At 41.0% G+C, this 114,097-nt stretch overlaps 2 pseudogenes; both read right to left on the bottom strand.

Moving 5' to 3' along the window:
• Positions 1–23,317: 23,317 nt before the first annotated feature.
• On the bottom strand, positions 23,318–25,777 carry LOC100769584 (annotated as a pseudogene).
• Positions 25,778–28,125: 2,348 nt separating this feature from the next.
• LOC100769873 lies at positions 28,126–102,261 on the bottom strand (annotated as a pseudogene).
• Positions 102,262–114,097: the final 11,836 nt, after the last annotated feature.

The raw sequence follows: 114,097 nt of genomic DNA, 5'->3' as shown, positions 1-114,097 counted from the left end.
CATTAAAGAAAATAATAAAGATATGCTAGAAATCTTTACAATGACATAGTGTATACTTTTGTGATCCTACTCCTCCACATTCATAAAGGGTTGATTTTTCTTTCTCAGAATAGAGGCCCTGAAACCTCCTGCCTCACTGCAGCTCTACCTGGTAAAGGCACTAATGGCTAACGCTGCAAACCTCATGGAGTGCAAGACCAGCAAATGGTTTGCTCTCTTCTGTTACTTTAGTAAACTCCTATGAATATGTTTTTCTCCTTGACCTTATGTTCAAAGAATTTCACTTGAGTGACATTTCCTGTTATCATAGCCATTTTAAGGATTGTTTTAGTTATAAGTAACTGTTTTAGACTGGCTGGTAGCTCGGAATATCAATACTAACCTTTTCTCTGTGAAAATATGAGAGAGAAATCAGGAAAAGCAGCTTTTGTGACACTTGGAACCCTATCTTTGTCTCTTCAATTATGGAACCATAAGACCTGACATTGTTGAAAATTTCCTTTGTGTGCATATGAATAATAATGTCTCAGACTGATTGTCACATGAGAGAACATAATATTAATAATTTTTGTAGGAGAATAAATAAACTTCTGCTGGCAACAAAGAAAGGCTTAATCCAATCATTCTAAAGAAACATCTCTATAAATACATCAGGATGTCTGGCTTGATGAACAATAAATTTTATGCAGCTCCTGACAAGCATTGTACAGTGTTTGTGAGACAGCTTAGAGTTGCACCAAGCCAGAAGATAATGGAATTTTATAATCAGAATTTTATGACAGGAAGAGCCCTGAAAGATCAATTAGCCTAACCATCACACACTATGAAAAATGAGAGTCAGAAAGATTATCCTTTTAAAGATCATATTACCTTGAGTCACAGTTGTTAAAGACAAAGAAAACAATGTTATTTGTTAAAGGGAGATGTTATTTAGGATTGCAGTGGTAAACATAGGGATTGTTGCAGTGGGTCCCTGCTGTGGGGGAGAGTGACTTAACTCTGAATACAGTATAAATAAGTGGGCATTTATAGTAAGGGTAGGGTGGAGTAGGGTATGGAAACTTAAGGGGTATGGGAGATTCCAAGTAAGTAGAATCTCACCAAACAGTCCAAGGTGATCAGATAATACCCTACAGGCTGGTGAAGGATGGAAATCTAATCAGATTTCAAAGATGGGATTTCTGGCTAATATGACTCAACAGGGTTATTCTGCTAAAAATAGACTTTACAGAGAAGTGCATGGATAAGCCTAGTGGAAGACTAAAGTTTGCCCACACACAGACTCTTTGACCTTGTCAAAACTGCAGTTGAGTTCAGAGAAACAGAGATGTTTTAAGTACATGCTTATTAAGGACACTGGACCTTGGGAGCAAGGGTAGTGTGAGGCAAATCCTACATTTGATTTTACCACCTAATCAGAGAACTTTACATTCCAATTATTCCATAGTATTAAATTTTTATAAGACTAAGTGAAAAAATAAGTTGAATAAAATATGAGTGCATTTTTCAAGTACTGAGATATATAAATTCCCCTACTTAGAGACTTTAAAAAGCTCGTATGGGGGAAGATACTACAAGAACTGACCACACTAAGAGATGTACAATGAACATTCTAAAGAAAGTATCTGATGGGACAAAGCACAGGGTATTATGTGTGTGGGAGACAGCTAGCAAAAGAATGTGGAGGCAGGGAGTGGCAAAGATCTCGCTAGATAGGGGCAAGGCCTTATGGGCACCATTAGCAGGCACTTGCACTTTATCCTATAGAAACAGTAAAGTAGAGCACACAGAGGGTTTTTAACTCTAAAATTATTGTGTGAATTTATTTGATATTATGTTTCCATGTACAAGAAAAGTGAACAAAGCAAGCCAGGTAGGTGGCACTTAAGCCTCTTGAGCATAAGTCACAAAGGAAGATATAAACACCTGAGTGCCAGTGAACATCAGGTTTCAAAGTACATACAACTGTCGGGGATGGGGGGAGCAGGGCTCACTTTTCTCATTTTGATAACTGAATACCTGAAAAAAAAGTAATTTAAGGAGATAGAATAAATTTTTGGCTTATGGTCTGAAGGGACACAGCTTATTTTGAAGGGGAAGACATGGTGACATGCAGCTCCATGGTGGCAGGATTTTGGCAGCTGAAGAAGGCATGGTGACAGGTGGCCTCATAGTAGCAGGAGTCTTCAGCAAGGTCTACCTGCCTTAGCACATCCTGGAACAACAGGCATCAGAGAGCAGACAGGAAGTAGAAGCAGACAGTGAGCCTAAAGGTGCATATCCAATGCCCCACTTCCTCCCACAAGGTTCTACTCTCTTAATGCTCCACAGCCTTCCAAGACAGCACTAGCAACTGGGAACCTGACAGGGCCCATAAAGAGGGGTCCATTTCATCTTGCCTCAAGATTCAGAGAGTTCAAAACTATCCTCAGACCTATAAGACAAAGCTTGGCTGCTGCAGGATGTTTCGACCTTGGTCGCAGATGTCTTTATCTAAATAACAACAGACTTGGGCTCAGGTTGTTTACTCTTGACCCTGAAGGCCAGATAGCAGGTGTGGCTACCAAATACCTTCAGGATTAAGGGAAGTCTATTTGCCCCTTATACATAATAATCAAAGTCTTCTGCCATTGCCCCCACTTTTGGTTGGGTACTTAAGAATGTTTTAGAATAAACTTAGGGCATTCAGTATGGACTGGATTTAGCCCTTCCATCTCTATTCTATGTCTCTGTCTTTCTCTTAATGTGTTTAGCTAGCCTTTCTCAATCCACACTCCCCCTCTCAGGTACAAACCATGGGCTAGTTGGCTGACTTCAACTCTAGTCCCCCAAAGACAGCTTCCCACAGGAACCAAATATTCAGATGGTCTGTTTAAAAATTATATGTGAGCATAAATTTATGACAGAGTCAAACAAGGGTAGTATATCTGGGAATCACCAAGTTTGTTCATTTTTTTCTTTCTTAAAGAGATAAAGAAAATAAGAATACTGTATAACAAAAAGTATTGACCCTTCTAAAAAGTCTACGCAAACATACTTAGCAAGAAATTATCAGAGGGGAATAAGCAATAATCTTCCTAGATACGCTGACTCAGAGTTGAATTCAGTAAGCCAGTGACCAGCAATGCTAAATGCCGTGGAGAGAACTAGCTGGTAGATATGAAAAGCATCCTTGGGATTGGTGACAGAGTCATGTTGTCATCTTTCCCAGAACCAGAGCCTTGATGTTGCATTTAGCTTGTGCAAGGGAGCAACGGATAAGTGACACCGGGCTCTTTCTACCTATTGTCAAAATGTGAGCTACTGTATCTCTACTCTCCCCCAGTACTAAAACTGTGTTTGCAAGCTTGCTCGATACACTACTGTTTGTTTAAAAACAGGAGAAACTGTTGACCACAGTCTCTGAGCACATGGCCAGTCCTCTCTAGTATCTAAATTTGTGGGTTCTATGGTATCTGTTACTAGTATAAGGCTCCCCAAAAGGGAAGATCCTCACTCAAGTCTCGGGATGACGCAACCCCCCAAGAACTCACGAGAGACTGTCCTTGCTGCAATCGCATGAGGTTTATTGACAGGAACCAGCACACTGGGGCCGAGACTCATAACCCACGCAGGGGTAGAGGAGTTTCGACCCGGAATGGCTGGGAATAGGGGTTTTTAAAGGAAGAAACCACAACCCAAAATACCAAGAATACCAGTGAGGGAAGAAACCCCAACCCAAAATACCAAGAATACCAGTGAAAGGTCCCGAGGGAAATCACAAGGGGAAACTCCCTATTCCTTAAGATTGTTTGTAAGATTTGAATCTAACTTTTTATGACTAGCCTTTTCCTGGAACAGAGTTGCTGAACCAGCTAGCCACCTTATATCCTAGGCCTTATTTTGTCGCTGGAGGGGGTCTTCTTTATCCTGGCCTTTCACTGAGAAGGAAAATGAGGTGAAGGAAGGCCTTAGAGACATCATATCTTTATAATGGATCTAATTTCTAGAGAAATCTTTAATGCATGTTCTAGATTTACACTGAATAAATGGTATTCACTTATGCGAGTAATCAGAAAAGACCAGAGTTTGGTTTGAGGAATTCAAGTAACAATGAGAAACTCAAGTCTCCCCTTCAGGGAATACATTGACAATAATAACCAAAGAATTTAGAAGAAAACCCTACTTTTAATGAACTGAAATCCAAGGAAGTCATGCAAAAGTAATCCACTCAATTCTCTAATATTTGGAGAAGTTAATGTCAAAGCACTGTGCAGTGTCAAACGGTGCATGCAGTTGTTGTCCTCAGAGCAGGCACCACCAAGACAGTTGCCCAGAGATGCAAATAAAGAGAATGAATATTCTGGTAATTAGAATAATATTAGAGAAGTATGTGGGACAGAGTACACAATGTCTCTCCATCCAAAAAGCATAGGATTGTGGATCTTTGCCCCAAAGGACTTAGGGGCTTCTCAGAAACCTCATGTCTGTAGCTCCCAGCTGTAACAAGTAATCCAGGGACCTGAACCAAACAAGTCATTCCAAAAGCCAGAATGGATTTTATTTGACACTTCCTGCTGTATAAAGTTACTTACAAAGTAGAAATCACGATCCTGTGTTTTCTGAATTCCGTAACCCAAGAGAACTGACAACATGACAGAAAGCATAAAGGAGATGGGAGAGGAGCATCTGGGGGCTGGGGAATGTTTCTACCCAGACCAAATCCCAAATAAGGAATAGGCCGAGAATAAGGCTGAGAACAGAGACTGTTCTTAGACTTTCTTTGACCCAGCCCTCTTCATAGAGGAAATGCCTGGAGCAAGGTGGAGGCTGAGCCTGCCGCAGTTCGGTTGCAGTGTGAAACATATTGATTTTTTCACTTATCCAGAGAAAAGAAGCAAAAATGATAATGTTAGAAGAACGGGGAAAATGAAGATTTTGTGTAAAAGAACTGTAGAGCAATAGCTCCATTTACCTGAGATAATGCCTCTCCATTCAGGTTTTCTTCTTCCTCATGGGGATCTTATCCCCAACACTTTACTTTTACAAATAATAGATTTCCTCCTCAAAAAAAATGGTTAGAAATAGCACAGAGAATATGATAATTACTATAGAAGTAAAAATAAAAGAGACACTGGGTACTCTCAAGAAAGCAGAATCTGTAAAAATTCAATTTGCATGTGGTACTGCAGATGTGAGCTAAAAATAAAAAGACACTAAAGACAATGAAAACTTGGCTTGCAGAGATTCAAGGACAGAAGAAGAAAGGTGAAAGTAAAACCTCATTCCTCAAAAAGTTAAAAAAATTATCTCTACAATGTATCTGAGTCATTTTTTTTAAAAAAAAATATGATTACTGTTACAAAGAGCATGCTTGGTGCAGCACTATCTCCCCAAACAAGAAAGAATAAAAGGGAAGTGTGGGGGACTGAATATCTCTGTTATGGAATATTTTGGGTCCCAGGCTCTGGCTGCCATAAACAGCAGTGGTGCCAGGAAGCTCCAGGTCACCATTGTATTGTTAATTAACACTAGGCTGTTACTGTTTACCATGGCCTAAGGTGATACACCTCCTAATTTGCATCTCTGTAGCTTAAACCTCACCTGGGCAGAGGAGCTAGAGGTGTGAGTAACTTGGGAGCACAGAAAGTTAGGAGTTAAGGGGATCACTGCCAGAGCAGGGAGGAAAAAAAGAGAGAAATGGTTGCCTCCTGGTGTTGGCAGGGTGGTTAAGAAACACCAGAAAAGATGGCTAATAAAGAAATGACTCTAGTTCCACAACATGGAACTGAGAGCTCTCTAAAGTTGACAAGATGCCTGTGTTTGATCTTTATCGCCATTGGGTCGCTGGGAGCTTCCAGGTCCACACACCCCCTCTCAGGTAGAACCTCATGGCAGTCGTGGGTTAAAGCTGAGACACGCTGAGCCATGACAGGGAAGGTAATTAGATTATTTTGAAGATTACATTAATGACATCAATATGAGTAATAACTAAGAAGAAAAGAAAGTAGGATAGAGTGGGTGAGCTAACTGACATAAACAATTTAACACAAATGTATGCATTTGTGTAAATACACTTGTATATGTGTGCAAATACCTTAATAACAATTGTCCTTGGATCTTTTTCAAAGGAAACAAAATAACAATGGTGAAGAGGGAAAGAAGGAAAGACAAAGTGGGAGACAGACTTGACAATAAAATCTGGAACACGAGCTGTATGTGGGGCTATTGATATCATTACCCATATCCTGGACTGACAGGAGAAATCCATGAGTAGCAAAGAGTGGGAGTGGCCCAACCCAGTCACACACACTACTGATTGACAGGACTAGCACAGATACACAGGAAGATATGAGAAGATGTGACAGTCAGTCAAATTGAGGCAAGACATGCAAACACCCTGCACATGGAGTGTGTTCCTAGCTGAGGTATGATTTCTGACACGAATCAGTTCTCTGATAAAGCAGAAGTGCAACAGTTCAACTCACTTCTGACTCTATCTAGAAAACTCCAGTATCAACCCTTACAAATTAAAAGGCCCAGACATTCAAGACTATCCCCACTTTAGATTCCAGTTGTGAGTTCCAGGCCACCAGTGCTTCTGATCAACCAGCTATAAATGAAGAGTTCCCATGACTCTCTTTTCTTGATTAATATTCTGTTAGGAGGGTCTACAGAACTATATTTACCTTACCAGTTTCTTACAAAGGGATCTGAGCACAAAAACTTCTCTACCCAGGGAATTGATATGTGGGAGCATTCACCAAGCTAGATCTCTGAACTACATTATCCAACAAGTTTTCTAGAACTAAGCTCAGGCCTCCTGACCCCCTTACTTCCCAGGAATGGATGAATGAGGCTGAAAGTTACAGTTTTCGAATTTCTTGTCCTTTTGGGTAACCAACCCTGCCTTAAGGTTGTCTAGGAGTCCACTATGACCTCATAAGTGTAAGTTCAGCTGTGATCCCCAAGATGGCTTCATTATGGACAGCAAAGGCATATTCTATCCTGAATAAATCCAAGTGTGGGAACTCTGCCAGGAGTTATGGAAAACCCATATTTTTATTATTAGCCCTATCAGCACACAAAAATGTCCATCACCAAAATTTTGGAAATTTTATTGGCTTTGGGTATTTAAGTTAGTCTTTGGCTCAACACTAAGCTGTATAGACACAACAAGTACTAAAAAAGATGGGGTTATATATAAAAGCAAGGAAAATAGTAGCACTACTTCTATGGGGTAACCAACTGCTTTCTGATTGTATTAGAAGCCTTCTCCACAGGAGGGAACTCATGACTGGTATTTTATAATCCTTATCAAAATCCCATGGCTAGGAGGCAGGTCCTAGGTCCTAGGATAGTGTGGGTTATTGCCTATTTGCTCAATGGTCATTTATGTTTATAGCTGCAGACTTGGCCTGCTCTTGACACACTGATCTGGGGAGCTTCTTTTTTGCAGTGGGCAGCAGTTGGTACAAAGATGTGTAATTACACAAAGTGTTGAGAACAAATGGCTAAATGCTCAGCCCTAAATGGGATATTTTCATCAGCCTATATCACTTACCCCACCAAGGATCAAAGGGCATCATAGAGGAGGAGGTGGACTGAACACAAGAGCCAGAAGATGTGGAGGAGTGCTGTGAAATGTTGTTGTCTAGATGTGAGATGACTGTTGGACCCAAGAACTCAGAGATGCTCTGGCTACTTGCACTAGAGCAACCCAGCCCAAATTGCCAAATAGATGTGGTAGGTGATCTCCAAACACCACCTTATTCTGAGGAGCTATTGGCAGATAGTTTCCAGAGAAGGGATGATCATCTTTAACAAGGATGTGGCCCCTGGTAGGATTCCCATGCTCCAGTGGCTGGGCCTACACCTATGAGCAAAAAGAGGAAGACTTGAAGTTGGGAGCCGTAAGTGCTAGAGGGATACAGAGAGAAGCTGTGAGGAGGATGTGATCACATTGCACTGTGTACACCTGTGAAATTCTCTAGAACGTGGGGCATTAGCAATAAATAAGAAGTGTGCTCCAAATGGCAATGTAAAGCTCAGCATGCAACAATAACAAAAGCACTGAAGAAAATGAAAAACAAAACCCCCATTTAAGAAACATTTTCCAGTTATGTTTTAAAATGAGCCATAGTCAGGACACATAGTCTTGTAACTCATACCAAGAAGGCAAGCAGTTAAAAATCTCAAATTCACAAGACATCAGGAACACATCTCCCTGAAGATGATATTAGATAATGTCTTCACATTATTAGTCACTGGGGAAATGTAATAGAATGTGGCTACACAGATGGTTGTAATCAAAAAAGCAAGATGAAGCATTAGTGAGGTGCACAAGGAACCCACTGGGAGAAATGTAAAATGCTGGGACCACTTTGGAAAACAAGAAGCTTCTTAAAATAATTTAATTCCCCTTATGACCTAGCAGCAATACCCTTAGCAATTTAATTTTTTTAAAAAAAGAAAGGATAGACCAGCATAGAACTGTGTGCAAATGTGCATAGCATTATGGTTCATAGCAGCCTTGAAGTAGAAGCAGTCTAATTGTGTATCAGCTGATATTAAGGAGTGGTATAGCTGGACAGTTGTGGCACACGCTGTTAATCCCAGTCTTTAGGAGCAAGAGCTAGACAGATCTATGTGAGTTTGAGGCCAGCCTGGTCTACATAGAGAGTTCCAGGACAGCTAGGGCTGTTACACAGAGAAACTCTGTCTTGAAAGAAAATTAAGAGTGGTACATACATACAAAGGAATAGCATTCAGTACGTAGAAAGAAATAATGTGATAGTTATTACAATTTGGCTATCTGTCAATTTGAGCTCTTATAATAAGATATCATACACTGGGTGGTTCAAACCACAGACATTTCTTTCCCATAGTCCTGGAGGCTACACAGTCCAAGAAGAGGACACAGTAGAATCTGTGTCTGATGAAGACTTTTTTCTTAGTTTGTATGTCCCGCGCAATCGCCTCGCCAGCAAGAACGACACAGGACATTCGGATCCTTCTGCAGTAAAGCTTTAATGCGTCTTGAGAGGAGAGCATAAGCTTACCAGAGTGGAGACCCCGAGCCAAGAATCCCGTCCCCTAATAAAGGCTGGCAACCGCCGCCTGGGACGTGTCACCCCATGATTGGCTGTAGCTCATCGGACCATATGACACCACGGAATAGGCAGAGATCAAGGAATGGAAAGTTACCCAGCGCCTGTGCAATAACTTGTTTACATTCGGTGCCTGCCGGATGCAGGCGCCATCTTGTAATGGAGAATGCAGGGACGGCTCCCTACATTTGTAGAGAACCATTTTCTCAAATCCTAGTATAGCATGAAGAACATATTTTAGTCTTTCTCTTATAAAAATACTATTGCTACAAAGGAGACTTTGTCCTCTGGTATCACCCAAAGATAATTACTTTCCCAAAGTTCTGTCTCCCAATGTCATTCTAGTTAGATTAGGGTGCCAGCATTATGAGTTTACAAGAGAGAATGTTCAGTCCACAACAATGGATTAACCTTAGAAGACTAGACTGTGGCAGGTGTAAAAGGCTGCATATTTCATGGTCCCACTTCCAGGAACTGCCTAGAGAAAGCCACCTCACAGAGGAACAAGGCAATGTTTGGCTGGAGCCTGTGGGAATGGGTGTTGATTACAGATGGAATTGAGAGAAAATTCTGAGCACTTTCTAAAATTGTTAATAATCACAAAACTATAAATCACTGACTTACACCATTTCAGTGGATAAAATGTACATACTGTTAAGATTAAATCTTGAACTATGTGTTTTGTTTTGTTTTGTTTTAAATCTTTAGCAATCCATGAGGCCTGGGAGAGACCAAAGTCTCCAGAGAAGTCCAGCTTTGTATATTTGGATAAAGGCAATGCCTTTCCTTTCTCATCGTCTGACTTGATTAACTCTGCTTGCAAAGAAACAAGTTTATGGGAAATTTAAATGCTTAAGTCCCTAGGGGACTTTTGAATTTTCTGCTGTCCCTGGAGGATATGTCTAAATAGCATGTGTGAATTTCATTAACAAATGAAAACTGAAAAAAATAAATGTTCTTCAGGGATAATTTAGCAGCAGTTCTCTTTAGTTTCCCCAACAGTCTCTCTTCTTAACAGGTATTTACTTTTTGAAACTTCCACTGAGTGACTATGGGGCCACAAGATCCTTGTGAATTCTTTCAGCTAAGAACTATGCTGAGGGTGTCAATGATGGGGCTGGAGATGTGATTTGGTGCTGCCAGGCTTGTTTAATGCCCGAGACCCAGCATTTGCTTTTCCCAACACAGACAGCAGATAGCAAATATGCCTGGGAGAGTAGGCAGCAGTAACTCCAAATACATCCACTAAGTCCTAAGTTATATAGTAATAGAGTAACTCTTTAGAGATTAATTGATTAGCTTGAGTATAGGTCCCCATTTTGGTTCAATTTCTCAGAGTTCTCTTTGTCAGACAAAGTCTCACTATTTAGCCCCTGACCAACCTGGAGCATGCTATGTAGAGCAGGCTGGTCTGTACTCAACAGAGATTTGCCTGTCTCTGCCTCCAGAGTGTTGAGATCAAAGATGTATACAATCATGCCCAGCCAATATGAGAGATTTCATGTAATTTTTATTAGTTGAATTCATTAAGGGACCAAAATGATTGCTCCAGAAAAATAGAGTGTCAAGTCAATTTCATGCACATGTAAAAAAGTGATTAATTTATCCTAAAATTGTACTCCCAACAAAAATGAAGCAGAGATTAGTGGTCAGTCAGAAAATTGTAGGTCTTCTGTTTTATTAGTGATGACGGGAGTTCCAGGAATTTGAAATCTTCAGTTTTCTCTTCTCCATACATTGGGTGAAGTTAGTAATAACAGATACATGGTGCTGTAAAATAAGAAAATTAACACATCGTCATCTTAGCATCTCAGGTCCTGCAGCAAGTGACATGCATCCAAATGACATGATCTTCTCACAAATAATCCACATTTCCCTGCCTGAAAGTCCCAAACTGACTCAGGACCACAAGCCTCCAAAGAGAGCTGAGGAATCCTGATCTCAGAAGAGCTCAGGGATGAATCACTGCCCTCTTCTGCCTCATCTCATGCTAGTCAGGGAACTCCTCTTCACTGTCTTAACTGTTTTCCTCTATGTGTAAAATCTTCAACTTTTATGAGCTTTCTCTAACTTCTTTAGAGTAATGAGAGAGGTGGGTATTCTTTTTGCCATTTCTGCATCACTTTGTCAGCTACTCCCTATAGCAAGGAGTATAAAAGGCTTCATCGAGGTTGCTTCACTCCAGGCACACTGACATGTGCAGATGGATCCTTGGCTCTCCTTATCCCCGAGTGCAAGCAGACAAGCAGAGTGACTTCTCATATCCACTCAGACCCAGGCTGGCTTCTCACTCATGTTCTTCTTGCCTCAATACCCTCAATACCACCTTCCTACTGCAACACCAGTGCTGGGATTATAATCTTTGACCAACAGGATAAGCATTTCCATAGGCTTCCTAATAAGTTACTCTGCTTAGACCAAGCTTCTACAGTGGCCCATCAGTCAAGCACAAAACCCAAGTGAGCAAACCCTGACTCCTTTCTCTAGGTTCAGTTCAATTTCCTATTTACCTCCTTCCACATGTGAGTAAGCACAACACCCACAAATACTATGACTATTCCTTTAGGTATTTCTAGGAATAGAAATAATACCACATGTCACTATATATTTGTGTTGTGTTTAATTTTTTTCCCCAGCAGCTGTTTATCTTTATGATCTCACTTGATCCTCTTCAGGGACACAGCCCTCTCTCTCTCTCTCTCTCTCTCTCTCTCTCTCTCTCTCTCTCCTGCAGGAAGTGTTTGGTGCTGCATGAGTACAATAAAAGAATAAAGAGTTCCCTATCTGAATGTCAGGTTCCAGTCACACTAACAACTATGGTATTGTTGGAAATGAACCTGATCAAGCATAGTCAGAACAGACATGAAACTGTCTGTCAATGAAGGAAGTTTTTCTTCACAGATTCCTAGGAATTTATGCCACGGCCTGGAGGATCCAAGTAGGGGAGGGACATCCTAACTTGTCAGGAAGTGGAAGGAAGAAAGTGGAACACCCTCTGGATCCTGAGTTGAGGTTATTTCAGGATGGAAAGGGGCAATTAGCTTAGCTATGCTACCAACGTTTAAGATGTATCCACTGAATCCATTTTTAAGACTATGAGCTGGAACCGTGTCCTTAGAAATGACAGCCTGGTGCAGAGTATTGGTGTGGTGTGTGAGGGTGTTATAAAACTCATAGTTGAACGTGGTGTGATGACACACACTTGTAAACCCAACATTTGAGAAGAGGAATGATAGAACATCGAATTCCAGACTAATCCAGTTCTCTTGGAGACTAATCTGGGCCCAAACAAGCAGATAGTGGTTTGGACTTTATAATCCAAAATCTGCATGTGGGTGGTTTGCCTTCTCTGGGACTTAACTAGTACTATATTCGGCAGTCTTTCCAGTTCAAAGCCTCAAATGACAGATCATCAAAGACATAGAGAATAAGACACAGACATAATCAATACCAGCCTTAATCAAGTCACTGGAACTATTGAGACCTCTGTTTCCTTATCTACACAATGAAGGTACTGTATGAAGTAACCTTCAATGTTTCTCAACACACTCTGGTTATAAAGAAAACATTTCTTGGCTCCAGTGTTAACATGCTTTCATATATTTTTTATGATGATGAAAAATAACCATAGTTAAATAAGATTCCCAATTGGAGGGTATTGTTTATGTCTGGGATAACCGTTGTTTTCCTAAACAGAGATAAGCCTGACGGTTTTACAACCAAAGCACTTAGTGTCACTTACACATTTTTTCCTTAATGGGATTTTACCAGATAAGATAATCGAGTTATCTAGAAAACCATAGAAAGTTTAGATGAGGAAAATGTCTGATGAATGTCACTCATAGCCATGAGAATGTGAACCAGCTTGCTTTGAGTCCAGTCTAGCCCAACCCAGGCTCAGAGAGAGAGAGAGACAGAGACAGAGAGAAAGGAAGAAAGGAAAGAAAAAAGGAATGGACAAGGAAAATAAATAGACCTTAGAAGATGACAATGAAGGTACAAATTGCTTTATGGGAATAAATTATCAGATGTAAAAGGAATTAACACGAATCTGGAAAAGGAAAGTCTTCCTTCTCCCTCTGTAAGTGGGAACAGTAGGAACAGTAAGCGGTACATGGTATTGCCTATAATTCCAGCACTCAGGAGGGTGAGATAGACAGATCCTGAGTTGGAGGCCAGCATGGTTACATAGTGAAGCCCTGTCTCAAAAACACACAACACACACACACACACACACACACACACAAATGCTAGCAAAAGCAAAATGAAAAGGGATGTGGAAATAGTGGGGACAAATGTGTATCTGAATAAATTGTAAGTCTGTGGGCTCACAGGTAGATGGTAAGGTCCCCATAAACCCAAGGTGTGAGTGCTCATCAGTGCTCATGAGTTAATTCGTTTCAGAGTGGGTAGAGTAAGAATTTGTCTTTATACTTTGCATTGTGAGGTATTAAGAAATACAGCCTGGCTCCATTTGAGAGACACAGAAATCTGAGCAGGGATAATAACAGTTAATCGCACCACAAGGGCACACCACTGGTTTTGGGGCCAGATTTCTAACACCTTGTGGCAATGTACAGCAATCCAAACACGTGGGTGAGAAGACAGGAGCAGATGGAGTTGTGAGTAGCCATGAAGAGATGGGGGAATCCCAGAGGGGTGAAGTCTAATCTTCAAAGTGCTGCTGAGGGATTTACCATGGATCCCTGGTGGGTAGGAAAAACAGAGAAGCTATGAAACTGTTGAAAGTGTGAGAGGAAAAGAAAAAAAACAACTGAAGAATGAAGATTCCCTTTCTGAACACTCAGTAGTTCTTTAATTTGCTTAGCTGTTCATTCACTCTGTTGTGTTTTTTCAATTCTTATTTGTTATTATTTTTATTTTTTCTTTACTTTGGAGAATTTCGTGTATACAATGAAATATGATCATATAGTCTCCATCCCTGCTCAGACTTCCCTCAACTTGTACCTCTCCAAACTCATCCATAGCTATAGGGACGAAGGGCCATCCATCCATCAGAGCATGAGAATCCTACGACTGGTCACATCATCTTATAACCCAAGATGGCTTGCAAATGACTACCTAACCAGCCTGGCCTCATAGTTATATCACTGCTTCTGCCTCAGCCTTCTGACTACTGGGACCATGCACATGAGCCACCATGCTTGGCTTAAGAACAAAGTTTTATTAAAGTTAAAGAGCCTGACTGCATTGGAAGAATATAACCACTTTAATTTGGGGTAGGGAAGATGGTGATCAGATTGTAGAATATTGAAATTTACTATCACAGAACTCAGGCTACTCCAAGGCCCTGATTTGGCAATGTAGTTTGGATTGCTGATGGGGAAGGACTTCGGGTCAGAGATGAAGATTGGGTTGTTGGATAGGTGTCTGCATTATGCAACCACAGGTGACCTTGGCAAGGTCTAGGGAAAACTGAAGATTGTGAGTCACACAGAAAGCCTAGAAATGACAGCTGGACAGTGTAAATAGCAAACCCAAGAGCTTTTGTTCAACTCAGATATCACAGTGTTATTCATAGATGGGATTTCACTTAATCTTTATAGCCCATAAGGTAGACATGACTGGTCATGTAATTTTATAGCCAAATAACGTGAGATTTAAATCAGGATTTGTCACACCAAATCACTGGGCCAAAAAGTGGTGGAGCTGGAACTCCAGCCCTCACTTCCTGACAATTGATCTCAAGTTCTTGCCAGGATAACACACCTCATTGCTGAGATAAAATTTTACCCCTCGGAAGCATACATGTATTTGACACCAAGTCTTAACAAAAATGCTTAATAAAAATATTATAATGTAAAGCATGAGATTAGATAAGATTTTGTTCCCCTGGAGCCACTGACTGAAATGAAGAATGTATTTCCCTCAGCTTGTGCTAAAAACAACAAAAGGCCTATGCATACACATCAGGCAACACTCTCCTTAGCTGCTCAATGGTAAATGTAGGAGCTTCTTGACATACTATCTATTCTTATTCCTGTTTTGTTTTGTAAGCAGGGCCTCCTGTAGCCCAGACTGTCCTCAAACTCACTATGTAGCTGAGGCTTGCCTTGAACTCCTGAGTCTCATGCCTGTGCCTCCTGAGCACTGGGGTTATAAGCATCCATCATCACCTGTCTCTTTCAATTCAGTTATATCTGGACAAGAATATTACATAGCAGAAACTGAAGGTGTTGATGGCCCTCTGAGTGCCATGCCTTCCCACCCAGCCTAGTGGTGTTTAAAACAGAGACAAGTACTTGATACCAAAGGTAGAATCCTAGAAAAGTCAAATAAATAGATACCAATCTAGGCCCTCCAGTGGCAATCTAGGAACCAGAAAGAATACTGACAGGCATGCTGATGCTCAAGGATTCATGTTCTGTTACCCAGATAACTATTACAACATTAGCATTATGTACATGTGTTGAGAAAACACCTCAGGAAGATGTCATGGACTAAAGAATTAGTTACGATTATCACCATCCTACCCACATAAACCAGTTTCCAGCACTAACCTTGTCAACTTGATTGACTACTGATGAGGGACTTCAAAATGACTAGCTCTACTGTGTGAGTAATCTGTTTTCAGATGAACTGCTTTGCTTAAGGAGCTTATCTTCCCTGGAGACCCTAATTTGAGACAGATCCAGGTTCTAATCTCTTGAGGAAAGACATCAAACAATTGGATAAGAAATATCTTCTTATATGATTCCAATGACATTAATTTTGCCAACTTGATTACACTATGGAATATCTATTTATGAGGTACATCTTTGGGTCTACCAGTGAGGATTTTTCTGAAGGTGATTAACTAGGGAGTGAAAATCAATCCTGAATATGGATGGCACAAATCCCAGTCTGGATTTGCAAGTTGAATGAGAAGAGAAAAAGGAGAGACACAGCTGGGTATCTGTTTTCCATTTTCTCTGATTCCTCATCTGCCCAGATGTGATCAAGGATCCTGGATTTCTGCCACCACAACCACAAGTCACTCCTGCCAACTTACTTTCCCCACTGTTAACAGATTATACCTTCAAACTGGGAGCCCAAATCAGTCCTTCCTCCTTTATGTCATTTATTATCAGTTATTTGGTCATGGTATAAGAAAAGTAACTAACAAACCCAGGAAGGTGGGTCCAGGTCTATTGGGGCCTGCAGAGTTGAGGATGAACCAGACTTAAAATAGAGCCTAGGTCCTAATACGGAAATGGTTGCCTTAGGGTATCCAGGCAGAGAGGTCCACAGGCAGACTTCAAGACGTAGCTGAAAAACTACACTCAAATTCCTGGGCCTGTGAGTATATGAAAGATGGGTTGACAGAACTCTAAGATCTAGGGAGAATCCACTATGGAGAGAACCAAAGGACACCACAGTAACAACCAGTATGGATAGACAAATGAAGTCCAATCATCACCCTCAAATTGCAGGTTGAGGCTTTGGAAACTCATCATCAAATCCCAGATTCCAGCTTAGAGGGGGAGAGCACACATAATGCTACACTCTGGCAAAATACGTGTTTGAAGTCCAATATGAGTAATAAAAATTAAATTGCAGCTGGGCCAGGCAATGGTGGTGCACGCCCTTGATCCCAGCACTCAGGAAGCAGAGGCAGGTGGATCTCTGTGAGTTCAAGGCCAGCCTGTTCTACAAGAGCTAGTTCCAGGTCAGTTAGGGCTACACAGAGAAACCCTGTCTCAAAAAACTAAAATAAATAAATAAATGTTGGATTGCTTCTGAATTGGAAAATTTAGATTCATATCAATTAAATTGCTGTCCATGCCATTTGCCTCCTTCATAATTCATGTTTAGATACACATACTGAGACCCATACAGTCTACACATCATTCTGGCTTCAGTGGTCACTCAGTCAAGTAAATAGATACAGCAGGAAACATCTGAGTTTCTAGGCTGCATCTCTGAACAAAATGTTCATGATCTTATGGGTCTTATGGTTTAGTCCATGGAATGAATGGACAATGTTTAAACCTCATGCTGTAGTCAATCAGGACAATGAAAGAATCACATCAAAGTCAAGGAAATAGTTGGGGCTTTTGGTAGTTTCAAATGTGGTGCTTTCTTAGGGACAATATTGAAGCAAATTAACTGGAATTCATGTTCTTTGAAGTACCAGCTATAGTTTTAGTATAGTAAGTCCATTTTTCTTTTTTCCATGACAGGATTTCTCTGTGTAGTCCTTATCCTAGAACTTTCTCTGTCAACCAGACTGATCTGGAATTCAGAGAGATCCACCTGCCTCTGCCTTCTGAGTGCTAGGATTAAAGGTGTGCACCTCCACTACCTGGATAGGCCTTTTATCTCAAGAAAGCAAGTGAGGAAAGAGAACGCTTATATGGGACTTACAACTAAAGCAAACTAACCAAGGATCCTATTAGTCTACTAATAGAAAGAGGACATCACAAAAATAAGCACAGAATTTACTTATATTAATTCAAATCCAAATAGGCCTATTTCTGAATTTGTGAAGTGTCAGGACACTAAGAAAACACAATCCTAGCCTCCAGATCTGCATGAGTGTCTCAGACCTTTCTAGCTGTGTAATCTTGGCGCTCTCTCTCTCGATTTTCTTTTCTTTATTAAGAAGCGTAAGAATTGGGTACAAAACTAATTTCTGGATTTTTTTTAATGGAGAAAAGAATCAAAACCCACAATAGAAACAACAAACCCAAAAGCATCATCGAGCCATAGCAGAACCCAGAAAATATATTCTCATACCTGGAACATTTTAGGTGCTTCATAACTGACCTTTTGGTTGAAAACGGCCTTTGTACCTTGTGGTTCTTGGTGCTGAGGTGCACAGACTCATTAGGAAGTCTTCGGACCTTAGCTGAATTCCATGAGGGGTTATTTGGCCTTTGACTCTTCTTCCTTGTCTAAGAGACAGCAGCAGCAGCTGTGCCCACCTTCTGGATGGCTTCTCTTTTGGCATATGACCCTTCGTGATTGCCACAGCTTCAGCCCCTTGGAACAGAGAGACTCAGCATGTGGAGTAGCTCAGACCTGTCGGTTTCCAGCAGCATTCCTGTAATCTTTCCATTGTTTAGGTAAGTGGGAACAAACACTCCCCCAGCATCTGCTTCTGTCCCTGGGCAGGTGCTATAGCTGGCATGGAGGCAATTAGGGACACTTTTTAGCCTTACCTTCCTATATATAAAAGGAAGTTAGATGATACAGTGAATTTTTATCACTTAAATGCTGTGATAATAAATGAAAATCATTCAAAACTCCGTCAGTGTATCACTAGCAGGTGTGCCTAAATTGCATATTGAAATAGGAACTGTGGGTGGGAGAGATGGCTCAGTGGGTAAAGGTGCTGGCTAAGCTGTAGTTCAATGGCCTGAGTTCAGTCACCAGAACTCATGCCAAATGTCAGATGCAGTGGCACATACTCCCAGAGCTCCAACAGCAAAATAGGAGGCAGAGATGGCAGGGTGTCTTGAAGCTTATTGGCCTGTTATCCTGAAATCCACCTCAGTGGCAGAAACAAGACAAACACACTCTGACTTTGTATGCATGCTGTGGTACATGTGTGCCTACACTTACATGCAGACATACAATCACACACTACAACATAAAGAATAAGTGGTTATGAACATGCTATGCATTGACGGGATTTCCCTTCCTTGTGAGCACAGTGAACATGGGGATGGTGACTTCAGGGACCCTCGGTGTCCCTTCAGACTTTACAGTGGTTTCCCTTTCTTTTACTGCACTTGTTTGTCTTCTCTCCCTAACGAACTTGGTACACAGGGCACTTGTCTTCTATGCAATCCTTTCAAATAAGCCTCTGCATCCACTGTCTTTTGATCTCTCTCTCTCTCTCTCTCTCTCTCTCTCTCTTCTCTCTCTCTCTCTCTCCCCTCTCCCTCTCCCTCTCCCTCTCCCTCTCTCTCTCTCTCTTTCTCTCTTTCTCTCTCTCCCTCTCTCTCTCTCTCCAGGCTTTGTAACTTGCTTTGCCTATAGGCCCTTCCTTCTTATCAGGCTCTCTGGAGCTTCCCAGGAGATTCTTAGCAAATTGCATGGTACTAATGGGTGTTGAAGAACTGCTGAGTTTTCTAGGAATTACACAACATCTCCTGGCATTTGAGAGTCAGCTATCATATACTGCCCTGTCTCTGAGAGCACTTGATATTCCCTTCTCCTAGCCAGAGTTCAGCTGTGGGAATCACCTTTTGCATTCCATTCACGAGTGTTCCCAGGTGCACCTCTCCTCAGTGACTGTGAGCACATGGAAGGCTGATCGTGGTTTCACAGGGAGCGCTTCTTAACCACAGGGCTTGATACAAACCAAGTTTGGGGATTCTGATTAGCAAGCCAAGAGATAAATCACTACCAGATTAGTCAGCTCACATGTAACACCTTGGCTCTTTGCCAAGCATTATGCTAGTGATTCCCCAGGTATCGAGATATGTATTTTGTTTGCATTCTCCTTCTGTAGGTAAGCTTTGGTTAGAGGCTGTGGTGTCTAAGTCATGGAGAAGCACAAGAAGGCAGGTCAGGAGTGTCAGTGGAGAGAAACATTCTACAGCTAGGAACCTTTAGCTTTTCTAAAACACATACATGAAAACACATTTTTCCTCTGCCTCTGTATAATGCCCACATTGTCTTGGGGACACAGGAGAAAGAGCTTTGCCAGCGTTAAACCACTCCTGGAAAGGGCATGCTTTTAATAAGCGGTTTCCTGGAGACCATCTGAAATAGAATCTTCCGGATGCTGAGATTTTCCCAGAATGGCACACTGAGAAACTGATTGGGCTTCTTCTGCAATAACATTCAAAACCAACAATTAATTTTTCTGTGAACAGACTCAAACCACAATGTTTGTAAATGGCATCAGAAGAAGCCATGCTGGCTACAGGCGTGAATATTTTCCTCCACAAGGAATGAAACTTGCCTGTATCCTAGCTCCACTGAGATAGCCCAGGACCGATGGGAATGCCGCCACAAAGACCACTCATCTCCAACATTGCCTCTCCCTGGGGAACACTGTCTTTTAAGGTGCCATGGGGATCAGTGGATGAGGCCAGCCTGAGGTCCTCGTGTCATGTCTGAAATAGGAAACAACAAAATCTTCATGGGAAAATGATGTAAAAATGAAAATAGCCTAAATATACAAGTATTATCTAGCACCCTGGGGAGAGTGTAAGTATAGCCTGAAAAGAGTGGGGTGTGTGTGTGAAGCAAGATAATGGAAAAAGGCAATAAAAACAGGATTATAAGCTTAGTCTCAGCTGTGTAAAGGATATGTCTGCTCTTGCTCCTTTCTCCCCTAGATAGTTCTCCAAGGTACTTCCCAATGCTCAGATGCTGTGGTTCTGTTTTCAAATAAATCATTTTGTTGAAAATAAAATGGATTTTTGATATACAAAGCAAAAATTTGACTATTTAATAACATTGTATAGGGGACATTTTTACCATTTGGTTGCAGATCAGAAGCCTGGAGATGTCTACTTAGGTCTTCCCTATTTACCTCCTAGTCCATCCATACCTCCAAAAGAATGATCTAATGTTGCTAGAGCCTCAGAAGGGTTTCCTCTTTGACTCTGAAACCGTCTCTGACTTCATCTCCCCCAACTACGAATCTCTCTCATGTGGTTTTCTCACTGGTCCAGGAGAAATTAGCATTCCTCCTTCCTGTTTTCAGTAGTTCCTGCACATGCATCAGAAACACATCTTATTGTCTTGTCACCACTGTGTGTGTGTGTGTGTACAAGGCCATCTTCTCTCGTTCTCTGCCTTACCTCCTTGAGACAGGATCTCTAGATGAGCCCAGAGCTTGTTCCTTTTTGGCTAGTCTAGTTGCCCAGCAAGCTCCTGAAATCCTCAGTGATCTTCCTGTCACTGGGATTACAGATGTGGAAGGCCATGTCTGGCTGTGACAGGGAGGACAGGGATCCAAACTCAAGTCCTTGCACTTGGGCAGCAAGAATTCTTGCCGACTAAATTATCTCCCCTCTCCTTGCCACTGTTTTCTTTTATTGTACTGACTAAACTTGTTGGTTGTAGATGCCAGCTCCTTTAAGAAAGGGTTGTGTCTTAATTGTTTTGGGATGCTCAAGATTTGTGGCAAGTCATGGCCCAGTGAATGTGTCAAAAAGTGCTCGGGGCTGAGAATGGGAAATGAACACAAAGTCCCAACCCTAACCAAGAAACTATTTGCAACTGATACCTGCTGGGAAAGGGAAATCAGTTTTCTCAGAGTGTCACTGGGTCTATTAACCACACTCCCAGGGCAGGCGCTATGCCAACACCAAACAGACACCATGTTTTTGTGACCATTTTGTTTTGGTAATTTTTGTCTTATTGCTTGTTTGTTGCTTATTTTTTTTGTCTTAGAGAAAGAAAGAGAACATGAAGTTCGGTGAGGTAGGAAGGTTAGAAGGATATGAATAAATGATTATAATGTATACAAAAACGGAAAAGAAAAAGTGGTTGACCAGATACTTTCTACATCTGAGATGGTTAAATGGTTTTAATATATATGATGTTACCTATTCAATTTATTAAAATATAACAATAAATTAATGCTCCAAATGGGCTGTACATGGGAAAGATATTACCAGAAGACAAAAGAGACTACCTTGCCCTACAACAGATTCCTTCTACAGATATGGAGAAATAGGATAAATCTTGTTTTATTAAAGACAGTTCACTGTACACACTTATTTAGCTTTGTATGCTGTCGTCATATGAAAGGGACGTCATTTTTCTACTTGAGCCATTACTAACCAAGTTAAAAGAACCAAGTAACACAACATGCTAAAATGCCAGCATAAAGATGCAAAAACAACTGCACCAATTATAGTTAGGAATGTAATTATGGTGTTACATTTTTCATACTCTACAATTATGTTTAGGAAATCACACAAATAGATCACTGACTTGAATGAAATGCATAAATTTGTAGCAAAGCTTTGTTGTCACAAAAAATTGTCAACCAACGCTCAAAGTTAATGATTATTGCACCCTTCTGTCATATTCCTGGATCCTCCACTAGGGTTATGTGAGGAAAAAAGAAAAGAAAAACCAATAAAAACTGGAATCGGAATCACCAATGTTATCAAGGAGGGAACAAATTATAATTTAGCAGCCAAGACTACAGCCAGGAAAATGCTGTGAAAGGTGTTGTGAGGGATTCACCAAAGAAGACCACTCAGACGCAGGATCAAGCCAATAGAGAGTCCTTAATTAGCTGGGCAGAAACTACACTAGATGTTCAGGACCTGAGTCCAGTCTTGAGCTTTTCTCAGGGTGAACTTTTAAGCATAAACCCGCAGCATCCTGGGTTGTCTGTCATTCCTCAGTTGGTAAGTAAGGACAGTTAGCCAGAAGTGAAACTCTAAAAGCTAAAAAGCAAGGTTGGTTCCATTAGGGATTTTCCCAGATCTATGGACTTTCCTGGATTAGGTCTTTGTTTCTACTGCCTATGTGCTGGGTTCCAAGGCCTTAAATGGTATGGCCATCATGGTGTCAGTTGTGCTAAGGTCTGGGGCCTTTGACAAAGGAAGAAAATTGCTAGAAAACTGTCCTTAAAAGAAGTTCTTAATTGGTCTAATTAATAAAAAAAAAACCCTGTAAGATCAGAGAGAAGAAGGAACAAGCCACAACCACACCTTACCTCCTTAGCATCTCACCAGGCAAGAGAGCAAGTTCCTCTTTCTCCCTGCTTTATATCCTGTTTCCACTCCACCATCTCACTTCCTGTCTATCTGTACAGACTTCCAGAACCTCTATGGTTAGATAGTAGCAAGCTCCATTCTCTGACCCTCAGATAGGCTTTATTTATACAAGCAAGATATCACCACACTAATATTTTCACACGAACAAAATTTAAGAACAGAAACGGATCTTTTTCTGCTATGGCAATAGAAATGCAAGTGCTTTTTCCAGTATTATAGAAAGGCAAATGTGTGTGCAATGGTAATTCTACTCAGATGTTGCAGAGTGGACCAGGAACACGCTTGTGGATTGTGAGGATGACATATGCTGTAATTCTTTCATTGGAATAATGGACATTCTAGGAGAAAAAAAGAGAATGAACACAGACATATAAGACAAAGGTGAATGAGACGTCTCATGTCTTAGCCACATTTGGATGCAATCACACTTCAATGCAGTCCATTCTGCTTTGATGAGACTTTGGTCTGGTTCCAAAATTCGATCACTTAACTAGTCTCCTGTGAGAATACTCAGAAGGTGTTGTCTTAAACAACAAACCTACTTATAATGATGGGGCCGCTCTGTGTAGCTGAGTGTGCATGAAACTGACAACTAACATCTATGTTTGGAGCAAATCCTAACCTTTCTTTCTATACCCTCCCTATGTGTGTGACTGCTTCTCTGTTTTCACAGTCAGTGGTCCTTATCACTGTCTCATCACCTCTAGCCGTAACACTAACAACAACTCCACATACATCATCACTGTAGTCATTAAAAGATTTTCCAGTTAGGAACTGCAGGGTCTCCAGCCAAAGTGACTGAGGTTACTTTGTCTCTGCCATTTGCTCAATGTAATTAGCCATCATCTCCAAGTTTGTTTTTTCATCTTCCCATTAACACTCAATACCATCCTTAAGAAGTGAGTAGTCACAGTCAGACATTAAATTATGAAACAAACTAGATACAGTTGCACAGAGCCCACAAGTCTCCAACAGTCTCAAACTTAGAGATCAACTAAAGGTATTTTTTGGCCAAGGTTTGCTTTTGTTCTCCTTAAAACAAAACAAAAATTAAAAAAAAAAAACAGAGCCTCCAACTGTTCTGTAGAGAATGTTTGACACAGTGTTCTGGGTTAGCAACCTCCTGATTAAAATATATTTTTTATCCTTTCCTGTAGGGGTGATTTCCACTTCAACAATCACCCTCTTGGATCATTCTGCTCCCACTAATGGTTAAGGATTTGGATACAATTAACCAAATAGTTTTCTCAGTATCGGTTTGATTATGTATGCCAGTGTGTCTGAACATGTGTGTGTGTGTGTGTGTGTGTGTGTGTGTGTGTGTGTTGGGTGGTAAGGATTCATACGTGAAAGCTAAAGAAGTTATTCTTTAGCAATAGGGTCTCTCCCTGAACCAGAAATTCATAATTTCAGGTATGCTGGCTGAGCAGGGAGCTTCCAGGCTCCCCTTGTCTCGTCTGCACAATTACAGGTTCATGTAGCCATGTCCTCCATTTCTATGTGGGGCATGGGAGATCTAAACTCAAAGCACACAACACAACAAACACTCTTAGTCACGGGGCTATCTCCCCAACTGCTCAACGTGACACTCTGAACACGTTTTTCTATACTCCCGCTCCTGATCTGGAGAGAGGCTCTGTCTCTGTCCCATCTCCTCCTGCAGCAGCTGTCAGTGTTCTTACACTTCTGTTCCCTCCATACATGCACAGAAATTGTTTCCCAATCTTAAGGTGACAGGTTGGAAGAAAAACACTTTTAAAAGTGATTACCAAATTGCCTAGGAGATGTACTTTTCTTTGTGAAGTTCCCTTTGAGCAAAGCTGTGCTATTACAATTCATTAGAAGCCTGGCGTGGTGATATTTTTCTTACTGCATGGCTGTGCATCAGTTTATTCTTCCCTTTTCACTCATGCCTCTCCTGTCCCCTAATGCAGACTTACATTAGAAAATAAATGATACTATTCTGTCTAATTTATTGATGATCGCTAATTTTCAGTATGGGTTGTGATTAGAATTAAAAAGTCAGAGAGATCAGGGAACAAATTTCGGAGTAATCCAATACAGAAAACCCAAAGACATAGAGGATTGCTTAAACCCTAAATTCTAGAAAGAACAGAAAGTATCTGGTGTCTTCATTACGAGTGCACTACCAAAACACAAACAAACAAAAAAGCTTTCTCTAGAGGGTCCCAATCCCTGTCTGAATGTTCCCAGTCAGGATCATGCAACACTTTTCTCACAGGTAAGACCCCTGTCTGCAACTGGGTGAAATGTCACTATGACTTAGAATTGTAGAATATTAAATTTACTGCAGCCCCTACAGACAAGGAAGATAATCTGGAGTCACAGAAAATGTATTGGGATTGGGATTCAAATTTGGTGTTTCTCAGTTACAGCCAAAATAACTTCTCTAGATAGTTTCCATATAGACTAAAACTGACACCTTCATGTCACTTTGGGAGTATGGGTGTATTCTTATGGCATCCAGTTTGCTATAAATTGCCTGAAGTGTGATTTTCAGTTTGGTTCCTTGTGTCTGGAAGAAAGAACCAAAAGAAAATGAGGTTCATTAGACAAAAACAGGAATGTATGGATGGTGTGAAAAGAAGTCAGGAAGTGGCTGGAACAACATTCTAAGTGCCTTTTGTAGAATATTCATGATCTACAATGATAATTATGGGGCAAAAAGAAAGATAGTTCTAATTAAATCAACTGAGAAACTAGAATAATCACAGTTAAATGGATTTTTAATTTTCTCTGCAGAGCACTCTATAAAAATCATGACAAGACAGCTGGGTATGATGGTGTCTATAGTCTCGGGCTAACAGGCACAAAGCCAACTTAGATGACCTAGAAAGACCCCATCTCAACAAAGAAGAAAGACAAACTTCAGAAGGAGTAGATAGAGACATGGAAAGATGCTTGCCATCATCCATCATTAAGGAAGTGATGAAATTTCATCACACACACGCTGAGAAGGGCCATCTTTGTAGACTCCTGAGAGCGACTGCTGGCAGGGAAGAGCACAAACAAGTTTCTCACACATAGCTGATGGGAAAGTAAAGTGGTGAAGCTACTCTAGAAAATGATTCAACAGTTCCTCAGAAAACTATATATAAACTTAAAAACGTCTGACTCAGCAATCACACTCCTGAATGTCTATTCTAGAAAAATGAAAGCACATATGCGCCAAAAATATGTTTATTAATTTCCTTTGAAGGTTTATTTCTAATAGCCAAAAGTTGAAAATTATTCCAGTATCGCTCAGGGGATGAACATTTAAATAAAGAGTGGTGGAAACATAACCTGGAAATGGATGGCCCTGGCATGTGTAATATCTAAGCTCTCAGCAAAAGTATGCTGAGTGAAAGCAAGTCTGCATTCTCTATGGAACTATTTTACACCGCTCTGAAAGAGACACATTTACACAGTGGTTGCTGAGGGATGAGGCGAGTGCCACTCAAAAGATACAGCAGGTTATCTAGACTGGAGCTATAATGTGAGAAGCCATCAACAAACAGATGACACAGATAGACATGAGATTGTTTGAAAACCCTTTAGAACAAATGAATACAGAAACAAGCACAGGGGCTGAGCCTTACATCCTGAAACATACATTTAAAAATATTTAAGAAAAGTACAAGGTGATGAGAAAGGTTGGAGTACAGGCAAAGAGAGAGCACTGTTGAGTCTTGAAAGAGATAAAGCTAAGTCTGTTCTTGTTCTGGCTCCATCATTTTGTTTTCATGGTGGATATATGTGAACACAACTTTCTGTGCATTGAAACAGTAAGGACCAGTCTTGCATCCCAAAAGAAACCAGTATGTGTTGTTCCTTTAAGTCAGTGGATGTGAAAATTGGGATCTCTCTTCAGTTCTGTTGACCATCAGTACAATAGAAATGAGACATAACTAGTCACTGAACACATTATCACAATAGCCCAGTTAGGAAAAGTGATTTAAAAGAAATTGTCCTACATGAGGAAATCTGAAAATTTCCCCCTTTTATTCTGTTTAAAGCCACATCAAATCATTCTGCTATAGTGTTATTCAATATGTAAATTGTGTTGCTATATATAAACTCATTTTTTAAAAAAATAAGAAAAGGACAAATCAGTGAAAAAGAAAAAGATAAGACCATATTGTACTAGGGTGGTAGAGCAATGGATAATTTCTCTCTGTGTTTAATATTTTCTACATTGTGGTTTTTGGAACTTTAAATAAATGAACATAAAAATAAAATATTTTTACATGTTTATAAAATGTCTCGAGACAGTAAATAGATGGCATGCCCATGCTTTGTAATCCTGCTTGTACACCAGCTCCATTATGAAGCCATCACCCTTCACAAAGAAAAAACTATTCATTCAAACAAGAATGCAAAATCATTTCAGGCATGACAGAGGACTGCGTTGGTCCCTGTATGCTGCCCCCGCTTTGGTTTTTAGTATTTATGCTTTATTTTATACTTTCTTAAGGTGTTAACATTAAAAGCTTAGGATTTCCACTCAAAATTATCAATGTGAAAAACCTCTGCCATAAATATCAACAGGTGGCTCTTAAGAAATCACAGTATAAAAATTACTTATAAATAATAAGCTGCAAATGTTTGCAAATATATAATATTAAATTCTTACATGTATAGATAAAGTATGTCAATAGCCAAGTTTACATATATCTTCTTTCCTTTTTTTTCAGTTTCTTAATTCTTATGGTATCATTAGTCAAGACTGGCCTTGAACTCCTGATTTTTTTCACCCTTACCTCTCAAGAACTTGAATTTCAGGCACACACCACTAGGTTCAGCTAAGTATGCATTTTAAACACAAAGTCTGTTGTAGCATCATGTACTTTAATTCCGTTAAAATGGATCTTGCTGACTCCAAATTTTTCCTTTCCTCCTCTCACATAAGACTATTTACACTCTCTTGTCAGAGACTAGAATATGAACATTGAAGTTGATTTCAGATTTCCTTCAGTGATCATGTTTGATTTCCTTCTCCATCTATTTACATAGAACAGAAATGGTTATCTTGCCTAACCATGATGATAGTCATGAACATATAGTGTTATATACAGATTTACCAATGGGCACACAGAGCTCACCCACCACATACTCAATCTGTGTCTCTTCCAGATGTCAATGGCTGGTGGAGACTATTGTTTATGGTTATATGTCTAAGAATCTCAAGAGTTTAAAAGCAGATCTAAACCATCAGAGTGAAAGCAGTTCTTGAATGCAGCATAACAAAGACAAATGTATAAGACTGTATTATGTTTTTCTCCATCAAACATTGCCAATTTCCCTCCAGTACTTCAAGCATCATCTTAAAATTATGTGGTGTTTGAGTGATTCACATATTTAATAAGTGACCCATCTAGCACTTTATATAACAATTCCTTGATATAATCAAAATTATAAGATCAAAAAACAAAGTGTAGCTGACTTGTAGCTGAAGGTACTTAAACTCTCATTGGGTAGTAAATAGAAAAGCAAACAGAGCACGGGTCTCCTTTCTGAGCTGTGGTGGGTAATACAATGATCCAGCAAGCTGTCTTCATCTAGTTCCCTCTGACAAAATGGCTAGACACAACTTGTCTCACAAAGTTCTTTCAGTGGTCCACACTTATCCATGTACTTTTTATAAGTCCCTATGAGCACCTTGTGTCTCTGAAGCAAAATCAGAGCCTGCATGTAAACAGTTGTGTTAATCAGATTCTATTATTTTGGCTATGTCAGTTGCTGGAACTCCCTCTGAAGGAAGGTATGACTGGCAAAATGGAAGTGTTCATTTTTTTGTTATTTACACTGGTCTCAATACAGGGCTGGCAGAACATGTGACCACAGCATATCTGGACCAGCTGGTGTAGCACCTCCAGGCACTCAGAGGATTGAAGGAGGTGATGGATAGCTCCAGGTCCTCGCTTCACTCCAGAGTCTGCAGGGTGGCAGAGGCAGAGTGGACTTGTCCTTGTCACTGCTCAGAAGGGTGTGCCTCTTGTTTCCTTGCCTCCTACATAAGAGTAACTGAGAAAAGTCAATCCAAAGCATATCACTGACAACTTCCAGTGCTGAACACCCCCTCCCCCCACCGCCCTATGAAACCTAAGCTTCATAAATCAGGACTGTATCTATCCAGTCCTCTGAGAACTACCTCTTATGTAGTGAGGGTCTGTAATGTTTGAAATATTTAAGTCTGCTAAAAACATCTAAACCATGTATTTGTGGAACATTCCCTTGTTAATGACTAAGTCCTGGGCAGAACTTGTCTGTCATTTTTACATATCCAGAGTTTTCCCCTCTATGGGTAAAATTTTATAGATCATAAATTCAAATGTTCTGAGACGTTTAAAAGTTATTTATTCTCGCTGTCTCAACCAGCCCTCTGGCGCTGAACTATTGACTCAACAGAGTTTAGTTGAAACTGGCACTAATCTCACTAATAATATTTTCTATTTTGTTCCAGCACCTATCTGCCAAGAGCTTTAAACAGTGATGAGGTAAGCAGGAAAAGGCCAAATCCTGAACTTTGCCCTTGGATCTGGCTTCTATCACATTTTCTCCATTCCAGAATAAACCTCAGTTCTGTTGAACCTTGGGTCTACAATGACTCAATTATAATGGTCTATCATTACAGAACCCTTGTGGTCTCAAGCATGTACGGTGTGAATACTTCAGACAAAGCATCTACAAAGATGGTCAAATCATACTGAAGGTCTAGTCACATAGACATTCTTTTTGTGTTTCATTTTGTCTTTTTTTTTAGCTTAAAAAGATCTATATATTGTTTGTAATTTCTTTTTTAATTCTTTAATTACTACTCATATTTACATATCCATCCCCTCATTCCCTCGCCTTCCCATCCTCCCATGTTCCTCCCAACCTCCCCAACTCCTCCCCAAGGATAGTGAAGCCTCCCACCAGGGACCTTCAAAGTCTGTGAAATCGTTTTGGGGAGGGCCTAGGCCCTCCTTGCTGTATCTGGACTACAATAGTATCCCTCCATAGGGAATGGGCTCCCAAAGTCCATTGTACTCTAGGGATAAAGACTGGCTCCACCGTTAGAGGTCCCATAGACTGTCTTGGACTCCTAGCTGGCACCCACATTCAGAGGGCTTGGTTTGGTCAAATGCTGTTTCCCCAGCTTTATGACAAGGGTCTCCATGCTATGAGATGGTCCACTGTTTCTGCAGGTCTCTCCAACCCTGTCTTGGCTCATTTGTTCATCCCTCCTCCCTCTCCACAACTGAATTCCAGTAGTGTGGTTGAATGCTTACCTGTGGGTGTCTGTTTCTGCTTCGAACAGCAACAGGATGAAGTCTCTCCTTCCTCTCCCTGCTCCTGGGCTCCCACTTTGGTCAGGGGTTCTTGTCCCCATCGCCTTCATCGAGGGGCTATGCAATATTCTCTTGGGATCCTCCTTGTTTCCTAGCTCCTCTGGTAGTGTGGATTGTAGACTAGTGATCCTTTGCTCTATATCTAAAAATCAAAAATGAGTGAGTACATATCATGTTTATCTTTTTGTGATTGGGTTACCTCACTCAGGATGGTTTCTTCTAGTTCCATCCATTTGCCTGCGAATTTCAAGATTCCATTGTTTTTGTTTTTTGTTTTGTTTAGTTTTGTTTTTTTCCACTGAGTAGTATTCCATTGTGTAAATGTACCACATTTTCTCTATCCATTCTTCAGTTGAGGGGCATCTAGGTTGCTTCCAGGTTCTGGCTATTACAAATAATGCTGCTATGAACATAGTTGAACATATGTCCTTATTGTATGAGTGCGCATACTTTGGGTATATACTCAAGAGAGGAATTGCTGGATCTTGAGGTAGACTGATTCCCATTTTCCTGAGAAATCGCCATACTGATTTCCAGTGTGGTTGTACAAGTTTGCACCCCCACCAGCAATGGAAGAGAGTTCCCCTTTCTCCACATCCCCTCCAGCATAGATTGTCATTGGTGTTACTAATTTTAGCCATTCTGACAGGAGTAAGATGGTATTCAGAGTTGTTTTGATTTGCATTTCCCTGATGGCTAAGGATGTTGAGCACTTTCTCAAGTGTCTTTCAGCCATTTTGGATTCCTCTATTGAGAATTCTCTATTTAGTTCTGCACTCCAACTTTTAATTGCATTGTTTGGTGTTTTAGTGGCTAGCTTCTTGAGTTCATTGTATATTTTGGAGATCAGCCCTCTGTCAGATGTGGGGTTGGTGAAGATCTTTTCCCATTCTATGAGCTGCCGTTTTGTCTTGCTGACTGTGTCCTTTGCTTTACAGAAGCTTCTCAGTTTCAGGAGGTCTCATTTATTAATTGTTGATCTCAATGTTTGTGCTACTGGTGTTAGGTTCAGAAAACTATCTCCTGTACCAATTTGTTCCATGGTACCACTAACCTTCTCTTCTATGAGGTTCCTTTGTTTTCCTTGTTTCACTTGCAGTAAGTGCAGTGACAAGGGCTTCCCGAAGGTAGAAATTGCATCTTGAGTCTCAAGTGATTCTCTCTCACTGGGATGTCATCAGGCAATCAAAGTGGCCCAAGATTCATTTGCAGCCAACCATAAGACTCAACTGGGGAGGCAAATGGTCTTTTTAAGGGGTTTCTTGTCCTAGATCATCCAAGATTCATTAGGTGGCAGAGATTAAAGACTTCTGGAGGGAGTCCTGCCTCAAGCCCAATACAATCCTAGAATCTGTTGCAGCATGGTGCCTAATAAGAGGAATTCCATAGGCTAACCAGGAATAACCGGGATAAAGGAGAAAATAAAGACATAAAGAAGTGAAAAATAGTACTTGTTGGTGATTTATGGAATTAATACATCTGGGTGTTTCAATCCCATACATGCCAGCATGCATCTTCCTTGTTTTATAGAAGAGGAAACTGCGACATGAACTGTAACCCTTTTCCAGGAAATACTACAAGTTTGGAATAAAGAGTCATGTTTTAACCATCTAAGAGGAGGAACTGCCATGCTGTGAAAAACAAATGAACCTGGAAACATGCCATGCATATTAGTTAGAGGCTGTTGCTATGGTACATGGGGGTAGGGATGCACACTAAACTAAAAGCTTCTAGAATTTGCTCTTTATTGAATAGAAGAGATATTTTACATTACTCCCTGTGTGGACCCTTCCTGTCTCTCCCTCCTCCCGTATTTGTTCTCAATCAAGGATCTGAAATTTGAGTTTCCTGCTCACTTGGAGAGTAACCCCACTTAATTTTTGTCTATTAATTTGAATGAAAATGTGAGGAAATTTCTCTGCTCAGAGTCTATGCCCCATGCTTTATAAGACAGGAAGGGTATTCTCTGCACACACACACCCATTATGAAACACACTGAAGGGAGCATCTGTCTCTCCCACTGGTGAAGTTACCTTAGCTTTGGACCCACCTCTTTCTATTTACGGTGCCTAAGTTCACACTTGCGGAAAATGTTAAAATGGTCATAAGCTGGTCCTACCCATTTTCCCAAAGCCAGTTTTACTGAGAAACTTTGTATGCTGTGTTTTACCAAACAGCTATTAATATAATGATTGAGTTCTCCACCCACCCCCTGCTCTCTCCGTGTGTGTGTGTGTGTGTGTGTGTGTGTGTGTGTGTGTGTGTGTGTGTGCACGTGTGCGCACGCGTGCATGTGTTTCCCTGTCTATCTGTGTCTTTGTCTCTCTCTCTCTCTTGCTGGTTCTCTCTCTCTCTCTCTCTCTCTCTCTCTCTCTCTCTCTCTCTCTCTCTCTCTCTCCCCTCATTTTCTAGCTCTCTTGCTCCTCTCTCTTCCTCACTCCATCTCTATCTATCCCAAAGATAAGAAGAGTTATTAATGCCCAAGATTCCAAAAGAAATACCAGTAATGATGGAAATAAATAATAGGTTTCATGCACCAGGCTGTGTCTTCCAGGGCAATATTATCCCTGATTTGTTGCCTGGCTAGTGGTCAGCCCAGGGAATGAATTAGTATCTCTGATCCTCTGGTTCCTTGTCTACAAAATGAAGACTAGGGATAGTTGATTTTTAACCAGGATAATTCTATTCCCACTCTCGCTTTTTAGGATCATTATAGGATATATAAATAGAACATGGTGAGATTTCTATCATCTCATTTTGAATAAAATCAAAGCTCCTCTAGGAAACCCTGATGGCATGTCAACCTTCATTAAAGTGAAAGAACAAAGATAAATGGCAGGAGTCTTTGATCCTGGGGCTTGTTAATCATTGTTTGTAACCATATTAACCCCGGACAGAGCTGACTCTCTGCATGTTTCAGAGGCCTGTTGGCCTCACTCAAATGTAATAAACAAAATGCTTTTATCTCTGCTCTTCCAACTCAGTCAACTCTGTACTGAGGAAGGTAGCACAGGCTAGAATAAAGTGAGGTCTGGAAAGTTGATCACCCAGGATGACCCACTCACATCAGTGAGTGACTCAAGGGACAGCTTCTTTGTAGCTAATATCTTGTTTTTTCTAAATAGGAGTATTTCAAAGTCAGAGAGCAAGTTAGTGTTAGAGTATGAACATGATAAAATGTGCTTATCACATTTGTTGATCATGTACCATAGCTAACTCAGTAGAATATAAAGAATATAAAGAATATGAATACATGTTAGTTCCTGCCTACCTACCTACCAAGAGCAATAAAACATTGGCAGTTCTGTGTAGGAACACTGTAAAATAGACCATGGAATTACATCAAGAGGGTCATCACTTTATTAGGAAAGAAAAGTCAGGAAAAAGACTTAGTTGAAAAGTTACATAAAGTTCAGCCTAGGAGTACAGATTGGAGGAAGTGAAAGGAAGTTGTAGAGTTCAAACCAACCTAGTGAGACCCTCATCTCAAAAAACAAAACAGGTCCTATGTGATGGCTCAGTGGGTAAAAGTACTGGCTGCCAAGCCTAGCTACCTGAGTTCAATCCCCAGAACCCACATCGTGGAAGGAGACAAGCAATTTCCACATGTTATCTTATGACCTCCACACATATGCACATGGGCACCCCACAACACACTAAATAAATAAATCATGTAAATATATAATGTATAAAGTGATATATATATATATATATATATATACATATATATACATATATATATGTTTCTATCTAATCATACTATCCATAACTAGAGTCATGTTTGGGTGATTTCAAAATGTTTTGGGAAAGTTATATGTAATTTGCTTGAATCTATTTGCCTGATATTAAATTCTAGTAGTTATTTATTACATATTAAACTATTCAAAATTAGCATCGGTAACTAGTTAGAAATAAGAATAGTATCCATGGTGGTTAATCCTCATTGTCAACCTGCCTGGCCTTGAAATCACTTAGGAGACACACCTTGGGTGTGCCTATAAGGATATTTCCAGAGTAGTGTAACTGAGAAGAGAAGACCCACCCTGAATGTGACCAACACTATCCCAACACACTGGAGGCCTAGACTAGAGGAGAAAAAAAAAGAAAAAAAGAAAGAAATCTGAGTACCAGCATTCATCTCTTTGTTCTGACTGCAGAAGCAGTGTGAGCAGCTGACTCAAGTTCCTGCTACCAAACCTTCCTGCCACCATGGAATACATCCCTTCTTAACCTTAAGCTGTGAGCTCAAGTCAGACATTCTTCCTGTAGCTTCCTTCTTATTAGGTGTCTTGTCTCAGCAAATGAGAAAAGTAATGAGTAGAACACCCTAGCACATGCCGGATATAATAGTTCCCCTAGCAAACACCTATGTAAAATCATCCAGATGGCTACCTAGAAACATCTCTTGGGAGGTCTTTCCAATTTTTGGAAAGTTTATCCTAGCGTTGAATCTCAGAGAAGTCTACAGAAAACGCAAAGCTCACGGTAAACTTGTCACAGATGAGTAGGGCAGTTAATAGCCTCCTAGAAGGAGGGGCTGCACTTCCTGCAGAAGAGAACCGTCAGGAAGTGCTTTGCTACTCAGCTTCACAAATGGCTCTTGTTTTCAACTGAAGATCATCAACTTGAAAGCATAACATGAGTGGTTTATCTGAAGAAGCTAATGATTATAACTCACTGCTACAGAACACAGCATTTGTTTTAAGCTACCATTTAGCAAGCACAAACAAAGGATCAGATGGCATTTGAAGTGCTGTGCATATGTTGTCATAGTTAATCCCCACTGCAAGCCATTGAACTTGGTATTAGTAAAAACCATTTTTTATATATATAACCAGGCAAACTCCAACAGAAAAAATGCTATAGCTAACTTTGCATGGGTTGTAAGTAATAAAGCAAGGATTAATTTTGCATCCTCAAGAAATGGTCCAGTAAACATCACCAGGCAAGTCTGATGCAATGATGCTTTGGTTTCTGACTTCAGGTAGTATACAATCTGCTTGGGGAAATTGGATGCTAATGAAAGCAAAGTAATGCCAAGGCTGGGGTGTTAAAAGCAATGTCATAGCACTAATTAAGAATAGGGGGTATCCGGTAGCCCTCATCCAGAAGCTGGTGGAAGCAGAAGCAGACACCCACAACTAATCACTGAACTGAACTGGAATCCAGTTGCACAGCATGCTTGCACAGTTGTGTGCAACTGTGTGCAAGTTGTGTGCAAGGACGAGTGAAGAGCAAAGGGGTCCAGACCAGGCTAATGAAACCCACAGAAACAGCTGACCTGAACATGGGGAACTCTTGCTCCCCAGACTGATAGCTGGGATACCAGCATGGGACTGATCCAGCCCCCAGGAACATGGGTTTCAGTGAGAATACCTCGGAAATCTACGGGACCTCCTGTAGTAGTTCAGTCCTTATCCCTAGCATAGGTGTGGACTTTGGAAGCCCATTCCACATAGAGGAATACTCCCTGATCCAAGACACACGGGGGAGGGTCTAGGCCCTATCCCAAAAGACACGATAGACTGATGACACCCTATGAAAGGCCTCACCATCCAGGGGGAGCAGAAGGGATATGTGATAGGTAGGGTTTTAGCTAGGGGGTGGTGGTAGGGGAGGATAGGAGGGAGAGGGAACTGGGAATGTCATGTAAAACAATCTTGTTTCTAATCCAAATAAAAAAATCTGCAAAAAAGAATATGCCTATTATATCTACAATTTATGGGGAAAAAACAAAGAAATCTGTGCAAATGCTTTTTAATAGTGTGTGTTGTGTGTGTGTGTGTGTGTGTGTGTGTGTGTGTGTGTGTGTGTGTGTGTGTGTGTGCCGCATTTGTAAGGGATACTTGAGGTCCTCTGAAATTGGAGCTACAGGTAGTTGCAGATGTGGCCCAATTTGGGTGCTAAGAACCAAACTCAGGCCCTCTAGAACATCAGCTGTGCTTTACCACTGAGCAATCTCTACAGTCCCATGCAAAGCTTCTTGTAGATGTATATATCATGATTTCAATTCAGTGAGTTGATGGGCAAATAGAGTTAGTGGTGTGTGAGGGGCTACAGGAGAGGATAAAGCTTGGAAAGTAGACTTGAATGAGACAGCAAGCTACACCCTTCTTCCCTCAAAACTGAAGCCTTGTAAAGCTTCAGAAATTCTGGTCTTAGGGCTCGGGAGACAGCACAACTGTGCAAGCATGCTGTGCAATCATGAAGACCCAGTCTTGAATCTCCACATCCCTGCAAAGAGCCAAGCAGTGTGGCTTATCTGTATTCCAAAGCTGAGGAAGCAAGAGAGGGAACTTGCTGGCCAGCCCATCCAGTCAAAGCAGTGAGCTCCGGGTTCAACAAGACTCCCTGTCTCAAAAAGTAAGTTGGAGATCAATTGAGAAAGACATCCAGTGTTCAGCTTCTGGCCTCCTCATGTACATGTATACATGTGACCACGCATCCAGAGCTGCACATACACATACATTCTGGTTATATTTCGGAAATGTTTCTAAGAGTAATTCTTTTCCATGGCTTGTGTTGTAGAAAAATATGTTCAGCAGAGTGTACTCAACAGTGTAATTCAAAACTTTATTTCTATGCTCTCCTCCCAAAACACAACCCCCATGCCCAAGCTCCATTTACCTAGATAATAAGGGAAGGAAAGGAAAAGGAAGTGAACCCAAGATTGATGGCCCTTCTGGAAGGAGGGAGTTGTTGGAGGCAGAGCTTGAGATGTTTGTCATGGAATCATCTTTTCCAACAAAGGAGCTGTCTTCATGAGGTACCACTGCCCTCGTTATAAATGAGCTGTTACAAGGGAGGCTTTTCAGTTAATTAAGTTCTCTGAATGATTCTGTAGAGTGCTGAGTCCTGTGATTCATTTTGAAACGAATCTCCAGTCTTTGTCTCACGGAGGATGGCTGTCAATGAGTACGTTCAGCTGTGTTCTCCAGCACCTCGCCCCCAGTGAGTCAACAGCTAGAGGTGAGGACCAATTACCATCATCTTGTTTTTCCTCCAAGAACGTTGTTCATTGCTTTATTTTCCCTTTGTTGCTAATGTCATTTTCCCCTGCTAATATTGTTTCAAAACATCTTCCACAAAAATGGGAAATCACTTGTAATCCTTGTAGCTCTCCAGGTCACAGTGGCTGTTGTAAGATAAACCTCAGGTGGCTGTGAACAAAGCACTTGATAAACTCTGTATGTTAAGTGCCCCAGGGAGAACATTCCTGAGTGGTATTGTGGGGGAAGGGGGGCATGATGAGTTAGGAAGTCTTGGTGGAGCTGCTGTAGAGATGGGAACTGTTTACTCACTCAAGTAATTTCTGATAAAGAAACTTGATACAGGCTTTGGAGGACTCTGCATTCTATGTCCAGACCGTCTTTTGTTAAAACGGCAAACCCGTGACCAGGGAGAGCTTCTTCCTGCCTTAGTAGGCCTCAAACTGTCTGTGGTGCTAAAGTTTCTGAAGTCATCAGTGACTGGGGCTCACACCCACAAAAGTGAGGAATAAGCATAGTGACATCAGCTCCCAGGATGTCTTCACTCAATGGTCCAGAGTTGTACAGTGTGGTGTCATCACATTTCATGCCCAACAAAAGCATGATGTATGTTCTACTCCATGTTATTCTGTAAAGCAAAGCATCACTAGCAAAGTTATATACAGCTAGTGTAGAAAGGAGACTTTCCGGTTGTTTGAGAGGCCATGTCCTCAGTGATACAGTATTTCATCTCGCAGATTCACTATTAGCCAAACATCGTCATCGTGTGTGTGTGTGTGTGTGTGTGTGTGTGTGTGTGTGTGTGTGTGTGTGTGTGTGTGTGTTGAATTGTTTTCCTAGTGAGCTGCAGTGAACTATAGAAATGGCTTTTTCTCACTCCCATCCTAGCCCCATCTGTCCATCCAGCACCCCTCTGGAGAAGCAGCTTTTTTGAAACACAGATCCAACAATTTCTTTTCAGCCCTCTGAAAACATGAGTGGTTCCCTGTGGAAAATGTAATAACGTCAGCTCTCTGTCAGTTCTACCTGATGAACTTCCCGACCTTATATCTCATTATATCTTTCTTCCAATTCTAACTTTTGTACAGGTCTTACCAGTACACATGAGATTTCCCACCTATCCACATGTTTACTTGTTACTGCTTTTTCCTGGAATTCCTTACCTGTCTCAAGTCATAGGCATTGTAAGACTCAGATGAAAACAATTAAGACAGAGTCTGCCTTCTCATCTTCTCTCGGTCTGCCATATGTGACTCTGCTAGTTAAGGATGTGCCAGGGTGAAATGCTCCTTGTCCATACTCCTATCTTATCATTGTTCACTTTTACATGCACTCTTTCTGGGATATCTGGTTGATTTCGTTTTCTCATCATGGCATCATGTTTTCAACACATGCTCAGGAGAACTTGGCTCAACTGAATCACATAGTCACTGTACATTTTCCTTTCTATAACAGATTCATTCCAGTAGTTTCATGAGATGTTGTATGCCACGAAGTTACTAAATTATATGTATATGTATATGTATATGTATATGTATATGTATATGTATATGTATATGTGTGTGTGTGTGTGTGTGTGTGTGTGTGTGTGTGTGTGTGTTTGGCATATGTAAACAATATTCTGTGTCAATCCTTTATATGTCTAGTTTTCTGGAGCCCACTCACATATTTAAGTTAAAACTTGAAGACTCATACTTCCATTTTCTCCTGGACAAATGGCTCCGAGTTTAAGAGTGTAGATGGAAGTTTCTGTCCCACCTGCAACTCCCAAATAAATACACTGGGGCCAATAGCTCAGGCTTATTACTAACTAGCTCATACATTTTAAGTTAACCCATATTTCTTATTTATGTTCTGCCACATGGCAGTACCTTTATTAACATGGGATGCTCATCTCCTGCTTCCTCTGCGTCTGGCTGGCAACTCCAGTCTCTGCCCTCCTTCCTCTCAGCATTTTCCTGTCTGGCTTTCCTGCCAAACCTTATTCTGTTCAGCTATTGGCCAGTCAGCTTCTTAATTAAACCAATCACAATGACAAATCTTCATTGTGTACAAAAGAATTATTCCACAGCAGAAGAGAGCCTGCCACTCCTCCAGAGGACCAGGGTCAGGTTCCCCTTTTCACCCATGAATTGAATGGAAGCTGCACAAGTCCTTACCAGAGGTCAAGCAGATGTTAGCACTATTATACCTCCAACTAAAGCCATAGAAACACTCATTTCTTCATTCATCAGGTATTAACTGAAGAGTGAATATGTGTCAATGCTTTTTTAAGTACTGGGGATACATAGTGATAAACAACAAAAGGCCTGCTATTATGAGACTGATGGTTACCTACTTTGCTAATGAGGCACCTAAGGCCTGCTATTATTAAATTTACAGCCTAATCAGGTTAACACATTAAGTCATATCAAACCATCTCATCTCCTCATATGTCAACCCAGTCTCTGTCATAAGCCCTATAAGAAGCCATTGGATTCACAACTGTATATCACCCCATTTCCTGGGATCCAATTCTACTATACAGGCGTTCTGGTTTCTCTCTCTCTCTCTCTCTCTCTCCCTCTCTCTCTCTCTCTCTCTCTCTCTCACACACACACACACACACACACACACACACCACATATAATCCTATATACTTTGATATGAGAGCTGTGTTTCTTGCATTAGCATTAATGAATGATACAGCATCTGGGGGGGGGGTGTGCTGGTTAGCATTAATTGGCAACCTGATCCCTCCTAGACTCACCTGGGAAGAGTTATAATGAAGAATTTTCAAGAACATATTGATCTGTGGGCATGATGTTAGGGTATTGTCTTGATTGTTAATTGAAGTAGGACCAAGATACAACACATTGTGAGGGCCAACATTCCTGAACGTGTGTACTGAACCACGTAAGAGTGAAAAACGGTGGCAAGCAACCAAACAGAAGGCATAGGTGCATTTGTTTCTCTTTTGTCTTGGCTTTGGGTGTGATTCCTTGAGTTCCTGCCTTGGCTTCCCCCAAATCATGGTCTAAAATCCAGAATTGTAAGCCAAACAAACCCACCCTCCTCTAAATCTTATCACAGCAGCAGAGATGAACCACATTGGTAGTAAGTCAGGGAACAGAGTTCAAGGAAATTGACCAAAGTTTCTTACCCAGTGACAAATGAATAGAACCTTGAAAGTGGCGAAGAGGCAACCCACAAAGAAACCTTTGAAAGAGGGTTTCAAGCAAAGGGAACAGTAGGTGCTGTGTTTGCTGATTTCCAGGACAAAAGGCCATGGTAGTAACAGCCCAACTTTTTAAAACTAATATAAAATTTAGATATAGTAAAATATACAGATCTTAAGTGGAAAATTGCTAGTCTATTCTTTTTCTTCACTGATGATTAATTGGTATTCTAATGTATGAACATAGCACAATTATCAATTTTCTCTTAGTATTCATTTTAATTGTATCCAGTTACTGACTATGATGAATAAAGCTTTTATTATTATTATTATTATTATTAATAAATTCATTGTGTTTATACATCTTAATTTCTCTTGGATACATATTTAAAGAAGATTTTCTGGGCCATAGGACAAATGTACTTTTGATTTTAAGTGCAAAATGGAACTGGATGGTTTTCAAAAGTAGTTGTCCAATTTTTTCATTGCCCTTGGCAATGCAGAATTCTGTCTATTCTACATTCTTTTTTGATATTGACAGTGTTGGTCTTTTAAAAATATATTATTGTAGAATGCACATCTCCTTGTAGCTTCAACATGTGTTACCCTTTAGCAGAAATTTAAAGACAGCAAAGAAGAAAACTGTGGGAAAGTCATGGGGAAAGTGACTCACACAAAGAAAACAGCAAAGGCTGTGAGAATTGGCTGGGAATAAAAAACAAGGCTATATTGACTGGGATATAGTGAGTTAATGGGAGTGAACATGTTTTCATTTGATTATTAGCCATTTTTTTTGGTATCATTCTTTATAGAGATCTAATCCAAGGGATTTCTTCATCACATTACTAGTTTTAAAGTTTATTTCTATATTCTGCATTAAGAAGAGCTTTTAATTTCATTATTTTCTAAACATGGGCCCTATCATAGCCCTCCTATGCACAAATGACAAACGGAATGAGAAAGTAATCAGGGGAGATAACATCTTTCACAATAGCCTCAAATAATGTAAAATATCTTGGGGTAATGCTAGTCAAGCAAGTGGAAAACTTGTATGAGTTTAAAAAAAACAAAACACTACAGCACTGAAAAAGATATCGGGTCCAGGAAGGCCAGGTTACAAAGAGAAACCCTGTCTCAAAAAACCACGAGAGAGAGAGAGAGAGAGAGAGAGAGAGAGAGAGAGAGAGAGAGAGAGAGAGAGAGAGAGAAGAAGAAGAAGAAGAAGAAGAAGAAGAAGAAGAAGAAGAAGAAGAAGAAGAAGAAGAAGAAGAAGAAGAAAAATGAAAAGAAAAAGATAGCAGAAGATAGATCTCCCATGCTCATAAATTGGTAGGATTATATGAGAAAAAAAATCTGCTTTCTTTTTTTTATTTTATTTGAATTAGAAACAAGATTGTCTTACATGACAATCCCAGTTCCCTCTCCCTCCTGTCCTCTCCTACCACTCCCCCCCAACTAAAATCCTACCTATCACATATCCCTTCTGCTCCCCCTGGATGGTGAGGCCTTCCATAGGGTGTCATCAGAGTCTATTGTATCCTTTGGGATAGGGCCTAGGCCCACCCCCTTGTCTTGACTCAGGGAGTATCCCTGTATGTGGAATGGGCTCCCAACGTCCACACCTATGCTAGGGATAAGGACTGAACAGGAGGTCTGGTAGATTTCCGAGGTTTTCTCACTGAAACCATGTTCCTAGGGTCTGGATCAGTCCCACCTATCAGTCTGGGAAGCAAGAGTTCCCCGATGTTCAGGTCACCTGTTTCTGTGGGTTTCACCAGCCTGGTCTGGACCCCTTTGCTCTTCACTCATCCTTCTCTACATCTGGATTCCATTTCAGTTCAGTGATTAGTTGTGGGTGTCTGCTTCTGCTTCCACCAGCTGCTGGATGAGGGCTATCTCGTGGCATATAAATCAGTCATCAATCTCATTATCAGGAGAGGACATTTAAGGTGGTCTCTCCTCAGTTGCTTACATTGTTAGCTGGTGTCATCTTTGTAGGTCTCCAGACATTTCCCTCCAGCCTGATTTCTCTGTAACCGTAAAATATTTCCCTCTATTATGGTATCTCCATTCTTGTTATTTTCTATTCTTCCCTTCACTCACCCTTTCTGCTCCCTCATGTCCTTTGCATCCCTCCTCTTCTCCCCTTCTCATTCTCCTAACTCCCTCCCCCCTCTTCCCGTGTTCCCAATTTGCTAAGGAGAATTCTCAACTTTATATGGAGAAACAAAAGACCCAGGATAGCCAAAACAACCCTGTACAATAAAGGAATTTCTGGAGGCATCACCATCCCTGACTTCAAGCTCTATCACAGAGCTATAGTCCTGAAAACATCTTGGTATTGGCACAAAAATAGACAGGTAGACCAATGGAATAGAGTTGAAAACCCTGATATTAACCTACACACCTACAAACACCTGATTTTTGACAAACAATCCAAATTTATACGATGGAACAAAGAGAACATCTTTAACAAATGGTGCTGGCACAACTGGATACAGGCATGTAGAAGACTGCAGATAGATCCAAGTCTATCGACATGCACAAAACTTAGGTCAAAATGGATCAAAGACCTCAACATAAATCCAGCCACAGTGAATCTATTAGAAGACAAAGTGAGAAATATCCTTGAATTAATTGGTACAGGAGACCACTTCCTAAACATTACACCAGTAGCACAGACACTGAGATCAACAATTGATAAATGGGACCTCCTGAAACTGAAAAATCTATTTTCAATAAAAGGTAAAAAATAAAATCTTTTAGGATTCCTTTTAAAAAGGAAAGAATTTTTTCATTTTATCCTGATTACATTGCTTGTTTGAAACATGTTTGAAAGAGGCCTCTGCTAGTAATATCTACAAAGCTCACATCATGCTGCATGAACACAAAGCCTATCTGAAAAGGATGTTATCAAGTTGACTTTTAAAAACAAGCATCTGTTTTCTTCTTCTGTTTTATTTCATGAGCTGAGTGATATCTCATGATACATAGGAGAAAGACTTTCATCGAGATGTATTTTAAAACAACAAATCAAATGATAAATGACAAAACTAAAAAATAATAAAACAATGCCAGCTTATAATTAAGAAATAACTAGAGGCCCAGGAATAGCTCACAGTGGTGAAACACAAGGCTCTTGGACCCATCCTAGTACTCTAAAAGAAGAAGGAGAAGCAATTAAGAAATACTTGAGAAAACAGAAATGGAAAGAAATTAGCACTAATAAAGAATATTTATGGAAATCCTACAGCTACCAGAGAGTACCCTGTCTCTGTATGATCCAAAACAAGGCAAGAATGTTTGTTATTATGATTTTTTTCTCAACATTGTACTTAAGGTACTAGCTAGCAATACATCATGAGACAGAAAAAAATGTGGAACTAGAAATGAATAAATATTTCTTGCTTGATTGATTTAAGCATTCATTTTAAAATACCATCATTATTTACATAGAAAATTCCAAAGAATTCTACTCCCACTGGGAATTTTTCTAGCAAAGAAATAGCTTTCCTATGAATTTTTAATGGCTGACAAAGCAATTTGATGAAGATGCAATGAGGACATTATTGAAAAACACCTAACCACAGATCGGTTATTTTTCAATTATTTACATTTTAAATCATCAATTAATTAGCATATATTAATCATACATAATGGGCTTCATTATAACATTTTCCTACATACACATAATGTATTTTAATCATATTCATTCCCATTTCCCTCTCTTGTCACATTGCCTTTCTCTTCCAAATCAGCCCCCTTCTACCTTCATGGGTGTGTGTGTGTGTGTGTGTGTGTGTGTGTGTGTGTGTGTGTGTAAGACGGGGGAGAGAGACCAAATGAGTTTCTTTATGTTGTTTCCATGAACATAAGCATCTTACCAGTCTCTTCCTCTTCAGACATTAACTGCCACATGAGTGCTCAGAGAGAGCTGTAGTCACATGAATCCCTCCTCCTTTCGTGATGATCCCTGGACAGGCACAATGACAGCTACTACTCTTGAGAGACTAACAGCCATATCATGCCTGGAAGTCAGTGTTCAACACTGTGGGCTCACCCCACTTTCCTCTGGTTCTTCTCTTCTTTCCATGATGTTTCCTGTGCTTTTGAGGAGGTGAAGTAGATGTCCCGCTTGTAACCGGGCACCCACAAGTCACTTATCCTCAGTATTTTGCATAGTTGAGAATCAACTATGTCATTAATGGCCACTTGAGGAAAAAAAAAAAAAAACTTCTCTGTTCTAAGCTAACATAAGTATTAATGTGGTCACTGGCTTTTGTTTGGATTCCTTTGTGCTCCTTTCTGGACTTTGGAATGCTCTCTTGCTGCTGAGAGTTCCTCCATAGACCACTTATCAATGATATTGAAAATGGTTAACATCACCAGAGAAGCTTCCTTCTGCAACAGATGGGAACAAATACAGAGACCCACAGCCAGATAATATGTAGAGAATGAGAGACCTTGGAACACTCAGTCGTCCATTAAATCCACCCTGAGAGTTCAGGAAAGCTCATGGAAGGAAGCTGAGGCAAAAAAACAAAAAAACAAAAAAAAAAACAAAAAAAACGTAAGAACAAGAGGAGGTGCAGGACACCAAGAATACAAGACTCTCTAAATCAACATGATCAAAGCTCTTGTGAACTCACAGAGACTGAAACTGTATGCACATGGCCACCATGGCCTGTACAAGGTCCTCTTCATTTATATTATGACTTTGAGTTTTACTCTTGGACTCTTTTCCTTCTGTTGGTTTGTCTTGTCCAACTTTGACATTTATCTTATTATATCTTATCTAGTTTTATTTTTAGAAAATGAACAAATGAACGAATGAATGAATTAACGAATGAATGAATGAATAAAAAACCTAGCCACTAGGGTTATACATGCTGGGAGACAGAAGATCAGTTTTCTTCAGTTAAATGACACTGGATATATCAACCACTCAAGGGCAGGTCTCATATTCAGGAGTAGCCAACCAACAAATTATGTACTCCTCAGTTTTGCTTTGTTTTTTGTTCGTTTGTTTGTTTTTTTTTTGTGTGTGTGCTTATATTTGGTAACAGTTTTTTTTCTTTTTAAGCTATTGATGTATTTTGTTTTCTAGGTTTGTGGGACTTTGTTATTGTTTTGGGTTTTTGTGTTGTTTTTTGAGAAGGAACTCAAAGTTTGGTGGGTAGGGTGGAGAAAAGGATCTAGGAGGACTAGGAGGAGAAGAATATGATCAAAATATATTTAAGTTTAAAATTGTCTTAAATAATAACAAAAATAAATTATAAAAAGAAGATAGCTAAATTTACTATGGAGAAATCTTACAGTCATAATTTTAATTGAGTCAAAAATAATAGTATCAATGGTAAGTCATTAATGAGACAAAGTGAATGTCACAAATCATTTATTTCCTAAATGATACATCAAGAAAGAAAAAACCACTGATAACACAGAGAAAGAAAAAATATCACTGAATTGGCATTCTTGTGCAAGAGTCATAAGTTTAATCTCGTCATACAAAAAAGTTAAACTAACAAAAACCCTAAGTCACCATCTGGTAGTTACAGTTGGAGCGGTGATATTTGAGAATATGTGATTTGCTTTCTCCCCTCAGAGGATCTGAGAATTGAGCCTTCAAGGGAAATCTGTTCACTAATAGGACCACCCCAGGAAAAATGAGTTATATACCCTACCATTTTACAAGTGACAACAGAAGAAGGAAAAAGCCAAGGCAAGATGACTCCTATACAAGATTGTAATTATCTCAATTCTGGAAGCAAAAGATACTGAAATGGTTGGAACACCAGGCAATTAAATATTCTAGTTTTTTTTTTTGAATGATTGATGACCTCAGGAAAGAAGCATTCGAATGAAAAAGAATGCCAATTGAAAATGTGGATATGAAAGTCAACACCATTCAGCAAAAAATTGAGATATTTAAGAAAAAAAGAGGTGTGAATAAGAAATAAGTAAATCAAAATAAAGCACAGTGGAAAGCATCACAATGGACCAGATCAAGCAGAAGAAATAATACCAAGGATTAAATATGAGGCTGAAAAACGACTACATTCAGACACCATTAAGAACATAAAAATTAGGAAAGCATGATCACAAATTTGAAAAACTCTGAAACATCAAGAGAGAAATTTTAATAATCTTTAGAGTATAGTAAAAGGCTGAGATACAACTAAAACTATAGAAAATCTTTCAAATAAAATGTAGCAGAAAATTCCAAAGTTAGTGGAAGATATCTAAGGACAAGGTGTATTTAGCATCTCAAATACATGTGAACAGAAAATAATTTCTGCATGATACATTATAACTAAAATGTTAAGACCACAGAGTGAAGACACTATATTTAAAGAGTCTGGAGAAAAATTCCAACTGACTTTCAGAGGAAACCTCATCAGAATAACATGAAACCTCTCAGCAAAACCAGGAAAGCATAGAATGATATATTCTCTGCTAAGAGTAAGGTACTGTCAATTAAAATTAGTAGGTATACAAAAGTGATCTTTAAAAATTAATGGGTACAGGCTAGGCGGTGGTGGCGCACATCTTTAATCCCAGCACTTGGGAGGCAGATCTCTGTGAGTTCCAGGCCAGCAGGGTCTACAAAGCTACACAGAGAAACCCTGTCTCGAAAAGCAAACAAACAAAAATTAATGGGTAAATAAAGTATCCCAAGATAAGTATAAACTAAATGCATCACCATTAATAAAGTATTGCAAAAGATACTTTAAATAGCCCTATAGACAAAGGAAGATGGACAGTCTCAATCACAAAGCCCAGAGTAAAATTTCTTAAGGGGAATAGATGAGAACTAATAGCCAGTTAAACAAATCTAACTCTAGAAACCTAATATAAACATAAGAGGAAAAAAATAATAATTATTCAAATCAACCAGATAAACAAACAACAAATAACATGAATCAAGAAATACTTTTCAATAATACCCCTAATTATAAATTGGCTAACCTATAATTAATGGTGCAGAATAATTGATATAAATTGGATTAAAACAAGAGCCCATTATTTTCAGTATACAAGAAGCATATTTCACTAGCAAAGACACACATACTTCCACACAGACCGAAAGTGAAAGTGCAAAATGGCTTATGAAGCAAGTGGAAGCTTGAAATAAGTAGGAGTAGGTAGGTAGGAGTAAATATACCAAAACAGACTTTGAACCAACATCAGAATAGGTAAAGAAAGCTAGTGAATAGTAATAAACATAAAGCCCCATTATGAAAATATGATTGCATATATATCCAATATGTGTATAAGCACTGAATATTGGTGTCCCCAATTACATAAAATAAAATATTACTGCACATAAAGGGATAGATATGTCCATATATTGTAACAGTGGGTGACTTTCCACACACTCATACATTGACTCCAACTAAACATCCAAAAAAGAAACTCTATAGTGAAATCATACCATGGACTTAACAGACTTCTACAGACAATCCCACCAAATAGCTTGTAAATAGACACTGTTTGCAATAGCCTATGGAGTTTTCTCTAAAATAGATCATATTGGGAGCCATAAATTAAGTCTTAATATATAAAAAGAATTGAAATACTTTCTTGTATTTTATCAGGTCATAATAAAATCAGACTAAAAAAGGAATAGCAAAGAAAAACAACACAAATATGGAGATTGAAATGCGCACTATTGAATGATCACTATGTCAGTGAATAAATCAAATGGAAATTTTAATACTTAGAATTAAATGAAAATAAAAAACAAATTGCAAGAATTTCTGGGACACAGTTTAAGCAGCTTTAAGATAAGGTTTACATCCATGAGTTCTAGTATTTAAAAAAAATCAGATATCATAATTAAATAGCGTAATGATAAACCCTACAAAGTTAATTTTTTATTAGTTCAAATTAGGAACAAGCTTGCTTCACATGTCAATCCCTGCTCCTTCTCCCTCCCCTCTCCCCAAGCCCCACCCCCCCACCTCATCCCCTCTCCACTCCCCAGGGAGGGTAGAGCCCTCCACGGGTACTTTCTGAAGTCCACCACATCATCCTGGACTGGGCCTGGGCCCTCCCCCGTGTGTCCAGGCTGAGAGAGCATCCCTTCATGTGGGATGGACTCTCAAAATCCCTTCTTATACCAGGGAAAAATACTGATCCACTACCAGTGGCCCGATAGAGTGCCGAGGCCTCCTCATTGACATCCACATTCAGGGGTGTCCCGACCTGCAGAACGTCAACCTGGGGCAAGAGAGTCAGGGATAGGGAATAGTGACAAGAGATGCAGAAAGAATGACCACAAGATAGGATTCTGATCAAGTGGCAAACTTTACTTTTCTCGGGCTAGCTTATATAGTCAGCAGAGCAGGATACGGGGAGGAATAGAATAGGTTGTTTGTGCACCAGGTATTAGTGTAGGCAGGATATTAGGAAGCCACAAAGAGGATGTTTGGCAGGGTAAAGAGTTCATGAGTAAGAGGTCCAGGAAGGGTTGCCTAGGTGAGCCTGTGAGTGGAGGACTGGGTCAAGTTGTTTCTTTTCTTGAGCTGAGGTTCTAAGGAGCTGCTATGTAAAGGTTAATATACAACTATGTGCCAGCCAAGAATGGCCTAGGATCTCATGCCCAGCCCTGAGATTTGGCTCCCAACACAGGGGTCTGGATCAGTCCTGTGCTGGCCTCCCAGACAGCAGTCTGGTGTCCATGTGCTCCCCTTGTTCAGCCCAGCTGTTTCTGTGGATTTCACCAGCCTGGTTCTGACCCCTTTGATCTTCATTCCTCTCTCTGCAACTGGGTTCCAGAGTTCAGTTCAGTGTATAGCTGTGGGTATCTGCCTCTGCTTCCATCAGCCACAGGATGAAGGCTCTCAGGAGAGGTCAGCAGGCAGAGGGGGAAGGAAGAGTGAGGTATTTCCAGACTCAGGGAGGTCCTCCCTTAGGAGAGCCAAAATTCAAATTTTTAAGAGAAAACAAACTGAAAATTAGTAAGTAGAAAGAAATAATAAAAAATTAGTGTGGTAACTAATTAAATGGCAACTGACAGAAAAATGCAAAGAATAAATAAAACAAAGAGTTGATTCTTTGAAAAGGTAAACACATTGAAAACACCCTGTATTAGCCAGTGTTTCTGTGATAAAACATCATGACCAAAAACAATTTGGAGAGGAAAGATTTATTTCTGCTTCCAACTTTCAGGTCATTCTCCATCATGGAGGGAAGCCATGGAGGGAACTTGAAGACAGGAGAGGATGCAGAGACAATGGAGGAGTGTTGCTTACTGGTTTGTTTCACATGGCTTACTCAGACTGACTTCTTATAGTAGCCAGGACAAGCCGTCATAGGTGGCTCTTCCTGTGTGGAATATGCCCCCACACACCAATAATCAGTGAGGAAATGGCCCACAGACTTGCTCACAGGCCAATCTGATAGGAGCATTTTCTGAGTTGAAGTTCCCTCCCAAATGACTAGCCTGTGTTAAGTTGACATAAAAACTAGCTAGCACAAATCTTTAGCCAAAGTAACTGATAGAAAGACATGGAAGACCCAAATTAATAAAACTAAATAAAAGGGTTCTATAACAGATAATAATAAAACCCAGAATATTGATAAGAAATGCCTTCAAAATTTATATTCAAAATAGGTGGAAAACTCCCAAAAAATGGACACATTCCTAGATACTTCTGACCTACCCCAGTTAAATGAAGAGGATATAAATACACACATACACAATTTAAAAAAGTAAAATTTTATTTTAAAAACCTGGAGTATGTCTTTGCAACTGTGTTTATGACATGAAGAATACTTAGAATCTATAGGGGTCTCAAAATGAAACTCCAAAAGGCAACAATAGCAAAAAGCAAAACAAAAACCAAATTGATATATCATTAAGAACACATTCACCTCTTAAAAGATGATGTTGATGGTCAATATATACATGGAAACATGTTAATCACCCTTAGTCAACAGGGACATACATGTAAACCAGCAAGACTTTGAAATTATCATTCAATCCAGTCATGATGGCTATCAAGAAAACAAAAGTGTGTTAGCCAGGATGTAAGGACAAAAGAACTCTTACAGACTGATGATTAGATTATAAATTCATGAAATCACTATGGAGATGCATATAGAACCTCCTCAGAAACTAACAAATTGAACTAACACATGATCCAACCATACTACTCCTGGGTTCATACCTTGAAGAATCCAAATCTGCTAAGTAGCCTGAACTGGCTATCTCCTCTGACCGGATTGGTGCCTGGCCCAATTGTCATCAGAGACACCTCCAGCAACTGATGGAGGTAGATGCAGAGACCCACAGCCAAACATTAAGCAGAGATCAGGAATCCTGTGGAGGAGGAGAAAGGAGAATAGTAGCTGGAGGGGTCACGGCACCACAGGAAGGCTCACACAGTCATCTAAGTTGGGCTCACAGGGCCTCTCGGAGAGTGAATTGACAACACAGGGAGACTGAACTAGGCATTCTGCATATATGTTACAGCTGTGTAGCCTGGTTGTCTTATGAGACTCCTAACAGTGGGAACAAAGGCTGTCTCTGACTATTTGCTGGCTTTTGGGACCTTATTTCTCATACTGGGTCACCTTGCCCAGTCTTAATACATGGGAAGGACTTAGTCTTACTGCAATGTGATATGTCTTGTTTTATTGATACTCATAGGAGACCTGCCCTTTCCTGAATAGAAACACAAGAGGAGGGAATTGGGAAGTGAGAAGGGAGAGTCGGGAATAGAGACTGGGAGGAGAGGATGGGGGACAGGCTAAAGCCAGGATGTAAAATAAGTAGATGAATAAAAATATCTAAATCTGAATGGAAGAGAGATATGTCAATGTTTATTATGACATCATTCCTAATAGCCAGGTAATGGAATTAGCTTACACATTTATCATGAATGAATGGATAATATAGAAAATGTGTTAGGTATATACAATGAATTTTACTTATTTACCTACTTATTTAGTGTGTGTGTATGTGTGTGTGTGTGTGTGTGTGTGTGTGTGTGTGTGTGTGTTCTTACTATGTAGCCCTGGCTGGCCTGGAATTCTTTGTAGATCCAGTCTGGCCTGAAATTCAAGAGATCCACCTATCTGAGAGCTAGAATTAAAAGTGTGTACCAACATGCCCAGACTCACAATGGACTTTTCTCCAGCCTGCAGGAAAATGGACAGATCAAGAGATCATCATCTTAGTGATACAAGCCAGACTTATAGGGAGAAAGAAAAACAGCAAAAGGCTAGAAGGGAAGCAAAAGATGGAGAGGGAGTAATTGGAGCTAAATATGAACAAAGCCTATTCTGTATATTTATGAAAAGATCACAAACGAAAACCATCAGTTTATACAACAAACATGTTAATTCTAATTTGATGAAAATACAAATGAAAAAAAACAGCCTAAAACCATTTTAAGGTTATAAAAGTCAGAAAGTTGTAGGGGAAGCTGTAGCCACGCCTACTTAGGGGCTGGCTACAGGTGTGCCTGACCACGCTTGCATGGTCAGCGTGATGGAGAGTGAGACTTTCAGGGGACTGCCTTTTCTCTTTCGGTTTCACTTTTGTACAGACTGCTGCCATGCCGGCTGGCTAGGTTGCTCTGTAAGTAAGGCTTTTCCCTATTAAATACACTTATATTTCTACCTGACTCCGTATTGGTAATTTCCCACTATATCTGGTGTCAGAAGTGGGATACGAACCCACGCCTCCCCTACAGAAAATCAAAATCATGATAACTAAAACAGATGAGAAATTGCAAGAATGATCAGGTTATAAGTTTCCATCAAGGTAGCAAGGCAAATCCAGGGTGAAGAAGTATAGCATGGTTGGTGTCCCTGCAAGCAGCCCCTGAACACAAGGCTTAAGAACAGGGTTGAGAAGCCCTTTTATGCCAACATCTCTCCACAGCATTCTGTAAAGGTCAGGCACAGATCTCTAGAACTGAACATTCCCACTGCTGGCTTTCAGTCTTCTTTGGTCCAATTCCTCCCTTTTCCATAGGAAATGTTTTCCCCATCCCACTGTAATTCAGATGACTTGTGCTCTTGATTTCTTACCTGGTCTTACAGCTCAAGTTTTCACTCTACCTATGGTGTATTCAGAGACTTTAGAATTGACAAAAGGACCCAGTGGGTGGAGAAAAACCTCTCCAGTAGGACACACACTAGACGGAGAAGTCTTCCATTTACACTTAGGAGCAGAGATTCAGCACCTGGACAAGTTTTAATGTTTGTGATATCCATTTCTATCTTTTGTTTTACTTCCATTCCCTGGGCTAACCTCTTACACTTTCAGAACTAACTTGGGCTAACATGTAAACTTCAAAACAGAATCAATACTTATTGATAAACTTACTGATAAATCGTTTGGCTTCTTACGTATAGTTTATACTTGACTTTAAAAGTTTGCTGTACACAATACTAAGAGCCTATCAGGCAGCACCATTTTCCTTAGAAGATGCAGGGAGCTTTCCCTGAATGTGAACAATGAATAGACACCAAGACTGGGTGTCTATGATCACAACAAACAAATCAGAAACTTGTTCCTACCTTAAATTTTATACAAATGGATAATTCAATACTCAATAGTAGTTGTTATTAGGACACAAAATGTCCCTCACAGGCCCTGTGATTAAACACTTTGTTACTAGATGGTGCTGCTATTGGAGAGGTTATGGAACTGTTGGGAGGTGGGCTGGACTGGAGGGAGTGTGTCACTGTGGGAGAGAGACTTGAACTGTATAGCCAAGCCCTTCTTTGGGTTTTTCTCTTTCCTGACCCACCAAGACTTGAAGAGTTCTGACAATATGCTCCATCATGCTTTCCCTGTCATAATTGACCCCATCACCTTCAACTGTGAATCAATCCTTCCCCTAAATTGCTTCTGCCATTCACTTTGTCATAGAAACAAGAAAAATAATACAATAATTTCCCAGAAAAAAAGATTTTAAAATAATTATAGTATTACTTTGATATCAAACTAAGCAACACTTGGTCCATTCCCTCTGCTTTTTAGAGTAAAATAGAAGAAGTTAAGAAATCTAGTAAGTGCAAATTAATCATCAAAGGGTAGACAAATGGAAAACAGCCCTCACCTCAGGTCTCATTGGCTCCTACTTATTTTTTTAATGTATGCACCAGCCTGATTCCAACCTAAATTATGGAAATGGCATCTGTTAGGTCACAGAAGCCATTGCAGCTGGGAAAGCCCTCTACTTCTGCACATGCTGCTCATTATTAGATAAGGGCAGGTAGAAGTACTGGAATTCCTCAACTACATTGAATAAGACACCAATTTTAAGGCCAACAAGGAAAAGTTTCCCAGACAGTCTTTGACTTCACCATTCATCTCTTCCCAATGCTCCAACTAATGGAACCACAGAGCCAAAAATGATTCTGAAGGCCCAGGTCTAGCATGTGGACAAAGAGAAATAGCACCAAATAAGTTCAGTTTATTCCTCACCACACAAAGCACATTCCTTCTGGCTTAGTCTAACCTTTTGCATGCCATTGTACTAAAGATAGATCTAACATTTATTCCTAGAACATTGTTTGGCTTACTATTGTTAACTTCTTCAAGCAGAGTGGTTTTCCCAAGAGGTTATATTTGGAGATCACAAAAACAACATTCTTGGTCTTCCTAGAGCCAGAACTACAGAACATGCTCCTTTGCTAGTCTTCTTAATATGAATGCAAGTGCAGTCTTGTACAGTCCATTAACTCCAGCAAGCCAACAGTCAGCCCAATGCCATTGTTTACACAAACACAGGCAAAGACATTATATGAGTTTTAAAACAGTGGACAAATGCACATGATGACTATGGCTGTCTGAACTATCTAAGAGGTCATTTTTTTTAACAATCCTTGATAGGTTTTGATAGTGAAAAGACAGAAAATCAGGAAAATTGTATAAATAATACCATTGCTTAGTTGCCCTGCACGTTTGTCAGCCTCATTATTTGGCATGCATGTGGATTCTTTTGAATCACCTTGATTCTGATGTGATATTGACAAAAAAAAATGGTTCCTCACTTGATGTTACTGGTAAAACAAATCCTGGTCACTTTTAGAATGTCCATTTGGAGCAGTGCTTCTCAACCTTCCTAATGCTGCATCCCTTTAATACAGCTCCTCATGTTGTGGAGACTCCCAACCATGGAACCATTTTTGTTGCTACTTCACAACTAATTGCATTATTGTTGTGAATCATAATATAAATAGTTTTGGAGATAGAAGTTCACCGAAAGGGTCATGACCCACAGATTAGGACCACTGATTTAGAGTATGGAATTGCCATATTATAAGCAATCAAAAAAAAAGTGATTGTAAATGGGGCTGCAGCTCCTATGAGTCTCTCTCTCTATTTTTTTACAATACCCTAAGGACTGTCAGACTCTTAGGAATGTTGTATGATATACAGAAGCCTGTCAGTTCTAAATACATTCTTCTTCTGTAACAAAGGTAATGACCAAAAATAACAGAGGGAGGAAAGGGTTTATTTCAGACTTACGGTCCATCATCAGGCAAGTCATGGTAGGAAGTCAAGAACTTGAAGCAGAAACCATGAAGAAACACTGCTTGCTGCCTTGATGGCAAACACATGCTTAGACAGATTTCTTTTTTGTTAAGTATTTTATTTAGTTTTATCTCGTGTGCATGAATGTTTCACCTGAATGAGTATAAGCGCACCACATGCTTGTGGTGTCCTTGGAGACCAGAAGAGGGCATCAGATCCCTGGAATTACAGAGAGTTGTGCCTTGCCATGTGGATGTTGGCAACTGAACCTGGGTCCTTTGCAAGAACAGTAAGCACTCTTAATTGCCGAACAGCCTTTCTATCCTCCTTAAGTAGCTTTCTTATAAGACCCAGGACTTTCTGCCCAGGGATTATTATTGCTGCCCACAATGGAGTGGGGCCTCATATCATTTAACAATCAAGATGGTCTCCAACAGACATGCACACAGGCCAATCTGATCTAGCCAGTACCTTTTTGAGGTGACTGTAGGCTGTGCCAAGTTGAGAATCAGAGCTAATTAGGACATTGCCTCTATGTAATCCAATGGACATACAACTATTCTAAAAGAGTACACTTTAACTAATCAACATATTAGGCAGCTTTTTAAACATAAATCCAAGATATTGTGAGTTCCTGAATCATGTGCTAGAAATATTTTGACCTTGCAGAGAAAACTAATAGCAAAAGAAAAAAAAAAAATCCAACCTATGGCAATGGTAGCATCAATTGTCAGAGCCTTTACTTCAGAATGCATTTTAAAGTAAAAATAAGAAAACTACACACAACCTTCACTGTTGGTCACATATAGCTAGAGCGGTGGGTAGAGTTAACATCAACAAATCTAAGTTTAACATTATCCCATGGAGTCTAAATTCACCCACACTGTGGGTAGCAATTTCCTCTGACTTGGACCATCACATCTTGAAACACCTTGAGCATCTGTGATCATTGACAGACATGGGACCCTAGCAAGATCTGGTCTATCTTAATTCCCTTAAGAAGTGAGGGGGAGGCTCACCAGACTCCAAAGTTCACAGGTACTCACCCTAAGATTACACATGCAGAAAACGATTGCTTGGGTGAAAAGGAAGGAGACTTTTCATTGGTGGCCTTTTTGTGAGTCACCAACACTCTAGGTAGCAAGTACTCTTAGGAGTGTAATGACCTCTGAAGCTCCCATGCTCTCTTAATTAACCTCAGCAAAGTTGTAAGTTCACCAAACCGCAATTGTAAGAATGTTTTCTTTGATCATCCCATGCTCATTTTGTGAATAGACATTTCTTTATGATTCAACAGAAAAAAACCATGTGCCACATACCTAGTGTATTAGAATTAGCATTGCTACCACTCAGTGATGAGTATCTTTTGCTGATGTTAGCATTAGTGCTATAACCTTTTACCCTGTTAGAAGAGAGAAAAATAAAAAAAAAAAAACTAATGTTACTTATTGTCTTAGTTACTCTTCTATTGCTATGATAAAACACTGTGATTTGGATTGATGGTTCCAGACAGATTAGAGTGGGCTATGATGGAGGAGCAGAGGCAACAGGCAGCAGGCAGCAGGCATCTGGCTTGAACTGTAAGCAGAAAGCCAAGAGAACAAACTAAGAAAGGCTCCTGGCTTCTGAAACCTCAGAGGGCACTCCATAGTGACACACTTCCTCTAACAAGGCCACAACTCCTAATACAAGAGATATCCCATTAAAACCTCTGCAATTAAGTACACACTGAATCTTATGCTTTTTTTTTCAGAATTCACAGCAAACTAACAGGTATAAAGGGCAGTTTGGGTTACCTTAATGTGAAGTACAAAGTAGCATCTAAGACTTCTCATCCTTGCTTGAATTCAAATCTTGTGACTCCCAGGGCAAAGTTTATTTTCTTTCCAACTTTATCTCTGAATATAAACATCTCATTTTGTTCTTTTTATTCAGAAATCTGAAGGCCTTTGAAAATGTGAATTTATAATCAATGGTGAAATAGCAACGAAGTAAGTTGGAGCATGATAGACTTTATATTACCCAGGAATGAATTAAAGCCCAAAAAGAAAATCCAATTGTTTCCATCAGCAAATGATTTAGATGAAAAGCCTAGGTTTATTTTCATTCATTTTGTTAGTAATTTGATAAATATTTATTAATGACCAGATATAAACCAGGGATCTGGAAGATGCTGAGGATTCATCAATGAACAAGAAATGAAAAGTCCCAGTTCTAAGAAATTCAGATGTAAGGAGGAGGTGAGAGATACTCACACAAGAAGTCGGAGGAAGAGAATGTCTGTGTATACACTGACATTTTAATTAGAATGAAGGGAAGAGTGTTGCTGAGAAAAGTGAGTAAAAACATCAGTGAGAAAGTCATGGAGCTATGTTAGGGACAGCATTCTAGATGGCGGGTCCACAAAGGGAAGTGCCCTGAGGTCTGAGAATGTGTACTTGTTTGGAGGTATAGTAAGAAAGTCAGTGTGTATAGGAGGGCTGTGTATAGAGGGCTGTGGAGCAGAGAAGAGGAGTCAGAAAGGGATCAGTCATTGAGCCCAGGATGCAGAGAACAAATGTAAGTTGTATGAGACACTGAGTGAGGAAGCAATCAGGAAGCTTTGAGTAGAAAAGGGAGAAAACTTAGCTTTTACCATGATTACCTGGTGGCTATGTTAAGAGTAGGCCACAAAAGATAAACTTGTATGAATATAGAGTATGTAGGAGGCTTAATCACCAGCTTGGTGAGAGATGATGGTGGTTTGGACCAGGCAAACCACATAGGAAACAGAGTGCTCTCTTCCGGTTGTTGCTCAGTACCAGCACTCCTGTTCTCTCCTTAGATCACTTCCTGAGTTATAAGTGGCCAAGGGTTAGGGTGCTGACTGTTTGGAAGTTGTTTTTCTGTTTTGTTTTCGTTGCTAGGCTGAACTTAACCTCACAGTCTGCCTACTTCTTTCTGTAAGTGTTGGCATTACAAGAGGACATCAGTGCCAAGCCTATTCAATAGTGCTTTTCAAACACTGAAAGGGTTAAGTAAGGCAAAACAACCTGTGGTGGTTTGAATGGTAATGGCCCCCATAGGCTCATATATTTGAATGATTAATCACCAATGAGTGGAACTGTTTGAAAATATTAGAAGGATTAGGAGGTGTGGCCTTTGTAGAGTAGGTGGGGTCTTGTTGGAGGTTTCACTATCGATGGGCTCTGAGGTTTCAAAAGCCCATGTCAGGCCCAGTGTATCTCTGCCCCCCCCTTAGATCAAGATACAAAAGTATCAGATATTGCCTGTCTGTGTGCCTCCATACCCCTCACCATGTTGATAATGGACTAAGCCTCTAGAACTGTAAACAAGCCTCTAACTAATGCTTCCTTTTATAAAATTTTCCTTGGTCATGGTGGCTCTTCATAGTAACAGAACAGTGACTAAGACACAACCTATGGTTTTGAAGGGCTTTTAAGAATAAGCACATGTTGGTGGCACACGTCTTTAATCCCAGCGCTCGGGAGGCAGAGGCAGGCGGATCTCTGTGAGTTCAAGGCCAGCCTGGTCTCCAGAGCAAGTGCCAGGATAGGCTCCAAAGCTACACAGAGAAACCCTGTCTCGAAACCACCCCCCAAAAAAACATGAGCATATTCTATTCTATTTACAGATACATTTTATATTTACTGATTGCAGTAAACTTCCAATTGCTTAAAACTCTTTTTATCTGGATATAAAAGTTATCTCCAAGGATCCCCACATAAGATATAGTTTAGCCCTGATGTAGTCACTCTTCTATTGTTGACTAGAAGAAGGTAATTCTGCACTTTAGCTGTTCTCCAAACACAAACTTGGCATCTGTTTCATGGGCAAAGAAAAGTTCTGGAACATGCTTTGGTCAACATATTGAGCATGCTTCAATATGGTAGCAGTTCTTTCAGAAACCACAATAGATTGTTGAGGTCTTGGTCCAGTGCCAACAGTCCCCTCCTTAGAACCTGGAGACTCTAATACTGGTTGAGCAGTGCTACAATCACAGACCCACAGAGTCATTCATCAGACTTTTATTTTCCGCCTATGAATATCTGTCCACACATGTGCCTATGCACCATGTGAATGTAGTGTTTGTGGATGCCAGAAGAGGGCTCTGATCCCCGGGACTAGAATTACAGTTGGTTGTGAGCCACCATGTAAGTCCTAGGACTTGAACCTGGGTCCTCTGGAAGAATAATCAGTGTTCTTTACTACTGAGCCATCTCTCCAGATTCTCATCAAACTTTTATGCTGAATTCCAAACTCATCCTCACTCTCCTGTTTCTGAAGGTGTTTACATTACCTTTGCTTTAAAGTTTGCCTACTGAACACATATTACACCCAGTTATCAGTTCTTTGTGTGAAATTCTTCCTTTTGAATCATTTGTAGTATTTATCTGATAACTGGACATTGGTTGATAGAAATTGGAACCTGTATCGTCCCATGGGATGGTTCTGCAAAGATAGAACATTAATGTTGGTTTGGTCTCTGTTTGGACTTGAGCTTCATGCTGAGTTTCTGGCATGGGTATGTGATGCTCGCACCCTATGGAGTGCAGCACATCACACTTATGTAATTATGAATTGTGATCTCTTGGACCAGTGTGTCCACTGAAGCAAATGTGAGGGCATAAGCATCATCACCACTGAATGGAATGAGTACTTATCCCTAGTATAGGAGTGGACTCTGGGATCCCATTCCTCATAGATGAATACTTCCACTGAATGGAAAGTCATGAGTGGAGATCCCTGAAAGAGCCTCAGCTTGGCAACCATAAGGACAGTGCTCACCACAAACCAAACAGTGTTTAATTGTGTTGCTTGCAGAAGCAGGGTTTCCTTCTCTTTCTCTTTTTAAAATGTGGACATTCGTCTGGGAAGAAAGACATCACAGCAATGAGTGAATCCAGACTGACATGAAAATAGGAATTTGAAACCCTGACACATTGTGAGCTTTCCCCAGAAGTAGAAATAGTCTTCTGTCTCAGCAATCAAGTTTCTTTTTTGCTTGAAGGTCCTGTCACAACTTTACTCAGGTGCTCATTTTCTTTATAACCCAATAAATGGCCCCCTGTTGTTTCTAGACAAAAATTAGGAGTTTGATCTTAGCTTGTTTGGGAGGGAATGAAGAGCAAGCACAAGACTACTTCCTGGAAGAAAATAGTTGATACATTGAGACACTTGGGAGATTTTTACTAATTAAGTGATTTATTTATTTATTTATTTATTTATTTATTTATTTATTTATTAGTTCAAATTAGGAATAAGCTTGCTTCACATGTCAATCCTTTCTCCCTTTCCCCCCTCATTCTCACCCCCCATCAGGCCCCCTCTCCCTCCACCTCTATACTCCATGGAAGATAGGGCCATCCATGGGGGTTCCCCAAATTCCAAAACATCATCCTGGGCCAGCCTAGGCCCTCCCCCATGTGTCTTGGCTCAGGAAGTATTCATCTATGAGGAATGGGATCCCAGAGTCCACTCCTATACTAGGGATAAGTACTGATCTATTACAGGAGGTCCCGTAGATTTCCTAGGTTTCCTCACTGAAATCCATGTTCCTAGGGTCTGGATCAGTCCCATACTGGTATCCCAGCTATCAGTCTGGGGAGCAAGAGTTCCCCCATGTTCAGGTCAGCTGTTTCTGTGGGTTTCACCAGCCTGGTATGAACGCTATTGCTCTTCACTCATCCTTCTCTGCATCTGGATTCCAGTTCAGTTAAGTGATGGGTTGTGGGTGTCTGCTTCTACTTCCACCAGCTGCTGGATAAGGGCTATCAGGTGGCATATAAGTCAGTCATCAATCTCATTATCGGGGGGGGGGGCATTTAAGGTAGCCGCTCCTCTGTTGCTTAGATTGTTACCTGGTGTCAACTTTGTAAATCTCCAGACATTTCCCTAGCGCCTGATTTCTCTGTAAACCTAAAATGTCTCCTTCTATTATGGTATCTCCATTCTTGTTATCTTCTATTCTTCGCCTGACTCTGCCTTTCTGCTCCCTCATGTCCTCTGCATCCCTCCACTTCTCCCCTTCTCATTTTCCTAGCTCCCTCCCCCTTTTCCCGTGCTCCCAATTTGCTCAGGGGATCTTGACCCTTTCCCCTTATCCAAGGGACCATGTATATCTCTCTTAGGGTCCTCCTTGTTTACTAGCTTCTCTGGCAGTGTGGATTGCAGGCTGATAATCCTTTACTCTGTGTCTAAAATCCGCATATGAGTGAGTACATACCATGTTTGTCCTTTTGTGATTGGGTTACCTCGCTCAGAATGGTTTCTTCTAGTTCTATCCATTTTCCTGCAAATTTCAAGATTCCATTGTTTTTTTTCTTTTTTTCCGCTGAGTGTTTCCATTGTGTAAATGTAACACATTTTCTCTATCCATTCTTTGGTTGAGGGGCATCTAAGCTGCTTCCAGTTTCTAGCCATTACAAATAGTGCTTCTATGAACATTGTTGAACAGATGTCCTTGTTGTATGAATGTGCTTCTTTTGGGTATATGCCTAAGAGTGGAATTGCTGGATCTTGTGGTAGACTGATTCCCATTCTCTTGAGGAATCGCCATACTGATTTCCAAAGTGGCTGTACAAGTTGGTACTCCCACCAGCAGTGGAGAAGTGTTCCCCTTTCTCTCCATCCTCTCCAGCATAAACTGTCATTGGTGTTTTTGATTTTGGCCATTCTGACAGGAATAAGATGGTATCTCAGAGTTGTTTTGATTTGCATTTCCCTGATGGCTAAGGATGTTGAACACTTTCTTATGTGTCTTTCAGCCATTTTAGATTCTTCTATTGAGAATTGTCTATTTAGTTCTGTACCCCACACTTTAATTGGATTGTTTGGTGTTTTGGAGACTAGCTTCTTGAGTTCTTTGTATATTTTGGAGATCATCTCTCTGTCAAATGTGGGGTTGGTGAATATCTTTTCCCAGTCTGTGGGCTGTCATTTTGTCTTGCTAACTGTGTCCTTTGCCTTATAGAAGCTTCTCAGTTTCAGGAGGTCCCATTTATCAATTGTTGATCTCAGTGTCTTCGCTACTGGTGTAATGTTCAGGAAGCAGTCTCCTGTGCCAATTAATTCAAGGGTATTTCCCACTTTGTCTTCTAATAGGTTCAGTGTGGCAGGATTTATGTTAAGGTCTTTGATCCATTTGGACTTAAGTTTTGTGCATGGCGATAGGCTTGGATCTATCTGCAGTCTTCTACATGCCTGTATCCAGTTGTGACAGCACCAATTGTTAAAGATGTTCTCTTTGTTCCATAGTATAAATTTGGATTGTTTGTCAAAAATCAGGTGTTCGTAGGTGTGTAGGTTAATATCAGGGTTTTCAACTCTATTCCATTGGTCTACCTGTCTATTTTTGTGCCAATTCCAAGATGTTTTCAGGACTATAGCTCTGTAACAGAGCTTGAAGTCAGGGATGGTGATGCCTCTAGAAGTTCCTTTATTGTACAGGTTGTTTTGGCTATCCTGGGTCTTTTGTTTCTCCAAATAAAGTTGAGAATTGTTTTTTCAAGGACAGTGAAGAATTGTGTTGGGATTTTGATGGGGATTGCATTGAATCTGTAGATTGCTTTTGGCAAGATTGCCATTTTTACTATGTTGATCCTACCTATCCAAGAGCATGGGAGATCCTTCCATTTTCTGTTATCTTCTTTAATTTCTTTCTTTAGAGACTCAAAATTCTTATGGTACAGATCTTTCACTTTTTTGGTTACCCCAAGGTATTGTATGTTGTTTGTAGCAATTGTAAAGGGTGATGTTTTTCTCATTTCTTTCTCCACCAATGTGTCATGGGTATATAGTACGGTTACAGATTTTTTTGAGTTAATCTTGTATCCTGCCACTTGGTTGAAGGTGTTTATCAGCTGTAGGAGTTCCTTGGTAGAGTTTTTCGGGTCACTTATGTAGACATCATATCATCTGCCAATAGTGAAATTTTGACTTCTTCCTTTCCGATTTGTATTCCCTTGATCTCCTTTTGTTGTCTTATTGCTCTAGCTAGAACTTCATGGAAAATATTGAAGAGGTATGCAGAGAGTGGACAGCCTTGTCTTGTCCCCAATTTTAGAGGAATTGCATTGAGTTTCTCTCCATTTAATTTGATGTTGGCTGTCAGCTTGCTGTATATTGCTTTTATTGTGTTGAGGTATGTTCCTGTTATTCCTGATTTCTCCAAGACCTTTATCATGAAGGGGTGATGGATTTTGTCAAAGGTTTTTTCGGCATCTTGTAAGATGATCATGTGGTTTTCTTTCCTCAGTCTGTTTATATGGTGGATTACACTGATGGATTTTCATATGTTGAAGCATCCTTGCATCCCTGGGATGAAGTCTACTTGATCATGGTGGATGATTTCTCTGAAGTGTTCTTGGATTCGAGTTGCCAGTATTTTATTGAGAATTTTTGCATCAATGTTCATGAGGGATATTGGTCTGTAGTTCTCTTTTTAGTTGTGTCTTTGTGTGGCTTGGGTATCAAGGTTATTGAAGCCTCATAAAAAAGAGTCTGGCAATTGACCCTTCTGCTTCTATTGTGTGGAATACTTTGAGGAGAATTGGTATTAGCTGTTCCTTGAATTTCTGGTAGAATTCTGCACTGAAGTCATCTGGCCCTGGGCTTTTTTTTGGTTGGGAGACTTCTGATGACTGCTTCTATTTCATTAGGGGTTATAGGTCTATTTAAGTTGCTTATCTGTTCTTGATTTAATTTTGGTAAGTGAAATCTGTCCAGAAAATTGTCCATTTCCTTTAGATTTTCCAATTTTGAGGAATATGGGTTTTTGAAGTATGCCCTGATGATTCTCTGGATTTCCTCTGTGTCTGTTGTTATGTCCCCCTTTTCATTCCTGATTTTATTAATTTGCATGTTCACTCTCTACTGTTTGGTAAGTTTGTATAAAGGTTTATCTATCTTGTTGATTTCCTCAAAGAACCAACTCTTCATTATATTGATTCTTTGTAATGTTCTCCTAGTTTCCATTTTATTGATTTCAGCCCTCAATTTGATTATTTCCTGGCATCTGCCTCTTTGTGTTCTAAAGCTTTCAGTTGTGCTGTTAATTCTCTAGTGTGATTATTCCCCTGTTTCTTCATGTGGGCACTTAGTGCTATGAAATTTCCTCTTAGCACTGCTTTCAAAGGTTTGGGTATGTTGTGTCCACATTCTCATTGAATTCTAGGAAATCTTTAATTTCTTTTTTTTTATTTCTTCCTCGACCCAGGAATTGTGCAATTGGGTGTTACTTAATTTCCATGAGTTTGTAGGTTTTCTGTAATTTATGTTGTTGTTGAATTCTAACTATAAAGCATGGTGGTCTGATAAGATACAGGGGGTTATTTCAATTTTTTTGTACCTGTTGAGGTTTGCTATGTTGCCAAGTATGTGGGCGATTTTAGAGAAGGTTCCATGTGGTGCTGAGAAGAAGGTAAATTGTTTTGTATTTGGATGGAATGTTCTATAGATATCTGTTAACTCCAGTTGGGCCATAACTTCTATCAGTTCCTTTGTTTCTTTGTTAACTTTCTGTCTGGTGTTCCTGTCCAATGGTGAGAGTGGGGTGTTGAAGTCTACCACTAACAGTGTGTGCCGTTTTATGTGTGATTTGAATTTTAGTAATGTTTCTTTTACAAACCTGGATGCCTTTGTATTTGGGGCATGAATGTTCAAAATTGAGACTTCATCCTGATGGATTTCTCCTGTGATGAGTAGGAAGTGACCTCCTTCATCTCTTTTGATTGATTTTAGTTTAAAGTTCAATTTGTTGGATATTAGGATTGCTACCCCCGCTTGTTGCTTGGGTCCATTTGATTGGAAAATCTTTTCCCAATCTTTAATTCTTAGGTACTGTATGTCTTTGATGTTGAGGTGTGTTTCTTGTATGCAGCAGAAGGAAGGATTCTGTCTTCTTATCCATTCTGCTAATATGTGTCTTTTTATAGGCGAGTTAAGACCACTAATGTTGTGGGATATTAATGGCCATTGATTGTTCATTCTTATTTGTTTTTGATTTGGTGATGGTGGCAAAATTATGTGTGGGATTCTATCCCTTTTTCCTTTTGGCTGTTGGTAAAGTGGGATTATCTATTGCCTACATTTTTCTGGTTGTAGTTAACTTCTTTGGGTTGCAGTTTTCCTTCCAGAACTTTCTGTTGGGCTGTATTGGTTGATATGTATAGTTTGAATCTGGTTTTGTCATGGAATATCTTGTTTTCTCTGTCTATATTGGTTGAAAGCTTTGCTGGGTATAGTAGTCTGGGCAGGCATCCGTGGTCTCTTAGTGTAGGTAGAATATCTATCCAGGACCTTCTGGCTTTCATTGTTTCCATGGAAAAGTCAGGTGTAATTCTGATAGGTTTGCCTTTATGTGTTACTTGACCTTTTTCCTTTGCTGCTCTTAATATTTTCTCTTTATTCTGTATGTTTGATGTTTTGATTATTATGTGGTGATGAGACTTTTTTTTGGTTCAATCTGTTTGGTGTTCTGTAGCCTTCTTGTATTTTCATTGGCATGTCTTTCTTTAGGTTGGGAAAATTTTCTTGTATGATTTTGTTAAATATGTTTTCTGCGCCTTTGAGTTGGATTTCTTCAGCTTCTTCTATACCTATTATTCTTAGGTTTGGTCTTTTCATGGTATCCCATATTTCCTGGATATTTTGTGTTAGGGATTTGTTGGACTTAAGATTTTCTTTGGTTGATGAGTCTATTTCTCCTAGTGTATCTTCAACTCCTGAGATTCTCTCTTCCGTCTCTTGTATTCTGTTGGTTATGCTTGCATCTGTAGTTCCTGATCATTTACCCAGCTTTTCTATTTCCAGCATTCCCTCAGATTGTGCTTTCTTTATTGTCTCTATTTCAGTTTTTAGGTCTTGAACTGTTTCCTTGAGAGATTTGTTGATATCTTGTATTTTTTGGTTTGTTTTTTTCTTCCATTTCTTTAAGGGATTTTCTCATGTCCTCTTTGAGGTCCTCTATCATTTTCATGAAGATGTTTTTAAGGGCATTCTCTTCTGCTTTATCTGCATTGTGATGTTCAGGTCTTGCTGGTGTATGGTTCCTAGTCTCCGGTGGTGTCATATTGGGTTTTCTGTTGTTGAATGTGCTTTTACAGTGTCCTCTTCTCATTCTTCCTTCTGGTGGGTGTAGCAGGAGTCTCTTCCTCTCCTGGTGGGTATGGGACCAAGGTTCCCTTCTGGTAGATGCAAACAGATCCAATACTCTGATGTCTGTCCTCTCATCCTGGATGGAGGTGGCACTGTTACCAGGTCTTGGCAGTGTCTGGGTGTGTTGGATCCCACTACCCAGTTCAGATCCGGTGAACAGACCCCTGGCGTCAGATGTTTCCGACTAATTAAGTGATTTAAAGTGGTGGATACATGTAGGATGATTCCTAAGTGGGGCAAAGAACATAATGAAAATAGCCTTAGATTGGATATAATTCATTTACATGAATGTGTATACGGGGTGTGATATCTGGGTTGTAGTTAGAAGTAGTAATTGATTTGGTAGACTGAATGAAATTTCAGCTAAGCATAATGAAGCAGAGATGTCTGATGTTCCCCAGTTTAACATGGAAGAAGGAAGCCAAAGTTTTGGAGATACCAGAATTATGAAGTGTATTTATCATTTGTGAACTACAAACCCCCAGTTATTTCATCCTTTGCTATACAGTCCAGATAACAATTTGCTCCCTGAAGCAATGAAAAATTTATTAGTGTTAGGTGTACCAGTATACTTGGATAGTCTGTTACAACTGTTTCTGCCCTCTCAGTGTGGTAGGGGGCCATTCTACTGTTAGAAGGAGCTTTCTGATGTCAGTAAGGATGTTGGGATCTTTGGATATAAGAGGTCCTTAGCAATCACGTTGTCTATGATAAAGCAGATGTTTTTATTGTTAGCAGGCATCAGAAACAAGGTTGTGTAATCAGCTGTTTCTAACTTACAAAACTCTGTAGTTGCTAATTAATGTTAGGAATTAAATAAAGAAGGAGACCACTACATTTTGACTGATGTGACATGAAAAGCTCAGTCCCACAGGTCAATGAAGAATCAATGTTTGACCCAGTACACACACCTATGTCTGTTCAGGATCCTGTGGATCAGAAACTGAGCCTCCCTCAGAGCATTCCCTGTGGTCCTAACATCATTACATAGCTGTAGAAGTTTCCTCAGTATTTGCCCAAAGACATTGTCACTCCTTAGGAAAGCCAGTATCTGCAAGGGAAAAGGAATGCACCAGTTTTTTAGGGGTGATTTTGCAATGCCTTTTTGAGCCCATGAATCAAAGTAGGGCTTGTGAGGATCATGTAATACCTGGAATTTTGGTCAAGCCAGAATTTTCACTCATGTTATCACTACTCATCTAGTCCCTAAATATAAAATTGAAAAATATATCTTGTCCCATGACAGATGTGCCACACTGGACCGCTGGCAATTATTACAGAAAGATTCGAGTAAAAGACACAGAACATCGGTTTAATCCTAGGATGGCAAATCATCACAGAACTGGATTGTGAGAGAGCTGTATATGTTAACCTCATTATCAAAGGTATGAAGGGTGCAAAGTCATTCACAGTTCTCTTATCTCCACCTTTGTCCAGTGCAAAAGCATCTCACAGAAAGACTTCAGATCTCAAATTTGATAAGACAAATGCTCCAGCACTTGCAACTGCTATTCTAACTGTAATATTTTCCCAAATAAACCAACACAACGCCCTGATACTGTGCACACAGCAAGTGAGCTTCCAAATGATTTTCTCTGTATACCAATTTGGAACAACAGAAACAAATTATTTTGTCTCGTGTCACTGATGGAGCCACTTCACAGACCAGCCTGGGGCTACATACACTCTGCTTCTGTAATAGAGTCTACAGAGAGCTTAATTGTCTTCATATTCCGTATAACACTACACCAGGAAAGAGCTGATTCATTCCCATAGAAGGTATCATTTTGCATACAAATGCCAGGAAACTCCAACAGAGTCTCCTGATATAATGGCTGATAAGAGTTATATTGGTTTCTTACTGACAATTTCCTGTAACAGATTGCCAGAAATGTAGTTGCTTATATTTATTTTTAGAAGTCTAAAATCAATGGATTTGCTTTTAAAGGCAATAGGGGAGGTGTTGTTTGTTGTTTAAGCTTCTAGAGGCTGTGCACATTCTTTGATCTATAACCCTTTCTCATATCTCTACAACATCTTGCTTCTATCATAGCATCTCCTAGTGATTATTCTGACCCTCCTGACTCCACCTTACAAAGATCCTTATAGTGAGAGACTCAGATGACTGAGGGTGATTGCCTAGTCTCCAGACCCTTATCTTTAATTTAATGGCATACAGCTGTCTCTCACTATTACAGTGACATATTCGCAGGTTGGCAAAATTAGGATATTGACATTTTAGCAGTGGGAAAGAAGGGACATTATCTATATTACCAGAGCACAGCACTGATCATATGTAAATATCAGATGGATTAAGGGTGAAAGTCACCATGCAGAGTGAGAGTTGAACCCATTAAAACTGTCAAAGACATAAAAGAAAGCAAAGAATGCATTACTATAGAAGGAGGAGATTAATATAATTTAATTATTTAATGCAAACATATATGACTATGGGTTAGATTCAGTGCTTAGTAAAATCATAATTGGATCTGGAGTTTGGCTAAGGTAGGCATACCTCAGCACTCTTACGGGTTTGATTCTACAGCACCTCCACAGAATACTGCAGTGAAAGGAGTCGCACAAATGTTTTGTCTCCTGGTGCATGTGAAAATTACATCTACACTGCACCGTGGCCTATGAAGAATGCACTAGCCTTATGTCTACACTGTATGTTCCTTACATTTCAGGTTTTGCCGCTAAAACATGCAGATGTTTACCTGTGCCTTCTGTCGGTTGCAGCTTTTCACTAGTGGCAGATTTGCTTAGATGATGATGACTGTTGCCTCATCAGGGTGGTGACTAGATACTGATGACCAGAACGGTGGCTGCTGAAGGCTACAGTGACTGGGACAGTTTCTTAAAATAACACGATGAGAAGTTTGCCACACTGGTGGACTCTTCCCTTCTCTATCTCCCGGAGCATGTTGGGCAATTTCACAGCCCTTTCCCCACAGTCAAATTAGTCCATACCCTCCAATTCTGTCCCTGCCTATCAATGGTGCTTATGTGATATTCTAACTCCTTCGTTGTCCTCTCAGCAAACTGCAAGTAAACTTCACCAGGTCTTCCCTCCGACAAAATTACTTTCTATGTTCATCCACAACAAGCAGCTCTCATGCCCAGAAGCTTCCTCGTGAGCTTGCTGCTGTTCAAGCATATCTTAAACTCTATGTCTAGCTCTATTTTCCTTTATGTTTTTATCCCATCTCTAATAACTTCCCCTGTTGAAATCCTGAAGCCCTAGAAATCACCCATGAAGGTTCAGTCAACTTCTCCCAGCTCCAGCCAATGTTCATGTTTTGGCATTCTTCTACAAACCACAAGTGTTTGCAATGTGGCACCTGCAATGACAAAATCTTTCTACAAGCTTTTCAGTTTATTTTCCTCAATTGTGTCAATACATTATTTGTGGCAGCTGTATAGCCTCCCAAGCTACTTCTTAAATAATAAAACTTGAAAGTCAAAATGATTGCTTGGTCATAGGCTGTAAAATGGTTGTTGTATGACCATCTATGAAAACAGCATTATTCTCTACACCTCTCCAGCTGAATTCTTTGGTGCCAGGTGTAGAGGCAATGAACAGGATTCTTTCAAAAAGATACATGCAGTAACTCTCAACAAGAAATTTAAAATATTGTGCTGTAAACAGATGTATTGTTATCTGAGCATCTTTATTTCACTTACAAAGCATAGGGAGAGTTGATTTCATCTAACTATTAAGAGCTCTAGAATTTTCTTGCCTTCTAAATAAGCATTGACTTCAACTTAAAGCCACCAGCTTCATTAACCTCCGTGAGTCAGTCTGCCCTGTGAAACTCTGATGATGAACATGGACTTTGCTACAAAGGTGTGAAAGTCCTGGGTGGTTTCCTTCTAATCTAAGCCTGTTCAGTTTATATCAAAATTTGATGTATTATCTTCATCTGTAATTTTTAGCTAGATCTGGATAATTTACTTGTGTTATCTTTTCTAGTATTAAATCAAATACCTGATATAAGTAACTGAACAAAGGTAGGGTGGTGTTTTGTTTTTATATATTTACATATATGTGAATAAATATGTATACAGGTATACATTTTACACACACACACACACACACACACACACACACACACACATTTGTAGACTCATGGCTTCAGAGAGTTCAGTCCATGGTTGCTTAGCCCTCTATGCTTGGGGAAATTATCATAGTGATAGAATGTATGTCCTAGAAGTTGCTTGAGAGAAGGGGCTATACAGTAAGGGTCAAGGCAAGATACAGCTCTAGGGGGTATCTTTTGTGACCTACTTCCTCCAATGAGGCCCCACCTGTGTCTTTTACCACCTCCCAATAATGTCATCATATTATGAATCCATCAAGAGATTAATCCACTCATTAAGCCAGAACCATCACAAATTAGTTGCCCATAGTGTACCAGTGCTATCATAGGTACACTCAGAAGTAGAGGCTCACTAGTTCCCTGGCTGTTGTTAATCTAATCAAGTTGACATACTTCCTACACTGGCCCTTACTGCACCGCCTTGTGCCTTTGTCATATAGGTGTAGGCTCTTCCTTTAAACTTATGAACCAACCTTTGCTAACTTCACACTTCTGTAACTTCCTCAGCCCTCACAGACTTGATGAAGGTTAGGACTAAATGTAAGAGAAAGATTTAATCTTCTACTGAAAGCACACACACAAAAATTTGCACATTCACACACATACACACACACCTCGAATGACAAAAAACTAAAGTTAAAAGATACAGCCAGGCGTCCGTGTTGCATGCCCTTAATCCCAGTACTTGTGAGGTAGAGGCAGTCAGATCTCTGTGAGTTCGAGGCCAGCCTGGTCTACAGAGTGAGTTCCAGGACAGGCTCCAAAGCAATACAGAGAAACCCTGTCTCGAAAAAACAACAACAACAACAAAAAAAGATACAAAGACAAGATCTATAGAGATTGTTTGAATAGCAAAAAGCTAAAAAGAAGATATTATTTTAATATTTTGTATATGCATATTTGGTAATTTTTAGATTTTCCTCAAAATATATTTTATTAAGATAAACAGATGAAGAAGAAAACCCAAACACCTTGTTATCTACCAGAAACACTGAATTTGTTCATTAAACCTTCCTGTAAAAACATCCTGATCCTAAATGACGTCATCCTGACATTTAAGAAGAAATGACACCAACAAGGCTAAAAATAGTCAGGGAACAAACATTTTACATTTTTCTTTAGTATGTCATCATAATCTTGATTGCATAGGACATTATAAAAGAGGAAAAATACAGACTAATTTCTTTTATGAACATAGATGGAGAAAAAAAACTTTGAAGAATTAGTGCATTAAATCCAGTCAAGTTTCAAAACAGACAGCAGTCCTGAGCAATGGTAATTTAGCTTTTAAAAGACAATCAAAAGAGCAGTTGAGGTGGGGAGCAAAGGAGAAGAGGAGGAGAGAAAAGGAGAGATGGGGAGGAGGAGAGAAGGGGGATGGAAAGAGAGGGCGTGGGGTGCAGTATCATTTCAGTGAATACATAAAAACTTTGTTTTCCTTTGAGACAGGATGACCTTAAACTGGATGTGTATCTGAGGAAGATTTAAACTCCTAATCCTTCTTCTACCTCTCATGGGCTATCCTCTCACAGGTATCCACCTTGCCTGGTTTACAATGGGCTAGCATCAAATCGAGGCTTTGTTCGGACTAGGCAGACATTTTACTAACTGAGCTACAAAAAAAAAAAAATTAAGTAAGTAATAATAAGAAAAAGCTGCCTGACCAAATAGAAAAAGATGCAGAATAAGTGAAGAACTTTTGGAGATGGTATTTAAGTGGTCAATATGCATTTATAAAGATTCTCATTTTTACTTGTTACCATAGAAACACACAATAGAACTCTGATAGAATGCTAATAAACAACTAAGCTGAATGACCAACATGTCCAATAACAATAATATTGGTGAAAGTGTCGAATGCCTGAAAGTCTTAGAATAAAGTGCAGACGTTTTTGAAAACTCTTTGATGGCATCATCAAAGAGTTAGACGACACATGATCTATTCCACTGCATCACTCCTTGACAATATATATTTGAACACAAAAATGTGTGTTCAAAAGATGCACTCACAGAAAGAGTATTAGTAATGATCAAAATTGAAAATAATACCAATTCTTGTCAGCAACAAAGGGAAGCACTGACAGTGGCTTGGTCACCAAGCTTCAGTGATAGCCTATTTCCTAAGGGCAATCCTGGTTTTGTTCTGTCCAAGATGAGCCAGCAGCTCCTACTCCCTGTCATAGCCATTGCAAACTGGCCTATTCCTCATGGTTCCCCATTCTCTTCCTATACTTTGGCAATGACTCTATGTAAACATGAATGTTTCTTTATTTATCCCAATTTGAGTGCTGACAACCTTTCCTTCTAACATGCTGTCCTGCAGGTTCATTAAGCGGTAGAGAGGCCTTTTGCATTTCACATGTCCACTCATTTAATACAAAATGTGTATGTGCATGTATGTGTTTGACTATGTGTTGTATGTGTGTTTGAGTGTCTGTATATGAGTATGTGTGTACATGTGTGTGTGTTTCTGTTTGTGGATAATATATTATGATTTGGAAATAAACTGTGTGCTCTAATGATACTCCTGATAAGAGAGAGAACTTTTTGCTGAAAACAAGTGTCAGTTAGAGTTTCTATTGCTGTGAAGAGACACCATGACCACAGCAACTCTTACAAAAGGAAAACATATAATTGCAGTTGGCCTACAGTTTAGAAGTTTAGCTCATCATTGTCATGGAGGGAAGCATGGTAGGACACAGGCAGACATGGTGCTGGAAAGGAAGCTTAGAGTTCTACATCTAGATTGGCAGGCAGCAGGAAGAGAGTCAGACACTGGGCCTGGCTTGAGCCTCTGATACCTCAAAGCCTGCCCCCAGTGACATACTTCCTCCAACAAGGCCACACCTACTCCAGCAAGGCCACACCTCCTATCCCTACCTATGATCCTGTGAGGGTCATTTTCATTCAAACTACCACAGCATGAATAAAGGGGATTTGATTTTACTTTTAATATTTATTTGTTTAACATAGTAAAATAATGATGAATCTGGAGAAAAAGATAAAAATTCCCAATGTTCTATCTATGTCATGAGTGCTGGAGTGCTTTCATAGCATCCACTGAACTAAACAAGCATTTTAATACTCAATTAAAAATACATAAAATAGGGGACTGGAGCGATGGCTCAGAGGTTAAGAGCACTTGTTGCTCTTCCAGAGGTCCTGAGTTCAATTCCCAGCAACCACATGATGGCTCACAACCATCTGTAATGAGATCTGATGCCCTCTTCTGTCCTGCAGGCATACCTGCAGACAGAACCCTGTATAAATAATAAAGAAATCTTTAAAAAAATAAAACAAGGTGTGCCATTCTTTAAAAAAATACAAAAAAATATATGCAATAACAAAAAACACAAAAGAACACAAATATGGATACTAAGCAGGATGCAAGGAAAGGTGTGGAGTTCAGATGTAGAAAAACATTTCAGAGAACTTTAAGCATAAAGTGATGGCCAGAGACGGAGTAGTTTTGGAAGAGGAAGGGAGTGAGATCCAGGGAGGAACATTAGAGTCTGGAACACCTTTGTATAGTAACTGAGGAGGAGCAAGAAGGAAGACGAGGTGTAAGGAAGCAAGGTCCTGTGAGCTGCCAGTGAGGAATTTCAGATGTGACAGCAGAAATGTGAAGAAGTTAATATGGCAAAGAGTCAGTGCCCACTTCTTACTTTTGTGGTGGTTTGAATAAGAATGCCCCCCCCCATAGGCTCATATATTCGAATGCTTAGCCATTATACAGTGGCACGAACTGTGGCACTATTTGAAAAGGATTAGGAGGTGTGGCCTTGTTGGAGCAAGTGTGTCACTGGGGATGGGCTTTGAAGATTCAGAAATCCACATTAGGCCCAATCTCTCTCTCTCTCTCTCTCTCTCTCTCTCTCTCTCTCTCTCTCTCTCCCTCCCTCCTTCCCTCCCTCCCTCCCGCACCTGTCTGCATGCTGCCCTGCTCCCCACCAAGGTGATAATGGACTAAACCTCTGAAACTGTAAGAACAAGCCCCCACTTAAATGTTTTCTCGTAATAGTTGCTGTGGTCATGGTGTCTCTTCACAGCAACGTTAACAGTGACAAAGACACCTTTCCTGGAGTGTGATACAAGGTTCCAAAGAAAAAGCTATGAGACAGTTACTGTACTAGGTGGGGAAATAAATTTAGTAAATCTGTGTAGAATAGTTTCAGAGGTGGACTTAGAACCTGTTTGAAGTTACTGGACACCAGCCTTATACTAAACCTGCTCTCTGCATTAAAACCTGAGTGAGGTTCTTCCAGGACACTCACTCCCTGGTGAAATGAGACAGTGGTTTGCCACAAGATTAACTGGGAGGGAGCAGGAACCAGGTGAGCTGGTGTTTACAAAAGAGCAAACACTGTTCATTTCACGCCATGTAACTGCTAAGCAGGGAAGCAGTGGATGGACTTCTAGGCCAGAGAGAAGGTCAGAATTCAATGTCTTCACTTCTGATGATGTCAAAGGATGATCTTAATGGGATTACTAGATCAACAAATCTTGATGAACAAGAGGCACTGTCAGAAAAATGAAAAATTTAAACTCAAGGCTTGAAGCTGGGTCAGTTTCTGGAAATGGCAAAATCCCTGGTATGTCTTTGGTGGAATGAAGCAGTGCCAGTGGTGAACAAATTTTTAAAAGATCCAGTCTGAGGAACTTTTCCTGTTTTGTGACAAAATGCCCAGACAAAACATCTTATAGAAACAGGAGTTGATTTTACTATAATTTGAGGGTACAGCCTCTTGGTGGGAGATCGGGCTGGAAGGAACCTGAAAATCTAGACATACTGTCTTGAGTGGGAGAGGAGAGAGTGCTAATGCTTGCTGCTCTTCAACTATCTTTCTCCTGTTTATTCAGTCCAGGACCCAAGTCTAGGGAATGGTGCTACCCACTGTTAGGGAGGGGCTTCCTATACCAATTAACCTAGTCCAGACAATCCCTCACTGGCATGGCAGAGGCTAATAAAATCACGGTCATTCTTCATAAGTATGTGGAGAGGCTTTTCTCCTAGATGATCCCTGATCCTGTCAAATTGATAATCACTATTAAGTAGCGCCAATCCATAAATGTAAATATTGATTGAGGTTTCCTTCTGGATACCAGTGTCACAGCATTTGGAAGGTTGTAATCTGCAGTTGTAGCCCTTGGGGGGATCAGAAGAAGTCAGGAGTGGGAATCTAGCTGTGTTTAGTTTGAGTTAGGGAAGCGGTGCCTTTTGCTTACTTGTGTGATGAGAATTCTGGCTGCAGCCTTCAAAAGTTGCCACTAAACTTCTGTTCTTTTGTCTAAATGAAACCACATTTAGCTTGTAGATTTTGAGATCGTGGTTGCTGTCTCACGGCTACTAAGATCTGGCATCACGTTCATCAAGAAGAGTTAAAGTAGAGACAGCTGAGTTTCCCACTCACCCCTTTCAAATGAGCTCCCCCAAATTCTAAACAGGCCTTTCTGTCTACTCCACATTAGCTAAAACCATCTGACTTGGTCAATCTTAGTCACAATAGAAATTTACTTTTGTGCAGGGCCAGCCATGTTACTATATAGGAAATTAATTTTGTCTTTTAAAAATAGAAAAAAGTGACACACAGGTGTCTGATAGAACCTACCTACCTGATGTGACTTGGGGATGAACTGATTCTGTGAAAACAAGGACGCTTATAAATCCGGGTACGGTGACTTAGAGAGAGGGGAAAGCCCCTTATTTTGTAGCATACGTGCTACAAAACAAACAACAGAAAAGACTGGATTGGAGGCACAGTTAGTTCAGCTGCTGTTTCATCCAGGAAGTAGGAGAATGATCAGAGAGGACGATAAAGAGAGGAAAAGAGACGCTCAGGGCAGGGGCAGAAGAGCTGGTGGCAGGATGTCAGGGGAAGAGGCTGTGAAGAAAGCCAAAGAGCCCAGCTTTTCTCGTGGGAGCTTGGAGTAAACAGTTTCTTAATCTGCCTCCCATTGTTATCAAAACTGCCTGAGACTGGGAGAGTTACAAATACAGCAGGAGTTTACATGTGCTTTCAGAGACTGGGAAACGTACAAATACAGCAGGAGTTTACATGTGCTGTCAGAGAGTGGGAAGTCCAAGTTTAGAAAGCTACGTCTAGTGAGGTCTTGTTCACCTTCAACTCTGCTAAAAAGCAGAAGAGCAAGTAGGGATGTGTGAAAGGTACAGCATAAGGGACAGCTCCCTGGAGAACATCCTGTGACAATAGAAGCTCATATGAGAAAGATGTTGTTCTATTGATGTGGGCTTCCCTGTCCTGAGCCCAACATCTGAGACTGGACCACATCTCCCTACTCTGCCACTTTGGTCCTCACCAAGCCATACTGAAACTATAACAGGAGCACAATGCATAACAATATTAAACACTAATGATATTTCAGAGGAGAACGTACATAGTTTTGTGGCCAAAGTTAGTGACCCTAGGACAGCCATTCCCTCCTGACACATACAAACTAATTAGGGATCTAGAACAGAGCCTGTTCTTCTTGTCTCTAGAGGGAAGATGTGATGTGCTCAGCCCAGCTCTAGGATCAAAATTAAAGCCAGTATTTCACTGATCATTTGATTTCCACAAAGCCAAAATCTATTCATTATCAACAAATTCACAAGGTACTGTGGTAACAACTTGCAGAGCAGTCTTACTCTGCTTGATAGCCAGCCATGGCAAGCAGAGGTTCTTTTATTCCAATATTAATTACTAATATTAACTTTCAGCTCATACATTATATACCATTGAGTAGACATTTATCTATCATCTATTTATCTATCTATCATCTATACACACATCTCTCTCTCTCTCTCTCTCTCTCTCTCTCTATATATATATATATATATATATATATATATATATATATTCTATATCTAGGTTATAGAATAGCTACCTAGGGGTAAAGTGGCCAGAGCAGAGTCCAGAGAGTTTCAAGAAGATCTTAGAAGCAGACTGAAAAGCAAAAACAGTGTATGTGAGGTGGGAGTAGGGAGTGTGAGGGGGTCAGATGAAGAACCCTATCAGTGGTCCACTAAAGATGCAGCTGTACAGTCAGGCTGCTGCCAAGAAATAGGTTGGACTTGAGCTTCAGCAGGAAAGTGTGAAACTTCAGAGACTGCAGAGTTGAAGAGCAGGACCAGGCCCAAGCACACAACAGAGCAGCAGGTGTATGGTGAGTTCAGATGGATAAACAAACTGAGGGTTGGGTGGGTCTCTTGCGGCAGATACTGTCAGAAAGCAGGGGCTGACTGGAGTCCATAGGACAGTTGCAAGTTCTCTTCCTCCCTGGATCTTGGCTTACACACTGAGTGGTCAGATGACAGGTCAGTGAAGCCGTCTCCATTTTTATAGATGTCCTCTTCTTTATGAGGGTGCAGTGAGGGAATTACTCCCCTTTCCTCAGCCTGGTTTGTCCAATTCTTGAGCCTCTCTTTCCCAGTATGATTTTTAATACACTTATGTGCTCCTATGGGCCCAATTTACTTGGGTTATTTATTTATTTATTTATTTATTTATTTATTTATTTATTTTTGAGACAGGGTTTCTCTGTGTAGCTTTGGAGCCTGTCCTGGCACTCGCTCTGGAGACCAGGCTGGCCTCGAACTCACAGAGATCCACCTGCCTCTGCCTCCCAAGTGCTGGGATTAAAGACGTGCACCACCAACGCCCAGCTTACTTGGGTTATTTAAAGGGAAGTATTCTATCAACTCTTTGGAATAAGCTAGTTATCCATTTGTGTCTGGAGGATGGTGTGGGGACAGACCATGCTATTTATGTGTCTCCTGAGGTGCAGTCATCCTCTATCCTTAAAATGGAGTCCATTGCTACATGGAAGGTGTCTCTCTGGGCAAGGCACAGCCTGAGAAGTCACTGTTTATACAATGTGAACTAACTGCCCGGGACACAACCCGATCACAGCACTAGTGTTTTCAGTAGCAGAGACTAGATAATAAAGGCAACGAGAAGTAAAACCAGTCCTGTATCCACTCAAGCATAAACTAAGGAATAAGGACACAGTTCTCTGTGATGACCCAGATTCAAAGGAGTCCATCCTGTTAGAAATGGAAGGGAACTTGGAGGCCACATACCCAAAGCCCTCATTCACATGGAGGAATAAAAACCTTAGGAAATATTGAGAATGTAGAGACTAAAGGTGCAAACCTTAACCTTCGATCCAAAGATCCTGATTACTTTGTGGGAATCAAGTCTAAGACATTTTGCCTTAAAAAAAAAAATCAATCAAGGCTTTGTTTTGAAAACTGTCCCCCAATAGTATGTCAGATAATAGTGTACTTTGAGAACACGGACTGACAGAATGTTCTTGCTGCAGGAATTGTTTGTCAGGGAATGATGCTGTTCTCTAGAGAGAGGGACAGGCCTTTTGACAGCCACGGCTGACCTTGAGGATAAATACTGCATTAGGGAAATTATGCCAGCAGAGCAGCTCTCAGAGAACTCTGACAGCCCTCTGTTCCCTTTAGAGATGGAATGGGAGTCCTTGTTTTTAGTATCTCCTTGAGGCAGGAAGAGACCAGCAGCATCTAGTTTAGTGTGTGTAGTGAGCAAGTCCTGGAATTCCCGCCACAGTCATCTTGTGCAGCTTACTGTTGTGTAGACACAGTGAGCCCATCTGCAGAAGAGGATTCTAGCCATCAGAAGGCTAAAACAGAATCAAGACTATAGCTGTGGCTCAGTTCACAGGGTTATTGGGTAGGTATGCACTGAGTGCTGGGTTCTATCCATCATTCTGCACACTCAGCATCACTCAGGAGGAGGAGGAGGCTGGAGCATCTTTCATTTGTATTTTGATTCCTTAGTCTTTGTTTTTAAACCCTTTTCATTTTCTGTGTTGGAAATAGGCTCTCACTGTGAGATTATCCAAAATGAGCAAGAACATGCTGTTCGCCTGCCTGGTTCTTCCATGTGCTTGGATCACATGTGTGTGCCAGGCTCTGCTATTAATGTTTTAAACAATGTATTATATCTAAAGGAAAAGTAATCACTTGCCTGTAAGTTTTCTAGAAATCTTCCACTCCTCTTTTGGTTTCCTTTAGACTTTAGTCTTTACTTTTTAAGAAGGTAGTCAAATTTGGCAATATTTTCCCTTTTGTCTTCAGGTTTTGAGTCTTAGCTAGGAAGTCTAGTGGGGCTCTCATCTATAGGTTTGGAAGCTTAACCCATTTGAAATACATTCCTCTTTTTATTGATACAAAACCTTTTCTTTACACAATTTTTATCTAGAGAGAATAACTCCATTTTTAAGAAGAAGAACATTCACAAGCAACAGATTCTGATTCATCAAAGACTTCTGCAAACAAGCCATTGTCACTGCATTTAAAATTATATGGTGGTAAATGGTGACTACTTACATTTTTATCTGTGCTTTAATTATTTATCAACAATTGGGCTTTTAAACTATGGCATTGGCCATTTGTTAAGATGTAAGCATTTGAGAGAAAAAGTCAAGAAAAGGTAAAGACATTTTAATCACATCTCCTTTAAGATTTATAAAATCAGTTCTTTGCAACATTGTAGATTCTTTCTTGAAATAAGCTAAATATATTGCTATATCAAATTTTAAAATTTCATATTCTGAAAACATTTTTCTTAATGTCACATTAATGTGACTAAATTATTATTTACTCCTTTACATTTACTTTTTTAACCTATGACTCTTGTTTGTTGTCTTAGTCACTGTCCTATTGTTGTGAAGGGACATCATGTCCAAGGCAACACTTATAAAACATTTAATTGGGGGCTTGCTTATAGTTTCAGAAAGTTAATGCATTATCATCATATCATCATAATGGAAAGCATGGTGACATGCAGGCAGACACTGCCCTTATTTGATAGATTTGCGTCTTGGTTCACAGGCAGAAAGAGAAACACTAAGCCTAGTGTAGACATTTTGAAACCTCAAAGGCCACCCCTAGTGACATACTTCTTCCAACAAAACCATACCTCCTAGTCCTTCTAATCCTTTTGCACAGTTCCACTCCCTGGTAACTAAACATGCAAATATATGAGCCTATGGGAATCATTCTTATTCAAATCACCACATTCTACTCCCTGGCCTCCATAAGCTTGTAGCCATATTATAATCCAAAATAGCATCCAGTCCAACTTCAAAAGCTCACATACCTTATCACAGTTTTAAAGTTAAGCTATCACTGTTTAAAAGTCCAAAGTCTCTTAAGGGACTCATGACAATCTCTTAACAGTAACCCCCTGTAAAATCAAAATGAAAAGCAGATCACATACTTCCAACATACAATGCCACAAAATATATATTACCATTCCAAAAGGGAAGAAAGTAAGCATAGTAAGGAAATAATAGACTAAAGCAAGACTGAAAAGCAGAAGAGCAAAATCCAAATTCTGTGTCTCTTTGATGTCAAAGGTCTCTTCAGATCTCAAACTCCTTTCAGCTTTGTTGACTGCAACACACTTCCTTCTCTTAGACTGGTTCCATGCCCAGTCTGTTGCTCTCTTTTGCAGGTATCCCATGACCCTGACATCTGAAACACCATGGAGTCTCCAATACAATCCAAGCTTCACCCTCACAGCTTCATGCAAATGACCTCTTTAGGCTTCCATGCAGGGACTCCATTGACACACACTTGGCCTTAGTGGCTTTCCTTAGCCATAGAGGGAGATTCCACAACCTCTTTCTTGTCCTCTTGACTCTAAAGCCAGAACCATATGACTGTGACCAAAGCTACTAAGTTCTATTGCCTGTGACCAAAGCTACTAAGTTCTATTGCTTGATGGGGCTAGAACTTAGCCCTCTGGTTCAATTACATTTGAAAAGCTTTCTTTTGTTGATGGCATTTGCAGGGAGATTGGCATTAGAGACATGTAGGATTAAAAACACAGGTTGTTACACCCAGCTTTTTCTTGTGTGGTCAAGGCAGAGACCACACAACATACACCCAGAAACATCCCCTCTCACCACCATGCTATTCTGATGTGTGCTGCTCAGGGCTGCTACTCTATGACTCCTAATATTTCATTTCCTTGTCTGCTTAAGCTTTCCTTTAGCTCTCTTTTCACAAGTTGGAAGTTTATCTGGGTGGAGTCTTGCCCTGAGGTCACCACTCCCTTTATTCCATTTAGCATCTGGTTTTTCTTTAAATTTTATATTCCTTTGCATGCTGGACTTAGCTCTATTACATTTCCTGGTGCTCCTTTTTTCCTCAAACTATACATTTTGTATTTCTGTTTGTCTAGCTTTCTCCTTTTCATTGTAGATATGCATAAGAACAATTACTAATATCCATGTGAAACAGATAATGCTGGCTGTGTTGAATCTCCCTGCAAATGACATTAATTCCAAATGCCTCAATTTATCTTCAGGTATATTTTTAGGACAAGGGCAAAAAGCAGCCACAAGTTTTGACAAAACATCACAAGAATTGTATCTAGGCCACTTCTAATATTCTTTACCTCTGAAACTTCTTGAGCTGGGCCATCATAATCTACATTGCTCTCAGTACCACTGTCTGCCATGCTTCTACTAGTATAGCCACTAAGTCCCACTAAAGGCATTCAACTGCTTTCGTAATCCAAAGCTGCAAAGACCATGTTCATCCCACAAGCATCAGGGTTAGGATTCTCACAGCAATACCCAGCTCACAGTACCAATCTCTGTCTTAGATGTCGTTAGTGCGCATAAAGAGGGGTCCTTTTCATCTTGCCTCAAGATCAGAAAGTTTAAAACTGTCCTTAGACCTAAAGGTCTAAAGCTTGGCTGCTACAGGATGTTTTGGCCTTGGTAGTGGATGTCTTTATCTCAATGACAGCAGACTTGGGCTCAGGTGTGTTTACTCTTGACCCTGAAAGCTGGATAGCAGGTGTGGCTACTAATTACCTGGAGGATTAAATCTTGCTCCTTAACCATGATAATGGAAGCCTTCTGCCATTGTCCCCACGTTTGGTTGGGTACTCAAGAATGTTAAAGAATAAGCTAAGGGCATTCAGTGTTGACTTGGATTTGCCCTCCTGAATTTATCCTGTGTCTCTGTCTTTCTCTTAGAGTCTTTACCTAGCTTTTCTCAATCCACACCCTCTCTCTCAGGTATGAACCATGGTCAAGTCGGCTGGCTCTGACTGCAGCCCCAAAAAGACAGCTTCCCACAAGTTGTGTTAGTATTCTCGTGATAAAACACCATGGCCAAAAGCAAGTTGGGAGAGGGAATAGTTTTAATTGTCTTACAATTCTACATCACTGGCGACCATTGAAGGAAGTCAGGATAGGGACTCAAAATAGGGCAGGAACCTGGAGTCAGGAACTCTTGCAGGGACCAGGGAGGGGTGCTGCTTACTGACTTTGTAATCATGGGTTGATCAGCCTGCTTTCTTGTAGAACCTAGAACCACAAGCCCAAGCATAGCACCACTCACAATGGGTTGGTCACTCCCCCATCAATCACTAATTAAGAAAATGTCTTACAGCTGGATCTTATGGAGGCCTTTTCTAAATTGAGGTTTCCTCCTTTCAGATAACTCTAGCTTGTCTCAAGTTGACACAAAACTTACAAATTGAAATACTAAAAATTCAGTCTCTTTATAATATTCAGCCTCTTAAAATCAAAGTCTTTGGAAAATTCCAAAATATCTTAAAATTTCCAATGTTCCTTGACTATGAGCTCCTGTAAAATAAAAAAAAAAAATAAGTTAAATACTTTCTTCAGGATGGAAGAACAAGTGTAACTCACAATCTGAACAAACAAAACCAAATTCCAAAAGTGTAAATCACTCAATGTCCAATTATGTGGAATTCACTCACAGTCTTCTGGGCTCCTCCTAGGGGCTTGGGTCACATCTCTGGCTCTACTTTCTGCAGCACACATGGATGGTCTCCTGGGCTCAGGCTGGCTCTACTCCACACCTGCTGCTATCCTTGGTTGTTGTCCCACTGTATTGGCATCTCCAAAAGTGATGGTGTTTTCTCTGCAACTGGACTGCCCTTTTGCTCATAGCCTCTCATAGACTCTCTTCAGACACTTTAACCCTGTGACACAGTGCCAAGCCACATCTACTTTCCATGACCCCTTCATGCCTTCAAAACTAGCACAACCCAGGTGACCCTAAGACTACTAAGTTGGGCTGCCAGAATGAGGTACATCCTTGGCCACCTCTGGAATACAGCTTCTGTGTGATAACTCCCTGGAAACACTTCCCAGAAAATTTCACCTCAGCAGTGCTGGTCTCTTAATCATAGTTATTTCTCAGCTCTAGCTGATCAGCCTGATTATCTGCACAAAGCAAAGGTTTCACTTTAGTGGTTTGTGGTATCTTGTTAATCACAGCTGATTCTTCAGCCCCAGCTAACCAGAACCACAGAATCTTAATTCAAAATAGCAAATGGACCAGATAGAGTACTGAAACTTCCCTCTGAAACTTCATAGATCATGCCTCTGTCATATGAATCACTCTCAAGTTTCTTATCTTCCAAACTCCTACAGAGCAGCCTACTGAACTCTTAACACTCAATGTACCAAAATTCTTCTACAGTCAATGTCAGTCACACAGTACTTAATTCCTGTTGCCCAATTCTGTCTTAGTTACTGTACTGTTTCTGGGAAGAAACATTATGATCAAGACAACACTAATAAAAGAAAACACTTAATTGGGGGCTTGGTTAGAGTTTTTAGAGAATTCATCTATTATTGTCTCAGAGAGCATGCTGGCATGCAGGCAGGCATGGCCCTGGAGCCTGAGAGCTTTACATTCTGATCCACAGGCAGAGATATATACACTGAGTCTACTGTGGGCTTTCTGAAACCTCAACGCCCACCACCAGTGACATGCTTCCTCCAAGACCACATTTCCTAATCTTTTTAATCCTTTCAAAAGTTCCACTCCTTGATAACTAAACATTTAAATATCTGATCCTATGGGGGCCATTTTCATTCAAACCACTACACACATAATATCCCCACTTAATAGAAGACATAATTTGCTATTCATGAATAGAGGGCTATTGGTTGTATAGAGAGTTAAATCAGCCAACAAATTATCCTACTGCTATAGCCTTTAAATAAATGTTGGAGAAAGAGAAACTTAACCAATGAACTATATTAGTAAATATTTTTCATCTCTTGTTTTCTCATTCAAATTATTATCTCATTTATTTGATTTTAATCGGATCCTTTAACATTAACCTAGTGTCCATACAAAAATCAGTGATCTAATTCTACTAGTCTTAGCTTCCAATATCTTTAGCTTTATTATTTATATAAAGAAATATTCAGACCATTTCTTTTGAGACAGGGTCTTATTTCCTAGATCTGGCCTTGAAATCACAGAGATCAGTCTGCCTCTGCCCCTGCCCCTCCCCCTGTCCCTGCCCCTTGTCTCCTGAGTGCTGGGATTAAAGGTGTGGGCCACCACACCTGGCCCTTCACACCAATTTTGAGAAGCCAAACCACAAGTTAGTAAAACTCATTTAAAGCACAGGAAGGAAAATATAACAAATGGAAGAAAAAAACCCAATGGTCTGTATAAATGTGACTTGAAACTCACATTCACAAATAATCAAAACTAAGCACATTGAAATGGCAAACTATTTATTGTCTGTCACAGAAAGCCTGGCAACTGTTGAATACTGGGGGGAAATGAGAGAGAAGAAATGGCTTAGGAGTCTAAACTGGTCTCATTGCATTATGATCTTGCAATGCTGAATCCCACAATCCAATAAGTCTGCTTTGTGAACCACATTATGGGAAGACTTCTCAAAAAAAAAAAAAATGTAGCAATAGTAAAGTCTTTCTTGCCAGAAGCAAAACATTATGAATAACTTACATGTTTGGTCATCCGTGGGTCTATAGGGAAGTGCAGCCATGTTTTCTTATGGTAGACTGGTCTTCAGTAATAAAAAGCATAATCTTTAAGCCACCAAAATCCCTATATAGATCACATAAATGCTAGGCCCCACCCCCGACTCTATACCTTTTCTACACGTTTACTACTTTGAAGGGATTATTAGAAGGCAAAAGTAAACAAAAATAGTTCACTTTAATTTTAAAATACTTCAAATTAATTTACCATGAGTAATCTTTCTTTTCTGAGTGTGATTAAGACACATGGAATTTCTCACTAAATCATTTAGTGTGCTGTACAGTAGAGTTGACCCCTGTAAACTCAATGCTTCCAGCAGATCTCTGGAGAGTTCCCATCTTCCATAGCCGGAACTCTGCACTACTGTGTAGCAAGTTCTCAATTCCCTTTCCCAGGCCCCTCACAGCACCTTCCTAATAATACGATAATAGATGGCTAGGTCTCAGAATCAAGAGGTGCCCCATTTCTTCTCTAAAATTAATATACATTGTATTGAATTTCGTATTTTGGGTTCTAATCTATCTTTTAGTAAATTTGATCTTTGGACTTTGGAAAATCAATTAGAAACCTAATTTTTAGCCCTCACTGAGAGAGCATCCGCCATTGCTCTTCATTGCATCCCTCCCTCCCTGGCACACATTCCTACCACCTCGGGGTCCTTTGCCTATCAAAAAGCAAGTCAAACATTTGACAAAGAATGGCCCATTCATACGTCAAATTCAGTGTTAAACTCAGTGGTTAACAGTGGTCTCACATTGCTGCAAAAACGAGCAAACATGAGGCTAGTGGATTTGTTATTGTTTATTCAGCTGTGAATGGAAGCACTTGGAAAGTCTGTTTCATTCAGGCAGTATTTATAGACATCAGTGAGCCTGAGAGTGTCCCAGTGTGCTCTGAAATAGAGGGATGAAAGGGACAACAATAGCACTCCTTTCTGAGATGTATTACTGCATGCATACTTGGGAGGGAGAGAAAGAGAGAGAGTTAACTAGTTGTGACTTTTAAAAAGCCATCATGATTATGACCCACAGAAAGAAATAAAGTGTTGCTGTGAACAAACATTCCCAGGAAGAAACTGTACCTTCAAACTGAAGTCCTGTACAAGACTGGGTAACTGATTGTGTGTGGGGGTGGGGTGGGGGGTGGAATGGTGCAGAGCCAGAGGTAAATTATAACTTATCATGAACTATCTTTAGGCTCCTAACTAACCATTCTTTACCTACCCTTGTGTCAGATCTAACATCCTGTGACTAACAGATTAAAAATAACTTCTGGAATGTAGTAACTTAATAAAACCCTGAATTGCACCAACCAAAGGACCAAGGATGATGACAAATAGCATCTAAGGCCTAAAGCAGTATTCTACCCAGTTTTTCCTATGATCTGCCTACCCAGTGCACCCACTCACATATTTGAAAAGTGTCTTGATTTATGGCTTTTTGTTGTTCTGTCACTATATTAAAAACTTCATGAAATTGCTATCTTGTTTCTACATGGCATTTGGGGCGATGTAAGTCTATGTTGCCAGCTCACTCATATTTGGCTCCAGAACAAACCATCTCTTCTCCCGTTTGAGGTGAGAGCTGTGTTTTGTGTCAACAGTACCTAGTGACCCTGTGCACACATACATGGTGATAAGTTAAACACAGTTTTGGGGAAACAAATGTTGGGTTTGCTACAGTATGTGCAATGCACTTGAGGATTTGCTTTCTTCATTAATTTAAAACATTAAGTCAGAATACACTGACTTCATAAGCTAATAAAACTCTTGAAGAGCATCAGGTCCAAAGTAAACTCCAGTTCCCCAAACTCTAGGAGGCAGTTCAAATATTCAGAAGTGAGCTCAACCTGGAGGGTAGGAGGGTTTCTGTTGGTTAGATGAGAGCCAGCATTCCTCGGGAACCTGTGAAGCTGTTTCCCCTCTGCCTAAAGGAATCACTCCCTTACCTCTGGCAAAAGGGGCAGAAGGCTTCATCACTATCACAGAACCTGTTCAACATTTCAGTCCAGCTAGCATCCTAACCCTTCTCACCCCCGCCCCTATCTGAAACTCCCTCCAGCTCACATCCAACCTTTCTGCTAGCTACTCATTCTCCATATAACTCTGCTCTTCTCACTCTTCCCCCTCTATCCCTCCTGCCTTTTCTCCCTCCCTCCCTCTTCCCTTCTTCCCCTCACCACCCCCCTTCTCACTCTCTCTCTTCTCTGTCCTGCTTCTCTTACTGTGTTTTCTCTCTTGTCCGTCCCCCGTCTCTCACAGATAGCCCTGGCCGGGTCCAGTCTTCTGGCCACGTTCAGTCTATTCTCTATCTGCTCTGGACTCTTCTAGATGACTCTTCATGTTCTCTCTCCCAGATCTACAATAGGATCTTCTCCTTAACCATTCCATGGAGCAGTCTTGTAGTCAGTTTATACATAGAGGTTTGAAAAAAAAAAACCTGCACAAGGAAGAAATTATTTAAGATGAATAATTTCAGGGGGGAAATGGGGTCATGAGACTAAAACTTAACACCAGATTCAGTTTTTCTTGGGGTTATGAAATGCACTCATTGTCTTCTTTCAGTCACTCCTACTTTAGGCATCTATATTTACATGTGTTGACATATTAATATTATCTGTGTATTTGCATATATTTACATATTGTTTCATCTGCATCTTGACCCTCAAGAGCACAAAGCACAATTAAGGTAAATTTGGTCTAAATACTCCTGGAGTGACAAAGACAGAGAGAAATTAGAGAGAGAGGAAAGACAGAAGTGAAGCATAGACAGGAGAGGGGCTAGATATGGTAGGTCCAAGTAATTACCTACCTAGTCATCAAAGTAAGTAACACAGTAACACACATTTAGAAGCATTTGGGGAAAATATCCAGTAGGTAGAATTATCTTTTTCTTCCCACTTGTATCACCCTTAGTCCCTGTCAGATTTTGATATGTGGCCTTCCACACAATTCAAAATGCTTTTAGGTACATATGAATTCATAAATAGCATCCATATTCGATTTGATTTATATTGATGGCCATTTTGGGGTGCTCTACCACCAAGCTCCAGAAAATCTTCCCAGATGCTGGCAGGAAGGAATATATTCTAAGGCGACACCTGCATTTCCTTCTTTCCTGTCAGATGTTTGAGTTGGATTCCAATAAATTAAAATCTCCCCAGGTGTCTGCCGCTGGGAGAGGAAATGGCTGAAGCCCTGGGGACGTCCAGAGCAGGATCTTGTCTGCAGTAGACTAACAGTTTATCAGATGACCTCAAAGTGGACAACTTGACAGGAGAGACCTAGAGCTGAGGCAGCCTTAGGCAGGCGACCACACATTGCTGAGTGTCTAGTCATGTATATCACCTCCTCCTTCATTCCTCTCCTCAGGGACACACTGACTAAATCTCCTGGGTCTGCTATCCATTATTAATTCAGCTCCCTTAGTGAACTTATTGAAGATGGGTGGCTGAACCTGTCTTGTGGGGGCCACAGGCTGTGACCCCAAAGTCCAGTGACAATAAGAGGTCCTTGAAGGGACAGCAGGAACATTTGGGAGTCTGCTGCCCACAGCAAGTTGATCCCAGATGGCAAGCAAAGATGGATGCTCCCAACGCTATAGGACTATTTTATTCCAGGGATGTTGCCTTGTCTTTCTACTTCAGCGGGCACCAGCTGCCTTCCACCTCTCCTACGTGAAGCAGAAAAATGAGTGTCTGGACTTTGGTTTGGATTCTCAGAAAGTCAAATGCTGGCTAAATCTCTCCACAATTGATGCATCTGGGGCTTTGATTTCCTGTTTATTTGGGGACTCTTTGAACAACTTCTTTCAAACTATCTGGGCAGCTGACAGTTGGCAGCTTAAGTGGCCAACCCTTTCCTGGATTTCCTTCATTTCTATTGTGTCATTTTTTTTATATTTATTTTTTTGTAACTAGCCAACCAAGAAAGACTGTGGGGTTTGTACCTCAACCAATGAAAAAGGCCACAGCCATTACCTGGGTTAGAATAAAAACCAAGTACACTTCCTGGTCTTGCATGCATTCCCTCTGCTTTTGTGGGGAGCACACCTTTGTGGTCAGAAATAGTTTTGCCCTTTGAAACACTTTAATTGGAGTGTTGACCCCCCCCCCTTTTGTCATTATTTTTTTGAGCTTATTTCTAATAAGATCTTATAAGAAGAGGCCGGCCGGAAGGAAACATGGCTTGCTTTCTCAGAATTGAGGTCTGACTTTTTAGGGTGAACAAGTATCTGAAGAAACAGGCCCATAATCAAACAATAGTGTTGTTTGTAGTCTGGGCCTTGTCCATTCAGAAACTCTTTTCAACCAAGTTAGAGTTCTGATGAACTGTTTGGGGCATCTGGCATGTGACAGGAAAGGTTTCTGGTTCTGTTGACCATTTGAGACAGAGAAACTAAGGGAGCTGAGATTTGTCTGGCTATGAAAACACAAAGTCTTTACTATCTTGGCACCCCTCAGGAATGGAGATTGTAACTGACTGGCCTTGTATAAATCTGAGATGCCCTGTCAGACAACATTGGGGCTAAACTTACAATCTCTGCCCCTAGAGTAAGAAACACATGCCCCTCTTTCTTGTATCCCTTTCTTTAAAAACAAACAAACAAAAAAAGTTCTTGTACTAAAAATCACAGCTGGCACATGGACTTTGAAGTATATGTGAATGTGTTTGCAATTTGGGGACTAATAAGAACAATTGGTTCCATACCTGGTTTTTGGTTTTTTGTTGTTGTTGTTGGGTTTTGTTTGTTTTGTTTTGTTTTTGAGGCTAGCTAAGTGTTTGTATCAAACCCATGACAAATGGCCAACTAAGGTTCTCATTAGCATATCAAAGCTGACGCTGGCCATCTGCTCTCCTAGCAATCCTCAGTCCCAATCTGTTTTAAGGTCCTTTGGATGATATAACCAACTCCCTACCCTGAACTCCCCAGCCCAGAGGCTGGGCTGCCCTGAGCTGCTCTTCTCTAAACGGCACAGCCATTTTGGCTACACCACTCTCTTGATCTCTTTGTCCCAGTTGCCTCTCTTGGTTGGTGGCTCTTCTCTTTCTCTCTTCCCTCCTCTCTCTTCTTATGGTCTGGTTTACTCTACCTGCCATGCTCAGCCTAGACTCTTCCCTCTGCCTGCCTTCTCCCTCATATCTACAATAAAAATCTTCTCCAAACTTTAGCAGTAGCCCCTCTTCTTTCTTCTTCCTTTCTTCCTTTCTTTCTTGTTCTTTTTTCTCATTCACTAAAATGTAAGGATTTAGACACAAACTGAATTTTAAAAACGACTTGCTTTTACCCAATGTTCCCTCTGGTAGACTTAGCTAAAATACTAATTGAAACGTTAATTTTAAACTTACTTCTAACTTTTTTTCTTTCTTTCTTTTTTTTTTTTTCTTTTTTTTTTCAAGACAGGGTTTCTCTGTGTATAGTCCTAGATGTCCTGGAACTTGCTCTGTAGACCAGGCTGGAATTTATGCCTGCCCCTGTCTGCCCCCTAAGTGCTGGTGAAGGGACCAGTTCCCCATTTTGGCAGCCATGACAGTAACACGTGCTTGCCATGACCTTGCCTTGGTCACTAAGAGGTCAGGTGCCTGCCTCGTGGCAAGGAACCAATCAGAATTTAGCTGGTAGTGCTATGCTTTTACGGCTCTGGGTGTGCTTTACGGACAAGTACACAGCAATGACATGCAGAGCATAGCAACCACCCTGGGAGGGCCTATGGGCCACAACAACCAGTTGGCCAATCAACACAGGGCAAGCCCTCCAAGCCTGGAGGCATACCAATCCTGAGCCTGTGCTTACTCCTAGACACTCCCCTTAAGCTGCCCTACAAGATCTCTATGCAGCCAGTTAGAGCTGTCTTTTCTAGCCATCCGCCATGGCGGGTGGGTGAATGACCCAAGCTAACATGGGGTTAGCTCGTTAAACAACAATAAAGCTTTGTGCAGTTTGCATCAAGCTTTCGAATCTGTCTGGTGATTGGGGTGACTGAGGTCCTGGCCTGAGTCCCAGGAGGCCTGAGCTTTCTGGGGGTCTTACACTGGGACTAAAGGCTTGTGCCACCACTAACCAGTTTAAGTTTACTTCTTAATGACTGGGTTCAGTGCTTTTATATGCTAATTTTGGAAAGTGAGGCTGTGGTTTTTGTTTTTGTTTTTGTTTTGTTTTGTTTTTGAGACAGGGTTTCTCTGTGGTTTTGGAGGCTGTCCTGGAACTAGCTCTTATAGACCAGGTTGGTCTTGAACTCACAGAGATCCACCTGACTCTGCCTCCCGAGTGATGGGATTAAAGGCGTGTGCCACCGATGCCCGGCTGGAGGCAGAGTTTTGATTACAGGATTTAGGAGACAGTTAAAACATAATTTTATTAAATGCTCACAACATTTCTGAACTGCTTTTGCTAGGTAAACTAAACTCTATAATTAAAAGATTAATTTTAGGATTGATTTGTATGTAAGGATAATTTTGACTTGGTCCATTTAACACCTGTGTCTGTTTTGTCAGGACTGACATGGATTAATTAATTGCCTTTGAGACGATTGTGGGGAGATTACACACTGTGCTGTAAACAATGTTGTAAAATTATATACTTTATTATATATAAATATGCTGCTAGGGAATCAGTATCCCATTTCTAGGGATTCTTAGTGTTGCTGGTATGGAAGCTTGAGGGGCGTGGTTTACTCTGAGGGAAAGGCAGATCAGGTAGCCGCAGGAATGCAGGTCTGCCAGACATGGAAGACTGAGGGTGTCTTCAGAGGCTAATTCAAAATGGCCAGGGTCAAGACAGACGTGCTTGGCGTCTTGTTCAGTGTCTGAAGAAGAGATGGAAAAGGGAGAGGGAGGAAAGTTTCCTTTGTGAATTGGAATGAGGAAAGCAGGCAGGGTTAACAGTGAAGATCTGCCAATAGCGGCATGGAGGGAGGAGGCCATGGTGTGTGTGCAATGCTGTGATCCTTGGGACAGATTGGAGTGTGAGGACCAGGAGCAGAGATGGAACTCAGAGGCTCTTCTTTTCATCAGGAGAAATTGCTTTTGCTTAATGGTCCTTGGCAAGCTCTGTACTTCCATCCTCCTCTCCTCCACTGCTTATACAAAGGGCAGTCTTCACAAAGGGCAATTGCAGAACTTCACTCTGTGTGTGTGTAACCTGCAGAAATAATACGAGAAGGGGTCCCATGAAGGAGCGGGTCCATCCTCGCTCAGCTCCAAGCCTGCTAGTAGGTGGAATTGTGCATAGCAAAATAAGTAAGAAAAAAATATTGTTCACAGAAGGACAATCTTAGTTTCTTCTTTATTTATACTTGGTATTCATATTTACAGATAGGACATTCTTAGGATGCAGGATATATAACATCGGCAGATAAAACATGATGAAAATGGTATCAGATACTTTGTTCAGGTATTTTTCTAAAATACAATGACTACAAATGTGCAAATATGGGTACAAGCATCTTGTGAAAGACCCCTGCCCCTTAGCCCTTTCTTTCTCAAGTTTGTCTCCTCTTCCTCCTGTCGGCGGCTTCCCTGATCCCCACCCCCTGCGGCCTTCCCCCGCCACCCGCCGCACGCCCAGCCCGAGAACGAGCACCAAGTGAGCCGGCCTGGAGCCCTGCCCCTGAGCCCCCGCCCGATGAGAAACACTCCGTCCCAAGGTCTCCGCCCCCAAGGTCAGCCATCTGGACGCGGAGGGGGGGGGAATTGAGTCTGTTGTACCAGACACCAGACCTTGAGAATATGCTGATCTGGAATGGCTCTGTGTCTCATTTGAACCATCCAATAGAAATGATTCTGTATTTCGCCTCATTTGAAAGACTCTGTGTTTCACCTCATTTGAATAACTCTGTACTGCGCCTCATTTGAATAACCCTGTATAGCGCCTCATTTACATTGACCAATGGGAATAGCTCTGTACAATGCCTCATTAGAATTATCCAATAGAATCCCTGCTTCTAACTTGCGCCTTTTTCCCTATATAAGGACCCCTTTCCCTTGGCTCGGGGCGCTTAGCCACACAGAAGCTAAGTCGTCCCGGGTACCCCCGTCTCTAATAAAACCTCTTGCAGTTTTGCATCCAAGTCTGTGGTCTCGCTGATTCCTGGGTGCGGGTCTCCTTCTACGAAAGTACCTCTTTGGGGGTCTTTCACTTGTGATAGAATCTCAGCATCAAAATCCCATTTGGGAGCTTGCTTTTTGTTTTGGATAAAACCCTGTTTCCCTCTCTGTGATTCAAGGAGTCAGTCGGTCCTCTCCTCTGTTTTCACTTTGTTCATGTGATTCTATTGCCTTGTTGGATGGAAAACAGTCTTCAGTCTGCTGCTGACTGTTCTGAGTTCTTAGTCTTTATCAGGGTCCTAATACTTGTGGATTATAGGCTGCACACAATCCTGTCACTGTTCCTAAGGACAGGCAGAAAAGTCACACTTCCCCACGCCTGCCTTCTGTAGTCAAAGTGTTTCTTTAGAGCTGTAGGGACCTTAACTCAGGTCTAGCCAGGCCCCTTCGTTTTGATGCTGAAATGAATTCTAATACTAGGCGGTAAGACAGAGTTGGGAAGGTGTTTTTTTTTTTAACAGAGTTACTCTTGTTTAAGATTTTGGGAAACTGTCAGAGAAAAGGAATGTGGTCTTGCTCAAGAGCATATGTATTCAGGTCTTCATATCATACCCATTCTACCAAGGTTCAGGGATCATTGCAGAAAAGGAAACAAAAAAGTTGCAAGAGCCAAAGGCAGTGGATGGGAATTGTGTTGTGGGACATAGCAGGGCAGCTGAACAAATCACAGCTGTTAGGAAAGTGTGCGCAAGACTTGCACAAACCAGACAAATCCTAGTAGAGAGCAAGGAGGTGGGCATAGTCCTGCCTCTCACCAAGGAACCATAGGCAATTTATAGCCTCTGGAAAAAGGAGGACCGGCTTTCTTTAAGATGTAGTCCAGGTGCATAGACCACACTCCAGCGGGAGCTCACACAGCCAAGCTTCCATGAGCAGTGCCAACTGAACTTGGTAGGTTTAAAATAAAAGAGAACACAAAGTTGGGTGGGTAGGGAGTTGGGGTGGGTTTTGGAGGAGTTTGAGGAAGGAGGGAATATAATCTAAATACATCATTCAAAATTCCAAAGACCAAATATAAATGAAGAAAAATACATTTGTGAAAAGAACTTCAACTTTCTGTGGAAAGTCTTCACAGTAAATATTAATTGTGCTGGAACTCTTGCTTCTCAGTGGCAAGGGGCTTTCGGGCTCTGGGATGTCCTTAATTTCCCCATCTCAAAAATTTTAAATGTTGTTATATTGATTTTTTTCCAGTTATCCATGGATTGTTTCATTACAGTGGAAGTCATGAGGATGCTGAGACCCATGGATGGTCAGTTGCTTGATGCTTAAACCATGTAGCAGGTATATATGGGTGGTTGTTTGTAAAACAATCTATGTGCTTTATACAGGTTTTGTTTGTTGGAACACTGGAAAAAATACAAGGCAATCTACTTCTGTAAATAACCACCTATTATCTTCTGACATTTGGAAACTTAAATATTAATAGTTAATGCTGATGAATCTTTCTGTATAGGGTTGGGGGGGCAAGTGCTGGCTAGTTTTATGTCAACTTAACACATGCTAGAGTCATCAGAGAGGAGGAAGACTTAGTTGAGAAAATGCTTCCATAAGATTGGGCTAGGGCTGTAGACAAGCCTGTAGGGCATTTACTTAATTTAATTAGTGATTTATGGGGAAGGGTCCAGCCCATTGTGGGTGGAGCCACCCCTGGGCTGGCATTTCTGGGTTGTATAAGAAGCCTGTTGAGAAAGCCATGGGGGATCAAGTCAGTAAACAGCATCCCTCCATGGCCTCTGCCTTAGCTCCTACCTCCAGATACCCACTCTGTTTGAGTTCCTGTCCTGACTTCCTTCGATGATGAACAGTGATGTGGAAGTGTAAGCCAAATAAACCTTTTCCTTCCCAACTTGCGTTTTGTTATGGTGTTTCATCACACCAATAGTAACCCTGACTAGGATATTTGGAGACTTTGATCCACCTTTAAAACAAGGCTAAGAAGAATATAAGAGAAAAATTAGGATACTTGTAGGTGGGTTTTTCTGTCCTGCCAGCCAGTTCCCAAATAACCATACAAAGACTTATTAATTACAGATGTTCAGCCAATAGCTTAGGCTTGTTATTAACTAGCTCTTACATTTAAAATCAACCCATGTCTATTCCTTTACTTGCTGCCATGTGGCTCATGGCTTGTTACCTCATTTTGTATATGCCCTGCCTCCTTTGCATCTGGCTGGCAACTCCTGAGACTCCACCCTTCTTCTTCCCAGTGTCCTCCTAATCTGGCTTTCCCAGATTAGGCTAGTCAGCTCTTTATTAACCAATGAGAGTAATACATATTTACAGTGTCTAAAGATTGTTCCACAACATATCCCTATTACTAAATATGTAAGATTTACCTATTAAAAAGATATAATGTTCTCTGCTCTTGTGAGAAAAGTTTGTTTCTGTCAAAGGCAATTAGTGCAGCAAGGATTCATAATAACTGAACCTTATCCTATATACACATTAGCCAGTTCTGTCAGATTGTTAAATCTGAGCTCCAACAAATGGGATGAGGCACAGTCACTGCCTATATCAGGGATAAGAATGGAAGCCATCTTGAATGAATGTGCTTGTTAACCTAGTCTGGGCCTTGGTACACCCCCCTTTATAAAAAAATTCCCTTGGCCAACTACTTTCACTTTTGTGTGTGTGTTCCTTAGCATGATACCAACCTTATTCTTTGTTTCTCACGTCGGTAACATCCTGTGATTCACTTGAAAGGCAGGATTTTTATGTTTTGTTAAAATCATTTTTTTATGTTTACATTTCAGACTTTTATCTTCTTATGCAATTGTTGTAACAAAGTCAAGATTCATTTAAGTGTCTGTGTTGAAGTCTTTTAGATGACCATTTAGTAAGCAACTATTTCAGTACATTTAGTTCCCTAGGATCTGTGACTACAAGCATTTAGGGCTGTGTATTTGAACTTTACATATGAAAAAATGTAACAGTGGTAAAGGCATGTACGTTCATTGCATCGAAAATGAGCACAAAGTACTGTTGCCTAACACAGGGCTTCCTCACAAACTGCTTATGCCTAAAGGAAGGACAATGACAGCAGCTGCAGCCAGAGGCAGCCTGAGCATCGGTTACAGTGGCCTAGCTTCTCCTTTGCCCTGGGCTAGGTAGGCTGAGTAACTTGTGCCTGGTGATCATGGGTAAATGCAAGGCAACCCCATAGCAGTACCCTGGCTAAGAAAGAAGAACAACTCATGGAGTTTGTTGATCATGGGTAGCTAGGAAAGAAACTCCTCCTGTCCACAACATTAAATAATGGTGATCCTTTAGGGACAACTGACACAAATGAAGGAATGTTTTCATGTTGTACTGAGACTTGTTAAAATTTTTCTTTAGTTCCCTTAACAACTGACTCCAGAAACCACCTGGAACCTGCTTAAAATGGGGAACACTGCATCTTCAGAGGGCCTAGCCACCCTCCAAAGAAACGCTTTACTATACCTGTGGTGTAATGCTGACCTCTTAAGAGTCTTCAAGACTTTTAGAATTAAAAAAAAAAAAAATCTGGGAAAACGGTCATCTAGACAATGTGAAATATTGGTATAATCCTGTTTGACTAAATGAGCATTTTAATGTGTGAGCTTCACTTGCACATAGCGGTTTTTATAACTAACATGGGTCCTGAACTTGTAAGAGATTTAAGGTTTTGGTCATATACTTAATATATGACATATACATAATACTATAGACTTAATCTGCTAAACCAGAGGCCCCAGATTTTCCTTTAGAAGTAGAAGTTAAATTCATATATAATAGGCTTCTATCTAGTTCTTCTGTATAATGAGACCACTTGTTACTGGCTCTTTTCTACGTATAGAAGGTTCTTGTACTGTGCAAACCTTGTAAGGATTGGTAGGCACTGGGTGTTTCTAAGTCTGTACCCAATCATTTAATGTTAGAAACATAAGTGAAACCATTTTGTATAACTTAAAAACCATTTTGTGTGACTTGGAGTCATGTAATGCCTGGAGATAGGAATTTGCCACTAGGCAGTTCTGATAAGATATAGGCCTTAGAGGCAAGATCTGATGTGTTCATGGATGGCCATGGGACAGCTCAGATATGAGCCAAGACCAAGATAGGCTTTGATATGCTATAAGGAACTAACCCCAAGGTGGCATTGACAGGTCAGTTGAGGGACCAAAAATTCAAATTAATAGAAATTTAAAAACTTAGGCCCCGAAAAGGAAACTTCTAATGATAAGGGAACATTTAACTCTTTAAATCAGGAGTGCCATGACTGGCACCTGGTCCCCTGCTCTCAGAGAAGGAGAGGTAACTGTCCACCACTCCTGTTAACATTCCTTTGCTAATTGCTGGTCATAAAGATCCCCCAGCCCAGGGGATAACTGACAGACCCTGTGACTCTGTAACCCTGCAAGCCCATGCCCTGGCCTACCCCAGTCAAATGTATCTCCCTTAAAATGTATAGTTACTAACTCTGTACTTTGTATGACCTTAAGTAACCATGGAAACTTTGTAATTTGTTGCCTTCAACCTTATGGTCTGTCCCTTTAAAAGCTTCTCTTTTTGGCTGGTTGGCATCTCATTTGCCCACCATGCAGTGAGATCCCAGCTGGCCAGCTTGAAATAAAAAGAAACCTTTTGCTTTTGCATCACAGTATCGACTGGCTCCTCAAACCTGGCACAACACAATGAACCAGCCCCAACTTGTGGGGCCTGATAACACAAAGCTACTGCCCAGTGAGATATATAGAAATTGGATCTTTGTAAATGGTCTCTAGGATAGCACTGCTCTGCTCTCAGACATGGCTTCTAGAGCCTATCTGTTGATACCCATTGGCAAGAAGGCTCTGTGTGTTTTAAATGGCCTCTCTGTGTCCCCGACTTCAGTGTCCACTGAACTTCCAGCACTATCGCTGTGCTCACAAGTGGCTGCCTGTCAGTGTTAGCTGCTGGTTGGACACTCTCAAGGACCTTCTGGACCTCCACCAGTGCCATCCTCCTGGCCTATCATAGCAGAAGGACTTTTGACTTCATGGCAAATGTGGATTGAGCCTGCAAGCTTCTGGAGCATCCTCACTGAGGCATTCCCCCAATGGAACCTGCTGCAGGATTTTCTGCCCAACCAAATTTCCCCTGCTTGCTTGGTGAGATGTCTGTTTAACTTTTATATTAGCGTGGTATTATAAGGAATGTTTATGTGAGTAAACTGAGTATGTTTAAAAGTCAAATAGCATGTGCACATTCTAATTGCTAAGCGTAAGGATTCAGGCATTGGGTGGGACTGCCCCTGTCACCAGCAGAATGCACTCAGACAGTACCCTGGTCAGCCCAGGGTTCCATGGTTGTGTTGTCTGCACACAGGTACAAAGGACCGCTTTAAAAGAAAGACCCCTGCCCACTTATGCCCTGTTTCCCCCTCTCTTTCCTGCTGTTCTCCTGGGGCAGACAGGATTTTTCCTGTCTCCCTCTTCTCTTCTGTCTTCTCTCTGTTTCTGTGTCTCTTTACCTCCCCCTTTCTCTTTCTAATAAAACTTCTCACTTGAGCTCTGTCTGCCTGGTATGGTCACCCTCACCTGCCATGGAATCCATCAAGGTCCCCCACACACATTATCATAACACTGAGCTCCTCTTAGTCCACAGACCATGCTCTCTGTATTTCATTTTTAATTAGTCTTATTCTTTTTTATATAATTTATTGATTTTATTTTGTGTGCATTTATGTTTTGTATGTCTGTGTGAAGGTTTCAGATCCCCTGAAACTAGAGTTACAGACAGTTAGGAGCTGCCATATGGGTGCTGGAATTGAACCCTGGTCCTCAGAAGGCACAGCCAGTGTTTTAACAGCTGAGCCATCTCTCCAGCCCCTAGTCTTATTCCTTTTGTTTGTTTGTTTGTTTTGGTTGTTGATACAGGGTTTCTCTGTATTGCTTTGGAGCCTGTCCTGGAACTCACTTTGTAGATTAGGCAGGCTTCCAACTCACAGAGATCTGCCTGCCTCTGCCTCCCTAGTGCTGGGATTAAAGGCGTGCACCATCAATGCCCAGTTCCCAGTCTTAGTCCTGTTGGTTATGATTTTGTAAAACCTTATAGCTGTTAGAATTCTTGTTATGATGGAAGCGCTGTCACAGTCTTTTCTCTGGGGGACAGTTTAAATACCCTGTGGGAATGGTCTTGAGTATCTCTGGGGGAGGGGCCATCATTTGGCAGGCTTTCTGAGATGCAGCAGGGTTTGAAGGGAGATGGGGGAGGGAGACGTGGGTGGAACCTCCACCATAACATCTCAGACTCTTTGGGTATACAGATGCCAGGGGCTGGGGTGAAGCTTCCAACATTACATCCCAGAATCTGGGTATATGGATTCCAGGGACTGGAAGCTTAGATTACTCTTCAGAGAACACTGCAGAGACACAGGGGAAAGCTGAGAGTATAGAAACGGAGTCACACTGTGCAGAGAAGTGGCTGCTTGAAATCCCACAGTTTGGGAGGCTGAAGCAGGAGAAACAGAAGTTTGAGACCAGACCAAGTTTCATAGCCAGATCATTTTTCAAATCAATGGGATGGAGCTGCTTGTTCCAGCCTTCTGAAAGAAACGAAACCCAGGAGTTAAGAAGAAATGCTTCTCAGCATGGGAACCTTGACCTTGAGTCCTACTTGTATTCCCTCAGTGAATTTGCTTTCAGTCACAGGCATATTTCACCTCAAGACTGAGGTTTAGTCAAAGCAAAGAGTTGGGGAATGTAACCGACCTATCTGCTAGGAACAGACATTCCAAGGAGACACTAGGTTTGGCTAACAGACTGTTGAAAGAAAGGACTCTAAGCAATTAGACCCCCTCTGGCATTCTCTTGCAGGGAGAGGAAATGGCTGAAGCCCTGGGGGCAGCCAGAACAGGAATTTGTCTCCTGGAGAAAGATTTACAGCTTGTGCAATGACCTTGACCTCACAGTAGGCTGACTTGTAAGACAGACTCAGAGCTGGACTTTGGTGGGCAGGGGGCCACACTTTGTTTGACTGTCCAGTTACGTGAATCCTTGCACTATCCTCATGTCAGGTAAATGGACTTGGGAAAGTCACTGGATTTCTTTGTCTTTACAGGGCCATATTGAACAAATCTCCTTTTTCTGCTTTTCACTATTAATTTGGCTTCCTTAACTGACTCATTGAAGAAAGGAGGCTTCGTGGGGCTTTGGGAGCACAGCTGTGACCCCTGAGTCTGGTAACAATGTGTCCAGACAGCTCACAGCAGCCTGGGCAGGACTGCCTCTGTTGCTTACACCTGCTGCCCCGAGGTCTGTGCCATCAGAGCCTGGGCTGGTCCTTTTAGCTCCAAATTCCTAACATGTATCGAAGTGCCCAGCACATGGGATCCTTGGATACAAATTCTCCCCACCATGAAAAGAAGCATGGTTTCTTCCACTGTGAGAGAAAGGTGGGTTCAGTGATGTATCCCAGAATCCTTGGCAGCCCAGAAGTGGCTCCAGGTACTCGGCTTTTGAAGAAAGCCCACATCACTCTTCTGGCTAACCTGGGATTGCAGACTTTAAGCACTAATGGCCTTATAGGGTCCATTATACCTCACAGTATAGGGTCCAACTCAGCTCTGACTAAGCAAACAACAGACTGTTGTAACACAAGCAGTCAGAACCCAGCCCCAGAAGTGCCTGCAGCCAGGGAAGCCTCCCAGCCCCCGCCTCAGGCAAATTGCCTCTGTGCTCCAGCCCACAATTTCTCCAGAGCTCGGGATTGGTCCTCAGAGCCACAGAGCCTGTATATAATCCTCAGAGGGAAAGGCTGCCCCAGACAGTGTTGAAGTTTCCAGACATCCACTCAGCTGTTGAAAAGTTCGTGCTCAAGGCTGAGGACCTAAGCCGTTTGCCAAAATGTGTAAGGGACTGGCCGCTCTGCCGCACTCATGCCTGGAAAGGTGAGATCTGAGCTTCTCCAGTGTAAGACATAAGGTTGTGGTGAGCCTTTACTCCAGGGAGGATGCCCGGAGCACCGTGGCATGAGGTCACAGGGATGAAACAGCTATTTGGTGACAGATTTGGTGTTGTCTCATCTGTAACAGTACAGAAATTTGGAAAGATCTGAGCTGGAGATCCAACAGGAGATAATTCATGTGTCATTTAGTACACAAGAGTTTCATTTCCTCCCAGAAGATGCCTACTCTATAGGTGTGTGTGTGTGTGTGTGTGTGTGTGTGTGTGTGTGTGTGTGTGTGTGTGTTCGTGTTCGAAAGGTAGCTCCCAACATAAAATCATCTGGGTTTGAATTCCAGCTCCCCTACTTATTACTTTGTACAGTTTCCTAACCTCTCACTTTCTGTATCTGTAAAGTGGGGGTAGGAAGCATGTCTATCTCACAGGCTGGTTTGGGGGTCGTGTAAGTGCTCATGTGTGAAGTGCTCAGAAGAACGTCTGGCACTATGGAAAGAATGACCCTTATTCAGTGTAGAGATCGGGCTTCAGGCTCTGCATGCAGGTTTGCTGTGGAGCAGAGGGAGCTTCGCATTCTTCCCAGTACCCTAACTTCATTAAGTAGAAAGCTCCTGGGATACAAGGTTTGTTTGTTATCTAGAGTTCTCAAACACACCGTTGTCCCAGGACTGTGCTATAGTCTGCAAAGAATTTTACATCTAAAATAAACATCTTGTTAGAAACATCTTAACCCAACAGCTCATGTGAGCTGGGTGCATAGAAGGGTTCTGTTCTCTTAGGGAATGGGTCTGGTTAGATTTACACTGACCCTCAATCAGCTTCTGTCCCTTAGGGCAATGGTGATGCTTGTTTGAGATGATCATATTGCTTAGTGGGCCATCAAGGACTTTTTACCCTTTTAAAACTTTCCATTTTCTTTGATGATTTCCATCACAGTAATAAATTTGAAGTAATTAAAAATAAAAAGACAATACAGCATATTCCCCGAGTCAAAAGCACAGGTATTTTAACCGAGGAGCAGTGGAGTGTGTGGTAGCTGGCTAGTAACTCAGTAGTCCATCATCACTGGACCAGGGCTCAGAAGGTGGATCCAGGTCTCAGAACTATTGATTGTTTTGATTCCACTCACCTCCTCTATAGAAAGCTCCGGAAATAGGATGCATGTAGAGAGCTGAGAGGCAGCCCAACTTCTTTGACGATCAGATGATCATCTTGCCCTTAAACTGTGAGAGTCACACATTGACTGTGCACAGCACGGATGGATGCCTTTAGCCCACTTGGTATTTGCAGTTGAGCAATCTTACTTCATTACCCTGGAGAACAGTTGATGCCACTACTGTGATAGTCTGCAGGAGTTTGGGTGTCTTGACATTGTTATTCATCTTGTCCTTTGTTTTTATGTAAATAACACGCAGTGTTTGCCGGGATCCAATGATGGGATTCTTGCAGTGATTTCTATTACTGTCAGGTATTAGATTCATTGTCAACATTAGAATTTATTTATATTCACATTTATTATTTATTCACTTTATTTCCAGTTGGAGATTAGTGTTAGTCTTGCTGGAAATGTATACATTTGGGGCCCACTATGGTGGACAGGCTAGTGACATAATTGAGCATTTTGCAGAATTCATAATGTTAAGAATACAGTAAGCTAACAATGTTGGAAGAGGTCACTAAGAAATTGTGGATTCTTCCTGATGAAACAACTTCAGGTATTTTAAGCCTGTACACACCCCTCAGAAATCTACGTGACAAACCATACCGTGCTCACAGGACAGTGTCCCGATGTAGGAAGGTAAACGAGGATGCATATTACCTCGTGCTGTAGTCCAGCAGAGAGGAATGAATACAGAGAGCTACAAGTACAAAGTAGGGACTGCTTGGGCCTCAGAGCTTTTGATTGTTGTAGAGGACTTCACGGGAGTTAGGAAAATGATGTTTAAACTAATCTTACAAGAGAGAAGAGTCAGGTAGGTCTATATAGGAGAAAGGGAGGTGAATAATGCCTTCGAGGCCAAGGAGACAGGCATTATTCATGTACAGACATGAATGTGAAAGGGGACAGGAAGTTTGGCCAATGTAAATGCAATCTGTACCAAGTTTCAGGCAAGTAAGGAAGGAAACCTTCAAGTTTTCAACCACATTTGGCACAACCTCCTAGATAGCACACCTCATTCACTATTGCACAATTTGGATTTGGTTTATCCCCCAAGGATGAGTATGTTGGAGACCGTCTTAACAGTGCCATAGGATATTTAAGAGGTATGGTTGTGGTAGGTAGTTTTCCATCACTATAACAAAACACCTGCCTGAGAAGATCAACTCACAAAGAGAAAATGTTTTCTGCAGCTCCTGGTTTTGGAGGCTCCAATCCATAATCAAGTAGCTACGCTGCTTTTGGACCTGTTACAAGATAGAGTGTATGGCAGAGCAAAACCGCTCACCTCATTCCCATGTAACAAAGAAGAAGACGGAAGGGTGGAGGCCTCACACCCTACTGTGAGGACCACCAGTGGCTCTCTAGCTCCTGCTTCTTAGAGATCCCACCATCTCCCATTAGCACTTCTTGCAGACCTAGCTTCTCACATGGATCTTTGGATCTTTGTGGAGACATTCAGGATACAAACCATTGTAGGGCTTAGTGGATGTTTCTTGTGGAACCCCTCTACTCACTGCATGGTTGCTTGCCCTTACATTATGCCATCTGTAACGTGGTCCTCACTAGGTCTAAGTTGATACAGGGACCATGCTCCAAAACCTGTAGATCCTGCAGAACTGGAAGTCTCAGGTATTTTGCTGTAGTTATCAAAGAACAGATTAATAACACCTAGGCTCACCCAAACTCCTGACTCTGAGGACTGAAGATATTTGCTTGAAGCAAGGTTCTTTTTCTTACTTTGTCTAAAAGAATTTTAAAAAGACAATCAGCATTTGGTACGTAGTAGGCTCTTGATAAATCTTTTGTGCAATAATTGATAGTAGCTGGAGACAGGTCTGCCCTTTGTCAGCCTGGCACTTGTCTCTGCTTTCCATGGGGGTGGGGATGAACAAACATTAGTAGTGATCTGTTTCTAAATACTGAGGTGATGAGGGTTTCCTGCAGGGATGGGAGAAGAGGGTGGAAAGGGGGAGGTGAAAAGAAACCCAATATTTCTATAATCTGGGAAGAAAACGCTTGGTAAGCAGGGGAGGGCAGGTTGTTTCCAAGAATGGCAAGCTTTTGGCTCTTGGCCATTAAGGAACTTCATAGCTAGGGATGCATCTCCCATAGCCAATGCCATAGCTCTTTTAGTGGCTTGCATTCCCTATGTTAACAAAGCACTTCTTCCCATTCTTTCTCATTTAGTCTGGGTTATGCTGAGTCACAGGCTCTCAGATCCCAGAAGCTTAGTCAGGAAGGGTCCTTGGAAGGTTGTCTAATTAATCCCTTTGTCAATTTCTAGTAAGAGGTCAGATTACAGTGGATAGATGATTACAAAATAAAGTTTTTTCCTCAGGCCAGTATTAATGGCTTGTCTTGCAGACCTGAGAGAAAGGGGACAAAACTTTAATTAATTCAGGCAGGATCAATCATTAGCAACAGGAAGCAGGATGTGAATGGCCACCAGCCAATAATGGGTTCCTGTGTCTCTTTTTCCTTTAAAGTTTCAATCAGTTCTCAGATAACGTGGGGTCTGGACTGTATTTTAAAGACATTGTCCAGTTGCAGGAGGATAAAGACAGCAATAGCTTGACCCTCTGAGTGAGTGTTCCAGAAAGTGACTGGGGAGACACACTAACACATTAGCAGCACAAAGGAGAAGGCAGCTGCAGCACAGGCAGGAAGGGTGGTTTTGCAGTGCATCCCTGTCTCTGCAGTAGCCCTGGAATGTAACAGAGACATGGATGGACCAGTGACCACAGTGGTCCTCTTGATTGCTTCCTGTGGGAACTGGGAAAGCCCTGGCTCTCTTTGAGTCTTATTCCTCATCTGAAAGTATCTATCCCGTTGGAAAGAAGTGGCACAAGAAACAACAAAATCCACAAGGTGACAGGCTCACATGTAGACCCTACTGAGTAATCCTTCCACACACACCCACACACACCTTTGTATTAGAGACAGCCCAGAAAACACCATTTAGTCAGTTATGTGTTAAAACCTTTGACAAACATTTATTTCATTAATAATTGTTTGCCTTCCCAAAGTATCCTTCATGTTTCTCCGTCTTAAAAGGTACACTGTGTACCCATTAGAAAGCACAAAGTATCCTTCACGTTTCTCCTTTTTAAAAGATACACTGTGTACCCATTAGAAAGCACATTAGAAACTACGACTCTTATTCAGAAATCAACAGTAAAACCCTTTAACACTTGTAACTATCCAGTAAACATGCAAACGTTTAGTGACCATTTTGCAGTTGGATTGTTTGAATTAGGATCCCAAACTCGACACATTTGAAATTTAAGTGTCTTGGGTCTTATGAACAACCCTCCAACCCCCATCACTTAACACAATATTTGCAGGTATAATTTAGGAAGGTATGTTAGACTCTAATTGGCGCACGCCTTTAATCCCAGCACTTGGGAGGCAGAGGGAGGCGAACCTCTGTGAGTTCGAGGCTAGCCTGGTCTCCAGAGTGAGTTCCAGGATAGGCTCCAAAGCTACAGAGAGAAACCCTGTCTTGAAAAACCAAAATAATAATAAGTTGCTAGGTGTGGAGCAGGCAAGAGGGCCTGAACTCAGATCTTGCCTTTTAATGGCCACAGGGCAGCCCTGAGCCCTCTCTGGAGATCACTCTCACTTACAAGACTTGATCATGGGTGCTCCTCTCTACTCCTCACCCTGGTCATGCATGTTCCTCTCTACTCCTCACCCTGGTCATGCATGTTCCTCTGCACTCCTTCTTGTCCTGATCATGCTTGTCCCCTACATTCCTTCGTGCCCTGATCATGTATGTTCCTCTACACTCCTCCTCCCACCCACCTTGCTATTCTGAACTTGGACTTCACATATTATTAATTGTTTTCATTTTAATTGAATTATTTTCTGTACCTAAATCCAGTCATATATTTAAAAGCTGTGGCAATTGTGCTTTGCTAGATGAGTACCTGTCCACAGAGATATGTGCAACCTAGAATTAAAAAAAATTACGTGTATTTGTTGATAGTTTTCTATGAGTATGTTATGTGTTTTGATCATAGTCACTCGGTTACTGTCTCTCATCTTCTTCCCACTTTCCATGAACCTTGTGTTCAACCCAACAAATTTTGGTCCTACTTTCCCGTGGGTTTTTTTTTTTTTTTTTTTTTTTTTTTTTTTTGTGTGTGTGTGTGTGTGTGTGACCCACCCAGGTAGTTTAATTAATATTGATTGCATGAGGGTGGATGTGGTCATTTACTGCAGGTTCACCAGTATTGGCACACACACACACACACACACACACACCTGCATACACACAGATCGGTACACACACATACACACAGAGAGAAGATTGGGGAGAGGGGTCTTTTCTGGAACTTCAGTGGGTCTAATTAGCCTGAAGGTTGGAAGCCTGCATCGTCAGCACAGCTATTCCACATGCAGCTTTGGGCTATTCACCTGGCTGTAGAGCTCCTAGAACATCCACAGGATGTTTCCTGGCAAGGCATTCTGGGGCTATCCAGAGGTAAGACAGTGTAACTAGGCACTTTTCATTTAAAAAGGAAATGCTTCGGGGCTTAAAGGATTGTGCCAAACAGCTTTGGAATCCTCCAGACAGTAACGACCTGAGCAGGTTCACTTCATGAATAACAAATGAGACCCAGACTTGTGTCCTATCAACTCCAATTGCCTCTCCAGACACTTCTCAAGCAGCATCAAGTTCATCTGTATGGATTCTCACTTATACCCCTTAAACCCCATGTTCTAGAAAGCTGTTGGAATTGTCCCTTTAGAGTCAGAGGACGAGATGGAGCATGAAGTAAACTGCTTTCGACAGCACAGAGCACCTCACTCCCCAAGTATTTATTATTAGCAGTGAAGTGTGGACAGCTATTTTGGTCAGGCTGTGACTTTTCTTGATTTGTGTGTGTTTCTTGATGAAGCACTCGTCTACAGGATTCAAGAAGTTTGGAAAGAATCAAGATGTTCCATCTAAAAAGTGGCTTCCTGTGTTTTGGCAACTTGTTTTACGTGGTGGTTTACAAGTGACACTTGGGTCTGTGGAAGCGTGAGACCTAACTAGATTATCTAATCTGGTGCTCTGGCCCTTTCTGTGTGACAGATTTCTAGAATCTTACATCTGCTCCTGAATCCCCCATGTATAACACAGGTATAGCAGTTGAATGGGTAGATGAAGGCATACATCTTTGTATGGTATTTTTTTTTCAACTTTTTTTATTTGAATTAGACCTTGTATGGTACTTTTATTACTTTGGTAAAAGACATATCTTTTGTTGCAATCAGGAATTTACTCAGATTTACATTTAGTAGAAGTGAATTGCTTTCCCTTACTCCATTTATTTGTGTGTACATTTATGTGTGCATGTGCTATGAGTGTAGGTTGGTGTGTGTGTGTGCACGCGCGCGCGCGCGCGAGGGTATATGCTACAGAGCACATGTGAAGGTAAGAGGACAATTTGAGGGAGTCTGTTCTCTTTTTCCATTACATGGGTCCTGAGGATGAAGGACAGGCCTTCAGTTATGCTGGCAAGTGCTTTTACCCACTGATTAATCTAGCCATCCCAGGGAATAACTTCTTTGCCAAAGATGATTATAAATTGGTAAGCTATTTTCTGATCTCAGACAAATAGATGTTGCTTTATTTCATAATTTTCATTTTACACTTCTCATCACTTCTGGCACCACTTGGGTGGACCACACTAAGAAAATCATTTTCTGTGGACACTAATTGGGTGTCTTAGTCAAGAGTTCGTTGCTATAGCAGAATGTCTGAGACGGGGTGACTTGTAAGAGAAGGATGCTTGTTTAGACTCATGATTCATTAGGCTGAGCTGTCAAAGAGCATGGCGCTAGCCTCTGATACTGAATCACAGCCCAATGGCAGAGCAAATGTCAACTAAGTGCCTATGGGCCTATGGAAGAACTAATTGGGCGGGGGGGGGGGGTAGCCCTGCTGTGCGCAACCTGCACTCAGAGTGACTAATCCAGCCCTGGAAAGCAGAGTTAATCCCACTGATAACCTAGTCACCCATTCAAGGCCTCAGCACCTCCCAGCACTGTTACTTGGGGTGATAAATTGCACTTTATAGTTTGAAAAGGAGAACACATATTTAATTCACAGCCATGCACTACAATTGAATGCAATTTTGACACTATCTACCTGGAGTTAAAATCAACTTCCACAGGATAAGGTCTCTGTCCCACAAAAGTAAATCCCTTTCATTGACCTTGTGGACCTGAGAAACTCAAGTCATTAAGCCTGACAGCAGTCACCTTTACCCAGTAAGCTAAGCTGCTTGCTTACCCACAACTATTATTGTGGGTTATTTTTACCACCACATTTACTGTTGACCCCGGTTTTGCTAAATAGGATGAAGGCGATCTCTATCAAGTCCTCAGAAATCAACTGTACCCAACACTTATCGTCATATAGTGCTAGTGTCATGGAAGTGTGCTGGGGGTTGAGGGGATTAGGCACCAGGGGTCACAGGGCTCCCATATAAAGGAGTCCTGGAAACATATCTTCATGATCACTTTTATCCAATGACATTAAAAACAAAACAAAATTTGGATCCCCAGCAGAGACTTGGCCCTAGGGAACCTTTATTGGTCTTTATCTTTACTTTTGTTTCAAGCAGTTGTAGTGAGGGTTTCATTAAGCCGCTGAATTATAAATTTCTCTAAACTTGGGTAAACAGAAGGACCCTCTCATATTGGGTGGTGAACAGGGCTGGTGGTGTTACCTTGGGACCTTAGTTTTTAACCCTCTTAATGTCTCTTTCATCCACTCAATCCTTTCCTTAAAGTTCTTAATTCTCTCTCTCTCTCTCTGTCTCTCTGTCTCTCTGTCTCTCTGTCTCTCTCTCTCTCTCTCTCTCTGTGTGTGTGTGTGTGTCTCTCTCTGTTCTCTGTCTCTCTGTCTCTGTCTCTGTCTCTGTCTCTCTCTCTCTCTTTCTCTCTCTCTCTCTCTCTCTCTCTCTCTCTCTCTGTGTGTGTGTGTGTGTACACGTGTGTGCCTCTGTGTGTGTGATGGGTTAAGTGCATGTGTCCTTGAAGGCCCAAGGCATCAGATCTCCCTGGATCTGAGAACACTGGCATTTAAACTATCCTTTATGTACATCTAACCATATCTAAAAAGCAAAAGGGAGTGATGGATTCATTTCCAATCACCGTTGTAACAGGTGCCACGGGTTTGGTGGCTTGAAGCAATACACACTTATTTTTCTGCAGTTCAGAAGTCTGAAATGGATCCCAGGAGCCACTTTTATTCTGGAGGTTTAAGGGAGATTTATTCCTTTGCCTTTTATAGCATTAGGAGATGACCTTGGCTTATGGCCCTACCTTCATCTTTAAAGCCAGCAACTTTCCAGTATCTCTGTTCTCATTGTCACATCACCTTAAGACCCTGATCCTCTTGCCTTCTTTATACAATGACCAATTTACAATGAGCCCACCTTAACTTTACCACATCTGCCCCATAAGATAGCCACAGGTCCTACAAGCCAAGACGGAACCTCCTTCAAGAGTCACTCTTTGGTCTACATGCAGGAGCTATGGGAATGAAGCTTGGTTTGACTCAGTCTCCCCTCATCCTGTTTCTATTTCTTTCTGGCTGTTGTCCATAATCTTTAGTGAAAATATGTCAGTTACAGGCCATGTCTTCTCAAGGGTTTACATAGATGTTTTTCACCCAGAAGATGTTGCTCATAACTTCTATCTTCTGTGGGTTGCTCACAGACCCCCTCTGGCAATGCTCCTCCAAGTCCCTAGGCCTTTTTTCTTGTATGTGCTTTGTATCAGTCCTGACTTATATTTGCAAGACCTGTTAGATTTACAGCTAAGTCCCCAGTCTTGAGAAAGGCTCTCAGCCTGAAGGCTGAAGCTATATTTGCCCATGTTTGTCAACATCATGGCTCCTGGCTTGTGGAAGCTGAGTGACTGCCTGCCTGGTTCCTGGACCCTGCTGCCACAACAAGACCAGATCTAAAATTTAGTAACAACTTCGAGGAGTTTTTATTGTTCAGTCTCCAGTGTGTGAAAGCTATAGTGCAGAATGCATTGGTTACTTTGAAAATTTTAAGACATATTTTAGAAGAGTGCAAACTTTCACATGAAAGTTTGGGGAGAATCTCTGAAGAGTTAGGTCAAGGATAAGAAAAGATTGAGATCTCTGGGGTCAAAAACAAAAGAAAAAAAAAACCCTTCTCCCTGGCATTCCCCTGCCAAATCAAACACCTCCAAACACAGGTCCTTTCAGAACTTCCTTAGAATGCCCCCTCATCCAGGGGGAAGCCGTTCTGTCTCCCCTGCACTCCCACACAAAAATTCTTTGCTTCCATAGCTCAAACCACTTCTTAGGGGTGGGAAGTGGGGCAGAGGTGGCCTCACACCTGTCATCCAGTTGCCTTGACCTCCCCTGTGTTAAGGTCTTAGGTATGAAGCACCATGCCTAGTGAACATCACATCTTACCCTATGCCCTCAAATTCCCCCTTGGCTGATACTTGGCATCACATTTTCATAGCAATCATACAATATAGACATCACCATGTCACTATTTTGCTAACCAATAAATGCCCGCTCAGAGTCAGAAAGTGAAGCACACAAACCTCAGCTCAGCCACAGGTATGCTAACTCCAAATCAATGACTTTTAGCACATGTCAAAGCTGTATGGCAATAAGTCACCCCATCCTTGTCTCTATATAAAGCAGAAGCTACCAGAAGCCAGAAATGCTTATTAATATCATAAAGTATTCCCATAGTGTCTATTCCAAACCATTCCAAGCATCCATTGTTCCATTAAAGTCAGCCAAATGAATTATTATAGAAATGAACTTATGAAACAGTAGATAATTCTTGAAAATAGAAATCTGAGAAATTAAAAGCTTCTGTTTCAACATTTTCTTTTCCAGGGAAAGAGGAAAGATCATTTGAAATCTAATTCTAGCAATACAGACAGTTCTCTTGTCCTCATTGCTGTGCCATTATTTTCTCAACAAACCATTTTTTTTAATCTTTTGGCAAAGAGAAACACTGAATAAGACCTCTGATTTCTCAAGGTACTAAAGCATCATGAGAGAAGACACTGAGTTAGAGAAGTGATAGACCACCTATTGGTGTTTGGTAAGATCTTAATCTTGGTGTATTCTCCCTTTCTTCTCTTTCTTTTTCTCCTTCTTTAATACCCTTTATTTATTCTTTCACCTTTTCTCTGGGATATGCTAAAGACGTTTAAAGTAGGAGCCACATGCAGTAACAAGTGCTTAGCCTGCAGAGTTTCTCTGTAATTGAACATAAAAGAATGCTTGGCTGTTGTGGGTACCACCGCTGTCCATAGAAGCTCTCGTGGGAACTTTGCTGACCCTTCCACCTTTGGAACTCAAAATTTCCACAAATATCTGTCTTCCTCAACTGGAGGACCATTTCCCACTATTCATTATCTAGCTTCCAAACTGAATTACCAAAAGTCCGGCATTCCTGCCAGCGCTATTTTGAATAAGATGGGAATTGAAGGTCAAGGGGAAATGAGCTGTTTCTGGCCTGTCCGTCTCATCCCTACACTGTCTCTTCATTACCCCCAATAACTTACCCTGAGTGATAATTATGTCAGAGACAGGCCATAAAATCTTGGGAAATGTCCCAGTTTCCATGAGAATCCTTAAGAAAGGAGTGGACAGAGCTTGGGAAAAACAATACCATTGTAAAAATACAAAGTAAAGCAGCATCCCAAGGGGAGAGATATCACAGCATGGCTGCATTGTGCTGGGCAGCTACAGAGGCCTTAGAAAAAGCAGCCTCAATGCAGACAATGCCAGCTCATCCTTCATACTTGCAGGATTGCCCTTGTTATGAGATAGAGACTATCTATCTGAAAGAAGCTTACCTTCATGTCAATCAAGCACAGATTGACTGATCACATTCCATCTCCCTGTTCAATGCATGTCTATCAACCCACACAGCCCATGACAGGCAGCCATTGCTCTGCTGAAGTCTGACATGTAGATTACTAGAGAATGAATGTATGGATCCTGCATACACAATGCTATGATAGGGACAGCAGTAGTAATAATAACACCCATGCTTATTAAACATTCACTCTGCATCCAAATGCTACTGTGGGCACCTGAGTGGGAGAGTTGGTCATCCTCACCACGGATCGCCACCATCATTTTGCTGCAACTCTGATTTCATTTTCCCACTCCATCCCAACAGCTAAAGCAAATGGATAGGCTGATGTGGTAGCAGACTTTAGGGGAAACGAATGAAATCAGAAGGGTTTTAACCTGGTGTGTGGTAGAGGAGAGACAAGGGGCAGTGCGTGCAAACTATCAAGGAGGTACTTGGCGTGCAAGAAACTGCCGAGGATAATGGGAAACAAGATTGCTAACAAGAGAGACATGGAAAGCCAGAAAGTGACGTTTTGAGTTTGGGGTAGACCAAGCAGGGCATGGGAGGGGAGGATAAGGCTAGTGAGGCAGATGGCACAGCAGTTCAGTTCTTCAGAATTGGGAAATTTAAATGTGGAGAAGGAAGGACACATTGAAAGAATTTTCTGGAAAAAGGAGCATCCTGTGACCAGTCAGCTGTGGGAACGAGGAAGACGGTCCATAAGGATCAGGGGGTACAGGTTATGACAATGAGATGGTTGTACTTACAGATGGAATGAGGTATTGGGAAGGTGTGGACGGTATGGTGAATGGTGGTACCACTCACAGGCCATGGAGATCTTGGTTCCTTGCTTTTCTCATTTGTGTGCCAATGATGTCATATGTTACATCTGTAAAATCTTACTATATTAGCTAGAGTGATACCAGGAGTCTTATCACCTGTTTCCTTTCTTCCTCCCTGCCCTTCCCTCCTCTCTGGACTAGAACAGAGAACTCAAGTCTCACTCAAGATCACCTAGCAAATTGACTAGCTTGGCGGGAGGGGTTTAGTCAAAGGCACGCTGTCACAAGACATGATGTGTTTCCCTTTACTGCCCAAATAGTTTTGTTCTGTGACTATACTAGATATGTTCCTTCCTTAGCATAGGACCTCCTGTAGTAACATTAGAAATTATATGTGTATATATGTGTGTCATGGTAAATGTGCCAGGCACCGAGAGAAACGCCTCACATACAGTAACCCATTTCACCATCACAAAAGATAGTTGGAAGGTAGGTGCCATCATTCTTGTTGGAGATGAGAAAACAAGCAAACAGGGTTCAGAAAGTACCCAAAATCATGTGTGTGGCAGAGTGAGCTGAGGCGTCTGAGGCAGCCATGCCTGCCCTCCGTCACTATGCTATCCCGTTGTCTCCTTTAAGGAAAAGGAGTTTTTGGGGGTTTGAGTTTTCTGGACAGGCACTCAGTGCTCTACTTGGTGTCTCTCAAGGAACAGCCCTTTCAGCATGTATGCAGATGGCTGCTTTCAGTCCTGTAATCTGAGATGGGATTCTCATGAGTCAAAGGCAGACAGGTCTTTCCTGCCAGTGCAGGGACGAGATTAAACGGGTCCGTGTATTATTTGTGAGTGTGAAACGGACTGGAGATCTGGAAAGTATCTTACGATGTCACTGAGATGGAGCCAGGTGGTCACATGACATAGCTATCCACAGCAGCTGGTTGCTACTCTTGCCTTGATGGCTTTCCTTGGTAATGGAAACTTCTCCATATTTATTGTTCATTATTTCCATGGTTTCACCACAGTTATGGTTCATAAATCCTCCTAAACGCCTCCTGTTTGAATTTGAACAACCTCTCTCTCCTTTGCAGGAGCATTTTTCTACTTATAAAAAGCTGGCTTTTTGAATCAGTTTAAATGGACACTGTTATTTTTAAGTTTCTTGTTTGGAGCTCCAGAGTCTCTGGCAGTTGATCCAGGGCTGCTGCTTGGGTGTAGGTATCCATCTTAGGTTGAGCTGCAAGCTCAGCTGCTTTGTGTTCAGAGTCACTATGGACACCACCGTATCCATCCTCCCCCTCTGCAGTGCCCGCTTTGCCCTGGTGTGTGTGTGTGACAATGGGCAGAGATGTGCAGCTATTGTAAGTGGGGAAACAACCCGTTCTAGAGCCTTCAATGGCAGTATTGTG

Source organism: Cricetulus griseus, chromosome 5, assembly GCF_003668045.3.
Source record: "Cricetulus griseus strain 17A/GY chromosome 5, alternate assembly CriGri-PICRH-1.0, whole genome shotgun sequence".
Lineage (NCBI taxonomy): Eukaryota > Metazoa > Chordata > Mammalia > Rodentia > Cricetidae > Cricetulus > Cricetulus griseus.
Note: the sequence above shows the minus strand (reverse complement) of the source record. Positions and strands in the feature narration are given on the sequence as shown.